A 121,896-nucleotide genomic window follows, 5' to 3' on the forward strand; every position below is an offset into this window, starting at 1 on the left:
GGAGGCGGGGGCAGCCAGAAGGACAAGAGGCAATGCAGGGCAGAGGAATTAAGAGAATGTTGGATTTTGCCTAAGCCAGTTAGTGTTATTTGACTTTACAAGTATGTGCTCATATTACTTCGATGAAAGGAGGAAAATATTAATTTTTTATTAAAGGAAAGAAAGGGAGGGAGAAAAGAGTGAAGTTATTTCCCTTAAAATAGATTTATACACATGTTGTAATATTATAAATATATTTATACAACCATAGTTCTAGGGACTGCAACTCTAGAAGAAAGCTACTGCTCCCAGCTTTTCAGTTGGTAAAAAACTCACCCTTACAGTTGAGGCATTCAAGTTCAAGTTCAATCTAAGTGGTTGTATTAGGTCCAGAAACAATGGTTGCTGGCTTAGCAGGAAGGAACACTGGCCTTCCAGGCTTTGTTTACAATTACTTCCTCAAACCCAGCCCCACGTTCTTCACAAGGGCTTGGATCACTGCTTCCACAAGGACTGAGGGCCTAGAACACAGCTCCTTCTGCTTTGGCCGTTCTCACACTGCAGTGAATAATACATAATAAATAATTCAAAACTTTAATTATAGATACAGGAGGTACAGGAGGACAAAGTTATTTAATTGATAGGGATAGGAAGATGGAAATTAGTACCTTATTCACAGTGATACAAGAAGAAAACCTATCATTCATAAAATAACATCATTGTGAGAATTCCCAAGAATAAGTATGCGTTCTCACTACCACATAAACCAGGAGCAAAACAAACCCTCTTTTACATAACTCTTATTTTACCTTTCTTAATCTTTGAGTAATTAACATTGATGAAAGTTGTTTTCTGGGCCACTCCACAGACAAATAGTTTCCCAGAAGAGACAAGCAAATAGGCCTAAGCATGTGATAGACTTGGAAAGCAATGAATCTTAACAAATTTGCAGCTGAATTATTGAACTGTTAAGCCTGCAGAGTCAAAGAGAAAAGATCTGGATGAATAAATGAGGTTTTGTTACCTTTGTTTCTTTGCTAATTTTGCTTGTTGCAGCTACTTGTTGTCATGAGCACCAAAAGTTATGACGCTACAATTCACACCGAATATTTTTATTTGGAAAATAAGGTTTCACTTACATAGTTGAGGTTCATCAACCACATGAACTGTGAGTGGGAGGTTTACATATACCATAAATTTATTTGCTAAACTACTGACCTCATTTATTTTCAGATGAACTACAAAATGGTGCTCCTTCAGTTTAGAGAATCTTTTCACTTATTCATTCAACAAATATTTGTTGAGTACCTACTATGTGCTATGTGCTACTATGTACTATGTGCTCTAGGCTCTGTGCTAGGTGCTAAAAACACAGCAGTGCAAAACAGAGAATTTATAGTCTAGTGTGTTAGTTAGATAATTAAGCAATTAAACAAGCAATTATAATAGGATGATTTAAGTGCTTGGAACACATATAATAGAAGCACTCAACATATCCTAGGGCTAACAGGTAGGGAGGGCTTAGTCAGGTAAGTTTTCTAAGGGAAGTGACATTAAGTGGAACTTAAGAAATGACTGGAAGTTATCCTTGCCAAGTAGGATGAAGATGAGGCAAAGAGGATGAGGAAGGCCAGGGGCCAAAGAGAACAATGAGGAGGCCACTGCAATAGAGGGAGAGGTGACAGTGGCCTGGACTTGGGTGATGGCAGTGTTAGAGAAAAAGAGATGGATCTGAGAGCTATTAGGAAGACAGAATTGGTGGAATTTCATGACTTACTAGATGTGAGAGATGAGGAAGAATGAGGAATGAAACACAGCTGGATTCTGGCTTGAACAACTGGGTACGTTATGGGTGTTAACTGAGCAAAGGGCACACAGGAAAGGTTGGTTGAGGAGGGAACTGATGAATTCAATTCTGAAAATGTTGAGTTTAAGGTACATAGCAGACATTCAACTGGAGATTTCTAGCAGGCAGTTAGAATACAGTGTCTGAGCTACAGATATAGATTTGGAAGTCATTATCTAAGAGCATACAATTGAAGCTATTGGTTTAGATTAGATCATCCAGAGAAAGTCTACAGACTGGAAAAAGCAGAGGCCAAAGGACAGGCCCTTGGGGTCTACTGACCTTTAGGGAACTAGCCAAGGAAGGAAAACAAGCAAGAAGCCAGAGAAAGAACAGAAAGGAGAGAACAATAAAGCATCAGATGCCACAGAGAGGTCAATTCAACAAATATTTATCAAGCACAAATATTTATGTGCCAGGGATGTGCTACTGGGTAATGAGGATAGAGCAGTGGAAAGCACAGACCCGGTCATTATCATCAAAAGGAGAAAAAGTAACCATAGGATTTGGGATTGTAGAGAACTCTGTGGCTCTGGCAATAGAAGTTTTAGTGGTGAGAGAAGCCAAGTTACAGTGGACTGAGGCAAGACTGAGAAGTGAGAAAGTATAACTGGCAAATGGAGACAACCCTTTCAAGTAGGGTGACCATGAAGAGAGGGAAGAATGAAGAAGAGTTATCAAAAGGGAGCTAAGGATGAGGGGTTATTTTGTTGGTTTCCTTTCTTTGGTTTTTAATTATATGAGAGATTTGAACATGCTTATATGCAAAAAAAAAAAAAAAGTGCCATGGATAAAAGAGGTTAATAGTACAGAAAAAATGCAGAGGGAAGGGGTGGTGTGTGGATAAAGATGGTCCCTGGGGCAAAAACAGGAAATGGGAGAAGGGCTCTGTAGTTCATCTTGCTAGTCTTACCTGTATAATCTCCTGTTGTGTCCTAGTCCCATGCCAACTCTGAAGGGAGCAACGAGCTATGTAAAAGATTGCCCCCACTTCACTCTAGAATCACTGACCAAGAGCTTTACATCTCTAAATATGGGATTTGGAAACAATTTGTAGAGCTCTTCTACCCCAGAGCCAAAGACTCAGGCACTTGCATGGTGCTATCAGTAGCAGACTTTCTTTGCCACCCTCACCAATCCCTAAACTATAAGGTGAACACATAGCCTTTCTGCCCACTTCAGCCTAGCCTCTAGCCTCTCTTAGGGCAGGAGAGGGTCCTCTGTTTTTCCCACATCCCCAGGGCCCTGGAACAAAGAGTGGGTCAGGAAGGTGAGGAGACCATCAATCCTGCCTTATATCTCAGGTACCTGATTAGGTATACACACACAAGCACACACACACACACACGTGCACATATGCATGTAAACCTGTGCCTTGGGTTTGGAACCTATCCTATTCTCCACCCTCTTTTGAGACAGGCTTTCTAGCATAACCCTACTTTGCCTGGTTCCTTCACCATTGCTATTCTGTAACTTAAAATCATTCCCTATGCCAATCACCCCAAAAAGAAACTCCCTTTGGGCCTCCAGTGCCAGCTTAGAACTAGACTAAATTTACTTCACTCCTATTTGACCTTCATTCACCTTTCCTCTAAATTCTCCATCCCCAGCTCTTGCTATCCCAGGTTCCCAACATGCCTTAAGGTCAGGGCTATGTCACACCACCAGTAGGATTCCAGGGCTGACAAAGAAAATGCAAGGCCTTGACTCTGAAGTCAAAACATAGAATAAGGCTCAAGTGAAATCACCTCCTTTTACTAGCCTAAAATCTGGATTATAACATGCTGTCTGTGTTGGTACTAAACTGGGACTTGACTAATTCTTGACTGGTATAAAAGAACACTGAGTCAACCACAGCTGACGTTTCCACTTGTTCATTAATTCTGTGAGTTTTGGCAAATTGCTCAAGTTCTCTGAGTCTTACTTTTCTTATCTGCAAAATGGGAATGATTAATGCCAGCATCTGTATGTTTATGGCATTCTAAACACTTTATGAATGACCTCATATAATCCTCACAACAACCTCGTAAGGCACGTTCTGTTATTAACTATTAATATTTCATGAGCGAAGTTCAAACAAGCTAGCCTTATTTCAGAGCCTCACTCATTAACCATTGCACTCTAGTGAGCGAATAATATCTTCCCTCCTACTTGCAGGGCTATAGAGAACAGCCTGAAATATGAAATAATGTGTGAGAGAACGCTTGGTAGATTATTGTTTAATGGATACAGAGTTTCAATGATGCAAGATGAGAAGAGTTACTGAGCTGGATGGTGGTGATGGTTGCACTACAGCGTGAATGTACTTAATATTACTGAACTATACACCTAAAAATGATTAAGATGCTAAGTTTTATGTTATGTGCATTTACCACATTTAATTTTTTTAATTTTTAAAAAAGAAAACCACTTGGTAGATTATAAAGTGCCACACATATGAAAACTATTAATGATGTTTTTAATTCTCTTTAACTTCTAAATGAGCAGGTTCCAGAAGAGGATTTTATGGGACTAACTTTTAATCCTCTCTGAATATCTAGAATAGATGATGGAAAGAGGGGAAGCACACCGTAAAATGGCAGTATCTGTACTTCAGCAGCCCTAATGGCAGAGAGAAATAAGGAGAAAAAAAGTGGGTCCAGACAGAATTTGAAAAAGAATAGATACATGTATATGTATAAATGAATCACTTTGCTGCACACCTGAAACTAACACAACATTGTTAATCAACTATACTCCAATATAAAATATTTTTTTTTTAAAGAAAGGAAAGAAACAAACCAAAAAAAAAAAAAGTGGGACCAGGTTAGTTTTCACATGACAGCCTGAAGGTTCCAAGCCTGACTGCATACACCTTCTCTGGCCACCTTCTGCATTCTCTAATGGAGACTAGAATATGCTTTCAAAAGTTAGACCCATCTTCCAAAGGGAAAGGTCAAAGCTGAGTCTCAAGAGACCACATCAGTGTAAGGACTGGGTTTCAAATCTGTTCTTTCCCATCCATTTCTCTTCAGGCTGAGGCCGAGAGCTCCCCCAAAGATTGCCAGCATCACATGTGAGTGATTCCCAGCAGTGTGCACATTTCCTACCCTGGCCTCTATCACTATGTGTCCTTCTGTTATTTATTATATTTATGCTATTGTAATCCATTTCCTTTCTTCTAAAAATACTTTTTTTCTTTACAAAAAGGACATATTCGCTATAAAAATTTTAGAAAATATAAAAGCGTTCTTGGCTAAGTGAGAAATTGTTTTCTGATTCTCTCCAGAGAATAAAAAAGTGAAGTTCAATCTTATTTTGTGGGTGAATTAAGTTCTGAAATTTTTCTTGGAGGCTTATTATATGGCACTCTGGTTGCATTCCTCCTTTTAAATAATATCATGAAAGGCTATGAGGTTTCTAGATAAGCCCACAAAATCCTACCTAATGAAAAATGAAGCTGAACTATAACATGGGTAGAGCTATGACACCAAGCCACCAGATTTGAGGCTCCTTCTAGGAGGCAAGGACTTTGCCAGCCATTTCTGAACCTCCAGTATTGGCACACATTGGGCATGAAGCAATGGTGATTTCTAACTTTAACTTTACAAAGAGAGAAAAACTGGTTTTGTGGGCATCTGCTCCCTCAAGTAGCATTAAAGCACCAAAAGTTTCCATAGTTGGAAGTAAGATGAAATCATCTGGTTAAAGAAGGGGACTTTAGTGCACAAAGGTCACTGGTAAGGGGACCTTCAAGATGACAGAGGAGTAAAACGTGGAGATCAACTACCTCCCCACAAATACACCAAAAATACATCTACATGTGGAAAACTCCTACAGAACACCTAGTGAACGCTGTTAGAAGACCTCAGACTTCCCAAAAGGCAAGGAACTCCCCATGTACCTGGGTAGGACGAAATAAAAAAGAAAACACAGAGACAAAAGAATAGGGACAGGACCTGCACCTCTGGGAGGGAGCTGTGAAGGAGGAAAAGTTTCCACACACTAGGAAGCCCCTCCATTGGCAGAGATGGGGGGTGGCAGGGAGGAAACTATACGGAGCCACGGAGGAGAGCGCAGCAACAGGGTTGCAAAGTGGAGAGATTCCCACATAGAGGATCGGTGCCAACCAGCACTCACCAGCCTGAGAGGCTTGTCTGCTCACTCGCAGGGGCAGGTGGGGGCTGGGAGCTGAGGCTCCAGCTTTGGAGGTCAGATCCCAGGGAGAGGAGTGGGGTTGGCTGTGTGAACACAGCCTGAAGGGGGCTAGTGCACCACGGCTAGCTGGGAGGGAGTCCAGGAAAATGTCTGGAACTGCCTAAGAGGCAAGAGACCATTGTTTCGGGGTGCGCGAGGAGAGGGGATTCAGTGCACCGCCTAAACGAGTTTCAGAGACAGGCACAAGCCGCGGCTATCAGCGCAGACACCAGAGACAGGCTACTGTAGGAGTAGCTAAGGCTACTCCTGCAGCCATCAAAAAGCCTGTGTGCAAGCACAGGTCACTATCCACGCCTCCCTTCCTGGGAGCCTGTGCAGCCCGCCACTGCCAGGGTCTGGGATCCAGGGACAACTTCCCCGGGAGAACACAGGGTGTGCCTCAGGCTGGTGCAACATCATGCTGGCCTCTGTGGTGGCAGGCTCACCCCGCATTCCATACACCTTCCTCCCCCCGGCCTGAGTGAGCCAGAGTCCCCTAATCAGCCTCTCCTTTAACCCCCTCCTGTCTGGGCAAAGAACAGATGCCAGAGGGCAACCTACTTGTAGAGGCGGGGCCAAATCCAAAGCTGAACCCCAGGAGCTGTGCAATCAAAGGAGAGAAACTGAAATTTCTCCCAGCAGCTTCAGGAGCAGCGGTTTAAATCTCCACAATCAACTTCAGGTACCCTGCATCTGTGGAATACCTGAATAGACAAAGAATCATCCCAAAATTGAGGCAGTGGACTTTGGGAGCAACTGTAGAATTGGGGTTTGCTTTCTGCATCTAATTTGTTTCTGGTGTTATGTTATGTTTACCTTAGTTTAGTATTTATTATTATCATTGGTATCTTTGTTTAGTGATTTGGTTGCTCTCTTCCTTTATATATGTATATATTTTTTATTCTTTTTCTCTTTTTGTGAGTGTGTATGTGTATGCTTCTTTGTGTGATTTTGTCTCTATAGGTTTGCTTTTACCATTTGTCCTAGGTTTCTGTCTGTCCATTTCTGTGTGTATGGGTTTTTTTTAGTATAGTTTTTAGCACTTGTTATCATTGGTGGATCTGTATATTGGTTTGGCTGCTCTCTTCTCTCTCTTCCTTTATTTTACTTTTTAATTTTTTATATTTTAATAATTTGTTTATTTTATAACTTTATTTTATTTTTTTCTTTCTTTCTTTTATTTTTCTCCCTTTTCTTCTGAGCCATGTGCCTGACAGGGTCTTGCTGCTCCAGCCAGGTGTCAGGTCTGAGCCTCAGAGGTGGGAGAGCTGAGTTCAGGGCACTGCTCCACCAGAGATCTCCTGGCCCCATGTAATATCAATCGGCAAGAGCTCTCCCAGAGATACCCACCTCAACACTAAGAACCAGCTCCACTCAACAACCAGCAAGAACCGGTGCTGGACACCCAATGCCAAGCAATTAGCAAGACAGGAACACAACCCCACCCATTAGCAGAGAAGCTACCTAAAATCATAAGGTAACAGACACCCCAAAACACTCCACAGGACACGGTCCTGCCAACCAGAAAGACAAGATGCAGCCTCACCCACCAGAACACAGGCACCAATCCCCTCCACCAGGAAGCCTACACAACCCACTGAATCAACCTTACACACTGGGGGAAGACACCAAAAACAACGGGAACTAGGAACCTGCAGCCTGCAAAAAGGAGACCTCAACACAGTAAGTTAAGCAAAATGAGAAGACACAGCAGATGAAGGAGCAAGGTAAAAACCCACCAGACCAAACAAATGAAGAGGAAATAGGCAGTCTACCTGAAAAAGAATTCAGAGTAATGACAGTAAAGATGATCCAAAATCTAGGAAATAGAATGGACAAAATACAAGAAACGTTTAACAAGGACCTAGAAGAACTAGAGAGCAAACAAACAACGATGAACAACACAATAAATGAAATTTAAATTTCTCTAGAAGGAATCAATAGCAGAATAACTGAAGCAGAAGAACGGGTAGGTGACCTGGAAGATAAAATAGTGGAAATAACTACCGCATAGCAGAATAAAGAAAAAAGAATGAAAAGGACGGAGGACAGTCTCAGAGACCTCTGAGACAACATTAAACACACCAACATTCGAATTATAGGGATCCCAGAAGAAGAAGAAAAAAAGAAAGGGACTGAGAAAATATTTGAAGAGAAGATAGTTGAAAACTTCCCTAATATGGGAAAGAATAAATCAAGTCCAGGAAGCACAAAGAGTCCCATACAGAATAAATTCAAGAACAAACACGCCAAAGCCCATATTAATCAAATTATCAAAAACTAAATACAAAGAAAAAATATTAAAAGCAACAAGGGAAAAGCAACAAATAACATACAAGGGAATCCCCATAAGGTTAACAGCTGATCTTTCAGCAGAAACTCTGCAATCCAGAAGGGAGTGGCAGGACATATTTAAAGTGATAAAAGGGAAAAACCTACAACGAAGATTACTCTACCCAGCAAGGATCTCATTCAGATTCGACAGGGAAATTAAAATCTTAACAGACTAGCAAAAGCTAAGAGAATTCAGCACCACAAAACCAGCTTTACAACAAATGCTAAAGGAACTTCTCTAGGCAGGAAACACAAGAGGAGGAAAAGACGTACAGTAACAAACCCAAAACAATTAAGAAAATGGTAACAGGAACATACATATCAACAACTACCTTAAATATAAATGGATTAAACACTCCAACCAAAAGACACAGAGTGGCTGAATGGATACAAAAACAAGACTCATATATATGCTGTCCACCAGAGACCCACTTCAGACATAGGGACACATATAGACTGAAAGCAAGGGGATGGAAAAAGATATTCCATGAAAATGGAAATCAACAGAAAGATGGAGTAGCAATTCTCATATCAGACAAAATAGACTGTAAAACAAAGACTATTAGAAGAGACAAAGAAGGACACTACATAATGATCAAGGGATCAATCCAAGGCAAAGATATAACAATTGTAAATATTTGTGCATCCAACATAGGATCACCTCAATACATAAGAGATATGCTAACAGCCATAAAAGTGGAAATCAACAGTAACACAATAATAATAGGGGACTTTAACACCCCACTTTGACCAATGGACAGAACATCCAAAATGAAAATAAATAAGGAAACACAAGCTTTAAATGATACATTAAAGAAGATGGGCTAAATTAATATTTATAGGACATTCCATCCAAAAACAACAGAATACACATTTTTTTCAAGTGCTCATGGAACATTCTCCATGATAGATCATATCCTGGGTCACAACTCAAGTTTTGGTAAATTTAACAAATTTGAAATTGTATCGTTTCTTTTCCGACCACAACACTATAACACCACATATCAATAACAGGAAAAAATCTGTAAAAAACACAAACACATGGAGGCTACACAGTACACTACTAAATAACCAAGAGATCACTGAAGAAATCAAAGAGGAAATTTAAAAAATATCTAGAAACAAATGACAATGAAAACACGTGACCCAAAACCTATGGGATGCAGCAAAAGCAGTTCTAATAGGGAAGTTTAGAGCAATACAAGCCTACCTCAAGAAACAAGAAAACAAGAAAAATCTTAAATAAACAACCTAAACTTACACCTAAAGCAATCAGAGAAAGAAAAACAAAAAATCCCAAAGTTAGCAGAAGGAAAGAAATCATAAAGATCAGATCAGAAAAAAATGAAAAAGAAATGAAGGAAATAACAAAGATCAATAAAACTAAAAGCTGGTTCTTTGAGAAGATAAACAAAATTGATAAACCATTACCCAGACTCATCAAGAAAAGAAGGGAGAAGACTCAAATCAATAGAATTAGAAATGAAAGAGGAGAGTAACAACTGACACTGCAGAAATACAAAGGATCGTGAGAGATTACTACAAGCAACTATATGCCAATAAAATGGACAACCTGGGAGAAATGGACAAATTCTTAGAAAAGAACAACCTTCCAAGACTGAACCAGGAAGAAATAGGAAATATAAACAGACCATTCACAAGCACTGAAATTGAAACTGTAATTTAAGATCTTCCAATAAACCAAAGCCCAGGAGCCAATGGCTTCACAGGCGAATTCTATCAAACATTTGGAGAAGAGCTAACACTTATCCTTCTCAAACTCTTCCAAAAGATAGCAGAGGGAGGAACACTCCCAAACTCATTCTACGAGACCACCATCACTGATACCAAAACCAGACAAAGATGTGACAAAAAAAGAAAACTACAGGCCAATATCACTGATGAACATAGATGCAAAAATCCTCAACAAAATATTAGCAAACAGAATCCAACAGCACATTAAAAGGATCATACACCATGATCAAGTGGGGTTTATTCTAGGAATGCAAGGATTCTTCAATATACGCAAATCAATCAACGTGATACACCATATCAACAAACTGAAGGAGAAAAACCATATGATCATCTCAATAGATGCAGAGAAAGCTTTTGACAAAATTCAACACCCATTTATGATAAAAACCCTGCAGAAAGTAGGCATAGAGGGAACTTTCCTCAACATAATAAAGGCCATATATGACAAACCCACAGCCAACATTGTTCTCAATGGTGAAAAACTGAAACCATTTCCACTAAGATCAGTAACAAGACAAGGTTGCTCACTCTCACCACTCTTATTCAACATAGTTTTGGAAGTTCTAGCCACAGCAATCAGAGAAAATAAAGAAATAAAAGGAATCCAAATAGGAAAAGAAGAAGTAAAGCTGTCACTGTTTGCAGATGACATGATACTATACATAGAGAATACTAAGGATGCTACCAGAAAACTACTAGAGCTAATCAATGAATTTGGTAAAGTAGCAGGATACAAAATTAATGCACAGAAATCTCTGGCATTCTTATACACTAACGATGAAAAATCCGAGAGGGAAATTAAGAAAACACTCACATTTACCACTGCAACAAAAAGAATAAAATATCTAGGAATAAACCCACCTAAGGAGACAAAAGAACTGTATGCAGAAAATTATAAGACACTGATGAAAGAAATTAAAGATGATACAAATAGATGGAGAGATAGACCATGTTCTTGGATTGGAAGAATCAATGTTGTGAAAATCACTATACCACCCAACGCAATCTACAGATTCAATGCAATCCCTATCAAACTACCACTGGCATTTTTCACAGAACTAGAACAAAAATTTTCACAATTTGTATGGAAACACAAAAGACCCCGAATAGCCAAAGCAATTTTGAGAATGAAAAATGGAGCCGGAGGAATCAGGCTCCCTGAGTTCAGACTATACTACAAAGCTACAGTAATCAAGACAGTATGGTACTGGCACAAAAACAGAAATACAGATCAGTGGAACACGATAGAAAGCCCAGAGATAAACCCACACACATATGGTCACCTTATCTTTGATAAAGGAGGGAAGGATATACAGTGGAGAAAAGACAGCCTCTTCAATAAGTGGTGCTGGGAAAACTGGACAGCTACCTGTAGAAGTATGAAATTAGAACACTCCCTAACACCACACACAAAAATAAACTCAAAATGGGTTAAAGACCTAAATGTAAGGCCAGACACTATCAAACTCTTAGAGGAAAACATAGGCAGAACACTCTATGACATAAACCACAGCAAGATCCTTTTTGACCCATCTCCTAGAGAAATGGAAATAAAAACAAAAATAAACAAAGGGGATCTAATGAAACTTAAAAGCTTTTGCACAGCAAAGGATACCATAAACAAGACCAAAAGACAACCCTCAGAATGGGGGAAAATAGTTGCAAATGAAGCAACTGACAAAGGATTAATCTCCAAAATTTATAAGCAACTCATGCAGCTCAATAACAAAAAACAAACAACCCAATCCACAAATGGGCAGAAGAACTAAATAGACATTTCTCCAAAGAAGATATACAGATTGCCAACAAACACATGAAAGAATGCTCAACATCATTAATCATTAGAGAAATGCAAATCAAAACTACAATGAGATATCACCTCACACCGGTCAGATTGGCCATCATCAAAAACTCTAGAAACAATAAATGCTGGAGAGGGTGTGGAGAAAAGGGAACTCTCTTGCACTGCTGGTGGGAATGTAAATTGATACAGCCACTATGGAGAACAGTATGGAGGTTCCTTAAAAAACTATAAATAGAACTACCATATGACCCCACAATCCCACTACTAGGCATATACCCTGAGAAAACCATAATTCAAAAAGAGTCATGTACCAAAATGTTTATTGCAGCTCTATTTATGATAGCCAGGACATGGAAGCAACCTAAGTGCCCATCAACAGATGAATGGATAAAGAAGATGTGGCACATATACACAATGGAATATTACTCAGCCATAAAAAGAAATGAAACTGAGTTATTTGTAATGAGGTGGATAGACCGGGAGTCTGTCATAGAGAGTGAAGTAAGTCAGAAGGAAAAAAACAAATACCATATGTTAACACATATATATATGGAATCTAAGAAAAAAAAATGTCATGAAGATATTAGTGGTAGGACTGGAATAAAACACAGACCTACTAGACCATGGACTTGAGGATATGGGGAGGGGGAAGGGTAAGCTGTGACGATGTGAGAGAGTGGCAGGGACATATACACACTACCAAAAGTAAATTAGATAGCTAGTGGGAAGCTGCCGCATAGCACAGGGAGATCAGCTAGGTGGTTTGTGGACACCTAGAGGGGTGGGATAGGGAGGGTGGAAGGGAGGGTGACGCAAGAGGGAAGAGATATGGGAACATATGTATATGTATAACTGATTCACTTTGTTGTAAAGGAGAAACTAACACACTATTGTAAAACAGTTATACTCAAATAAAGATGTTTAAAAAAAAAATCCTCAACAAAATACTAGCAAATAGAATCCAACAGCACATTAAAAGGATCATACACCATGATCAAGTGGGGTTTATCCCAAGTATGCAAGGATTCTTCAATATATGCAAATCAATCAATGGGATACACCATATTAACAAACTGAAGGATAAAAACCATATGATCATCTCAATAAATGTGGAAAAAGCTTTCAAAAAAATTCAGCACCCATTTATGAAAAAAGCCTTCCAGAAAATAGGCGTAGAGGGAACTTACCTCAACATAGTAAAGGCCATATATGAGAAACCCACAGCCCACATCGTTCTCAATGGTGAAACACTGAAACTATTTCCACTAAGATCAGGAACAAAGCAAGGTTGCCCACTCTCACCACTATTATTCAACATAGTCTTGGAAGTTTTAGCCCCAGCAATCAAAGAAGAAAAAGAAATAAAAGAAATCCAAATTGGAAAAGAAGAAGTAAAACTGTCACTGTTTGCAGATGACATGATACTATACATAGAGAATCCTAAAGATGCTCCCAGAAAACTACTAGAGCTCATCAATGAATTTGGTAAAGTAGCAGGATACAAAAGTAATGCACAAAAATCTCTTGCATTCCTATACACTAATGATGAAAAATCTGAAAGAGAAATTAAGGAAACATTCCCATTTACCATTGCAACAAAAAGAATAAAATATCTAGGAATAAATCTACCTGAGGAGACAAAAGACCTGTATGCAGAAGACTATAAAACACTGATGAAAGAAATCAAAAATGATACAAACAGATGGAGAGATATACCATGTTCTTGGATTGGAAGAATCAACATGGTGAAAATAACTATACTACCCAAAGCAATCTACAGATTCAATGCAATCCCTATCAAACTACCAATGGTATTTCTCACAGAACTAGAACAAAGAATTTCACAATTTGTATGGAAACACAAAAGACCCCGAATAGCCAAAGCAATCTTGAGAACGAAAAATGGAGCCGGAGGAATCAGGCTCCCTGATTTCAGACTATACTACAAAGGTACAGTGATGAAGACAGTATGATACTGGCAGAAAAACAGAAATGTAGATCAATGGAACAGGATAGAAAGCCCAAAGATAAACCCACGCACATATGGTCAGTCTATCTTTGATAAAGGAGGCAAGAATATACAGTGGAGAAAAGACAGCTTCTTCAATAAGTGATGCTCGAAAAACTGGACAGCTACATGTAAAAGAATAAAATTAGAACACTCCCTAACACCATACACAAAAATAGACTCAGAATCGATTAAAGACCTAAATGTAAGGCCAGACACTAGCAAACTCAGAGGAAAACATAGGTAGAACACTCTACGACATAAATCACAGCAAGATCCTTTTTGACCCATCTCCTAGAGAAATGGAAACAAAAACAAAAATAAACAAATGGGACCTAATGAAACTTAAAAGCTTTTGCACAGCAAAGGAAACCATAAACGAGACAAAAAGACAATCTTCAGAATGGGAGAAAATATTTTCAGACAAAGCAACTGACAAAGGATTAATCTCTAAAATATAAAGGCAGCTCATTCAGCTCAATATCAAAAAAAACCAAACAACCCAATCCAAAAATGGGCAGAAGACCTAAACAGACATTTCCCCAAAGAAGATATACAGATTGCTAACAAACACATGAAAGTATGCTTAACATCACTAATCATTAGAGAAATGCAAATCAAAACTACAATGAGGTATCACCTCACACCAGTCAGAATGGCCATCATCAAAAAATCTACAAACAATAAATGATGGAGACGGTGTGGAGAAAAGGGAACACTCTTGCACTGTTGGTGGGAATGTAAATTGATATAGCCACTAAGGAGAACAGTATGGAGGTTCCTTAAAAAACTAAAAGTAGAACTACCATATGACCCAGCAATCCCACTACTGGGCATATATCCTGAGAAAACCATAATTCAAAAAGAGTCATGTACCACAATGTTCATCGCAGCACTATTTACAATAGCCAGGACATGGAAGCAACCTAAGTGCCCATCAACAGATGAATGGATAAAGAACATGTGGCACATATATACAATGGAACATTACTCAGCCATAAAAAGAAATGAAATTGAGTTATAGGTGGATCGACCTAGAGACTGTCATACAGAGTGAAGTGAGTCAGAAAGAGAAAAACAAATACCATATGCTAACACATATATATGGAATCTAAAAAAAAAGAATGGTTCTGAAGAACCTAGGGGCAGGACAGGAATAAAAACGCAGATGTAGAGAATGTACTTGTGGACACAGGGAGGGGGAAGGGTAAGCTGGGATGAAGTGAGAGAGTGGCATGGACATATATACACTACCAAATGTAAAATAGATAGCTCGTGGGAAGCAGTCGCATAGCACAGGGAGATCACCTCATTACTTTGTGACCACCTAGAGGGGTGAGATAGGGAGGTTGGGAGGGAGATGCAAGAGGAAGGGGGTATGGGGATATATGTATACATATAGATGATTCACTTTGTTATACAGCAGAAACTAACACACAATTGTAAAGCAACTATACTCCAATAAAGATGTTAATAAAAATAAAAGGCCACTGGTAGATTGAATGCTCACAGTTTGGGGACCTGCTTCCTAGAATATGTTGAAGAATGATCTCAACATCTCCTACTTTCTTGGTGACACAAATAGTCAACTGCCAGTCATATTTATTATCAATAGATGGCTCTCTTTTATTCTTTAACTAACATATTGGTTCTTGGAAGGAACACAAAAGTATTTCTGAAGGCAACAAACTGCCTAACTCCAGTAAATTTTCTCCTTTCTGGGCCTACAACAGTAGACACAAAAGAACTAGAGAATAATAAATGAAGAAAGCAATACAATTTAATATAAGAATAATTTAAGTAACTCACTCTTTGCAGTGGGCTGATTTCTTGAAAGTTTGGATCTCACTCACTAGTGCATTTCCTTTTTTTAAAATTTATTCAATAAATATTTGCCTATAGGGCTTCCCTCGTGGTGCAGTGGTTAAGAATCCGCCTGCCAATGCAGGGGACACAGGTTTGATACCTGGTCCGGGAAGATCCCACATGCCGCGGAGCAACTAAGCCCGTGTGCCACAACTACTGAGCCTGCGCTCTAGAGCCCGTGAGCCACACCTACTGAGCCCACGTGCCACAACTACTGAAGCCCACGCACCTAGATCCTGTGCTCCACAATAAGAGAAGCCACCGAAATGAGAAGCCAGTGCACCCCAACAAAGAGTAGCCCCCGCTTGCTGCAACCAGAGAAAAGCCCGCACGCAACGAAGACCCAACGCAGCCAAAAATAAAATAAAAATAATAAACTTATTTTAAAAATATATATATTTGCCTATAGTTTCTATGTGCCAAGTGCTGGGCTAGGTTCTAGGTAGGAAGCTATAATCCCAGCGCCTCACAAAGTTTCAGACTGGTAAAGCTAGGAGAAGGCTGGCAGGGAGCAGGTACCAAACAAATAAATATACATTTCCAATCTGTAATAGATGCTGTGACAGGGAATAACATGAGGGAATCTACTGAAAGGGAGTAGGAGTGAAAAGCATTGCAGGTAAAGGAATCTACCTGTATGGGTACTGAACGAACTGAGAGAAAAACAATGTTGCTCAACACGATAGCAAAGGGGCAAGTGGCATGAAATAAGCTTACAAGACCTTGCAGGAGTCTGGATTGCATTCTAAGTCCAAGAAAAGCACTGAAGGCCAAAGCCAGGAGGATATTACCCAATTTATGTTTTAGAAATATCACTTTGATTGCTGGATGAAGGATAGATCTGAAGAGGTTCAAGAGTAGAAGCCAGGAAATCAAATGGAACCAAGGTCCCTTGAAAAAAAATAGGACATAAATGATAGACACATCCTGTCAAAATCTGTCCAGGCCCTGGGGGAAAAGGGGCTTCTTCATATTACTTATTATTGTTTGACATGATATATTTATTAATTTATATAATTGTATATCTGTTCAGTGCCTGCCTCTCCCGTTAGAAAGTAAGTTTGGTGAGGATAGGAAGGTTGACTTTTTCACTCCTGTATCCTCAGTGCATAGAACATTGTCTGCCACATAGATTCTCAATAAATATTCACTAAATGAATGAATGAAACATGTATTTAATCCTTTTATGAAGCAAAGGACCGTTCTGTAAAGCAAATCATCAGCCTCTTTCTTACCCATTTTGAAAGTCTGGATCTTTTTACCTCAACTGAGAGGAACTTGAGGGAAGAGTAAACCAAGACAAACAAAGTTTATTGTACTGAATGGAATGACCTCATAAAATGTAAATTCCAAGAAGACAGAGACCTTGAATGTGCCTATTATGTATTTTAATGAATAAATTAATGAAACCAGAGCTCAGAGCACTTGTCTGTGATTTCCAGAATTGTGCTCTTTTAACAGATAATAAACAACTTTGCATTTTAAGATGGTATTTTAGCTATTCATCAAAGCATTTAAAGTCATCTGATTTGACAGCTCTCATAGCAAACTGGTTGGCATTAGTTGCAAAATAAAAGGTTTCCACCTATTTCAGGGACAAAAACAAAACAAAACAGTATCATGGCATGGTCTGCAATAAAACTGGCAGAATGATCTATCCATTCATCTACGTCAAAGCTCTCTGCTATCTTGGCCCCAGAAACCCAGACTTCAGGAGTGAATTGTCATCACTGGATATCAACATACTTCAGAGGGTGATCACTGGATACTAAGGTCAGCAAGTTAGAGAGTATCTGGACCCCTTCAGCTGGAAATTGCTTCCTGAGGCAAGCTCTACAAGGCTGTATTAGTTTTCTGTTGCTGCTGCAACAAATTACCACAAACTTGGTGGCTTAAAACAACAGAACTTTATTCTCTCACAGTTCTGGAGATCAGAAGCCCAAAATCAAGGTGTCAGCAAGGTTTGGTTCCTTCTGGAGGTTCTGAGGGAGAATCCATTCCATACCTCTCTCCTAGCTTCTGATGGCCTCTGACAATCCTTGGCTTGTAGACTTATCATTCCAATCTCTGCGTCCTTCTTTACATTGCCTTCTTATCTGTGTCTTCTCCTCTAAGAACATTTGTCATTGGATTTAGGGCTATCCTAGTCCAAGACGATCTCAACCCAAGATCCTTAACTTAATTGCATCCGCAGACTCTTTTTATCAAATAAGGTCATATTCACAGGTTCTAGATGGACATATATTTTGGGAGGCCACCATTCAACCCACTACAAGGAATAAAGCAAGGTTAAAGTGTAAAAAATTGTGCAATTCCAGGGCTTCCCTGGTGGCGCAGTGGTTAAGAATCTGCCTGCCAATGCAGGGTACACGGGTTTGAGCCCTGATCTGGGAAGATCCCACATACCGCAGAGCAACTAAGCCTGTGAGCCACAACTACTGAGCCTGCGCGTCTGGAGCCTGTGCTCTGCAACCGGAGAGGCCGGGACAGTGAGAGGCCCGCGCACCGCGGTGAAGAGTAGCCCCTGCTCGCCGCAACTGGAGAAAGCCCTTGCACAGAAACGAAGACCCAACACAGCCAAAAATAAATAAATAAATAAGTTGAATCTCCAAAAAAAACAGTGCAATTACGATGAGGTAGCCATCTGAATTAATATGACCAGAATAGGTGCTTTCAGGGAAAGAGGGGAAAGATACTTTGTTTTGGCATAAGGTCACAACTTTTTTTTTCTTAATGAATAGAAAAACTAAAGAGGAGAAGTAGTTTCCTAATTATTTAATTAATTCTGATGAATCGATATCAGAGTCCCTTGAAGGGCACCCAAGTTAAGGGGAGGGGAGGGCCGTAACCATAAAAGTGGATAGGCAGTAGGGGAGGCATTACTAGGTATCCTAGACAGCTCTTTGAGCCTGTCAGGTGCATCAGCTCTGTACTACATTACTTCCCTGGCCCTCATATCTCCAAACTATTTTGGAGAAAAGCCTCTCCAAACTTTGAGCTTTACTCTAGATCCTGAGACACCAAACTAGCAACCCAAATCTGACTCTGGATGTTGACCTCTTGTCTAACCATTTGATTTTCAGTGCTTGACGTTGAACTGTACCCCTACTGAGATGAACCCACTACAGCAGCTCAAGGTGAAAGACCTGATCCCTTTCCCTGACCATCAACCTCCAAACCCATCTTTTCTCTTTGATGTGTAGAAGCGATAGATTGTCCCAAATTCAACAGATGCTTGTGCATTGTCCAGAACCCCTTTCTTTACACACTCCCTGGAGATGTGGTGTGGAAGAAACAGCCAGCCTTGGCTGACAGCTTGGGCGACATTACAAGGCACATGAGGCAGGAAGAAGCACTGCCAAGATTTCGTTTCTGTTTTTGCTCGTCTCTACAGTGGTTTCCAATGAAAAGAACAGTTTTAAGAAGGTAAAGATGGCAGGGCCACACTGTGTCAATGGGCTACTTTCAGCTTTGAAGAGCACAGCTTTTTTCTTTTTCTTGGGGTACAGTCCTCTGGAAGGTTGGAATTCATTTCTGGCGTAGTACTTCACCAGAATCAATTGTAGTACATGTTTAAAATTGTACTTTTAATGTTATTTTAAGTACCTATTTTATAATTCCAATAAACTACTCTCAATCATGATGTAATGCTGATTAATGACACTTCTCTGGTACACCAAGAGCTCTCAGTTCTGCCTTGTGCCTCAGTGCTCACCTGAGGCATCCCATTAATCATTGTTATGCCACAGTCTGTCCTATCATATTGCTTGATTACCCTTTCTGTTACTCATTTGTCTACTCTATTAATCCTCACAGAACAAATTCATCAAACACTGAAGACCTGAAGAAATGGTGTTCCTGATCTTGCCAGAACCTAGCCCTAGAAGCAGCTTATCCCTAAAAGATGGAAGGATCCCAAGACTCCTGATAATCAAGAAAAACAACCCTACATATGGGAATCTTGTCTCTCTTTCTTCTTTGCAGACCCAAACCTTACCCACCTTTTAAGGCTCAGCTAAATCTTTGCAACCTCCATGAATTCCTCCTTAGTTAAGGCTCTTCTTGCCAATATCACAATCTACATTACTCAACTTTGTTATTTTGCTTCATTCTTTGTGGTTTTGTATATGAGTATTAATTCAGCTGAACTGTGAATTTCCTTAGGATAGGCTTCATGTTTAATACTCTTTAATAATAATGAAGAATAAGAATTATAAGTAATAATAGTAACATCTATTGACTTTACTGTGTACCACGTACTGGGGTCAGTGGTTTACATAAGTTAGCTCAATTAATTATATTTGATGGAAGTGCTTTTATTGTCATCTTCACTGCACAGAGGTGAAAGTGCCCATGTTCACACAGCCAGTAAAACAGGTATATAAAGCCTGGCAACCTGAGTCCAAAATCCAAGCACTAGACCACTAAGTAGCACTACCTTTTCTCATAACCTTCACAGTGCCTGGCAGTGTACTTAGGCACACTCTTAATTTGCTTAATTGTTTAATAATTAATTAATTGTTTAGCTTGGATGAAAATCCCTATTCTTCAGAATGGAAAGAAGAAGAAAAATTAGAATAAGGACAAGAGAATCCTTAGAACAAGGACAAGAGAGAGGAAAAAAATCTAAACCTGAAAGAAGAAAAAAAATGATTGGTGGGTATTTGGAATGGGAGAAAAGTACTCGAAAGATCAGGTGTACAGAATTTTATGTTCTATGGAAGATATTTCCATATAAAATTTAAATAAAATTTTTAAATTTAATAGGGGCACAGTGAAGCCATAACATAGTTTCATGATATCAAACTTTGTTCTAGGAGACAAAATAGTGACTGGACCAATACACTACTATCATAGATGTTTCTCGTCACTTTTTCACTGACTCATACCCAGCATTTCCTAATCCTTTTTCCTCATACAGTCAATAGGAACCATACTCACAATCTCTCCTAATGGGGAACTAACGGTAAAAATGCAGGTGTCTGTTCTCTCCTAGCAAAAACTGTGCAGTAAGATGTACCAAAATAGAAATGGACTTTTTAGTCATGACAAATTATTTTCCAATATGAGAATCATCAGAAATAACTCTTTGCATGTCATAATAGTTAAAAGACAGATATATCATTAAATCACAGAAGATAACTGGATACAGTGTATTTTAAGTTCCTGAACCCATTAGGCAAGTTGTCTTACCAGTAGGCAAAGCAAATTACATCTGTTTAACTTCATCTTTGGTTTAGAAGGTTGTTGATATAGGTTAAAATGGAAAACTCTGTGGATATCAGAAACAGTTGAGGCCAGCATCACATATGCCCTATTGTGAAGGTTGAAAGAGTGGATTTTGTCAGAATTATTGGAAGAGAATAGAAGACTTTAGCTGCTGGGAGTGAAGTGAGGTTAGGGATATCACCCAAGATGAGAAATGACCCACCATGCTGAGTCCAAAAACACCAACAATTAGCTTTGCCTGTTTCATATTATTACATAAACCTGGAAACTGACATTGCTGGGATAAAAGAAGTTAGCATATTCAAATTCTACTTAAGATTCCAATACTCATATAAAATCAGAGAATTTTGAAAATTGGAGACAGTGAAGCCAAAGAGCACATTCTAGGTGAATACTAGAGGAAGATTTTACCATCTCCTTCCTCAATTCAACATATTTTCATCTATTTGGTGTATATAATGGTTGTTTGCACATGCTCACAGCAGAAGAACTAACTTCACATATCAGAGTGTTTGGGTTTTATATTACCTCTTCTGTTTATGTGGGGTTTTTTTTTAGCTGAATATTGTCTTCAGAACTGAATTAGATTTCAAGAGAGAGCAGATTTTCCCTCACACCGGCTACAAGAGTGCTGGTCAACATAAGAGGCACTAGGTAAATAGCACTTTTCCATGCTATTTTAGGAAAGGAGTTTTTAATCCCTCCAGTGATAAGAATGAGGAGAAAAAAATCAAGTGAGAAAATTCAGTTCCACAAATAATTGCTATATCCCTAACAAGGGCAAAGCATTGTGCTGCAGCACCATCCTACAGGGGTACATAAAATACCAGATTTCCACACATCATCACAAAGGTCTTCAGAAAACCCTGGTGAGATAAATAATTAGCAAATGCCATGAGGATCCACAATAAGTAGCATAATTCTAATAGAAAACTTATCCTGAATATTTGAGAACTCATGGAAAACTGAGGCCTCCTACCTCCCAGATTTATATTCTATCCACTTCAGAAATCCTTCTCCAGTCCTAATTCTTATCCCAAAATCTGTCCCAAACGTCACTTATTCCCAGTGACTCCCAACATCGGCAGAATTAGAGAGCTCCTGGAAACACTTCTAAACATTAGCCTCTTGTACATAAAGACTAATTCAGAATATGGATTCTTAATGCTGGGAGACTTTGCTGATAACGTGTCTACTTGTTTAAATTACTATTCAATGCTCCCATTTTCCATAATCTTTTCTTGAAACTTCTATAATTATCGTAGCTACAAAACAGTCTTGGATTAGCTAACTTGTGCCATCTAAAGGCTATAGTGAGAACCTCTTTGATGAAAAAAAATAAAATAAATAATAAATGATAAATAAATTAATTGGAAATATTCACATCAGGCTCTCCACAAAACAAATTCAACAAAACTGTTCTGTGTGAGGCTAAAATGTAAAACAGATAATAAGGGCTTGGGCAGATATTATTGATATTATTTCAAATTAGAATAAAGGAGAAAATCAAGAAACCTCCAAGCTCTAGCCTTGGTTCTGTTGCCTATAAGCTGTGAGACATTAGGCACATTACTTAATCTCTCTGGACCTCATACTTCACATCTATAAAATAAAAGCATTGAACATGATTTCAAAAGATATTTGACAATATAATTTTTTAATTTTATGAAATATTTACATGAAATTCAAGAAAATGGGTAGGTTTAAAGGAGAATTAGTGAATTAAGAGAGAAGTGGGGTAAGCCAGAGGCTTTCACAGTCCTCCCCCACTTTTCAACTATTTCCTCCTTTTCTGGGCATCCAGTGGCGTACATTTTCCAGGCTCCCTCACAGTTAGGTTTTGACCAAGTAACTGAGTTCTAGTCAAAGGAATGTAGGTTTTGACCAAGTAACTGAGTTCTAGTCAAAGGAATGTCAGTATAATGATAAGTGCCTCTTCCATGTCTAGCCCAGAAAAGTGCCACACATGTGATACCCTCCATGCTCTTCCCCCTTCTGCCAGCTTGATGTCGACATGGGCAAACAACTTCAGAGGAAATGGGCATTGGTGTAACACTTGGAAGAGACCCACCTTATTTACCAGAAACACCCCTTTGGGATTTTATACAAACAAGAGACAAACTTATTTCATGATTTAGCCATTACATATCATCATGTTTTAGCCATTGCATATCACTGTTATATCAACAATAATTTTTCATTCAAATTGACCAAGGACAGATTTGTGTTCCTTCTTTCTGGAATCCCTTAAAAAATACCAAATCGAAAGCCATGTGAGACATATGACTTTCTAATTTGGTACTATAAACTTAAGAATTGCAATGTTTGGCTATTACCTCAAGAAAACAAAAAGTAAAGAAAGCACCATGAACCATGATAAATAGGATGACATAATCAGAGCTAAAAGGAAGGCAGAGACCGCTTCCAAAGGTAACCCTGAAGTGGCTCTATGCCTAATACAATGCCTTCTTGCACAAAACTGATGCTCAATTTCTTGAATGAAACAATGAGTGAACGAATGAATGGACCAGAAATCTAATCACTTCTAAAGTGGAGTATGAAAAAAAAAAAAAAGATTTATTGCCCATGCCATAGAATGTCTAGGTTTAATTCATTCATGTTATCAGCAATGTCTTCAGTGCAGGAGAAAAATTCTAACATAATATGTACTCTACTGACTTGTTGGTTCAACAAAAAATGGGAAATCTGGAATTCATTCAAAATCAGCCTAGGCTTCTACCATGAGCCTGGTTCTGTGTCCTGCCCGCAAGAGGAGCATGTCCTCTGCCTCCAGCATAGTCCCTCACTCGGGATCTAAAGATTTTCCATAACCTCAGTAGGCTCCCAGCCTCCTCTGGCTTTTTCAGTATTGTCACCCTCATTCATAGAGTGGGACTAGCACAGTGATTAAGAGCATAGTCTGTAGAGAAAGAATGCCTGGGTGAGAACTTGCCTCTGAAATTTTTAGTCTTAGGAGTTTGGGAAAGTTACTTAAGCTCTCCTCCTTTCTAAACAGGAGTACTAACAGTACCCACTCCTCCAGCTGTTGTGAGGACACACTGAGAAACTCCAAGTTTAGAACACTGCTTGACACACACTAAGTTAATTCTCAATAAATTTTAGATATTATCATTTCTCTTCCTTAAGGATATAAGGTCTTAAGATGGCAGGCATCAATGGAAAAATCATCAGTCAGCATGTCAGAATTCCTAGACTGTCGTTTCAGATCTGTTGCTAAATAGATATCTTAATGTGAGCACATCACTTAACGTCTCTGAGTCTCAATTTTCTTATCTTTCAAATGAGAGGGTGGCCAGATGATTTGTATTTTCCCTTCCCACTCTATGACTCTATGTCTTATGTCTTATTCAGGTCTCTGTAATCTGATGCTCAATACTTTGTTCAGCACATGCAGTACAGACAGACAATTCCATAACCTCCCTCTGACACCTACTCCAATTATTTTAAGAGTAAAATAATTATGTATTTTATTACATAAGAGTTCACTCCTAGCATCCTTGCCATATGGTAAAGTGTGTCATAGGAAAGGCGGGTGGAGCCAAACAGGACTCAGACGCCCTATCACATACCCTGAGGGCAGATGTTATGGCCAAGGGTGTGGGATCCATAGGAACATCTGTAGAGAGCATCAATAACTCACAGAAGCTGCCACATTTATCTCCTAGCAAAGCACCTCAGGAATAAATAGCAGAATTCTAAGCACAGAAGTCCCTCAAAAATATCTGTTGCTTTGTTTGTTTATGAAGAACACTCATTTCCTGATCCTAGAAGACTGAAGAGACCAAAAAAAAGTATATTTCTTACTTCAGGTAAGGAATTATATATTTTGATTCCCAAGGGTCAATCAAATAGTAGATTCTCAATATATGTATGTTTGATGAATGAATCAATCTGGATCTTCCAGTTCTGCATTAATGAATGCAGATTGTTAGAAACTTGTCAATTAATTTTTATAATTTCTCCTAATGAAGCATAGGGTAGATCTTTATAATAATGGTCCGCAAGGACTCACTTCTCCCTCTGCCTATGCCTCTTTTGCAATGTTACATTGTTGCTTCTCCAATAAAGAGGTGGGGGCACTTTCTTCACCCATTTGAATCTAGGCTGGCCTGGTGACTTGCTTTGACCTTTAGAATGTAACAGAAGTGATATTGTGAAAGTTCCAGAGCATAGATCTAAAGATTCCTTGTAGCTTCCGCCTGTGCCCTCCTAGGGCTCAGCCATCATGGAAAAAAGCAGGAGTCCAAATACTGATGAGAGACCATGTGGAGAGAGAGGTCCTAGTTTTCCAACCATTCCTGCCAAGGTCCCAGACATGAGGGTGAGACCTTCAAGACTCTGCAGCTCTAGCAGACCCACCAGATGAACGCAGCTCCATAAAGCAGTGTAGGCAAGACCAGCATTAGAACTGTCCAGCCAAGCCACAGAATCATGAGAAACAGAAATCGTCATTGTTTTAAAACACTGAGTTTTGGGATGGTTTGTTACACAGCAACAGATCATTGATGCAAAACTATTTCTGGGCCAGAATCAGCATAGTCACACCATAAGGAGTTTCATGAAAATAAGATTATATCAGCAGTTCTGTCAGAAGGGGAAAAAGGAAAAAAGAGAGGAAAAATATTTAAATACTATATATGATAAAGGATAAAATCCCAGATTTTTTCAGTATACAAATTATGCATGAAATGCAACACAGGGATCAATTACCACATTAAATCTATTCATTGGTTTGGGGCCCTGCAGAAACAGTTTCTAAAGAGCAGATTTTTTTTTGAACTAATTATTCCTTAGTTATCATTCATTACATTAGTTATCTATTTCTGCATATCAAGTCACCCAAGAGCTTAGTGGTTAAAAGAACAACAGTCATTTATTATTCTCACAGTTCTGTGGATTGTGTATACAGGAGAAGCTTGGCTGAACGGTTGTGACTCAGAATCTCTCATGAGGTTGCAGTTGAGGTGTCAGCTAGGGCTGCAGCCATCTAAAGTCTTGGCTGGGGCTGGAGAATCCAGTTCCAAGGTGTCTCACTCACATGGCTGGCAAGTGTGTTCCTCTCCACTTAGGATTCTTCTTGTAGCTCCTTGTGTGTCCTCATGCCATTGCGCCTGGTTTCCCTCAGAACCAAAGATCCAAAAGACCAAAGCAGAAGCTAAAATGTCTCTTACGGCCTGGCCTCAGAAGGCACATACCAGCACTGTTGCCCATATTCTATATGTACACATAGAGCAGCTCTGAGTTAATATAGGAAAAGACTATACAAGGGCAAAGATTATTGCGGGTCCTCTTGGAGACTGGCTTCCACATCCTTATTGCCAAAAATATTGAGAGCTTATACTAAAAATACATATGCAACAGGATTATTAAAAATAATGTAAGAAAGTGAAACCAGAAACCATAAAGAGGCAAAAAGAAAGCTAATTCCATCCGGGCCTTCGGGTAAGATATTTATTACAAATCCACAGTCCCTTAACAGAAACCCTTGAGGCTAGATACATTTCAGAATTCAGAATATTTTGAATTTTAGAAAGGTAAGGAGGTACATACACCAGAGATTACACAATACACTCCAGTACTGTGTGAGGAACAACTTAAAATCAACGGCATTATTATTTAAGTAAAAAATGTATGAATTTTCAAACTAAGTGGGATAAAGACTTTTAAATAGTCATATACATCCTTTTAGGTAAGATTTTGACAACAAAATTTTTTTAAGTCTAGGTCTTTAGAGCTTTGGGGATTTCAGAATTGCAGGTAAAACATTGTGAACTATAGAAGTTGCACGTTCACAGGATCAGAACCTGTGGCTATAGATTCCCCTAGATTATGTATGCATCCATTTCCATTTCTAGGCCTTGCCTCCCCATCAACTCCCCAGTACTGCTGATCAAATTTGTCCCACAAACTCAGATACTGAAAGCTGCCCCAGTCATATTTGAGGTCTCCTAATGACCTATTTTTCTGCCTTGTATTTTGGTTCAGGGGCTAGGTTTTCATATTTGCTCAGTTATACCCAGCGCCTGTTTTCAGGTTTACAGCTACCTTTTTATCACTGACAGCTCACAATAACTATTGCATAGCCTAAGAAGTAGGATAGTTACCACACTTGAACCATAGATTTAGCTGTTTCCTGCCAATCAAAGTTAAAAATCAAAGAAATTGAGAGAAACTGTTATTTTCATTATGTCAAATTCAGATAGGAATTTAGTCAAATGACTATTTAAAAGGACATACCTCTAACCCGAGAGTGGAGCCGTCCAAAACTAGACACAACACTTCCAATAAGTCACAAAGTAAAAGAGTTTTAGTTTGTCTAAAATAAAAATATGAAATTTCTAAACAGGGTTAAAAGACAAGTGACAGACTGGCTAGAAACTGTGCAACATATAAAACAGAGAAGGAATTAATGAGAGCTCCTAAAATTAAAGACAAAGTGACACAAAAGCACATTAATAGGAACTTCACAGAAAATATATTTAGATGTCTAACAAATATATTTTAAAAATTCCTGACATCACTAGGAATGAGGAAAATACAATTTTTAAAAGTAAGACACTATTTTTTACCCATCAGTTGGGCAAAAATTTTAAAGTTTGATAATACCAAGTTTTTACAAGGTATAGAGAATAGCACTCTCATATACTATTAGCGGAAGTGTAAATGGTACAAACTTTGTAGAGGGTAATTTGGCGATATCTGTCCCAATGTTAAATGTAAATACATTTTAAGGACTGATTTCACTTCTAGGATTCTATTGATATACATGAACAGAGATATGAGTAGTAGGAGTTTTAAATGCAGCACTGTTTGAAATAGTGAAAAATGCGAACAACCTGTCTATTGATAGGGGATTGTTTAAAAGAACAAAACTATGCACAGGAATTTGCTATCTATGGGCCCCTGAACTTCAGTCTGTTTTTGTACTGCCTGCAAGCTAAGACTGAATTTTACAATTTTAGAGAATTAAGGAGAACCCTGTAGCTAAATCCAGGTTCATATTACCAATTATTTATCATTGATTTTACTTCTCTTACCCCACCTAGTAATAAATTTGAGCAGGTACTATAGATTTATTTGCCAAACAATTGGTTGCATAGTTTGCTCTAAGGGAAATACTGTGTTTGAGGAACAGATAATATAAGGAAATAACACTTGTTGGAAAAACACAATGAAAAGAAAAGGTAAGAGGGCAAACCATGGAAACTGAAAAACTAACATGAGTGATGAAATCATATAGTGATGAAATCCATAAAGCAGGATTAGAACATGCATATAAGGAAAAAATTAAAACCAGAAGAAAAGGGAAAGCAAGAAGTAGACATAAGAAAAGGAAAAAAATGATGGAGAAAGGAGAAAAGAGAAAAGGACATTAGAAAACAGTGCTAGAGGAAGTGAGGATGAGTACTCAATAGGGTGAGAACATACTTGTGACTGTCTCAAAGAGCCCATGCATACTAGCATAAAGTGATCCTGGAAAATGTTTGCCTCTGCAATGTTTTACACTTGCATTATTTGGTCCTGTATTTATTGAACAGGATAAACTATTTTTAACTGTGGTAGGCATAAGGCGGTGTAGGTCACAGCTTTTAAACTATCAATGTATAATTATGTCTCAGAATTTTTCCCCCGATAAGTATATAAGAAAATAGATGAAGTCAATATAAAGGCACTATGATGGGAAAATACAATATGGTTAAGGTGTCCTGTTAGGGATAAATGTGCATGAAGGGACACAAACACCTAAGATCCCCTTTAGAGGAATATAAGTAATTTCAAATAGAGGAGAGCACAGTCTAAGTGTCAAGCAAGCTTAACATCTTGGCTTTATGCATGATAGCATCAAAACTAGACTCATACCTGAGAAATTCTTTACAGTATAATTCTCTCAGTCATATTGTTATCTAAAGCTATCTTAGCCACAGAAATTCTAAACAGATAAACTCAGAGACTGCAGCCTGCAATGTGAACAGATAAGAACATATTACAATTGCTTATCGTGTCTTCCCAATGCAAATTGTGAAGCCAGTATTTATTTCCTTATTTAACTTCTAAAACACTGTGGTAGGCAGAATTTTGGCATCCATGATCTTTGTCCCCTGGTATTACTCCTGTGGTTATGTTACATTGCATGGTAAAAGAATATTGCAAATGTAATTAGGATTACTAATCATCTGACCTTAAAATAAGGAGATTATTCTGGATTATCTGGATTATTCTGGAGAACCCAATGTAATCACATGAGTCCTTAAAAGCAGAAGAGGACGTCAGAGAGATTCAAAGCATGAGAAGGACTTGATATGACGTTACTGGCTTGAAGGCAGAGGGGTCACATGGAAGGCCATGAAAAGGAACTGGACTCTGCCAACAACCTGAATAAGCTTGTTTTAAAATGTAGGTTTTATTATTATTTAGGTAAGGTAAGGCCAACAGATCAGGAGACCATGGCCATAGAAAAGATAGTTTGTTACAGTTGCCAAGAGGAGGGGCATGCCACACCACACAGGGTCATATAGGGAAGCACCAGGGTCACTCAGGAGGCAGAGAGACTAGGGGAAATGTGGGTCTTTATTGTGGTTTAGATGGGAAGGAAAGGACGAGGCAGTGTAAGCAGGCTTGGCCTTGGCTAGTTTGAATAATTTCAGCAGGTTCTAGGGCATAGGGGCTGTCTCTAGTTGCCTAGTACCCGTCCCTGGGTTGATTAGAGCAAGGGAATACTGGCCCTGAGTGTGACAGCCCAAAAATAGGAGGAAGTGAGGGTATGGGCTCTGGATTGGTTAGTTTGCATATGAAAGGCACCCTTGTAGGTAAATCATTTACTGTCTTTAGAAACTGGCTAGCCCTGGGAGGGGCAGTCTCTCCAGGGCCAGCAATGTCCAAAGTCTCCAAGCATCAGAAATATAGAAAATAAGAAGGCATATTAATTATTAATTATGCAGTGTGCATATTAATTCTTCCCAATAGCTTCCAGAAAGGAACGCAGTCCTACCAGCACCTTGATTTAGCTTTGTGAGACCCTGCGCAAAGAATTCAACTATGCCATGCCAGACTTTTGCTCTACAGATCTGTGAGATAACAAATGGATACTGTTTTAAGCTGCTACATTTGTGGCAATTTGTTACAGCAGCAATAGAAAATTAATACATATGCCAAATCCTCCTTGGTGGCATGTTTCTAATTAATTCTCTGGGCATGTTATATTCTGCAGAACCTTCCACCACTTTCACAATTACAGTACAGAAAAAGGCTAATTAGAGAAGCTTTCTTCAATGACTATATTTGGCAGGTTTCCATCAAGCTAAATATAATATGAAATTTTTAATGCTTTCTACCAATACAGCATAGAGGAAAATTAAATCAAGATGTGCTTAGGAAATTAGTTTGAGTTTGTAGAACTCAGATTCTTAAAACTGTAAAGCATTTGGCTGTGTGAGATAGAATAAGTACTAATAACTGCAGCACACATTTATCCATCCCTATTAGGCAAATAGCTACCTGTATTAACATATATACTTGGCCACAACTTCAGATCAACATGTTGTAAACTCATGATTTGAGCCACTCTCCTCCCCAAATAAGATCATAGCAATGAAAGATAAAATGTAAAAAAGTGAAAATCTTTAAACTGTAGCCACGCTTACAAAGAGACCAACATCTCTGTGGATCAGTAGCCAAACATTCATTCATTTGTTCATTCATTCATTCATTTAACAAGCTTTTATTCAGTACCTACTATGTGATAGACATTGTTTTAGACACAGGATTCTGCACTGAACAAAACAAAGTCTCTGCACTTATGGAACTTACATTCCAAAAGAAGAAAATTCTACAGAAACACAAAGCAATAAACCTGGTGAATGCAGCAGGCAAAGGCAGCCAGGAGCTTATTTCCTTAAGAGGTAATGAAGACTAAAAGTGCCCTATCTGAGGCAGAACACCAGAGCCAGTCTCACTGCTTGAGTAACAGACTGGGGTGGAAAGGAGGCTGGAAAGAGCTATGACTGCTGCAGGGGATATAACTTATATAAAACTATGTACCCATTTATATGAGACAAGTGGACAGCTTCACAGTCAGGACTTGGGCTGAGCTACCACTGGCTAAGTGATTGGATCTGTGCTGCCACATAATCACCAGTGATAAGTGCCCTGAGCTGTCCCTAAAAGATCTGATTCTGGACAGGGGACAACAGGGGCTATGTACAGACAACTGACAAAGCAGAGAAAGAGTGAGCAAAGACAAAGGGAAAAAATACTTGCCCTCAAGATGAGTCTACAAATTAAAATTTTATACCACATGAGGAAAACTAAGAAGCAACAAAATGAAAATAAAAAAGGAATCTTGACATGACTTCAGGATGCTCAAAGAGATAAAGAAAGGAATAACAATTCTATGGGAAAAAATCATGAAATGATGAAATAAAACAAGCAGAAATGAAATGAAAATAGGCATTTTGAAAAAAAAAAGTTAGAAACCCTAGAAATGAAAACTAAAGTTTAATTTTTTTAACTTTAATAGATGAGATAATGGTGAGGGAATTAATAAAATGGAAGAGTACTGAGGAACTTACCTAAAACCTATTACAGTGAGATAAAGTGGCAAAAACATAATTATGAAAAAACAGTCTAAAAACATGGAGGATCAATTGGAAGTCTCCAACATACATCTAATGAGAAAGCCACAAGAAGAGCATTGAGGAAATAGCATAAAATTTCCCAAATTAGAAGAATACAGGAGTCTTCAGATTTAAAGTGCACAGCAAGTGCTACACAGGATAAGTAGATATACCTGGTCTGGAACTGGTCTATTGTAATAAAGGTGCTAAAGCAAATAATCCATTAGAATGTACTATTCATTAAAAAAAAAAAAAATCTTTGGGGCTTCCCTGGTGGCACAGTGGTTGAGAGTCCACCTGCTGATGCAGGGGACACGGGTTTGTGCCCCGGTCTGGGAAGATCCCACATGCCATGGAGTGTCTAGGCCCGTGAGCCATGGCCGCTGAGCCTGTGCATCCGGAGCCTGTGCTCCGCAACGGGAGAGGCCACAACAGTGACAGGCCTGCATACCGCAAAAAAAAAAAAAAAAAAAAAAAAATCTTTGGAAGTCTAAACATAAGAATTCATAAACTGACTGAAATGCTCCTTAACAGCTCTGAAACTCAGTGGAGTTGGGATTTCTAGTTAAAATTGTTGTAAGAATTGTATATAACAATATTAAATTACAATGTTTTCCTGAACTGCCTTCTGTGTTTCTGTGGAGCAATTGAGTTGAAATTATCTAAAAAGTCAAAATGGAGGGAAAAGTAAAGTCAGGGATAGGGGAAATGAAATACTAAATTGCTTGTATTATCTGGAAGAAGGATAAAGTTTTTATTAAGTAAAGTAAATTATGCATGTTGTAATACATAGGTTAAATACTAAATGAATAAAACTACACTATACAACTACCAAGCTAATAAAGAAAAAAAATTATTTTTAAAAATATACTCAGTCAATCTGAAAAAAAAAAAAGGAAGGAGAGAAAAAAATATAGAGCAGGTATGTCAAATAGAAATAAAGAAATAAAGAAAATGATAGAATTAAACAAAACATATCAGTAGTTACATATGATATAAATAGACTAAATATTCTAGTTTAAGAAACAAGGATTTTCAAACTGGATTTTAAAGGGACATTGAAAAGTTGAAAGTAAAAAGATGGAAAATCATATACTATGCAGATAACAACCAAAATAAAATGGGTGTATATATATATTAGTATCACACAAAGTAAACTTTAAGGGAAAATTATAAATAGTCTTCATAATGACAAAAATTTTGATTCACCAGAAAGACATAATTTTAGAATTGTATGCACCTGATAACGTGACTTGAAAATATGTAAAGCAAAAACTGAACTACAAGGTTAAATAAATCCACAATTATGCAGAGAGATTTAACATACTTCTCTCAGTAAGTGATACAATAATCAAAAAGAGCACAAAATATTTGAACACAATCTAATTGAATTAGATTTAGTTAGAACACTGAATCTAACAACTGTGAAATGCACACTCTTATCAAGTACACAGAAACATTTACCAAAAAATTGATCATATAATGGGTCATAAATCAAGTCTCAACAAATTTCAAAGGTTTGAAATCATACAGATGTTTTCTTACCACTGTACAATGTGAAAAGATAACTGCAAAAATTTTGTTTGAGAAATTATGAAATGAGTCAAATGGGTCAAAAAATAAATAATGGAGAAATCAGGAAATGATTTGAACTGAATAATAATGTTAAAATCTGAATATTCGAATTTTAAGATGCAGCTAAAGATGCAGTTTCTGAAGGAAACTTATAACCTAAACTGTAATATATTAAAAAGAATAAAGAATAAAGACTGAAAATTAATAAGCTAAGCATTTATCTCAAGAGATTAGAAAAAGAGATGCAAAATAAAAGAAAATAGAAGGAAAGAAATAACAAAGATAGAGGGCAAATAATGGAGAAGAGACAAGAAAGCTAAAAGTCCCTTCTGTGAAAGGACTAACAAAATTGACAAACCTTTGGTAAAACTTATCAGGGGGAAAAAAGAGAGGAGGAGTGAATAATAAATATCAGAAATAATAAAGAACAACGACTACTGATGCTGCACACATAAACAGATAATAATGGCTTATTATTGACAACTTCTGCCAACAAATTTGAACATTTACATGAGATAGAAAAAAATCCTATAAAAAATACAGTATATCAAAGTAGCATCAAAAGAAACAGAAAACTCTAAAGCTCTTTAACCATTAAAGAAAGTAAATCAGTAATTTAAAAACCTGCTCAAAAAGACAACTCCAGGCCCAGATAACTTTAATTTTAAATTCTACCGAACATACAAAGAGTAAATAATTCTCATTTTACACAAAATCTTTCAGAGAATAGAAAAATAGCAAATACTATCCAACTCATTTAATGTGGCTAGAATAATTTTGATACCAAAGCCTGACAATGACAACATATGAAAAGAATATTACAGACCAAACTCACTTATGTAAGCATAGATGCAAAACTCCTAAACATAATATTAGCAAACCTAACATAGTAACATATAAAAATATTAATAGATCATGATCAAGTTGTGTTTATACCAGAAATTCATGGTTGTTTTAAAATTCAGTAATTTAGTAATATAATTCACATTAACAAATTAAAGGAGAAAAATCATGTGATCATCTCAATAAATGCAGATAAAAGCACTTAATAAAATTTAACATCCATGTATGGTTTAATCAAATAAAACTCTTAGCAAACTAGGAACAGAAAGAAATTTCTTTAATCTGATAAAAATATTTACAAAAACATACAGCAAATATCATACTGAATTTAAATACTGAAAGTTTTCCACTGGAAATCAAGAACAAGACAAGAAAGTCTGCTATCACTGTTTCTAGTCAACACTGTACTGGAGGGCCCACCAATAGGAAAATAAAAAGAAATCAAACGTAAGAAACTAAAGTAGAAGAAAAAACAAAAATATCATTATTTAGAGATGATAATGATTTTATACAAAATCCAAAAGAATTTACAAATAAACTGTGAGAATTCAGAACATAAAGTTTAGCAAAGTCATTGGATATTAAATCAATGTACAAAAATCTATTTTATTTCTCTATACCAGCAGCAAATAGTTAGAAGTTTTAATTTTACAAAAGATGTCATATTATAATAGCATCAAAAATTACCAATTACTTCAGAATAAATCTAACAAAAGATGTCTTAAACCTTTAAGAGACATTAAAGATAAACTAAGTAATGGAGAAGAATACTGTGTTCACAGATTGGAACACTCAATATTAAAAATATGTAACTTCTTCCCAAATTTATTTATAGATTCATGCAATCATATCAAAATCGCAAGTGTGTATGGAACTTGACAAACTACTTCTAAAATTTATATAGACATGCAAAAGGCCAAAAGCAGTCAAGGCACTTATATGAATTCTCTAGGGCTGCTGTAACAAACCACCACAAACTGGATGGCTTAAAACAACAAATTTATTGTCTCATAATTCTGGAGGCTAAAATTCCAAAATCCAGATGTTACCAGGTTGATGCTTCCTTTGACAACTGCACAGAGAATTATTCCTTGCCTCTTCCTAGCTTCTGTGGTTTCCTGACAATAGTTGGCTTTCCTTGACTTGCAGCTGCCATAACTCCACTCTCTGCCTCCGTCACACAGCATTATCCCTATGTCTCTGTCTTTACATAGTCATCATCTTAAAAGGACACCAGTCATATTGGAGTAGGGGCTCACCCTGCTCCAACACAACCTCAACTTAACTAATTACCACTGGAATGACCCTGTTTCCAAATAAGATCATATTCTGAGGTATTGGAGACGTCAACATATCTTTTCATGGAGGGACACAATTCAGCTTTTAACATCACTCTTTTCTTTTCCCCCCAATAGTCTTCTTTATTTTTTAACATCTTTATTGGAGTATAATTGCTTTACAATGGTGTGTTAGTTTCTGCTTTATAACAAAGTGAATCAGCTATACATATACATATATCCCCATATCCCCTCCCTCTTGCATCTCCCTCCCACCCTCCCTATCCCATCTCTCCAGGTGGTCACAAAGAGCTTATCTCCCTGTGCTTTCGGGCTGGGCTGCTTCCCCGTTAGCAATCTATTTTACATTTCGTAGTGTATGTATGTCCATGTCACTCTCTCACTTCATCCCAACTTACCCTTCCCCCTCCCTCTGTCCTCAAGTCCATTCTCTACATCTGTGTCTTTATTCCTGTCCTGCCCCTAGGTTCTTCAGAACCATTTTTCTTTTTTATAGATTCCATATATATGTGTTAGCATACAGTATTTCTTTTTCTCTTTCTGACTAACTTCACTTTGTATGACAGACTCTAGGTCCATCCACCCTGCTACAAAAAACTCAATTTCATTTCTTTTTATGGCTGAGTAATATCCCATTGTATATATGTGCCACATGTTCTTTATCCATTCATCTGTTGATGGACACTTAGGTTGCTTCCATGTCCTGGCTATTGTAAATAGTGCTGCAATGAACATTGTGGTACATGACTCTTTTTGAATTATGGTTTTCTCAGGGTATATGCCCAGTAGTGGGATTGCTGGGTCATATGGTAGTTCTATTTTTAGTTTTTTAAGGATCCTCCATACTGTTCTCCATAGTGGCTCTATCAGTTTACTTTCCTACCAACAGTGCAAGAGGGTTCCCTTTTCTCCACACCCTCTCCAGCATTTATTGTTTGTAGATTTTTTGATGATGGCCATTCTGACTGGTGTGAGGTGATACCTCATTGCAGTTTTGATTTGCATTTCTCTAATGATTAGTTATGTTCAGCATCCTTTCTTGTGTTTGTTGGCAATCTGTATATCTTCTTTGGAGAAATGTCAATTTAGGTCTTCTGACCATTTTTGGATTGGGTTGTTTTTTGGATATTGAGCTGCATGAGCTGATTGTAAATTTTGGAGATTAATCCTTTGTCAGTTGTTTTGTTGACAAATATTTTCTCCCATTCCGAGGGTTGTCTTCTCGTCTTATTTATGGTTTCCTTTGCTGTGCAAAAGCTTTTAAGTTTCATTAGGTCCCATTTGTTTATTTTTGTTTTTATTTCCTTTTCTCTAGGAGGTGGGTCAAAAAGGATCTTGCTGTAATTTATGTCATAGAGTGTTCTGCCTATGTTTTCCTCTAGGAGTTTTATAGTGTCTGGCCTTACATTTAGGTTTTTAATCCATTTTGAGTTTATTTCTGTGTATGGTGTTAGGGAGTATTCTAATTTCATTCTTTTACATGTAGCTGTCCAGTTTTCCTAGCACCACTTATTGAAGAGGCTGTCTTTTCTCCACTGTATATTCTTGCCTCCTTTATCAAAGATAACATGACCATATGTGCGTGGGTTAATCTCTGGGCTTTCTATCCTGTTCCATTGATCTATATTTCTGTTTTTGTGCCAGTACCATACTGTCTTGATTACTGTAGCTTTGTAGTATTGTCTGAAGTTAGGGAGCCTGATTCCTCCAGCTCTGTTTTTCTTTCTCAAGATTGCTTTGGCTATTCGGGGTCTTTTGTGTTTCCATACAAATTGTGAAAGTTTTTGTTCTAGTCCAGTGAAAAATGCCAATGGTAGTTTGATAGGGATTGCACTGAATCTGTAGATTGCTTTGGGTGGTATAGTCATTTTCACAACATTGATTCTTCCAATCCAAGAACATGGTCTATCTCTCCATCTGTTTGTATCACCTTTAATTTCTTTCATCAGTGTCTTATAGTTTTCTGCATACAGGTCTTTTGTCTCCTTAGGTAGGTTTATTCCTAGGTATTTTATTCTTTTTGTTGCAATGGTAAATGGGAGTGTTTCCTTAATTTCTCTTTCAGATTTTTCATCATTAGGGCATAGGAATGCAAGAGATTTCTGTGCATTAATTTTGTATCCTGCTACTTTATCAAATTCATTGATTAGCTCTAGTAGTTTTCTGGTAACATCTTTAGGATTCTCTATGTATAGTATCATGTCATCTGCAAACGGTGCTAGTTTTACTTCTTTTCTGATTTGGATTCCTTTTATTTCTTTTTATTCTCTGATTGTTGTGGCTAAAACTTCCAAAACTATGTTGAATTATAGAGGTGAGAGTGGACAACCTTGTCTTGTCATAACATCACTCTTGAAGGGAAAGAACAAAAAGGAAAAATTTGTTCTTCTAGGCATCAAGACATATTACAATGTTAGAGTAATCAAGACTGTGTGGTGTTGGCACAGGGGCAGAAAAATAGATGAATAGGAGAGCTCAGAGACAGCACAGAAACTGACAAGTGTTACACTTGATTTATGACAGAGAATGCCCTGCAGAACAGTGAGAACAGAATGGATTTTCCAAAAGAAGGTAGGACGATGAAAAAAAATGATATTGGACTCCTCTTTCATAGCAGACACAAAAATCAAACACAGAGAATTTTAGAAAATACAGGATGTTTTCTTCTTGACCTTGGACTAGGGAAGCATTTCCTACATAAACACAAAGAGTACTCATAATAAAGAAAATAACTAATAAACTAAATTTAAATTAAGAAGGCAATATAGAAAGAGTGGGAAGTCAACCCTCAGAGTAGGAAAAGATATTTGCAATACATCTAATTAAATATGTAAATAAAGAACAAGTATCCAGAATATAAAGAAACTTCTGCAAATAAATAACAAGGAAAAAGTACCCAGAGGCAAAAATGGTGAAAAGATTTGAATAATCACTTCACAAAAGAGGTAATCCCAATGACCAATACCATACTTTAAAATGTTCAGTGTCACTACTTCTCAGGGAAATGCATTTTAAAACTATGATGAAATACCACCATTCATTCATCAGATGAGAAAAAAATGTAAAAGTCCAACAGTATTAACAGTTAACCAAAATATGGAGCATCAGGAACTTTCATAGCATGAATGGTATATACTGGTACAAATTCTTTGAAAACCTGTTGCATTGTCTAGTCAAGTTGAAGACATGCATACCCTGTGACTCTGCAATTCTCCCAAATCTTTACCCTGGAGATATGCATTTATATGTACCACAGTACATGAACAAGAGGCATTGTTTAAAAATACCAAAAAGTGTAAACAATTCAAATGTCCACCAGCAATAAAACAAATAAATTGTGGTCTTAATCAGCAGTGAGAATGAACAATCCATAGCTGCAAACAGCAATTTGAATAATTCTTAAAATAATGTCAAGACAAAAAAGGCAAGTCACACACAAAATACATAAAATAATGATTTCATCTATATAAAGGTTAAGAACAGAGAAACATTATGTTGTTCAGGGTGGTATATCCAAGTGGTAAGATTATAAAGAAAGTAAGGAAATACTTCTATAAAAGTCAGGATAGTGATTATCTCTGGAGGAAGGAAAGGAGTTTGGGATTGAGAGGAGGATAATTAGGAAGACATACACAAGAGGCTTTCTGTGTATCAGTAATGTTCTATTTTTTGACCTGGGTGATGGTTACAGGGGTGTCCACTTTACAGATATTTGTTAAACTACACATACATCTTAAAAGTCCACATGGTCTGGAGGAGAGTAAATAAGTCAGTTACATAGTCAACGCCCTTAGAATGTAAGAGTTAAGAGAGGAGACTGTGGTTTCCTAAAAGAGATCCTTCTAGGAGCCATAAATGGATACAACACTGAAGATTTTTTGAATAGGGAATTAACAATGTCAGAGCTTGACTTCTGAAAGTTTAAGCTGGCAGCAACATGGAAAACAGTTGAAGCCAAGAGAAGTAAAGGGGGATATGAAGGCTCAAAATTGGATCTGTTGGAACTAAATGGAAATGGTAGTATGGAAGTAAACTATGCACAACTTAGCAACTGGTAAACAAAGCAAAGAATAATGCAGAGAGAAAAGTCAAATATGGCTCCAAGGTCTCAATTCTGGGGCAATGTTTATGGATGGTTCTATTAATGCAAAAAGGGGGTATGTGAGGTACGGCAGATTTGAGCATCTAGGTGACAAGTTCCACTTTGTACATAATAATATTGAGGTATCAGAAAATATCCCACTCCTGATATTTAGCTGACCGTTGGAATTGGACCTGTTAGATATTCTGTAAATATGTATTATGGGCTGAATGTTTGTGTCTCCCTAAAATTCATATGTTAAGCCCTAACCCCCAATGTAATATTTGGAAGTAGGGCCTTTGGATGATATTAGGTTTAGAGGAGGCCATGAGGGTAGAGCCTCCTGATGGGATTAGTGTCATCATAGGAAGAGGAAGAGAGACCACAGCTTTCTCTCTCCATTATGTGAGGACACAGCAAGAAGGCAGCTGTCTAAAAGCCAGGACGAGATCCCCTACAGGGAAACCAAACTGGCTGGCACCTTGATCTTGGACTTCCCAGTCTCCAGAACTGTGAGTAATAAATTCCTGGTGTTTAAGCCACCCAGTCTACTGTATTTTGTTATTACAGCCTGAGGTGACTAATATGATATGGGAGGAAATGAGGGAGGGAGAGTCATGTAGTTGAGAAGGTAAAGATGTAGATGTAGATTTGGAGGTCAACCACATACAGCTAACAGTGGATCCCAAGACGTGGGATAAGTCTAAAAATGGATAAAAATGAAGAAAGTTGCTAAGATCAGATCCTTGAGGAACAACTTTGTAAAAACAAAGTTACAGACCAAAATGATGAGACAGAAAAGGAATTGACAGAGAGGTGGAAAAACCAGGAGAATAGGGCTTCCTGGTGGTGCGGTGGTTGAGAGTCTGCCTGCCGATGCAGGGGACACGGGTTCGTGCCCCGGTCCGGGAGGATCCCACATGCCGCGGAGTGTCTAGGCCCGTGAGCCATGGCCGCTGAGCCTGCGCGTCCGGAGCCTGTGCTCCGCAACGGGAGAGGCCACAACAGTGAGAGGCCCGCGTACGGCAAAAAAAAACCCAAAAAACAAAAAAAAAAAAACAAAAACACAGGAGAATATAATGTAAAGAAGCAAAACGAGGAAAGAGTTTCAGGATTTGTCCAACAGTGGGTTAGGGGGTTGACAGAAAGTGACTGTGCTCAGTGATCGATCAATTTTTAGCCACCTTAAAGAGAGTGATATCAGCACATTGTTGAAAGCCCAAGTCAGGCTACAAACAATTATGGAATTTATGGATCACCCTAAAGCAGAGGAAGCAAACATGATGCTTTCAAGACTTTTGGTACTGAAAAGGTGAACTAAAGGAAAATAACAGGAGAGTAATAAAGTCAAAAGAAAAGGCCTTTTTCAGACAAAGAAGACTATTACAGTGAAGAAATATTAAAGATGCAGAATGGTGGTCAGAGTAGATAAATGAAGGAACTATGTTCTGAGAGCTGTAAGAGCACAAGTGCAGGAGCCAGTCTTTGAAAGGAGGTCCTCACACCTGTCTGAGGCAGAAGAATCTTCGTTATTAAAATGTACAGCTCGAAAAGAAAACTCAGAGATAAAAGCATTAATAAAAGAAAAGAAAACCCTTGTGCACTGAGGTAGGAACGTAAACTGGTGCAGTCACTATGGAAAACAATACAGAGGTTCCTTTAAAAATTAAAAATATAACTACTATATGATTCAGCAATTCCACTCTTGGGTATTTCTCCAAAGAAAACAAAAACACTAACTCAAAAGGATATATGCACCGCCATGTACATAGCAGCATTATTTATAATATCGAAGATATGGAAATAACCTAAGTGCCCATTGACAGATGAATGGATAAAGAAAATGTGATATATATATATAAAATGAATAATATATATAAATATTATCCATCCATAAAAATGAATGAAATCTTGCCATTTGTGACAACATGGAAATATGTATATACCTTGAGGGTATTATGCTAAATGAAATAAATCAGAAAGACAAAACCACATGATCTCACTTATACGTGGAACAAGCTCATAGATAAAAGAACTGATTGGTGGTTACCAGAGGGGGTGAGGTGCAAAATGGGTGAAGGGAGTTAAAAGGTACAAACTTACACTTATAAAATAAATAAGTCATGGGGAAGATATAATGTGCAGCATGGTGACCATAGTTAATAATACTGTATTGCATAATTGAAAGTTGCTAAGAGAATAGATCTTTCAAAACAGAAAAAAAAATAATTTTACTTCTAAAAAAGTATTTTTAATTCTAATGCCTTGTAATGGAGTCTAGTCATTAAAAGAATTTACTGCAAAGAATACAGCAGGTATTTAAGGGAAAAAGAAGCAAGGTTACCAAGATAACAGTAAATCTGTTTACTATGGGCAAAAGCAGCCATGTCCTCACATGGCTACCATATGGGCAACGATCGCCACCTATCTGTAGATGGCAGAAGTCGGAGGTAAATTTGTTTTCATCAGGAACTCCCCAGAAAAGACTCAGAAAGGCTTCATTATTCAAGGGCTCATGTTAGACAAAGTGTTCCTGCATTTTGTTTTGTTTTTACTGTGGTTCATGATGTGCTATTCGTGTCGTTCTCAGATTTACAGTCATCTGCAGTCAGTGACTGTGCCTGTGATAAAGTGTGGACCTTTAGGAAAATGCAAAATGCTTGAAATGGACAGTGTAGGAAACGTGAGGAGTCGGTTGGATGTGATGTGTGCATAGGAATGGAATCCTAGCATGAACAGTAAAATAAGCAGTTCCCATACTTTCAGATACATGGTATCTTTGACTATCTTTATTTTGGTCTTTTCTAGACTCTCTGCTCTAGGAAAGAAAAAAAAAAAAAGGCTCACAATATGACTTTTTTAACTTCTTAAAATAAATTAGAAATACTATAGGGGGGCTTCCCTGGTGGCGCAGTGGTTGAGAGTCCGCCTGCCTATGCAGGGGACACGGGTTCGTGCCCCGGTCCGGGAAGATCCCACATGCCGCGCAGCGGCTGGGCCGGTGAGCCATGGTCACTGGGGCCTGCATGTCCGGAGCCTGTGCTCCACAACGGGAGAGGCCACGACAGTGAGAGGCCCGCATACCGAAAAAAAAAAAAAAAAAAAGAAATACTATAGGGATAAATTTAGAATAAAAAGTTATCCAATAGTAGAGAACTTTATATTAAACTGGCATTTTAAAAAATATTTCCAATAGCTCCCTAATTTATAAATTTAATCAAGATCTCATTTAGAGTGAGATAAATTAAGGAACTATTAAAATGAATGTACTTATTTAATCATAAAAGTTATTAAAATATTGAAAATTCCTAAACCTCTTGCTAATATCAAATCACGTTATTAAGCTGTTCTAGAAATGAAAAGAAGTTTAAGTATAGCTTGAAGACAAGAATTAAAGGGTAGAGAAACACTTCATTAGTCTTCTACCACATTTTAATCATTCCAAATAATAGTAAGATGTTAATACAGTAAAATAGCCAAATATAACTAATCAATTTACATAAAGATAAGAAAGCCATGGAAAACGTCTTTCTATAAAACTGTGGTACTAGTTTTAAAATGATCAGTTTCCGGTTTTAATTGACTTCTAATTTGCAGAATAGCAATCTGAATATATACTCTAGGAAAAATCTTAATAAGACAAGGCCTATTTTCTTAAAGTTACCCATTTTAGAGCTGAATGTGAAGAGTTGTCAAAAATAATCTTGATGCAGTTGTTGCCAATTATACTTATTTTGACAACTGAAAATGAGTAAACAAACCAAAACATAGTTTAATATTTTGATCAATGTAACTCCTTAATGCTAAACAAAATAATTATACTTATATTGGTATACAATTTAAGAAGCACATTTTAATGTTTAAACAGGAAGAAATTATTTTCTTAAATTCTGCAGAAGTTAATTATTATGCAAATTCAGGTATATGGTATACAAGGTATGTTTTCATAAACACAAAAATTCCAAAGAAGGCATGCCTCGTCTGTAAGTCAGAAAGTTGAATCCACTCAACACAAGCTTCATTCATAAAAGGTTTCCACCATATTTAGTATTTGAGGGACGTGATGTACAGTGTCAATACCAATAACAGTTTAAATGTGACTAGGATCTTCTAAATACTTTCCATTCTGCCAAAGGTAGATTTCTACCTTTATTCTTAGAAACAATCAAATAACAACAACAACAAAAAAAAACACTTTATAGGAATTTCAACTATTTGGAAGGAATTATTTTGTATATGGAAACAAAAGTATAAATCATACAGATGAGGCAGAAAGAAGAAAAAGAGGAAACATGAACAAGAGTTATCAAGCATATGAAAGTCCTAGAATTATGTAGCAAAAACAATATAAGAATCTGGGTTTTTCCCATCCACACTGCTGTGAAATACTGGGGACACAATTTAATCTTTGCATTTTGGGGTTTAAACATCCTTCCCTCATTACAAATCTGCATTTTTCTTTGCAGCTTTCATAAAGACATTTTGGTGGCAGTTATAGGGATTTTTCTCAATGGAAAACAAGTGAAAATTCACAGGCAGTTTTGACTTTATGCATAAGATCCTACAGGACACTAGAGCCTGCCTGTTCCTAGACACCTGTTCAATTAGCCTGACATCACCTGAAATTTCCATTAATTTGTTATATTAGCAGAGTGTCTTTGGGTATAAGGAATTAATTCTGAAAGATTCCTATTGTTAAAGTACAAAATGTTATATAAATGCTAATATTTTTCCATCCAGCTAGCTAGCTGTACATGGTTGGGAGCAGATGTATATAAAGGAAGGGGACACTAAATTATTTCAGGTCAGTGGATATCCATCCTTACTGTGGATGGTAAGGGTGAAGAAAAGATCCAGAGCATGGGGTATTACCTAAAGGCAAATTTGTGGGGACTCCGAGTGTGGGGTCCTTAAACAAAACCATGTGGGAACAGCCGTGCTGTAACAGACACTTGGGGATAGTAGGAGAACCAAAGAACCACATTTTCCTACTTCACCATTTGATCTCCTACATACTTTCCATTGCCAGGGGTAGATTAATTCACAGTATAATAGCATGTTGAACACACCAGAAGAAAGCAACATGTTTTAGTACTGTAAGATTTATGCCTTTCCACATTTGGTAAAAGGGGCTGTTTCTTCATCTATATCTGTGCTCTGCTTTCTGCCTTCAAGTATTAATTCTGCTTACCCCTAATTCCTCATCTGCCTAGTCCTGCAGCAGATCAGGCCTAAAATATAGGATCAGCCAGGACCACTTCACCCTAACATTAAACAATTCAGGCTGAGGGCAGGAGGGAGCCATCCTTGTGTATTTCTAGAATGGAATGCCTTGACTTCCCTTACTGGAAGTATCAAGCCATCCCATGGACTAACATTAGGATCAAAACCAGATGATTATCCTTTTTAAAGATTACCCTGTTTTTCCTAGTTAGTTTAAAAACCGAAATATAATTTTTATCTTGGAAAAAAAAAAGGTCTTTAAAGTAAATATTTCCCCCAAAGAAAACCACCATAATTTACTTGGGTAGAGGGGAGGAAAGGGATAGAAAAGGAAAAAAAGAATAAATTGAGATTTGCATGGGACATATGTAATTTGAACTCTGAACGTGGACATGGATCTTTACTATTAGTAATTGTTCTGCTATTCTGGGGGAGAGGAAGGATGAAGCTAGGGTTGAAAACAATTCAGGACTGACCAGAGATGAAAGCACTAATTCCAATCGGGTGGAGGATAGGATTCAGAAATACTGGAAAGCTTTGTTTTCCTCACCCTGTGTCTTGGAACCGCAAGATCAGAAGTTGGCAACTCTAGATTAAACATCATAACAGCTGGGATGAGGAAACTCTTCACAGAAGGGCCACCCCAAAAGTCAGGAATGAAAAAATGCTAGAGGAATAAACACAACGAAATCCCTCAGGAAAACATATCTGGCCACTGGGTGGGTATCAGCCTTGTGTCATACTTGGTATTTTTTCTTCCGTTAAAATAAAGACTTTTTTTTTCTTTCAGAAAGTTGCCTAGCTTTTAGGTATTCACCCATCTTTCACAGAGAATTTCAATTCTAAGTATCTATTGCTCATAATACTTTATTTTTAGGGGAAACATTAGCCCACTCCCTTGAGATAGGGATTAAAAACATTAACCTATAAGAGTCAGTGGATAGGAAGAAAGAAAGGTAATGTTAAATAATTTCTCCCCTTGGGAGGAAGCAGGTTGGTTTTTTACAAAATTCAAAATTCTAAAAAATTCAAAATTTCAAATATATATATACCCTGAAGGGTATATAAGACTATTGTCAAGTTGTAGGATGTCTCTTAGTAGAATCAAAATAGTTACCCTACCTTCACTCTGCATCACGTTTCTATGTCTCAATCTACTTAAACTCCTTCCCCCGATGCCTCAGCATCCAAAGTCCTGTCATCTTTCCCCCCAAATGATAGTCTTCTTTATTAACAACAGAAAACTTCTCTCTACATAAGAGTTGTGCAGTAAATTTGGCCCTAAGCGTACCTTTGCCTTCACATTATTTATTGACCCTCTTCCCACCTTCTCATGACCTCTTAGGCCCATCACGTGGTGGGAAAATTGAGAGCATTTAAAAACTACAAGGTAGGAACCTAACCCATGAGCAGGCAGCAGAAGGCCCTGGAAAATAATGTTAAAACAGGGTCAAAGTCAAGGGCAGAAAGAGTATCCAGACAGACAACAAGAGTCAGTTCCTTAACTGAGCTTTTTAACATTAAAGAGAAATCCAGAAAAACAAAGTGCTCATAGATAATTTGTGGTTTTCCCCCACTGAACAAAGAATTCTCTTGATAAATGTAAGAGAAAATATTGGAATGTATTGACTTTAGGTTGCCACATGGGTAGATACAATTTCTTCTCTATACTAAGGAAAAAATAGAGTTGAAGTTCAATAGATGAGATTTGTGTTAGACTTTTTTTTTCTGACTTACTCTAGGGGAACAAGTCACTGGAATATGGCACCAAAAGACCTCCTCTGAAAACTTTGAAGAATCTAAGCTAGTTATTGGACAGGGCTTCCTGGAAAAACTAGGTGAGAGCTCCTTTAAGCCAGAGACAGGCTATATAGGGTAATATATTTGAACACTAGCTTGGCAGTCAAGCATATTCTGGGTGTGAATTCTGCTTTGCCAGTCACCGTATCGGTGATGTCAGGCAAGTTGCTTAGCCTTTATAAGCCCTGGTTTCTCAGCTGTAAAAATGGAGGTAATACTAACAACCTCCTCAACAGGGCTGTTACAAGAATTAAATGAAGTAATGTAAGTAAGTTCTGACACATGAAAACAAATAATAGTAATAGTAATAGTTAAACTGTATTTAGTGATTACCAAGTGCCAGGCATTGTTTACATGTATTACTTAATTTAATCCTCACAGCAGTCCTATGAATTACATGCTATTTGTTGCACCATTTCACCAATGAGGAAACTGAGATTAAGTAATTTGCCTATGGTCTATCAGTTAGGAAGTAGTAGAGATAGGAGTCAAATCTAAGTACTCTTACCCACTATTGCTAACTACTATTCATTATTCATCAATATACCCCCAGTACCTAGCATGATACCTAGCATAATAAGCATTCGATAAATACTTCTTGAGTTGAATTTAATTTCTCACATTACTTAGACTCAGGCAAGAAATGAATAATCCAGTTAACAAAAAAAATCATATTCATAGTATCTATCAAAAAGCATGACTGTCATTTTTCATTGAATTAACTTGTTTTTATCAATTTCAGTGAACTAAATGGGAATTTGAGTAGAGTACACTCTAATATTCATGAATGTCACCAGAAGATAAAACTACAGACCAATATCACTTATAAATATAGATGCAAATATCCTCAACAAAACACTAGCCAGCCAAACCCAGCAACATATAAAAAGAATTATACACTGTGGTCAAGTGGGATTTATCCCAAGAATGCAAAGTTATTTAACAGCTGAAAATCAATGTGATAATCATGAGTGGCCTTGAAGATGCAGCATTTTTTCATTTTACTAAAAGGCAAATTTGAACCACACACAATGTGACACCAGTATGCGAAGACCAGTCATGAAGATGTGCTTGGTATGTTCACCAGAAGAGGGCCTGCTGAGAAGGCAAATTGGCCCTTTCCTAGATCATTATCTTTGCAGCAACTCCTATAAAGTTGTGGAGGAAAAGGTGTCTTTGTGGAAAAGTGGGCTCAAAAAGTCAGCCAACAAACAAAGCTATTCATGAATATAGTAGTATTCATGAATTCAAAAAGGACTTGGGACAAATCCCTAGTAGATATCAAGGATACACCATGTAGAATGTGATAACTGTGAAAACTAAAATCAGATCATATCAAAGCTACCCCGTTGGAAGACCAAATAAATTCTCTGAAATTCAGCAAAAAATTCTGGTGAGAACTTTCAAAGTCCAGCTTATCTTATTTTCCTAAGTTGTGAGATGTTCATGATTTCCTGTTTAATTAATCTTCAGAAACTTAAAAAAAAAAAAACTTTTACAACATTTTCCCATTTTCCAAAACAGTGCAAAGAGTCAAATGTCAAGTCTACCATAATAAAATGATTTAAAATGTACATGCAGAAAATATGAAATTATTTTGCATTTTAACATTAGCTTAACCACATTACAGAGTAAATATTATGTTCTTTTAACATCTTAAGCGTAAACTAATGGCTCAGAAACATGTGTGATTTGACTAAATTAATGTTACTATGGAAACTTGATATTTTCAATTTCCTGACCCTCAAGGTTGATTTCAACACTGCAATATGCTGTGTTTTCCATTTTGCTGCTATAGTCCAGTACAATAGAAGAAAAGCATGCTGCAAATTAGTTATTAAAGACTCTAAAACTGGGAAATAAATGTAGGAAAAACTATATTCTTCTCTTTAAAAGTTCAGTCATATGTCATCTATGGTTCATTCCATAACCCAAGTCCTCATCTGGCTTGTCTTTATTTTTCCCAACAGTTTGCTGGCAGATTCACAAATTCAAAATAAATAGAATTTTTCCACTATCTAATTCTGAATTTGGCAGGGAAACTCAATGATGAATCTATTCCTACCTCAAAAAATGTTTTCTTTTATACATTTCACTCACCCATATTCACTCAAGTCTGTAGACTAGAGAAATAACAACTTTATTCTGGGGGGTGTTTCCATCATGTTTCTCAATAATAAGTCAAATACAAATTCAACCCTAATATCTGAAATTTCAAATAGGAATAATCAATTTCTCCACCACTTTCTATCTTGGATTCCTTCCAGGCCATCTGAGAAGAAATCCCATAGGCTTTCTGTCTATGAAGAGCATATTCCTTCATATCCTGAACTAGTAAAGGCCCCTCACAATAGCAGGTGGTGCTTCAGATTCACAGCTTCACTTACCCCTCAACTTGATTCTTTTTAAAAATACAAATGCTTCACAACCTAAACAAACTTTTAAGCAGCTAACGTGTCTAGGACTTGCAGTAGTAAAATAATTTAAACAGTAATTTTTATTATTTCCTTCACAATGAACAGGTAAGTGAAGGGTTATTGTTACCTAAAAATGCTTTCTCTACTAACTTTTTTCTTACTTTTTCAAGTTAAACTTAGTCTCAGTCATTCTCTACCTACCAAGTCAACCTCTAATACAAACCTTTTCAAAAAAGTCTTAAAAGCTCATCATTCCAATTTGGAATTAATGCCAGGGAAGTGACACAACGTGAACCACCCTGTTTGTTTCATGTAGGTGCCTAGAAACAACTTATAATTTCTATTTGGAAAGAGACAAACCTGGGTTATACATGTGCTTTTACTGTGGAATCTGTTAGTATTTCTTTTTCAAGTATCACTTTCAGTTTATGTGAGGAAACTTGTCCCCAGGGCATTATTTTAAGGGGATTTGTGAATTTATACTGCATAGTACCTCCAAATTGATTTCACCAAAGCAATTTTGATCATGTCACTACCTTACTCAAAACCCCTCAATGACTCTCTTTCTTTCTCCATTGCCTACAGGCTAAAGTAAAAGGCCCTTAACAATCTGGCAGCAATTAGTGCCAGGGACCTCTTTTCCTACCCTCTCTACCCAGACCCTCTCTTCCAACCAGGGCAAGGAGAACTTAAAATTCCTATCCAGTGGGATATGATGTGTGCTGTGGATGGGGGAAAACCGTGTATTGTATTCTAACCACTCTTTCCAATGGGAGTTTTATTGAAATTATCCTGTTCTTTCCCCACAATTCCATATTGGTTGTTTTGGAAGTGGACCTCTTAGATCATTAGACTGTAAAGAGGTATGTCCACACCTGATGGAGAGGAAGGGACAACACCCAGAGATCCTGGACTTGGAGCTTGAATTAGACTTGGATTATCTTCCTTTGGAGAGAGCTTGTAAATGCACATAACAGTGTATGAGTAGGGAAAAGGATATGAATAGATGCTGAGCCAGAAATAGATTATAAAGGACTCTGTGGATGCCTCTCCAACGTATTATCTGCTGCTTTTGTAGAAAAAACCATGCGGTTTGAGTGGCAGCAAACCACATCTCCAGCTCTAGGTGGACACTAATTTGTCTAAGCCAATCATTGTCATCCTATCTCCCTTGAAACAAACATTAGCTCAGTCACGCAGACCCAAGTCATTCAGTAGCTTTTATGCTACCAGCCACTTTTTTTGGTTTAAGGATGGTACAATCAGAGCAAATCTGACAACTTTTGTTCAATGGCTAAAAAGAAAGCAACTCTCTTTTTTGGATATGAACAAGGAATCACATAGGCCAGATGTGGTAGCCAGACTCCAAGATGGCCCCCAATGATTCCAGCCTCCAGATAGTCACATCTTAGTACAATCCCCCTCTCACAATGTACCAGGGTTTGTCTGTATGACCAATAGGGCAGAGGTGATGGTATGTCACTTCTGAGATTATATAATAACAGACTGGTTTCTCTCCTCTCTCTCCTCTCTCTCTCTCTCTCTCTCTCTCTCTCTCTCTCTCTCTCTCTCTCTCTCTCTCTCTCGCGCGCGCGCGCGCGCGCGCGCTCGCTCGCTCTTACTGTCTCTCATTACTTGCTCTGGAGGAAGCCAACTGCCATGTCATGAGAAACCTAAATAGACGCCCATATGACAAGGAACTGAAGCCTCCAGCCAACAGCCACATGAATGTGCCAGCCAGTTTGGTTTCCCTGTCAGGGATCTTGTCCTGGCTTGTAGACAGCTTGGTGTCCTCCTTCACTCCTCCTTCCTTCCCTCTTGAGTAGTGGGCTTGGGGGTTGGGGCTTGCAGTAGAAGCCAAGATGGGAAGGGACAAGTGTCTGCTTCAGTGCTAAATTGTGGCCTTCTCTTGGCAGATGCTGCTTATTGGCCTCTGTGTGGCAGACATCTCAACACTGGCTCTTCCATGGGCTGCATGTGTGAGGGTTCTTTAGGCGTTTGTGAGGGGCCTCCCCAGGGCGTGGTCTCCACCTTGCTCTTCTAATACCCCCTCAGTTGCTACCCCTGGCATTACCCCCACAGCCTCTTGCATAGGGTACTGGCAAGTCAGCTCAAGTCCAGCTAATTTCCATGAAGGCTTCTCAAACCCTGGGAAACAGAACTCTCCCAGTCACTCCAGTCCAGATATCCAGAAGCTGGAGTGGGAAGCTAGAAGTTAGCAGTATAAGAACATAATTGGCTTTGATGATTTAAAAGACCCCTGAGCACTTAAAATGTATAAAGCCGTGAATGGAAAGGAACTAATGTGTTTTGAGCCCTCTTATGTGCCAAGCACTCTTTATAGCATTTCCTGGGACAGTAGTATACAGATAATGTGCTTTATTTCCACAATTTACCCTCTGATTGTGTTCCTTTCTCTACACTAGCCCTATAAGATGGATATTATACTACCTATTTTACAAATGAAAAGGAAAGTGAGATTTAAAGAGAGGTCAAGTAATTCACTTAAAGTCAGACATCTATTAGGTGGGAGAGCTGAGATTAAAAGAATGGGTCTGTCTGACTCCAGAGAAGATCCTAGGACTCCTGTTGATACCGACCAGGGTTCTTGGCCTTCCCCAATCAATAGAAATTGATAAAAGGCCAGTCAAGAAATTCAAGCAAGGCTTTACTGGGGCTCCTGTGGCAGCAGGAGGGAGTGAAAACAAGTAACAGGTTCCCTTGCTCCCCTGGGGGCGGGGGGTGGGGCAACCTGGTTCCTTACATGGGGTGGCGGTAGGGGTGGGTCCAGGGGTCAGGCCGGAGGGGTGGCTTAGGTGCTTTGCCCACCCCTTCGGTGGTCCCCTGCTTTTGCTCCCAACACCCTGTTATTTGCTTCCAGCTCTTCAGAAGTGGCAGTTGGGTTTTTTTGGTCTTTTTGTATCTCGTTGTCTAGAATTTGCCCCAACTGCACATGCACACAGTTATTTTTAGTCCCTAATAGTTTCTTTGTATTTCGTTGCTCCAGGAAATGTGTGCCCAGGTGCAAGCACTGCAGCAAAGGGTCCCAGGCCCCAGCCTGTCTCACTGTCACCAGTGTAAATGTGATAGAGATTGTTTATATTAAGATATTCCCGTAAGAATTGGGGAAATGTATGACTATGTTGTTTTGCTGCTGACCAAAGATGATAGGATTGTGCTGGCAGGATGATAGGTGACCTGTGCAAAGCACAGTATTTTTAAACCCTTACATAGTGCCAGGGACCGTTTTAAGTGAATTAGAAATCTTGTCTAATTTAATTCTCATAACAATCCTATAAGTACTATTACTATCCCCAGTTTTCAGATAAGGAAACTGAGTTACAGAGAGGTAAGATAACTTGCCCAATATCACACAGAGCTTTTATTTGAAGCAGGTAAAGTGGATCCAGAATCTGTAGGTCTAACCACCAAGCTACACATCATTTCTACACTCTTAACTAACTTTCTTGGTCCCCTCTACACAAGAGAGATCTACTTCCAAAATTTTCTTCCATGGGCTGGTACCCCTGCTTACATCAGCGAAAACAAGTTCCTTTAGAAACTTAAAGCAGGTAGAAAACCACTTTGATATTGACTACCATTTGCCTAAGAGTCTGAGACCTAGCCTGGAAGGAAGTCTGCTTCTTATTCTCAGAGTGGGAACTACACAATAATACTGAAGCTCTGATTGCCCAAATCCAGCTTGCCTTGTGAAAACAAAGTGCCTAGCCTAGTGGTTCTCAAACTGTAGTATACATCGGAATCACCTAGAGAACTTGTTAAAACACAGACTACTGGGCCCTACTGCCAGAAGTTCTGATTCAGTAGATCTGGGATGGAGGCCCAAGCATTTGCATTCTAACAAGTTCTTAGGAGATGCTGATGTTGCTGGTTGGGGGTACTTTAAGAACGACTGGAGTAGCCTAATAGAAAGCATGACCGTCCTGGTTAGCAGGACTCACAAGAGTGTCAGCACTTTGCACCGGAACCCCTGAAACTGAGAGTTCCTCTCATCCTTGCCCTTCCACCCTCATAATCTGGTTCCAGAGTAGGTGGCTGAGATGGAGAAGGAACCTTGGCTCGCAAACCTGCAATGAACCAGGGCTGGGAGTGTTTGCTGCAAAAAAAAAAAAAAAAAAAAAGTATTTTTAGGTGGTGGAAATTTGAGTGTTTTTTTTTTTTCTTTTTATTCTTTTTGTTGTTGTTGGTAATGGGTTCTAATTACGATCTCATTTGGGTAATTATTTTAATCTGACAGGAAAAACAAGATATAGTCAAGTTTTAAAACATTAGTTACATTTATTCTAAAACCTCAAACTAAGTTCAACTACAAATATTAAAAAAATAAAAATTCCATTTTACATTTTGAGATACAAAGGAGGTCCGGAAATCTAGAGATGACTTAAGTAACACCTGAGCGCCCTCTGGTGGGAACTGAATTCTCCATTTTCCAAGCAGAAGTGTTTCCCAGGCTAAGCAACCATAAAAGAAACTTTCATTATTTTTCTAACCCTCTGAAGTTGGTGAATGTTTTATGGGAACAAATATAAAGAAAAAGATTACTGGAGGAGAGAGATTTTGGAGAGCACTGTTATGAATATGGCTAAATTTTAGATCAGGTATATTGATATAAATCAAATCTGTTCCTCCTCAAATTTTTACGCACTAGTCTTAGCTCCATTGACAATTCTTGCCTAAATCAATTACTAAGATAATGACAGAAAAATATTTTTATTTATATAATAGATTCCAAAGCACTTGAGCAATAGTTAATATACAAAACTAGGACTCTAGTAAACTCTTGAAATTATCTCAAGTTATAAATATTCTACTGTTCTCACTTGAAAATGCCCAAGTCTTTTGTTTAAGTTGCCAGGCTTGCTTCCACTTACTTGACATTTTGTAAAGCTACCTTTTGTGTCTTGTAAAGTATCCTGACCCACTGCATAGATCTCTCTGGATTCACAGCACATACCTACAGGTTCAGAATCAGGCCTACAGCTCAGAACATCTTTAAAATATTAATTAAGTCCAAGAGGTCATCTCTAGCACTTGCATGGTTGCTAGTAACCAGCAGCTGGAATATTATTACATGATATCGATATCTTCTTACCAACCTTCAATCCATCTTGAAGAGCTGATAAAAATTTTGAAAGAACTATATTTTTTAACAGAGTAACTGAATTAGACTTATATTTTACAGTATTTCCTTCCTTTTAGTATTCTTGAATGTTGTATGCTATTCACAACAACCTTATGTGATGAGCACTCTTGCTGTTTCCATGTTACAGATCAGGAAACTCAGATTTACAGTGCTTAGAATGCTCACCCAAGTACATGCACACAGTTAGTTAAGAGCAGAGCAGTGATTTAAACCCCGGATGTCTTAACTACACTCTTAACCAGTATGGCACACTACTAGCTTTTTATTGTCTTTTTTTAAATCTCTTTGCTTGTGACAAAGAAAAAGACAAGTGAGGACATAGGTAGTCTTCTATTTGAAGGTACCCCTGGTACTTTTACCACACATTATCTCTATAAACCTATTTCTCTATTAGGAATCTATTAGATTCCTTTATTTCTATAAAGGCAACTCCATCCTTTCAATCTCCTATGATCCAACTATTTATAACATTTGACCTGAGGCCCACTCTCAAATTTAACTGAAATTAGTTTATTTGACACCCTTTTATGAACTGAGGCATCAGGACATGACTCATTTTGCAATCTAGTAACATCAAACTGATTCTAGTTCCCTGAACACAATCTCTTATTTTACACTCCTCTGCCACTGTTATGCCTGGATTGATCTCCCCACTTGGTTCTCCCTCTTGCAGGGCTTCTGTGTTGCATAACCTGAGCAGTGTGGAGGCAGGAGGTACCATTCACATAGGATACAATTAGTTGTGCCAGCAGTAGCCTATGGCATCCTCAGCCCCGCTTCTATACGTGAGGAACTCAGACCTGTTATCCTGGTTCAATTTGAAATTCATCTCTCCCAGGAAGCTTCCCTGGAATTCTTCACTAGTCTGTGCACACAGCCTTCTAGTATAGCATGCTGCCATATATATATATATATATATATATTTTTTTTTTGTGGTACGCGGGCCTCTCACTGTTGTGGCCTCTCCCGTTGTGGAGCACAGGCTCCGGATGCGCAGGCTCAGTGGCCATGGCTCACAGGCCCAGCCGCTCCACGGCATGTGGGATCTTCCCGGACCGGGTCACGAACCCGTGTCTCCTGCATCGGCAGGCGGATTCTCAACCACTGCGCCACCAGGGAAGCCCCATATATATTTTTTAATCATCTGGTTATATGTTTGCCTCTCCCAATACCAGACTTGAAGGCAAAGACCATGATTTACTTATCTTTGTAGCTCCAACTCCTAGCCCAGTGTCTCATACATTCAATAAATGCTGGTTAAAGTGAAATGTTATGTTCATGCCATCTTGCTGTCAGGACTGTGATTGGCTAGAGAGGAGGAATTCTGGCTTACAGTACATATCTTTACATTCTCCAAAGTCATCGTACACAAAGATGACTGAATATCAAAATCTCCTGGAGAGTTTTTTTCTTAAATACAGTTTCTGAGAATTGAGCATATTCCAAAGGTGGCATTTCATATCATTTGGGTGGGGAGGGAAGGAGAGGATAGCAACCATTTCTCCAATAGTGCCAAGTTTTACAACATACATAGGATATAACGTGATCTATAGTTTAATAATTTGATAGAGAGCTAATGAGTAAGTAAAGAAAATGTGTACAAATCATAGGACACAGAGCCACTTTGCTAGGAAGCCTAGCTACTCTACTGGCACGTCCAATATTTATTTACCTGGCCGTAACATTTGCTCTTACATTTACCTTTGGTGTGCGTGAGGTGTGCGAAAAGAAAAATTGCCAGGTCAAGGCCTAAGATTAAAGAGGAGAATGAGGCTCTGGAGTGGGTGGAATGTAAAGAAAATGAAGAAGATTGTTTTGTCTATTTTAATATAATTTATTATTTTTAGTGTTTAATAACTAAATACATTTATATTCAAAATCCCTTTATTATTGAAATCCCTGCAGCAAAAATAACTTGGTTATTGCCAATCTAAAACTCTCTAACCCCTAATTTCCTTTTTCTACTGAAACAATTGTTTTGATAACATACTTACATAGTGAGAAGTATCTCAGGAATGATACTGTTGAGTTATAGTGAATAGATTATATTAAAAATGGTATTGGGACAACTGGCTGACCAAATGGAGCTTACAGACTAGAGAAGAAAAAAATCATTAAACAATATCAACATGACAAGACCTGAACTCATCTTTTTCCCCAAATCTGGCCTTCTTCACACTTCTCTAAGAGCTACACAGTTGTTCACACCTCTCCAAGACAGGCATATGGTTCCACATTTGACTCTTCTCATGCCCTCTGCCCAGCATCCAATATATCACATGGTCTTATAGATTCTACCTCCTAAGCATCTTGTGAATCTGTCCACTTTTCTCCAGTGAATTTCCAATATCCCAGTTTAGACCTCTATCATCTCATATCTGGATTTCTGAAATAGCCTCCTAATGAGTGCCCCACCCTACTTCCTTGTGCTTTTCCAATTCATTCTTAGAAACCACAGCCAGAGCAGTCTTTCTAAAAACAAATCAAATCAGTTCATTTCCTTGTTTATAACCCTTCTATGGCTCCCCACTTATAGTAGAATAAAGAGCACATTCCTTAATGTAGCTTAATGTAGCTAAAACACTGCATTTTCTGGCACCTTCTCTAGCCTCATCACTTGTCACTTTCTCCCTCAGACATATTATCCAGACACAATGAATTTCACTCCTCTCTCACTCCTGGCTTCTGCATATATGTTGCATTTGCATTAACCACTTCTATCCCTTGGCCACTTTCCTACTTTTCAAGAAGCTTACCTGATACCTCTCAACACCAGTTTGTGTTGGATTCTGAGCTCTCTGTTCCCTATGTCATCCTGTACTATGCCTATCATAGGTGCTACTACACCAAATTGTATTTATCTATTTAGTTGTCTCTTATCAGACTATAAACTTGCTGAAGGTAGATATTTTGTCTATCATGTTCACTCCCAAACCTCTGGGCTTAACACAATACCTGGTACATGATAGGCATTCAGTAGTTAATTGGTCAAATGGATTGATGGAAGGATAAATGAATTAATGAATAGACTGTATACAGTGTTATACAATATACATTATAATATACTTATAAAATGTTATACATTATAATATACTTATAAAATTATCATAGGGTATTAATTATCATAGGGTATTATCATAGGGTATCATAGGGTATTAAAATTATCATAGGGTATTAAGACCACCCTCAGGTTCTATGATCCACTAGAAGGACTCACAGAACACAGAATGTGTGTTACATTCACATTATGATTTATTACAGAAAAAATACAGATTAAAATCAGCTAGGAAAAAAGGTGCATAGAGCAGAGTCCAGGAGAAACTAAACGCAAGCTTCCAAGGGTACTCTCCCAGAGGAGTCTCATGGACAGCACTTAATTCTCCCAGCAATGATGTGTGACACCTGAGCCTTGGTTCCAGAATTTTTACTGGGGGGTCATTCCCAAGAAATGAAAAAATAGGCATTCACCACAAATCACACTGTTAGCATAAACTACTGTCTTCCACAGATATCCAAAAGTAAAGCATGCCTATGAAAACTTTCATAAGCCAAATGGCGTAAAGTGAAGAAGCAATTACCTTAGGACACACCTTGCTAACAGATGTACAAAATAAATCAAGATAAATCCAGTTCAAAGCTATGGCAGCTTGATGCCGAGATGTTGAGTGTAGTTCTCTGGGGAAGGAGCTTGGCAGTGCCACTCTCACTGCTGGGGGTGCCACTGTCTCTATAACTGCTTACTGCAAAACAAATGCTGAACACTATTTTCTCTTTTTGCCATGTTTCATAAAAGCAAAAATCCTCTTCAGATTTCTTTCGGTTAGCGAACACAGGCACTAATACAGGTCTTTCATGAAAGTGAAGTGGTGTAAAGCGAACTTTCGAAAAGCCTGGGATACCTGTATCTGGTGTGGTACAAAGTCTCGGTTATATAAAGACACTCTTATCAATAAGGATATTTCAAGGGCTCAGAGGTTATATGCCAGGAGGTCGTGAAGGGCCAGTCCTAAAGACCTTTAGAATGTTCAGGGTTTGGGCAACCCAGGCCTGCTGAGTTAATCACTCACAACTTACAGAAACTCAGTAGACTGAAGTGGGCTGAGGAAGACCTCTCAACACATACAACACCTGAACAGCATATTGAAAGACAAGTATCAGCCAGAAGAGATCTAGATGAGAAAACACTTCAAGCAAATGTAGAAGTATGAGCAAAATCACCAAGGCATGAGTGCGCATGGCTCTTTAGGGGACTGAAAGTAGCTCACCTGGCTGAAGTGCCCTCTACTCACAGATCCTCAAGCTTCCATGAAGCTCCTTTTGCCACTATTCTCCCACCTGTATTTATCCCCTTGCTGGGTATCTTCTCACAAACTGGAAAAATGATTCACACATCGTCCTGTATTCTTTCTAATCTATTTTTTATGGTATGCAGAACTTTTTGCCCGAAGTCTCACAAATAACTTATTTCAAAGTACTGTCTGCATCTATTTTCAAACTCAGAAACTAAGTATCTGTGATTTTCTTACAACCTTTCTCAGATATAGTGAGAACACTATACCAATGTTACTTCCTGAGTAGGGGAAAATGGTAGGACAGCAGAAAATACAGGAGAAGAGGAACAAGTGTCTCAAAATATAATCTCCCTATATTTGTATGTCTCCTTGCAAATTTCTCAAGAGGGGACAGTCTTCAGTATCATTTGAATTCCCTGTAGCTCATAGCTCATAAATTTATATTAAGCCAAGTCTGCATGGCCATGCTCCCCTATTCTCTAAAATTAAGTAAAATAATAAATGTGAAACAGTATAGTGCCTATATCCAATAGACAATAAATTATTATTGAAACTGAATTATTATCCCTTCAGCTAAAGGGATAATAATTGAAATGTACACCGAAATCAAGGCTTGAATGAAGTATACCTTTTTAACAGTCAAAGCAATCGAACTTCATGAAAGGTTAAAACTGAACTTTTCCATAAGAAAATACTGGAGAGATGGAGGAGTTAAACTTTGATGTGAAGAGTGAAACAAACCAGCCATGAAAAATTAAACTAAGCTATGTATCTAAGGCCAAAACCAAATTAAAGGAGGCCTAGTGAGAACTAGGCAGCAGCCTGAAAGAAATCTCTTTTGCCCTCTTCACCCTGGTATTGCCTTGTTAGGAGTCCATGAGAGCCTGTATTTAAGGAACAAAAATGTGCAGGCATTTACTGCAGAAATTGCTCTGGTTTCTCATGCAATAGTGTGGGCTCCATAAATGTTCAGTGGAAATAAGAATGATGATCATTGGAAGCAGGAACATAGTGATTGTTTAAAGGAAGAGAAAATACAAACATAGATGCACAAATGGAATTCTTGTATGCGTACTAATTTTTGAAAGCTATATGAAAGACTGAAAAAGACAATATAATATTAAAGCTAATATTACTGCTCAACTGCAAAGCCTTTTCTCTCATAACTGATACAGGTGTACAACCACAACAAGAGAAGTTTTATTTTAAATGTAAACATTTCAAGGAATAGTGTATGACCTTGAACATCATCTCTTTAAAAGAGAACAAGCTGTAAGAAGCTAAAGGCTTGTGATTTTAATGAGCGTTAATAATGATAATATAAAGCTACTTTGCACACAATCGTCCCTTTATTAGCAACAGTTCACGCCTGTCTGCAGAGCCACCTGTTTCATATCCAAGACACAGTAAGTGTATTTTAATACAAAACCTTAAGTTACTTCAAGATATTCCAAATTTGTATCGATATTATCATCTTACCCAGTGAGCCAAAAGTCAAATGTATGGATTGCTTCTCTCCTGATCAGACTTTTGTGTGAGTTGTCAAAGGAGAAGGAGAAAATTGGGTAAGTGATGGCTCTACATTGTTCCTGACCAAACATTAAAGTCAGCCTATTCCAAAATCAGATCAAAGACATAATTATTCCATTAAGAAAACATAGAACAAATTTAAGGAGCAAGGGAAAATGTTAATATGGTCTGAAATTTCCACTAGCATAATCCAAAAAAAAAAAAAAACTCCAAAAATCTCCAAATTTTAATCCACGTTAATTACAAATGACAAACACAGTTCATATAAGCCATAATGGTCTGAACTCATTTGACTGAGTATGCAATACAGTGTTGGCAAGGTCAGGCTTTTGTGCTCAATTATTGTTCTTTCATGCTGACTTTAAAGAAATTGTTTTGTGAGAAGGAACAATGATCCCACTATCCAAAGAACAACTAACATGAAAATTTAAATAACAATCCAATGGAGGTTGCATTCAGTTAGAATCCTAAAGACACACAAAAATCTATTTGTAAGTTAATTCTATTCATTACAATTCTGTAAAACTTTTTCCTAGACAGTTAGTAACGGTGAATGAACGCATCATGAGTGTGGTCAGTATAGGAAAATCCCTCTATTAGGAAAAATGACAATGACTAGTGGTGGTAGAAGTAACAACCATAATGGTGATTGGAGGTATCAGGACACCCATGAGACAGGGTCTGGATAGGGTCTAACAGAACCTAGCTGTTCTAAGGTATGGAAAAATTAGTGGTGACCCCCTCATTGGAGCAGACCTCTTTCTGATTCTTCTTTTGTTGGGATGGAGGGAAATTTCAGTACACTAAGACAAAGAGAGGCTAAAGGGATTTTTACTGTCCCTTATTCTCCTCCAAAAGAAGTAGCAGCAAGTATTAGCCTTGCGTTACCTAACTTGCACCTACCCTCTGCCTTAGGGTGGGAGTCTTTAGTTATCTAAATGATTCAAAGCCCTAAAACTGCTCAGTTCACTTGGTTCCTGGGGAAGATACTGAAGAGATTTCTGCTACCTTGTACCAGAAGGGCTGGGTGACCATTCCAAAGGAGGGAAATGTCCAGACCCCTGTTATTGCTTTCCTCTTAGCAGAAAATGTGGGACAGTGGTAATATCCAGTTGTGGCTTTCTTTATAAATCCATGACAATGAGGAACAGGTGTTTCTTAAACTTTTCTTCTACCCTCTTAGTTTAAGTACCTGAGGCCTGTGAATTAAACTGACAAAAGACATATTAATAAAAGAAAATGCATACAAATTTTACTGATGTTAATATTTTTACATGCACGGAGGCTTCATAGAAAACAAGTAAAAACCCAAAGAAGAAGTTAGACTCAGAGACTGTAACATTTTTTAAAAGTGCGATAAATTGTAGAAAAGCAAATAGACTAAGGAAAGGGGGGTTTGGGCTTCTAGTAGTGATATACTGAGGGAAACCAGTGGAAGATGAGAGTTATTTTAGTAAGGTTTGTTTATGCAGATTCATCTCAGTGCCAGCCCTCCATTTCCAGTGATAAGGGTCATTCTCCTCATCCTGATACAGAAGAAGGGGGAGGGGATTTTATGCCATCTTCACAAAGGGAAATTTATGCCCTATTTCTAGGCAGATAAGGGGAGGGCACAGAACTTTTCTATTTGTTGGTTCTCAATTTCCTTCAGCTCAAAATAATCCTTATGCCAACACGGCCTATTTTGAGGCAGTATAGTCTAGACCACTTCATTACATATTACATAAACATCTACCATGTATTTGGGGGGACTCTTTTAACTGAAAATGTCAGAAGTCCAAAACAAATTCACTCAGAAAAAAATCTATTGAATCATTTACCTGCAAATGACCTCAAATCCATTAACTGATAAACAGATATATAAATTGTATACCCATACAATGAAATATTATTGTGCCATTAAAAAGAATACTGATATATACTTCAACATGTGTAAACCTTGAAAACAATCTATCTTTTATTCCCACTGCTATAATTCAAACTTCAGTCCATTGACCCCACCATTTCTCACTGTTCATCAGTGTTCTGACTTCATATTTGGAGCTACTTGTCCAGCCTAGATTTCATAGTCCCATCCTTACAATCACTCCTCTGCAAATATCCCCAACTCCTTTGCCCCTCTCTCCCTCTGTCATTCATGCAGTGTCTTAGTCAGCTTAGGCTGCCATAATATACCATAGACTGAGTGCTTTAAACAACAGATACATATTTTCTCACAGATTTGTAATCTAGAAGTCCCAGATCAAGGTCCAGCATCTTTGGTTCCTGGTGAGGGCTATCCTCCTGGCTTGTAGATGGTCACCTTCTCACTGTGTTCTCACATGGCAGAGCAAGAGAAAGAGCTTTCTGGTGTTTCGTCTTCTAAGAACACTAATCCTATCAGGGTCCCACCCTTATGACCTGGTTTAACCTAAATTACTTCCTTATCCCAAATACAATCACACTGGGGGCTAGGGCTTCAACATATGAACTTTGAGGAAACACACTTCAGTCCATAGCACCTAGAAAACCCCATCTCTAGATGAATCCAACCATGCACTTTCTCCATTCTTGCCCCAAACAGGTAAACTTTGCTAGAAAAAAGATTCACCCAAATGAATAGATTGGTTTCCCTTGAAACTCATGATCACAAATCTCAAAGAGCACACAGCCATGTACCAATGTCTGGCAATCCCATCATGCTTCCTAAGCAGATTCACTTTTCTATCCCCCAAAATAACTTTCTTCATAAACTTCATATATCTTCTCTTTCCCCCAACCCCCAAATCTCACCTACTGGCCTTACCTCACATTAAAGATACTGAAGTAAGACAAATTTTCTTGATTCTCCCTTAGGCAAGCCTTCAAACTCACCTACATTTGCTCCTATCCCCACCTTCTCTCCCATTTCAGTGAAGGAAACTTTCCTCCCATTATGTGTAAAACAGGATGTTAAATGAGGACATTTCCTACTGCACCAGAATTTCAGTTAAGGCTCCAAAGATGAAAATAATCAGTGATAATTACCCCAACATTCTACAAGATCTAAGACAGCAGGACCAGTACATGATTATCAACTCCCATCACCCATTCCAGCCAAAACAGAGGACACAAACAATTTGGAACTCGAATTAAAGAAAGTTATGTAGGGGAGAGAGAGAAGATGGAGGAAGAGTAAGATGCGGAGATCACCTTCCTCCCCACAGATACATCAGAAATACATCTACACGTGGAACTGCTCCTATAGAACACCCACTGAACGCTGGCAGAAGACCTCAGACCTCCCAAAAGGCAAGAAACTCCCCACATACCTGGGTAGGGCAAAAGAGAAAAGAATAAACAGAGATAAAAGAATAGGGACGGGGCCTGTACCAGTGGGAGGGAGCTGTGAAGGAGGAAAGTTTCCCACACACTAGAAGCCCCTTCGTGGGCGGAGACCGCAGGTGGCCGAGGGGGGAAGCTTCGGAGCCACGGAGGAGAGCGCAGTAACAGGGGTGCGGAGGGCAAAGCGGGGAGATACCCGCACAGAGGATCAGTGCCGACCAGCACTCACCAGCTCGAGAGGCTTGTCTGCTCACCTGACAGGGCGGGCGGGGGCTGGGAGCTGAGGCTCGGGCTTCGGTCGGAAGCAGGGAGAGGACTGGGGTTGGCTGCGTGAACACAGCCTGAAGGGGCTAGTGCGCCACGGCTAGCCGAGGGGGAGTCCGGGAGAAGTCTGGAGCTGCCGAAGAGACAAGAGACTTTTTCTTGCCTCTTTGTTTCCTGGTGCGAGAGGAGAGGGGATTAAGTGCGCCGTGTAAAGGAGCTCCAGAAACGGGCGCGAGCCGCGGCTGTCGGCGTGGACCCCAGAGATGGTCATGAGATGCTAAGGCTGCTGCTGCCGCCACCAAGGAGCCTGTGTGCGAGCACAGGTCACTCTCCAAACCTTGCCTCCCGGGAGCCTGTGCACCCCACCACTGCCGGGGTCCCGTGATCCAGGGACAACTTCCCCGGGAAAACGCACGACGCCTCAGGCTGGTGCAATGTCACACCAGCCTCTGCCGCCGCAGGCTCGCCCCGCATCCGTGCCCCTACCTCCCCCCCGGCCTGAGCCGGAGCCCCCGAATCAGCTGCTCCTTTAATCCCGTCCTGTCTGAGCGAAGAGCAGATGCCCTCCGGCGACCTACGTACAGAGGCAGGGCCAAGTCCAAAGCTGAACCCCAGGAGCTGTGCGAACAAAGAGGAGAGGGGGAGGGAGGTCTCTCCCAACAGCCTCAGAAGCAGCAGATTAAATCTCCACAATCAACTTGAAGTGCCCTGCATCTGTGGAATACCTGAATAGACAGCGAATCATCCCAAGTTGAGGAGGTGGACATTGGGAGCAAGATATATTATTAGTTTCCCCTTTTTCTCTTTTTGTGAGTGTGTATGTGTGTGCTGCTGTGTGAAATTTTGTCTGTATAGCTTTGCTTTCACCATTTGTCCTAGGGTTCTGACTGACCCGTTTTTTTGTTATTTTTACTTTAAAAAATTTTTCTTCTTAATAATTATTTTTTTATTTTAATAACTTTATTTTATCCTACTTTATTTTATCTTTCTTCCTTTTATTCCTTCCTTTCTTCCTTCCTTCCTCCCTTTCTTCCTCCCTTTCTTCCTTCCTTCCTTTGTTTCCTTTCTATTTTTTCTCCCTTTTATTCTGAGCCATGTGGATTAAAGGCTCTTGCTGTTCCAGCCTGGCATCAGGGCTGTGTCTCTGAGGTGGGAGAACCAACTTCAAGACACTGGTCCAAAAGAGACCTCCCAACTCCATGTAATATCAGATGGCAAAAATCTCCCAGAGATCTCCATCTCAACACCAAGACCCAGCTTCACTCAACGACCAGCAAGCTACAGTGCTGGACACTGTATGCCCAACAACTAGCAAGACAGGACTACAGCCCCATCCATTAGCAGAGAGGCTGCCTAAAATCATAATACGGCTACAGACACCCCAAAACACACCACCAGACGTGGACCTGCCCACCAGAAAGACAAGATCCAGCCTCATCCATCAGAACACAGGCACTAGTCCCCACAACCAGGAAACCTATTCAACCCACTGAACCAACCTTAACCACTGGGGACAGACACCAAAAACAACAGGAACTACAAACCTGCAGCCTGCAAAAAGGAGACCCCAAACACAGTAAGCAAAATGAAAAGACAGAAAAACACACAGCAGATGAAGGAGCAAGGTAAAAACCCACCAGACCTAACAAATGAAGAAGAAATAGGCAGTCTACCTGAAAAAGAATTCAGAATAATGATAGTAAAGATGATCCAAAATCTTGGAAACAGAATAGGCAAAATGCAAGAAACATTTAACAAGGACCTAGAAGAAATAAAGAGGAAGCAAGCAATGATGAGCAACACAATAAATGAAATTAAAAATACTCTAGATGGGATCAATAGCAGAATAACTGAGGCAGAAGAACGGATAAGTGACCTGGAAGATAAAATAGTGGAAATAACTACTGCAGAGCAGAATAAAGAATGAAAAGAACGGAGGACAGTCTCAGAGACCTCTGGGACAACATTATATGCACCAACATTCGAATTCTAGGGGTCCCAGAAGAAGAAGAGAAAAAGAAAGGGGCTGAGAAAATATTTGAAGAGATTATAGTTGAAAACTTCCCTAATATGGGAAAGGAAATAGTCAATTAAGTACAGGAAGCACAGAGAGTCCCATAAAGGATAAATCCAAGGAGAAACATGCCAAGGCACGTATTAATCAAACTATCAAAAATTAAATACAAAGAAAACATATTAAAAGCAGCAAGGGAAAAACAACAAATAACACACAAGGGAATCCCCATAAGGTTAACAGCTGATCTTTCAGCAGAAACTCTGCAAGCCAGAAGGGAGTGGCAGGACATATTTAAAGTGATGAAGAAGAAAAACCTACAACCAAGATTACTCTACCCAGCAAGGATCTCATTCAGATTTGATGGAGAAATTAAAACCTTTACAAACAAGCAAAAGCTGACAGAGTTCAGCACCACCAAACCAGCTTTACAATAAATGCTAAAGGAACTTCTCTAGGCAAGAAACATAAGAGAAGGAAAAGACCAATAAAAACAAACTCGAAACAATTAAGTAAATGGTAATAGGAAGATACATATCGATAAATACCTTAAATGTAAATGGATTAAGTGTTCCCACCAAAAGACACAGAGTGGCTGAATGGATACAAAAACAAGACCCATACATATGCTGTCTACAAGAGACCCACTTCAGACCTAGGGACACATACAGACTGAAAGTGAGGGGGATGGAAAAAGATATTCCACGCAAATGGAAATCAGAAGAAAGCTGGAGTAGCAATTCTCATATGAGACAAAATAGACTTTAAAATAAAGACTATTACAAGAGACAAAGAAGGACACTACATAATGATCAAGGGATCGATCCATGAAGAAGATATAACAATTGTAAATATTTATGCACCCAAGATAGGAGCACCTCAATACATAAGGCAAATACTAACAGCCCTAAAAGGGGAAATCGACAGTAACACAATCATAGTAGGGGCCTTTAACACCCCACTTTCACCAATGGACAGATCATCCAAAATGAAAATAAATAAGGAAACACAAGTTTTAAATGATACATTAAACAAGATGGACTTAATTGATATTTATAGGACATTCCATCCATAAACAACAGAATACACATTTTTCTCAAGTGCTCATGGAACATTCTCCAGGATAGATCATATCTTGCATCACAAATCTAGCCTTGGTAAATTTAAGAAAATTGAAATCATATCAAGTATCTTTTCCAACCACAACGCTATGAGACTAGATATCAATTACAGGAAAAGATCTATAAAAAATACAAACACATGGAGGCTAAACAATACACTACTTAATAACGAAGTGATCACTAAAGAAATCAAAGAGGAAATCAAAAAATACTTAGAAACAAATGGCAATGGAGACACGATGACCCAAAACCTATGGGATGAAGCGAAAGCAGTTCTAAGAGGGAAGTTTATAGCAATACAATCCTACCTTAAGAAACAGGAAACATCTCGAATAAACAACCTAACTTTGCACCTAAAGCAATTAGAGAAAGAAGAACAAAAAAACTCCAAATTTAGCAGAAGGAAAGAAATCATAAAGATCAGGTCAGAAATAAATGAAAAAGAAATGAAGGAAACAATAGCAAAGATCAATAAAAGTAAAAGCTGGTTCTTTCAGAAGATAAACAAAATTGATAAACCATTACCCAGACTCATCAAGAAAAAAAGGGAGAAGACTCAAATCAATAGAATTAGAAATGAAAGAGGAGAAAACAACAGACACTGCAGAAATACAAAAGATTATTTGAGATTACTAGAATCAACTGTATGCCAATTAAATAGACAACTTAGAAGAAATGGACAAATTCTTAGAAATGCACAACCTGCCGAGACTGAACCAGGAAGAAATAGAAAATATGAACAGATCAATCACAAGCAATGAAATTGAAACTGTGAATAAAAATCTTTCAACAGGGCTTCCCTGGTGGTGCAGTGGTTGAGAGTCCGCCTGCCAATGCAGGGGACACGGTTTCATGCCCCGGTCTGGGAAGATCCCACATGCCACAGAGTGGCTGGGCCCGTGAGCCATGGCCACCGAGCCTGCGCATCCGAAGCCTGTGCTCTGCAACAGGAGAGGCCACAACAGTGAGAGGCCTGCGTACCGCAAAAAAAAAAAAAAAAAAAAAAAAAAAATCTTCCAAGAAACAAAAGCCCAGGACCAGATGGCTTCACAGGCGAATTCTATCAAACATTTAGAGAAGAGCTAACACTTATCCTTCTCAAACTCTTCCAAAAGATAGCAGAGGGAGGACCACTCCCAAACTCATTCTATGAGGCCACCATAACCCTGATACCCAAACCAGACAAAGACGTCACAAAGAAAGAAAACTACAGGCCAATATCACTGATGAACAAAGATGCAAATATCCTCAACAAAATACTAGCAAACAGAATCCAACAGCACAATAAAAGGATCATACACCATGATCAAGTGGGGTTTATCCCAAGTATGCAAGGATTCTTCAATATATGCAAATCAATCAATGGGATACACCATATCAACAAACTGAAGGAGAAAAACCATATGATCATCTCAATAGATGCAGAGAAAGCTTTTGACAAAATTCAACACCCATTTATGATAAAAACCCTGCAGAAAGTAGGCATAGAGGGAACTTACCTCAACATAATAAAGGCCATACATGACAAACCAACAGCCAGCATCGTTCTCAATGGTGAAAAACTGAAACCATTTCCACTAAGATCAGGAACAAGACAAGGTTGCCCACTCTCACCACTCTTATTCAACATAGTTTTGGAAGCTCTAGCCACAGCAATCAGAGAAGAAAAAGAAATAAAAGGAATCCAAATAGGAAAAGAAGAAGTAAAGCTGTCACTGTTTGCAGATGACATGATACTACACATAGAGAATCCTAAGGATGCTACCAGAAAACTACTACAGCTAATCAATGAATTTGGTAAAGTGGCAGGATACAAAATTAATGCATAGAAATCTCTGGCATTCTTATATACTAATGATGAAAAATCTGAGAGTGAAATTAAGAAAACACTCCCATTTACCATTGCAACAAAAAGAATAAAATATCTAGGAATAAACCTACCTAAGGAGACAAAAGACCTGTATGCAGAAAATTATAAGACACTGATGAAAGAAATTAAAGATGATACAAGTAGATGGAGAGATAGACCATGTTCTTGGATTGGAAGAATCAATGTTGTGAAAATGACTATACCACCCAACGCAATCTACAGATTCAATGCAATCCCTATCAAACTACCACTGGCATTTTTCACAGAACTAGAACAAAAATTTTCACAATTTGTATGGAAACACAAAAGACCCCGAATAGTGAAAGCAATCTTGAGAACGAAAAATGGACCCGGAGGAATCAGGCTCCCTGAGTTCAGACTATACTACAAAGCTACAGTAATCAAGACAGTATGGTACTGGCACAAAAACAGAAATACAAATCAGTGGAACACGATAGAAAGCCCAGAGATAAACCCACACACATATGGTCACCTTATCTTTGATAAAGGAGGCAAGAATATACAGTGGAGAAAAGACAGCCTCTTCAATAACTGATGCTGGAAAAACTGGACAGGTATACGTAAAAGTATGAAATTAGAACACTCCCTAACACCATACACAAAAATAAACTCAAAATGGGTTAAAGACCTACATATAAGGCCAGACATTATCAAACTTAGAGGAAAACATAGTTAGAACAATCTATGACATAAATCACAGCAAGATCCTTTTTGACCCACCTCCTAGAGAAATAGAAATAAAAACAAAAATAAACAAATGAGACCTAATGAAACTTAAAACCTTTTGCACAGCAAAGGATACCATAAACAAGACCAAAAGACAACCCTCAGAATGGGAGAAAATAGTTGCAAATGAAGCAACTGACAAAGGATTAATCTCCAAAATATACAAGCAGCTCAATAACAAAAAAAACAAACAACCCAATCCAAAAATGGGCAGAAGATCTAAATAGACATTTCCCCAAAGAAGATATACAGATTGACAACAAACACATGAAAGAATGCTGAACATCATTAATCATTAGAGAAATGCAAATCAAAACTACAATGAGATATCATCTCACACCAGTCAGAATGGCCATCATCAAAAAATGTACAAACAATAAATGCTGGAGAGGGTGTAGAGAAAAGGGAACACTCTTGCACTGCTGGTGGGAATGTAAATTGATACATCCACTATGGAGAACAGTATGGAGGTTCGTTAAAAAACTACAAATAGAACTACCATACGACCCAGCAATCCCACTACTGGGCATATACCCTGAGAAAACCATAATTCAAAAAGAGTCATGTACCACAATGTTCACTGCAGCTCTATTTACAATAGCCAGAACATGGAAGCAACCTAAGTGTCCATCAACAGATGAATGGATAAAGAAGATGTGGCACATATATACAATGGAATATTACTCAGCCATAAAAAGAAATGAAACTGAGTTATTTGTAGTGAGGTGGATGGACTTGGATTCTGTCATACAGAGTGAAGTAAGTCAGAAGGAGAAAAACAAATACCATATGCTAACACATATATATGGAATCTAAGAAAAAAATATGTCATGAAGAGACTAGGGGTAGGATGGGAATAAAACAGACCTACTAGAGCATGGACTTGAGGATGTGGGGAGGGGGAAGGGTAAGCTGTGACGAAGTGAGAGAGTGGCATGGACACATATACGCTACCAAACATAGGGTGGATAGCTAGCTAGTGGGAAGCAGCCGCATGGCACAGGGAGATCAGCTAGGTGGTTTGTGGACACCTAGAGGGGTGGGATAGGGAGGGTGGGAGGGAGGGAGATGCAAGAGGGAAGAGATATGAGAACATATGTATATGTATAACTGATTCACTTTGTTGTAAAGCAGAAACTAACACCCCATTGTAAAGCAATTATACTCCAATAAAGATGTTAAAAAAAAAAAGAAAGTTATGTAGGTAGAGACTTGCCAGCCTAATTAGGAAAGATGCGGTATTCTCCTGCCCTTTCCATGGAGGAATACAGAGCCTCCCTGCTCATCCCACCCTCAACCAAACTAAGCAATGGGAGCTCAAGAGAACCACTGAAAGAGAATTAGAAAATTATTATTTCCTTCCCCAACTAAACATTTATTAAGCTATAGAATAGACTTCCCTGGCGTCCAGTAGTTAAGACTCCATGCTTCCACTGCAGGGAGAACAGGTTCGATCCCTGGTTGGGGAACTAAGATTCTGTTTGCCACGTGGTACAGCCAAACAATTAGAAAAAAAAAAATAGCCCTGTGATGCCATGAAATAGGAGCAAACACAGTAAGAGAGTTCTCAGGAAGGCTTGACATATGTCACCGAGAGCTGGAGGACTGGAATAAAGAATTTGAATCCATTTTTTTGATGTTTGCTGATGACTTGTAACCGTCATCGTCCCTCTTCTCCTTGTGCCTTACATCTGGGACACTGTTAAGAAAGCTCAAGTGCTCCCTCCTTTGGCAGTAGTGGGAAATTCAAAGCACACAAACCTCTGCCCACGCACACATAGGGACACTCACCTCTGCCCCACTTCATAACCACAATAAAAACTCCAAGTCAGTCTCCTTTCCAGGCTTTCTCAAGCCATTTTCAAATCAGCTTGTGAAGTCTGTCTTGCTTCCCCCATAAGGCTTATTAGGTAAGTAATACACCTTTTCATACTCACTTGGTATGTGGATGGAGAGGGGGCGCGGTGGAGGTGTCACATCAGTCTTGACATCCAACCAAATTTTGGGTGACAGTCCATCCTGCTACTACAAAGAGGTCATACAGGGACATTTAAGAATATGGACTCTAGTGCCTGCTTCCCACATAAGAGAATTTGGAGGCCAGAGACTGACTGGAGCCACCTGCAATGGCAGGGCAAGAAAAGAGGCCAGTGGTTGAAATGAGCTACAGTGCTACCAGTTTGGGGGGCAAGGATGTGTTAGTTTGTGTGCCAAGAGAACCCAGGGAAGCTATTTTGATGAAAAGCCAAGACAAAAGGATCTCAGCAGTAAGAAGCTGTGAAATAGAACACCAGGAGCAGAAGCTGGGAAGGTCACAAAATGTCACCCAGAAAGTATCCACATTAGGAAACTGTGCAGTTTAGTGGTCTCAGCAGAGGTGGTCCCACAATACACCCCATATCACAGCCAGGTTTTGGATGTCTGCAGTAATGGGGGACATGAAAACCAGACAGTGTCAAATAAGAACTCCACTGGCTCCAGGAACTGAAATCTTTCATCTCTCTCTGCTCTCTCCTTTGTCCCAATCCTGGAAGAACCATAAAAGTTATGGAGGCAAGATGAGGCTAAAAAATAAAATAATGAAAGAACAAATTCTACTTTTTCTTCACCTCTCTGGACTAGTGGAGAGGAGAGGTCTTGAATTACATGTGGGACTGTGGGACCTCTGGCTTCTGCTTAGGATGCAGAAATTTTGAAACAGCATCCCATCCTTATAAATAACAACAGTAACAACAAAAACCAACAATCTGGAAATTCACAACTCTTCTAGAACCCATTAGAGAGCTAAAATGACAGAGTAACCAGATAATCTGAAACCTAAGGAAAGATAAGAGCCTCCAAAGAGAGACAGGACATGAGCACTTGCTTACCTGGCACAGTCACCAAAAGACATTGGCAAGAAGAATTCAACTACCATTTTTAACCAATTGCTAAAGGCCAAGTGTGGGCTGCTGAAAGACTATAGAACCCCTGGACACTGCAGATACAAGACGAATTCACAACCACTCACAGGCTCTTCTCTGTGGACCTCACTGGGCACTCACAAAAAAGCCTAGGATAGGGCTTCCCTGGTGGCACACTGGTGGAGAGTCCACCTGCCGATGCAGGGGACACGGACTCGTGCCCCGGTCTGGGAGGATCCCACATGCTGCGGAGCAGCTGGGCCCGTGAGCCATGGCCGCCGAGCCTGTGCGTCCAGAGCCTGTGCTCCACAATGGGAGAGGCCACAGCAGTGAGAGGCCCGCGTACCGCAAAAAAAAAAAAAAAGCCTAGGATAAGAGCAAGAGTCCTGAGAAAGTGTCCTTCCTGGTGCAATCATGGAGAAGGAGGACAGCAGTCATTGCGGGAAAGGCAGAAGCCCCACTGGATCCTTCTCCCCTACCTCCCCATAGGAATAAAAGCCTTACCCACTGTGGGCAGGTAAATGTTGTCACCCTATGCACTGTGAAAAACCACTGCACGTGGGAGAAGAAACAACATAACCCTTTACCTCTGGGGCAGAGGCAGAATACATGCTGGGCCCAGAATCACAGGGGCAAGGGGAGCTTCAGCACTGAGAATGCTACTCCCACCCAAGATCCAGGGAGATAATACCTTCCTAAGACTGAGAGTTAATCAGAACAGCATAATCCTCAACTCTCACCTCCAGAGTAACATGCTTCTAGTAACAAGTAACGGTGTTCTACTGCTGAGACACAAAAGAGTGAAGAGAGACCCTCTCTGAGGAGCAGGAAAGGGAAGCAGGAAACGGAGGGCATACTCAGATGAGTTCTGAAGAGAATTTAATGCAAGGACTATTTACAGAGGGGAAGGCAGATTCTGGAACTAACAATGAGGAACGATGAGGCACTGAGAGATGGGCAACAGGAGGAAGCTGTTTAGGTTTTTGAAGCAGCAAAAGGAGGAGAAACAGTGAGATTGGATTGATAGCTAGAGTCAAGCAAGCAGGGCCACCTGGAAGGTGCTGCAGTGATGGGCAGAAGCAGTCACTGCCACATCACAAGGAATTAAGGTTCTGTGTTTTTAATTTCTCTCTCCTCTAGTCCTTTGATCTCCTGCTGGTGTCTCCCACTGGCTGACCCAACCAAAAGTCAGAGGGCCAGGAAATTGGGGTGTTACAACCCATAAATCAGCCCCTTGGGGTACAGGGCAGAGCTGAGAAGAGTAGAAAATGGACGGAGCAGGTGCAGATGGAAAATACCTAGCATAGTACATCCTAGCTTTCCTCCTGCAACAAGGCTGGCTCCATTTCCATACACTTGGCAGCCTCTCCCTCCTTAGGGCTCAGACCCAGGCCTCTTCTGCTTTCTTTCTAATCTCTCTCTAGGTGATATCATGCATTTCCATGGCTTGTGACATCGTTGATATGCTGAGTACTCTTATTACTCTAGGTCCTCTCCTTGAATCAGATCCAACCGTTTTGACAGCGACTGCCACATTCTTGCTTACCACTCTCTAGCCACACTGGCTTTTCCATATGTCCTCACAGAAGCCAAACTCTTTCCTGACTTAGGGGTAACCATCTCCCTGCAAGTGTCTTCTCCCACCTGGCCCTCATGTCTCAGAAACCATCTCCTTCTCATCCTTCAGGCTGGCTTAAGTGTTTCCTCCTCAGGAAGTCTTTTCCTGGGCACCTTATTTGATGTAAACTATGCCTTCATCCCACTATTTTCTATCTTCACACCTGTTTACCCCCTTCTTAACATGAATCACACACTAGTTTTTCTGTTTGTTTGGTTGTGTTTTTGTCAATCTCTCATACTATATTTCAAGCTCCATAAAGCAGGGATTTTTATGCCCTATGACTATCTTGACACCCTTATATCCTCTAAGCCTAGGTTACAGTGCCTGACATAAAGCAGGTATTTAATAAATATTACATTGGGACTTCCCTGGTGGCTCAGTGGTTAAGAATCCACCTGCCAATGCAGGGAACACAGGTTCGATCCCTGGTCTGGGAAGATCCCACATGCCACGGAACAACTAAGCCAGTGAACCACAACTACTGAGCCTGCGTTCTAGAGCCCACAAGCCACAACTACTGAGCCCACGTGCCACAACTACTGAAGCTCACGAGCCTAGAGCCCGTGCTCCGCAACAAGAAAAGCCACCACGATGAGAAGCCTGCACACTGCAACAAAGAGTAGCCCCAGCTCACTGCAACTAGAGAAAGCCCACGCGTAGCAACGAAGACCCAACACAACCAAAAATTAATTAATTAATTAAAAATAAATAAATATTACATTTTCCACATGCCAGGGACTATGCTTAGTTCCATAAAAATAAGGTTCCATTTAAATCCACATAACAACCCGAAGAGGTAGATATTATTTTCATTCTCATTTTACTAATGAGGAAAAGGAGGTATAGAAAGGGTAAGTGACTTACAAAGAGTCATATGTTTAAGAGGTGACAGAGGTGAGATTCAAACCTAGACAATCTGATTCCAGAGCCAGCACTTTTAACCACTATGCAGTACCTATTCTCACATTCATTTCCATGGGTTAAATAATGACTATGTGAATTAATTAATAAAGTGGGAGGACAGACATAGACTGTACCCATAAGTCAGCCTGGGGAAGTCTGAGAAGATAGTATTGAAGCTGAGACCAGAAGACTGAGTTTGCAAGACTGACACTTGAAAGTGGATGTGTGCAAAGCACAGAGAATCATACATGCAAAGGCACGGAGGCAGAAGAGAAGGTGATATGTTAGAGAAGAACAAGTAGTTCAGTTTACTTGGAATACAAAATGAGGAGAGAGGGGCTTCCCTGGTGGTCCAATGGTTAAGACTCCACATTTACACTGCAGGGGGCACTGGTTCGATCCCTGACCAGGGAACTAGATCCTGCATGCCATTTGGCCAAAAAAATAAAATAAAATAAAATGAGGAGAGGGAGATAAAGAAGTAGGATAGTAAGTCAAAATTGATGAGGCTAAATAGGAAAAAAGTTCATAGTCCACACAAAGCAGTTGAGATTTTATCGTGTAGATTAAAGATTTAGGAAGCCATTGAAGAAGTTTAATCAAGATGGAGACATATTTAGGTTTGTGATTTAGAAAGCTTCCTCTGGCAATGGTGTTGAGCAGACTTTTTAATGCTGAATAGGCTACACTCTTTCAAGAAAAAAAAAATTTCATGTATCCCTTCAGTGTCCGAAGATACTTTTTATTATGTTGCTTAAATATGCACAAATATATAACAAAACATAAGCTCCTTATTCTGGTAGCTTAGTCGTAATACTAAAATAAATAAATAAATAAATAACTATTTATCAATATTAAGCCAAACTACAAACCAAATTAAATTTTAATTAACAATCATTTAATGCAATGGTGTTTTACTTAAATGAAATTGCTACTCAGCGGGTGCAGTGGTATTAAGTATTTTGATGCAGGTTCATTGGAGTTTGAAGAAAAGAGAAAAGGAGATCTGAGAAATATTGCTGGTGGATTTAAATTGGATCACCGTTAATGTGCTTCAAGGTAAAGAAACTGATTTTAAATTATATTTTGACTGTCAAACTAGACTTGGCAGAACTATACTTCTAGAATGTGAGGTTCAATTTCAGATTGAACCTCATGGGTCACAGCTTCAGTAGCTACAACCACAAGAATTTAAACGTTTTATACGTTTCTTTCTACGTCAGTCTTAAAATGCTTAATGTAAACATAGCCTGATCATCTGTATGACTACTTCAAAATAATGCTCTGCCACAAGATTTCACCATCCACATTTGCCTTGGAGTTTATGATCCAATTACTACCATTTCAATTATTTTGGACTGGTGTGAGGAAACAGTTGGGTTTAATGTGCACATTCTGCTTTCTAGCATTTCCAGCTGGATGAAAGATAACCGATCCATGGTTAGTTTCTGAAGGAAAAAGGGTTGTTCAGTATTTCAAACAGAGAAAACTAGAGGGAAAATTAAGAAAAGGCTGAATTACATAAAAAGGAATGAAACTGGATCACTTGTAGAGACTTGGATGAACCTAGGGACTGTCATACAGAGTGAACTCAGAAAGAGAAAAATATCATATATTAATTCATATATGTGGAACCTAGAAAAATGGTACAGATGAACCAGTTTGCAAGGCAGAAATAGAGACACAGATGTAGAGAACAAACGTATGGACACTGGAGGGAGATCTGGGCGGGAGTGGGTGGGTGGGATGAATTGGGAGATTGGGATTGACATATATACACTAATATGTATAAAACATAACTAATAAGAACCTGCTGTATAAAAAATTAAATTAATTTTTTTAAACAAAGGCTGAATCAAAGCTGAATCTACAATTTATTGAGTTGCTGACAATGTGCCATGTACTGTGATAAATATCTTACATCCTCTGTCATGCTTCATCTTTACAAAAATCCTTTGAGATTTGTATTATCCATTTCTATAGATGAAGAAACTTAGGCTCAGAGAGATAGGGTCAGACAACTAGCAAATGGCAAAGCCAAGACTGGGACCATTCAGGACTAACTATGTTACCGATTCCCAATGGGTCGGAGATCCCTCAATGGGTCAATGGGTCCTTTGCCTGGAGTTGAAAATGTCAATCAAATGAAACCAGATTTGGTATAGCACAGCAGAAACTTTATTCGTTCATCAAGGAATGGAGAAGGGAGATACTCTGTCACTCGTACCAGTCCCTGAGAGCTAATGGATCCTTGCCTTGATTTATCTCTTTGTTTATTTCCAAATCACCTGGTGTTTGACAGAGCTGTTTTGCAGCTGTGCTTTAAGAGATATGCAGTGGTCAACTGTCCTGAACCGGCTGACTTGACCACAGGAATGCACCTACACAGACGAGACCTGGAAGTATCCAAAAGTTACCTCAGCTTCATTACTGTGCTACAATCTCTGCCCAAGGGGAGGATTTGTATTCTGCTAGGCACAATTCATGACTTGTACAAAGAAGCATGGAAAACTGCGTATGCCCCAGCTACCCCCAGCTGCCCCTGGAAATCTCTACCCTTTCCTACAGCCCTGATGACTTATCTGCCTCTTACCCCTTAAAATTCCCTTACTCCCCTCCCTTTCAGGAGAAGGTATTTTTAGAGCATGAGCTCTCCTTTCTCAATTCCTTAATCAATAAAAGTTTCTGCTGTGCTATACTGAACTTGGTTTCATTTGAGTGGCATTTGCAACTCCAGGCAAAGGACACATTGAGGGGTCACTGACCCTTTGGGGATTGGTAACAACTTCAAGTCTATGCTCTAAACTACTAGGCAATACTGCCTAAATGAAAATGATTATATAGTACTTAGGTACTCTACCAAAAGGTGATTTAGTATTCTTATTTTATAAATCTAAAATCATGTTGAATTGTGGCAGGTAGATTCTGATAGATTTGTCCTTATAACAGGTCTCAATGGAATGGTCTTGGAAACACTGACAAGGTAAAGTCAAAGGTAGAGGATGAGGCAAAAACTACTTTAACACTAAATACCTATAAATAGAGTTAACAGTAATCCCTTCTATTGGCATGGAAATTCCAAATCAGTGATAATAGCTCTTGAGAGCAAGGTATAAGGGAGCTGCTTTGCCACCAAATATAATTTGTCTGGAGTTAACATTTTTTGTTCTTAAAACCCTGCTTGAATGTGCATTGGATTTTGTTTGGATTTCTTTGGGGGGGGGAATTATGACCTTGAAAGAGTAATATGACCCTCATAGTAGAAAAATGATCATTTGGTTCATTCCAGGAACCACGTAAAGATTTTCCAACAGGCAGATTAAGAGGGGTGGGAGAAATTTATCCACCCCCTAGAAATGGATCAAATTCAAATTCCAAAAACTTTTTTCATTTTCCAAAACATTTTTTTAAAACAGTAGCAAGCACTTTGCATTTAAGAGTTGGTTTAGAAAGTATTAACACTTGACCAAAACAGACAGAGGAATAAACTGCTAAATATTATCAATGGAAAGGAAGATGAATCCAAAATGATCATAAAGATATATAAAATGACGATATAGGTCAACAAGAAGTGAAATTAACTTACTAGAAGTAAATTAACGTAAACCTTCGTAGTAATATATTTTTTGTTTGAATTTGTAAAATAAAAGCCAGGGCGGAGGAGGGGAGAGAGACAGATCTCTTTCCATGGCCCACTACGCAAATTCTCCTAATTCTCAGCTCCCATAAGCCAAATAATAATGTGTTTTCTGATTATTTCTATTACTACTATATTTACTCTACTTATTAAACACTTACATTATTCTAGGACTTTCTTGTAAACTACGATAGCAAAACAAAAAACAACCAAAAAGCCCACATTATTTTTCTAATTGTTGTCCATTGGCTAATACAGAAAGAAAGACTGCTTAAGTCACAATCGCGTTCAGATAGGTTTGGCCCTCTCTAGGTCTCGTAGAAAGCGGCCGGGTATCCGATTCCCCGGCGTTCCCCACTGCACCGCGGAAACGAAACTGCATTAGGCTCCGCCCACTACCTGCTGAGTAAGCCAATCAGGGCGCAGCCCGGCCTGAGCGCTTGCCGAGTGTCATGGCGGCCTGCAGGCCTTGCTGCTCGTGCCTCCGGCTCCGGCCCCGGCCACTGAGCCATGGTCCCCTCCGTCTGCCCGGGCGGGGTCGGACACTCACCCAGTTGCAGGTGCGAGCACTATGGGGTGGCGCGGGGTCGCGAACCGTGGCCGTGGACTTAGGCAGCAGGTAAGGAACGGTGTGCGTTCTCTGTTCTTTCACAAGGCGTCATGGCAGGCCAGCCCGAGTATATTCACTTTCTAGAGTACGAATCCGACACCCCAGGTCTCTTTCCCCCTCTTTATCGCAAACCTAAATTCCAAATTTCCCTTTTCGGGTTTGGGGTGTCTCTTGGCACCCTCCTTCTAGCGCTGTCTCAGCCTCGTGCCCTTTGCTTCTTGTTCCTCCCTTCTGCCCTGCTCCGGGCTTTTCCCCAGCAGAGTCTGTCCACCTGATTTCCGTTCCCTTTACTTTCGAGGACTCCTGGGCTATGAAATGAAAAGATAATGCGTTGATAATTGATGCTTACGTTATCCAATTCAGTTTACTGCCTAAAAATCTTGGCCTGTATGACCTTGGGTAGGAAGGGAAGGGCAAGGTCAGTTTATTGAACGCCGGTTATATGACACTCTCATGTTTAAGCCTGTAGTAAATGTATTAAAACAGAGGCTCAGAGAACGTTAGGTAGCTTTCTCAGAGTCAACCAAAGCTAGTATTGTGAGGCTAGGTGGATTTTGAACTTGTTTTTCAAACTCTCTTTAGGGGTCTGTTTGCCAGAATTCATGTCTAAAATCACTTTTTAAAAACTACCGGATTCATTTTTAGAATAAATGAAACTGCTAATGCTTATTACTTTATATATCTACACCTTTCACATGTACTTAAAAAAAAAACTGATCCTAGTTCATACAAAAGCCAGAAAATCTGGCTTTGAATCCAGGACTTCCTCCCTAAGTTACTGAATGATCTTTGAACAAGTTACTTCACCACTTCCGACCCCCCCCCCAGCCCCCCATCTCTGCCCCCCAAATGAAGAGACTGAATTAGATAAAGATTCAGCAAACTTTTTCTGTAAGAGGCTAGACAGTAAATATTTTAGGCTTTGTGGGCTGCTTACTGTGTCACATATTCATGTGTGTTTACAAACCGTCTAAAAATGTAAGAAACAGTCTTAGGTGAAAGGCTGTAAAGAAACATGCTGTAGTTTGCTGACCTCTAGACTAGATGATCTCTAAGGTCTTTCCACCTCTGGCATTCCTTGATTTTGAGTTTTTGAGGGAAAAGATATCTCTTCCATTCTTCAAGGACTGAACATTTATTCTTCTCTTAAGAAAAGCCCCAGAACATTTCACTCAACAGACATTTCCTATTTGTTAGGCATGAGGGACTCAAAGCAACAAGATTAACCTCTGCCCTCCAAATTTTTCATGAATAATCTACTTTGAATCTTTCATTTATTAGTCAACCTGGACCTCTTGTAACCTCTTGTAACCTCTTTTTAAACCTGTGTCGTGTGTTGTAACAGTGAGATTCATAAATATCATACCTGCTGGGTAAATCAGTTATTTTCTTTGTCATAAGTTTGTTGTTTGCAGCAAACTTTTTGGGGTGATTACAATGTACCACATACTTTATACTTGTTATATGTATTCTTTACAGTGCCCTAGGAGGTTGTATACTATTGTGGTAAATGTATTTAATAATTATAGTAACCTTTGGGGTAACTTTAATTTCCATTTCAACAAGTTATTTTTGAGCATCTACGATATTGAGTTACAAGGCACTAGAGATAGTCTGATGAGGAAGTAAGATAAACAGAGGTTCAGTGCTGAGAAAATCAGTGTGGGAAAGGTATTAGGTATGAACAGGGTGCTGAAGGAGCACAGAGGGATGTTTATCACACCCTAAAGCTTACTGTTCAAGGTGAATCCTGAAAGGCAAGGAGAAGGTAGCAGAGAAAGTGGCAAGTGGAGTTGCAGAGAAGTGAGAGAGTGCATTGAGTAACTACAAATAACTTACTGTGGATGGTGTGAAAGATGAAATGTGACTTAGCAACAAAGCAAGGCCAAATCATAAAGGTGGGTGTTTTGTTTTGTTTTGTTTTGTTTGCAGGGGTGGGGGGGGGTGAGTTTTGTATCAGTACTACTGAATTTTTCTTGGTGGAAGTTGGAGTAAGGTGGTTACATTCCATACCATTTTGCAAGTGTTTCTAAAAATGTTCTTTAAGCATATCTCTATCCCTGGAGTTCTACTTCCTGTGGCAGATGGCTCCTCTTTTCCCTTCTATCTTCCTAAACTACCTCCTCCCACTGTTCTGCCCACCAATAGGATCTCCCTGCTCATCTTATCCTTTTTATTATTTATTTTTTTCAAAAGTATTTTTTGATTAGATATTCACTCACATAGTTCAACATTTAAAAAGCTCAAAAATCTCCTTCCCATACAGTTCCATAGCCACCCACTTCCAGTTGCCACTGATGTGTTAGCAATCTATTATGTATTAATATTTGGAGGTATTTTATACATTAAAGTGTTGGCAAGTAAATTGATAAGAGGTAAAATCAACCATGAAATACAAAACTAATAACAGATTTGCACCAAAAACAGCTAAAAGTGCGTTAACAGAAAAAATTACATAGGTCAGTTAACACCAACTGAGATTATGAGACAATAGAAAGTAACCACCTGGTTCATTACATACTATAAATTGCACACATTTGGGGAAAAAAACAGTTTAAATTAGGGCAATCACCAAGGCAGGACCATATGACTATCTGGTGGGAGGTCTAGGACCCCTAAAGGAGACACTGACTAGACTCAAGAGAGGGAACAAAGAAAGTAGGAGGATTTGGTATTTGACTATAAATCAAGCATGGGTTTGAGAACATTGGGGGTACTGCAGAGCTGGTCTGTTTGTTTGCTTGTTTGTTTTTCTCTCACCAACTCATTCAGTCCCCATTGTAAATACAGTCGTCCCTCAGTATCTGTGGGGAATTGGTTCCAGGACCCACCGTGGATACCAAAATCCATGGATGCTCAAGTCCCATAGTCAGCCCTCCCTATTCATAGTTCTGCATCAGATGATTCAACCAACCGAAGACTGTGAAGAACTGTGTTTACTAAAAAAAAAAATTCCATGTATAAGTGGACCCTTGCAGTTCAAACCCGAGCTGTATATTTGTTTTAGAAGCTTTTAACAGTGCTTTCCTGGCTCCACTTCTCTCCTGGTTTTTGACACAATTGGGAGGGCTTATTCTTAGCCAGGGTGGGGATAGTCCACTCCTTGGCTCATCCTTGTCAGTATCCGTACTCTCTTCCTTGATACACTGGTTTGTCAGTTGGCAGACATCTGGATTGTTTCCACTGGGGAGCTGTTATTAATAATGCTGTTGTGAAGGTTCATGTGCAGATTTTTACATGGACATATGTTTTCATTTCTCTTGGATATATACAGGAGTAGAATTGCTGGGTCATATAGTACTTCTTTGTTAACCTTTTGTGGAATTGCCAGATTATTTCCCAAAGCAGATGCACCATTTTACATTTCAGTCAGCAGTGTATGAGAGTTCCAATTTCTCCACATCGTCATCAACATATAACATCCTAATAGATGTGAACAGTATCTCATTGTGGTTTTGATTTGCATTTCCCTAGTGGCTAATGATGGTGAGCATATTTTCATTATTTGTTGGCCATTTGTTGATCTTCCTTGAAGAGACATCTGTTCAAATCCTTTGCCAGTTTTTAAAACTGGGTTTCTTTTTATTGTTAAGTTGTAAGAATTCTTTACATATTCTAGATACAAGTCCCTTATCAGGTATATGATTTCAAAATAATTTCTCCTATTCTGTAGGTTTTCTTTCACTTTCTTGATAATATTCTTTGAAGCATGAAAGTTTTCAATTTTGATGAAGTCAGATTTATCTATTTTTTTCCTTTTATTACTTGTGCTTTTGGTGTCATCTACAAGAAGACGTTGTCTAACCCAAATTTATGAAGATTTATTCCTATGTTTTTTCCTTAGAGTTTTATAGTTTTAACTTTTACATTTAAGTCAATAATCCATTTTGAGTTAATTTTTATTTATGATACAAGGGAAGGGTCCAACTGCATTAACTTTTTTGCATATGGATATCCAATTGTCCCAGCACCATTGGTTGAAAAGACTTTCTTTCCCCCATTGACTTATCTTGGCGCCATTGTAGAAAATGAAGGTGTCTGCAGTCAATCTTGGAGTTTATATTTGGAAAGCAATGAGGGAAATTTTAAAGGATTTAAGGAGAGAAATGATCCAGTTTATGTGGTAAAAGGCTACTTCAGTCAACAAGGCAAGGGTGGTAAAACAAGAGACTAATGTGGTCAATGGGAAATACACTTAAGAAGACAACTTCTGGGGATATATGTATACGTACAGCTAATTCACTTTGCTTTACAGCAGAAACTAACACAACAATGTAAAGCAACTATACTCCAATAAAAATTATTTTTAAAAAAAGAAGAAGAAAGCTTTTTGCACCCCAGAAATACTGTGTCATTCAGATTATCCTGTGCCTTGGTTTCTATGTTTTTCCTAAAGCAGCTCTTAAATTCCCCTGTATCTTCAATAATGATAGTGAACTCTATCCCTTTTTAGTTTGTTTTTTTGCTGGTTGGGGGCCTGTGGGGCTTGGTAACCTTTAGTTCTTCTATTAGAATCTTTAATTGCTTTATTCTAAGCTGGGAATTGTACTGATGACCTAAGTCCTTTTGTACTGAATTTTTATTTTAAACAGAAAATTAGAAATATCCTCTGGAAAACTGGCCAGATTTGCAGATGGCTCTGCTATAGTACAGGTAAAAAGTCCAAGTTGTTAAATTTTCATCTTAAAAATGGTTATCAAGACTGGTACTGAATATCTTTAAAACATCATGTAACTTCTTAGAATTTTGGTATTGGAAATTAATTCAGACCATTTCTAGTGTCAGAACCATTCCAGACAACCAGGGAGTCAGAGGACTAGATATATTAAATAAACTTTAAGATCTCTTCCAAACTTGGGGTTCTGTTTTATTCTTGTAAATTCTGTAATGCTTTTCTAGAGAAAGTAATTTTACAGGTTTCTTCAATAGTAATACTTGGGAAATTTTTCTTTATAGTCTAAATTTCCTAATAAGAAGTAGAAAATATGATTGGATGTGACTAAGCTATCAGCCTTTTCACTTTAGTTCTGTTGCTTTTGAAAAACTTAGTGACTATTCTAATACACATCACGACCATGCAGAAGGGATTAAGATCGGACTACTTGTGAATAATTATTTTCATAGTCATTGTGTCATGGAATAACATTTCTCTTCCCTTCATTTAACTGAGGGAGGATTTAGTCATTCACTGCTTATATGTTGATATCTGATTTTAAAAGAATTTACCAGTGTTGTTGTTTATGTTTAACTAAGTCAGGTGACACTGCAGTGATGGTCACAGCTGTCAGTAAAACAAAACCTTCACCTTCCCAGTTCATGCCTTTGGTGGTAAGTATTTGCTGATTTTTCTGAACTGTAATATAGCATAAATATAGAATTTATAGTATTTTCGTCCAGTGTCTAGTGAGTACAAAGTGTAAACTTTGCACAATAAAGGATTTCCTTAATTGTTTGATACTGAGTCATTAAAAGAATTTAAACTGATTGCTTCATAACCAATTCTCATATTAGTGGTAAGCATACTTTACAAGGTCCAAGTTCATTAAGTTGACAAAAACAGTGGAAGTGCACAAGTACTTTGATGTTTAATAAGCAAAGAATTCATTGCTTTCATAAATTTCCCTTTAGTATGAGTCTGCAAGTATATGTTTGGTGAAGAGTAAAGAGCTCATTAGTATTTTATGGCTTCTTTTATTATGAAAAGGGGAATGCAGTTATATCTAAGAGAGGTAATACAAAAAAAGGCAATGTTGAACTTGACCAGGAAGTGGGAAGTAGGGAGGCTACACAGTCATCTGACTAAGTGGAAGTCTTTTAAAAACTCCATTTGCTGGGGGCTTCCCTGGTGATGCAGTGGTTGGGAATCTGCCTGCCAATGCAGGGGACGCGGGTTCGGGCCCTGGTCCAGGAAGATCCCACACGCCGTGGAGCAACTAGGCCTGTGTACCACAACTACTGAGCCCACATGCCACAACTACTGAGGCCTGCGCACCTGGAACCCGTGCTCCACAATAAGAGAAGCTGCCACAATGAGAAGCCCACTCACCGTAACGAAGAGTAGCCCCTGCTTGACGCAACTAGGGAGAGCCCGTGCGCAGCAATGAAGACCCAATGCAGCCAAAAATAAATTAATTAATTAAAAAAAAAAATCCATTTGCTGAAACATTTCTATCAGCTCTCCTTTCCCTAAGAGATACAAAACACTAAAAGTAAACAAAATATTCTCCACTCTTAGTCTGGAATATGCTGTTGCAACCTCAGAAGAATTGTATCTATATAGTAATTCTTGGGGAATAGTTTGCTACTACCAAAATCAGTTGAATGAATTGCATTTTTTTCATTGCTACTTCAGGTTGACTATAGACAGAAGGCTGCTGCAGCAGGTAGAATTCCCACAAACTATCTTAGAAGAGAGATTGGATCTTCTGATAAAGAAATTCTTACAAGTCGAGTAATAGGTAAGATATTAAGATAGAGGCATTAACCCTCTCTGATAAGCCTGTGTTAGTATCTCTTTTCTTCCATCTGTATTCTACAGTATCTATTAAATTTTCTTTCACTACATTAACACTGCCTAAGATTATTTACTTTCTGTATCCCCTCACTCAAATGGAGGCTTCATGAGAGAAAAAACTTTTTGTTTGTTTAATACTGAATCCCCTATACCTGGCATACTGCCCAGCACAAAATAGGCATTCAATAAATATTTGTTGACCAAATGAATGAATCTCTATTAATCATGTAAATTCTGTGGCCCACGCCTCTACTCTGTTGAACCTATCGTGAGTATTTTCCATTTTTATGTTCAGCATGGTAATTCCTGAAAGCATTATATTCATCAACTACTAAAATATGTTTATAACCTTTCAAATCTTCGACATCTTTAAATACTGTGGATCATTTGTAGTCTATAGCTCTTCTACCCAAAATTTCTACTTTATATTTATATGCATTCATCAGACACAGAAAATCAAGGAAGGATTTTCTTTTGGTCTGCTGTTGGTTAAGTCTCCTTCCTCCACTTATATAAATAAATAACAAATAAGCAATGAATTCTGATGCCTGTGGAACCAGAATGAAAAGCTGCTCCCCAATTTTACACTTGGGTGCTCTTGCCCTGCTAGTTTTTCATCTTTAGGGCATGATGTATATTAACATTTATCTGTGACCCTGTCAGTAAATTAGTCCAAGGGTTTTGTTTTTGTTATTATTGTTTTGTTTTATTGAATGGCTAGTTATATTATTTTTTAGCTTGTTTAATGAGGGAAAAGTTTTAAACTGTGAAGCAACTTCTGTCAGTAACTATTTAATGTCTTTTCTTTTTTTGCTTTTGGCAGATCGTTCAATTAGACCTCTCTTTCCAGCAGGCTACTTTTATGATACACAGGTAGGTTCTGTTTTAGGTTTATTTGTTTCCAGGTCAATCAAAAATGACTTAATGAATCTCTATTTAATACTTCCTAGTCTAAACATTTTAAACAGTACAAAATAAGAATTTCTGGTGATCCTGCTACATTTTACATTAAGTTTTTTTAAAAACAATAATTTTTAAAAGCTAACATTTATTTGGTGTCAATTTGAGCTGATACCTGAATTATGAGTAGGAATTAGCCAATGTAGTAGTGTAGGAAGATGGAATGGAAAGTACAGAAGCCCTAAGGCAGGAAAGAGGTTGGTAAATCTGAAAAAAGGGTAGAGTGATTGAGGTGGGTGGGGACAGTTCAGGCTGGGCCTTGAAGGTCATATTAATAACAGACTAGGACAGTTGACACAACTAATCTGTATTACCTATTTTTATCACTGGGTCCTCCATACCTCTACTTTCTTATATTTTAATACTTTCTGAATATTACTTTCTTTCAGAATAATGACCCATATACTTTAATTAAGTAACTATTTTATGTATTTGAGAAAAATAAATATGCCTTGCAAATATCCCTTTGCAAGGATGTCACTGCCTCAAGAAGTTATTTTCCTAAGTACATGACATAAGCATATTATTAGTGTAATTTATTTGTCTGTGCTTAGCAAACAGAAGACAACAATATTTTTATGTAACATTTACTAACATAGCTAACATTTACTGAATACTTTCAACATGCTCAGTATTATAAATGCTTTACACACAATATTTCCTATAATTTTCCTAAGAACTGTTTAGGAAGATGCTGTTATTTTTCCCTTTTAAAGATAAGGAAACTTTTGAGGCTTAATTTAAGTAATTTGTCAATGGTCAAGCATGTAGTTAAATGATAACCAGAATTAAGGGGTTTGACTACAAAGGCCCTGCTTTTAACCATATAGTGCTCCTATATTTTAGGACAAGATGTTAATCGAAATGATAATCCTCCCAAATCGAGTAGATTTTTTTTTAAGTGCTTTGAATTTTTTCCCTTGCACCAGATCCTTTGTAATCTGCTAGCAGTAGATGGTGTTAATGAACCTGATGTCCTAGCAATTAATGGTGGTAAGTATAAAAATAAAGATTAAAATTATTACTGTTTTTTTTTAAGCGATGAAATATTTTTATTTCAGCTCTTATTTTTTTCCTTTTTCCTTAAAGCTTCTGTAGCCCTCTCATTATCAGATATTCCTTGGAACGGACCTATTGGTAAGTTAGGATTTGAAAATAAGAAACATTTTTTTCAAGAAATAAGAGTAAGCATGCTATAGCAAGGGAATAAATTTATTGGCTCTGAATTATTATTTCTTAGGGAGTTGAATTAAATGACATTCTAAGAAGAGTCCTTTCAGCATTTTGAGACATTTTTATCTTTGCTTTGGGTTTTGTTTCTATATGTTATGGTGTTAAAGATTATTTTATGTTTTTAGATACTGTGACTTCTTTGTTGCCTCTTCTGTTAGAGGACTTTCTCTTTTTTTGGACTGGGAAATTGTCAGAGTAAATACTCTTTCAGGATAATGCAAACATGTTTGTAACTTACAGCTCTTATAAGTTGTAATCATGCAATATACAAATGATTCATCAAGTAAATAATTATTGAGTGTCCTAAATGCCAGATACTGAGCTAAGCACTGAAGGAACTAAGGCAGACTAGGCATCAGCAGTACAAGATGAATGAGACAGTTCTTGGTTTCAGCATAAGTGAAACAGACAAATAATTATTTTTATTTATAAACAGTATTATAAAAGTGTAGTCAGAGTGCTAAGAAAATGATAGAGAAGGGCGGGTTTAGTCTTGTGAGGTCAGGTTGTCAAGGAGAGCTCCTCAGAGTTGTCGACATTTAAGCTGAACCTTAGTAGGATCAGATTGTAAGCACTTGCCTTAGAGAAAGCACATTCTAGACCAGGAGAAGAACATGAGCATAATTACAGAGATGTAGAAAAAATGGTGTACTTGAGCAACTGAGTGGTCCAGTAAGGCCAGAGGTAGGGTGAGGTAGTATAATCTGTGGGCCTTAAATACCATGATAGAAATATGGATTTTACTGTGGTCACAATTGAAGATAGGGATTGAAGCTGTCACTAGGATGTCTTGAAAACTGAGTTTTTATTAAACAGTTGCCAATATTTTAATATGTTTTAGGGGCAGTACGAATAGGAATGATTGATGGAGAATGTGTTGTTAACCCAACACGAAAAGAAATGTCTTCCAGTACTTTAAATTTAGTGGTTACTGGAGCACCTAAAAGTCAGATTGGTAAGTAGTTTAAGTGGTAGATTTATTCTGGATTTTACTTACAAGTTCTGTCTTCTTAAAAATGCATTTAAACTCTTTTTTTTGTTGTATGTGTGCTTTGTTAATTCGCCATAAAGATTTTTGTTTTATTGCTGCCCTATTTTGGTAGAACTCTTGCTTCATATCAAACAATACCTAAAATTATAGACTGTTATACCACTCTAATTGAAATATACAAAAATCATTATCAAGATAATTCTAGTAATTATTTTTAGACAGATAAGCTGGTCTAAAATTTGGAGTTCCAACTGTGGTAGTAAATTAATTGTTTCATTCATTTAAATATGTTAATTTAGCTAATGCAGTCATTCTAAGTCTGTTTGTTGTCCTCTGAGAAAGAGGTATCATATTTCCAGTAGGTGGAAAACTAGTAATAAAGTAGAAGAAATGCTCTGACCATGGGCCACCTTCACTCCTTTTAACTAAAGTGTCATAATTGCATGAATGAAAATCAGGGGCTGGTTCTGTTGAAGAAGAATGGGCTTTAACAGTCCAAATGACCTGGGTTTGAAACCCAGCATCTGCCGCAGTTAACCATGGACAAATTAATTAAGGTCTCTTAGCAGTTTATTCTACTATGTGACATTTGATGTCTGGAACTTTTTGACAATGGATCTTCTAATGTGGGAACATTTTGATGAAACGTAAACTATTAAACTTTTAGTTCTTTTTTTGGACAATTAATGTGTGCAACACCTCATTTCCAGCTTCTTCTTTTGGAGTGTTAGTAATGAGTTAGAATTAGGTACTATCAATATATATGATAGACAAAACACATGAAACAGGAGTTGTGTATTATCTACATGTTAGTTAGGGATTGTGTGGTTAAACTAAATAAGGCTTAAACAAGATAGGAACTTATTTTTCTCTCAAGTAACAAAAATTCAGAGGTAATGAGTCCAGGACAATTACAGCAGCTCCATAATGTCTTAAGAAATCTAGATTCTTTTTTTAGCTTTCTACTCTGCTGTCCTCAGGATGTGGCCCACATCTTCATACTTATGAACAGGCTACCAGAGCTCTGGCCAACCTTTCTAACTTACAGGCAGGAGGAAGAAAAAAGAAAAAGGGGAATAGAAAAAGGAGTGTGCTCTCTGAGTAAGTCAGCCTCCCTTTTAAAGAACTTTCCCAGAAGTCCCCACATAGCAGTTTCCACTTACATCTTATTGGACAGAAGTGTAACACATCTGCATCCATGACTACAGGGGAGGCAAGGAAGTGGTTTTTGGATTCTACCTTGAGAAGGTGGGGAACTACTGAGGTATAGAGAGGATTCCAAAGATTTGGGGAGGCTCTGAATAACGAATGACCCCTACATCATATTTGAGCATCTCAGAAAGGGCCTTGAGCAGAGTATTGGTTTACTATTTGAAGTTCACTTGTTCTCCATCTGAAATTTTTTTTGCTGAAAGTTACAATGTCATTTACTTCCAATTAGTAAATCGATTTGGCTTCTTTACAGGGCCATTATGATTAGAGTCAAGGTTTGTAAAGTACCTGGCAGGTTTGTAAAGTACCTAGTAAGCAAACAGTTAATACCTGCTATTACCATTAAGACACAAAATAAACTTGCTTCTAAATGGTCATATAGCCTCGATCTGCCTTAGAATTTGAACCCCTCTAATTTTAAATAGATATTGGAGGAATGAACTAAGGATCTTTACTGTATCTGTGGCATGCCACAGTAACCCGATAGGCAGCCTTCCAGCTGGCTGTTCTCACCTGTTCCTCTCTAGATGGAAGAATGAAACCAGAAACTGCTTAAACCATCACAGGGTAGTCTTGAGTAATTATAAGGAGGCTGAACGTGATTCAGAACCAACCTGTAAGGAGACTGGTTTCAGAAGTTAACAGCATCCATTTTATGACTTCCGCATCACTATTTTCTTGAAGATACACAGCCAGTACTCTGTACTTTTGTCAAGGTACACCAAATATACATTTGATCCCATGTTCATGTGTTAAAGTTAATATTGGGTCCAAGTCAAATATCATCATCATGGAACTTCTGGGATACAAAAATACAAAAAAGTAATTGCTACCATTTCATTATTAAAATATTTAGTAATCTGGATTTTTAAAGTATGACCTTAAAGGGCAAGAATAATTTTTTTTTTATTAATTTTTATTGGAGTATAGTTGCTTTACAATGTTGCATTAGTTTCTGCTCTACAGCAAAGTGAATCAGCTATACATATACCTATATCCCCCCTTTTTTGGATTTCCTTCCCATTTAGGTCACCACGGAGTACTGAGTGGAGTTCCCTGTGATATATAGTATGTTCTCATTAGTTACCTGTTTTATACACAGTAGTGTATGTGTGTCAGTCCCAATCTCCCAGTTCATCCCACCCACCCCCCTCGCCCCCTTGGTATTCATAGTGTGTTCTCTACATCTGTGTCTGTATTTCTGCTTAGGGCAAGAATAATTTCTATGCACTATTAGCCACTGGTTACATCCGCAGCCATTATTCTGCACCGTGCTATTTAGATGCCTGTTTTCAACTGGTACATTTAATATCACTAATCTTTCTGTGTATACTAGGATATAATTTAGGAAAAAAGTACACCAGTAACAATTTTTATGGAAAAAACTATCTAGAATTCATAACTTCAGCTAATCTCAGAAGTCCTTTATCTTCAACTATTGAAAATGGTTAAGTTCAGAGCAATCATTTTGACAAGCTTTTTTGTTTAAAATTTTAGCCTCTATGGCAGTGCTGTCCAGAACTCTCTGCAATGAAGGAAATGTTTTATATCTGAACATGTGATTACTCAGTACTTGAAATGTGGCTAGTGAACTAGGAACTGAAGTTTTAATTTTATATAATTTTAACTTATTTAAATGCAAATAGCTGTATGGGACAGGTATTTATCATATTGAACAGCACAGGTCTACAGACTCAAAACCATAAGGGATTTTCTTATAAAGCACTTTAAAAAATGAATTGCTTTGAAGTTTAATTGGTGAAAACAAAGTCTGAGTAATATTCATTTTCTTTGCCATATTCTCTTTGCCATATTCTTTAAATGAATTTACTGAGGTATAATTTATATACATTAAATGCATGTGTGGGACTTCCCTGGTGGTCCAGTGGCTGGAGCTCTGCGCTCCCAGTGCAGGGTCCCGGGTTCAATCCCTGGTCAGGGAACTAGATCCTGCATGCATGCCGCAACAAAGATCCCACACACTGCAATGAAGATCCTGTGTGCTGAAACTTAAAAGATCCCACGTGCTGCAACTAGAAAAGATCACACATACTGCAACTAAGACTTGGTTGTAGCCAAATAAATATTTTTTAAATTAATGTTTTGGGTTTTTTTTTAATTTTTTAAAAATTTGTTAATTTAATTTATTTATTTATGGCTGTGTTGGGTCTTTGTTGCTGCTCACAGTCTTTCTCTCGTTGCAGCAAGTGGGGGCTACTCTTCGTTGAGGTGTGCAGGCTTCTCATTGCGGTGGCTTCTCTTGTTGCAGAGCATGGGCTCTAGGTGCGCGGGCTACAGTAGTGTGGCACGTGGGTTCAGTAGTTGTGGTTCACGGGCTCTAGAGCGCAGGCTCAGTAGTTGTGGCACATGGGCTTAGTTGCTCCATAGCATGTGGGATCTTCCCGGACCAGGGCTTGAACCCGTGTCCCCTGCATTGGCAGGCAGATTCTTAACCACTGTGCCACCAGGGAAGCTCTAAATGCATGTTTTTAAATCTCCAATTTAATTCTGTGAAAGTGAGAGGTGTCATGGGAATACAGATAAGAAAAAGGACATAACCATCTCCATATCATGGTATCAGAGGAAGCATCTTCATGCCTCAAGTGAAGAATTGAAACCTTACCTCCCTTTACCCTCCCCATGTATATTCGTTTAATGTTTATCTACATTTAGAACCACAACAGGGAAGTGTCACAATTTTTGCTTTTGCTTCAACCATCAGTTTAGAAAATTCCAGAGAAGGAAAGTGTCTTGTACTTACCAATATTTCTGCTTAACATGTTCTTAACATGGTTTCTTCCTTTATTGTTTGCTTTCTGTTTAGAGAACTTCCTTTAGCCATTTTAGGGTGAGGTATTTTCTTCTTTCTCCTTCATCTAAGAGTCTTGATTTCTCCTTCATTCCTAAATATCTTCACTGGGTATAGGGTATAGGATTCTGTGATAACAGTTCTTTTCTTTCAGCACCTGAAAAATATTATGCCTCTTTCTTCTGGCCTCCATGGTTTCTGATAATAAATCTGCTGTTGTTTGCTTTTCCCATATGGGTAAGGTGTCATTTTTCTCTGGCTGATTTCAAGATTTTTTTCTTTGTCTTTGGTTATCAGAAGTTTAATTATGATGTGTCTTTCTTTGGGTCATCCTATGTAGGGTTTATTCAGCTTCTTGAATATGCAGGTTTATGTCTCCGCCAAATTTGGGGAGTTTCTAGCTATTTTGTTTTCCCAGTACTTTTCAGCCCTGCCATCTTTCTCCTTTCTTTCCAGGACATCAATGACACAAGTGTTATATCTTTTGTTACAGTTCCACAAGTCTGCTTCAATTGACTGATGGAATTCCAACATATGAAGCATTTTAAGTAGATTGTTTTTCATTCTCCGTTATGCCTAGAAGCCTTAGAAGTGACTTTTTAGGCAATAATAAATCTTAATGACAACATTATGTGGTTAAACATATTAGTTATGATGGTAACTATGTATGATCTTTGACTTGGACAAGTTGAGGAATGCCAGAATGGCACACAAGTTGGCAGGAGTCTATTCAGCCTTGTAGAAACCAAAGCCAAAGCTGAATAGTAGATTTTAGCTAGATACCATGCTAGAAGCCTTACTTTGGAGCTTCCCTGCTTTACACAGGAGTTTTACTGTTAGAGAACTATAAAAACAACCTTTTTATGGTAGTAGCTAGGGTTCTCTAGTTGGCTTACTTGAAACAGTATCACTGCAAAGATTTCCCCACCTGTGCAAGAATTAGACAATGTGACAATGCCCAAATTAAGTGGGAGGTCACATCAAATATTGTTAAACAGGGAACATTTATTGGCCACCTATTGTGCTGATATTGTAAAATTTCATTTTAAATACATTTTTAAAAAAGATGCAATTGTACACATTAAAAGATGGAATTTTATGGTATTTGAATTATATCTTAAAAAGCTGTTATAAAAAATTGTGTGCATAGTTTATTTTCCATTTCATTTTTTATGAGAAATCTCTCATTAAATTTATGAAGAATATAAACCTAACTTCAAATATCAAGGTTTCTTTATTCATTTACTACTGTTTATATTTTGGAATTATATTGATTCTGAGGAAAGAAATCAAAAAGGATTAATAAACAAATTCATCTGTAGTATTGATGTCATATCATGGTATTTGAAAATGCTATATTGGTAAAAGGTTCAATGGCAGTCTTTTTTTTTTTCTTTTTTTTTTTAGTCATGTTGGAAGCCTCTGCAGAGAATATTTTACAGCAGGACTTTTGCCATGCTATCAAAGTGGGAGTAAAATATACACAACAAATAATTCAGGGCATCCAGCAGTTGGTAAAAGAAATTGGTGTTGCCAAGAGGACACCTCAGAAGTTATTTGTCCCTTTGCCAGAGATTGTGAAACACGCTCATAAGTAAGAACATCTGTACAAAAGAAAATATGAAAGTGTCACCAGATTTAATTTCCTCTCAGAAAAAACTTCTCACAAAAGCATTGTCCATGCGTTACTTCTTAAATAGCACCCTTCTATTTTAAGAGTCATGCCATAAATACCAGTCTAATGCTTTAAAAAGGATAAACCCACATCCCTCTTGAAGGGCCTAAGTTTGAATCTCAAAGGAAAGGGGAGAGTGAGTTTACTGGTGAAGATTCAGATCATCCTCATATCTCTCTGTGTCAAGGAAAAAAGTATATAAAGCATAAGATATTTGAATATCTAAGGAAACTGTTGAGGTTCTTGAAAAGAAATAGAATCACCACTATATGCCCAGTCCTTATAATAGTGCCTGCACATAAGTACTCAGTAAATTATGAATGAATGACCAGAAAATTATTTCACTTTATTTGAAATAAATTGAAAAAGTTAATATTTCCATTAGTATGAGTCTCACAGCCATTACTCAGAGATTAAAGAGTTATATACACTGTCCCCAACAAAAGCGTTGCCTGCAATAACAGCCAAAACACGTAGAACAGAAAAAAGCAACTGGGCATATGAGAGAGAGTGAGCAGAGAGAAAGAGAAAAATCTAAGGTGAAATTAATTGAACAATTAAGAAGGGAGGGCATGTGTGTGATTCCCTTAAGATGTAAGGAGAAAGAAATTGGTGTTCTGTATCATAAATAGTAAACAGACTAGCAGTGTTATAGAGCAATAAATACATATTTTTAATTCTTTATGAAATGTTAAATATTTTAGTTTATTATTAAATATTTCAGTTTTATTTATTTTATTCAGTCTATTCAGTTTATAAGAGACACTGCCTAGTGTTTCCAAATATACTCACATTTATTTTGTGCTTAAAATAGACTTGCCATGGAAAAACTCTACGCAGTTTTTACAGATCATGAACATGATAAAGTAGGTATACCTGAATTTTGTTTATATAATTGCTCTGGGAATTCTTTTTTGTCATAGCTTACACAGTTTTGTTTATGAATATCTGTCCTATTTTTATGAAAAATCTCTAAACAGAAAGCTAAATAAAAGCCTAGCTGTTTGCTTCTCCATTCTCCCTTTTGTTGGGAAGGAAGTTTTAGGGAAAACTTTTAGGGAAGTGTGGAAATATATTTAAATGAATTAAACAGGTACTATTCCCTACAAATCAATAACCAGTTTCAATCTTTTAAAGAATGTTACCGTTAGAGAAATCTGATTACTATTACAATGTGTTAATTGTATAATAATTTTAAGAATAGAAATGTTAAATATAATAACTGAACCTCAATTTCTTTTAGATTTCCAGAGATGAAGCTGTTAACAAGATTAGATTAGATACAGAGGAACAACTAAAAGGTAATTTTTTTTTTTTTAGTTTAAAAAATATTTAAAGAAAATAATAGATTTTAAAGTTTTAGTTGTGAGACCTTGAACAAATCGGTTATTCTCATTACTCCCTAGTTTTATCTTTGGTAAACTTAAAATAATGATACATCCCAAGGTTACTGTTAAGTTGACCTCTATAAATGGGTAAGAACTGCACCTGACATAGAGTGGGCACCAATAAATGCTGAATGTGAGGTATTCCTGACCTTTTCTGGATCAAACTCTTATTCTCGGAAATGGGTATTGTTGTATCCTGTCATGAAAATCTAAAAGATATTCTTTAAAATTCTTGAGTTCTTAATTTGTAAAATTGCAATACTAATAATACATGGTTTGTGGGGATTGAATAAGTCATTTACATCTGCACCTGGCACATAGCAAGTTCAGTAAGTGTTAACTGATGTTGTTATTATTAACATGTGGAATTGTAAAATTTAGATTTTAGACAATCTTGCTCTCTAAAAATTATTAAACAAAGGATTTGATTGTTTTAATATCAGTCACAAACTGAATGTGTACCAGGCATGACATATAGTTCTCATTAATTTTTCTGCTAACAGACAAATATTCTCTCACCTGAGTATCTTATCTTAAGACAAAAATTCTGCTGCTAGCATTGCTATTAAGGCCATTACCTATAATTGCCATTGAAAAAGTTTGGTCTTTTCTCACTATATTTCATCCTATTAAGAATTAGAAGTTGTTGAACTGAATGAATAAGCATTTTCAGAACTCTAATGGAAAACTGATGAATTCATAAAAGTGCTAACAAAAGATCAAGATGAAAAAAAAATTACATGGGACTGAGTGAACTGATGAGGATGATTATAATTTTTGTGACTTTCTGTTTGAATAAAAAAACACTTTGAAGCATTTAGTACAAAATACAGGTTAATATCCTTATAACTTTGACCTGGGAAATAATTTCTTAAACAATTTACAATAAAAGAGCTAATCATAAAAACAAAAGAGAAGTTGTATAATACCTGTTGCCTTATTTAAAAAGAAAAGTGATTTTGTGTTTGTATTAATACATAATTACCTTCATGACCCTCTGGGTTCATAGGATATTTTAAATGTTTTGTTACTAATTATTTTCCTCTCCAAGTGCAACTCAGTTAAAGCATAAAAATTCATATTAAAATATATTTAAAATTATTCTTGCCTGATGAAGACAATTCTTAATATATCTCTCTGTGGCCATTTCTTGTGTTCTGGTTACTTTAAAGTTACATTTAATAAACCAATTGCTTAAGAGAACAGTGCTTAAAACTTGGCATAAATCAACTGGTAAGATAAAGTAGCTGAACATTTAAAAGCATAAGCCTAGGCTGACAAATCTGTATTTAGGTCACAGCTGTCAGTTACTACCTGAGTGATCTCAGGCAATTTACACCTCCTCTTCAGGCCTGTTTTTCCTTCTGTAGAATGGGGATAATAGTAATAGAATTTACCTCATAAATTGCTATAAAGATTAAAGGCATTTTTTTAAAAAAACATGTAAATTACCTGGGTTATGAAAGAACTTGATAAATGTTAACTAAAAACTAGTCGGTAGGGATTTGTAACATATAAAAAAATTATTCCTCTATTTGTGGACTAAGATAAAAGATCCTAAGGCAAAAGTTAAGGAGACTACTCTTAAAATATCAGTTAAACCTTCTCATGATATGGTTGGCTAGATTTGTCAGATAACATAATGTAATAAAAAGCTGATTTCAAAGCACTGTTGTTCTGGTAGAAAGCAAACTAAGTTCCCATTAACTGCATTTGAGGTATAATACTTGTGTCTCTCCTACTTAGAAACATTTAATTTATCTACTTTGAGGACTAAATGTTCAGAGTCAACTCCCTTGGCTTACTTCCATAGTTAATTGATTTGATACTGTGAACTTAAGAGAAATCTTATCTTCCAAAAAGAGAAAATCTTTGTTTTGGTTTGTCTTTTCTTCTATAGAAAAATTTCCAGAAGTCGATTCCTATGAAATAATAGAATCCTTCAATGTTGCTGCGAAGGATGTTTTTAGAAGTATTATTTTGAATGAATACAAAAGGTAAACATATCCTTTTTTGATGGAATTGAAGGCACGTTTCCTCAAAAGTGGCAACTTGCTCAAAGCAAGACTTTTTTTTTTTTTTCAAATAACAGGAAAGAATTATATAATGTTTATTTTATAAATGGATACCTGTTGAAGAGTGTGTGCATTGGGTAGATGTGTTCGTCTCTCTGTGGGCGTCGTATAGAGCATTGCTTCACAGCTGTGACTGCATGTTAGAATTACCTGCAGCGCTTTTTAACAATATAAGTGTATGGGTCACAACCCTTGAAATTCTAATTCAGTGGGACTTAAGATGGGGCCCAGGTATCGATATTATTTTTTTAAAGTTCTACGGGCGGTTATGACATGGAGTTCAAGTTGAGAACTTCCTGTTAGGATTCAAAAGATAACATGTGATTTTTCTGACTTGTAACACTGCTTTACTTAATTATTTCCTTTATTACTGTAGGTGCGATGGTCGAGATTTGACTTCACTTAGGAATATAAATTGTGAGGTAGATATGTTTAAAATTCTTCATGGATCATCATTATTTCAAAGGGGACAAACACAGGTAATATATATAAAAAACTACAATTATTTGCCAATACAGGATTGCTTAATTAGTTCTAATAGAAGTACATTATGTAGGTTTTTAGCATATGGAATATATTATCTATTCAGAGTACTCTGATTTTTAAAAAATGTTTAACAGTCAAGATAATGAACATATCAGTCGTCCCCAAGAGTTTCCTCACGCCTCTCTATAATCTCTTCTTCCTGCTCCCCTCCCTTTCCTTAGGCAACTACTGATCTGCTTTTGTCACTGTAAATTAGTTTGCATTTTCTAGAATTATCTGGTATTTTTATTACATTTTTCTTTTAATCTTAAGTATGCAAAATTAAGTCACTCATACTCCTCAGTTTATGACATATTGGCATTGTTGGTCTATTCCAGGCCCTCACTTTTTTCTCCATTTAGCCTGAACCTTAGTCCTATTCTTTTCCTTTACCTATTCCCTTATATTTAATATATATGTGTATGCATTGTTTCATGCATGGTATTATGCTTTATTTCAATTTTGTTAATCACTAATTTGCCCATCTAATGGGTACAAAGTGTCATGTCATTGCTTTCATTTGTGTTTCCTGATGAGGAATGAACATCTCTTTATATGATAGCCAATTAACATGATAACTGTATAAACCATACCCTGGGGGGCTGCATACCTCCAGGGCACTCTTTTCACATAGATAGTGTCCCTAGAGTTGAGCAGAATGGTAGCCCTAGTTAAGGTTTGCTCTTTTGTGAATTATCTGCTCATATCCTTTGACCAATTTTTTTTCTTTTTTTAATATGGTTTACTGTCTTTTTCCTGCTATATTTCACTGAGTTCCTATGTGTTTTAAATATTAATTCTTTTCAGTAACCGTAATTTGTATGTATCATCTCCCTCTTTGTCATATGTCTTTTAACTTTGCTTGTGGTAGCCTACTATAAGCATACCTTGGAGATACTACAAGTTCAGTTCCAAACCACTGCAATAAAGTGAATATCACAATAAAGCAAATCACACAAATATTTTTATTTCCCAGTGCATATAAAATTTATGTTTTATACTATAGTCTATTAAGTGGGCGATAACATTACATCTAAAAAAACAATGTACAAACCTTAATTAAAAAATACTTCATTGCTAAAAAATGCTAACCATCATCTGAGCCTTCAGCAAGTCATAATCTTTTTGCTGGTGAGGTTTTGAAAATTTCGAGAATTATCACAATGTGACACAAAGACAAAAAAATGGCAAATGCTGTTGGAAAAATGATGCTGCTAGACCTGCTTGACACAAGGTTGCCACAAACCTTCAATCTGTAAAAAAGGCATTATCTGCAAATAATTAAAAAGTTAAACACAATAAAGTGAAGTGCAGTAAAATGAGGTATGCCTGTATATGTCTACAGTGAAACTGAAATCTCTACTTTTGAGGTCTTAAAGAAATCCTCCTTTACCCCAAAGTCACAAAATTATGGGCCTACTTCTTCTATTAACTTTCTAGTTTTAGCTATTAAATTTAGACTATTAATCTATCTTGGAGTTTATTTCTATACAAGGTATTAGGTAGAACCCTCCAGAGTGAGCCAATTTTGCAACACTGTTTACTAAAAATTCATTTTTTCCCATTGATTTGTAATGTTACCTTATCATATTCAAAGTTTATAAATACATGTTTGAACTATACTCTCTTCCATTGTTCTGTGAGTTACCTTGGCCAGTGTCAAACTGTTTTAATTATTTTAGTTTTGGGATATATTTTAATATCTGAGGGGCAAATCCTCCCTTTTTATTCTTCCTTCTCTTCCCCCCCTGCCCCCGAATTGTCTTAGCTCTTCTGTTACATTTGTTCTTTCATTTAAATTTTAGTATCATATCAAGTTCTGAAAAAAATCTTTCTATCCAATATGATATAGATTGGTTTTGCACTGAATTTACAGAATGAGTAAAAAATGATATTTTTACAATTTCAGTCACAGTCTTTACAATAAATATAGTCTATCTCTCCTTTGATTTGGGTTTTCTTTATGGCTTTTAATAAAACTTTAAAAAAATAACTATTAAATTTTGTATACTTTTGTTAGCCCTTCTGATAATCTCTGTCTTTTAACTGAAATGTTTAGTCCATTAATGTTCAATTTAATTATTGAGTTTAGTCTGTCATTTTATTTTTTGTTTTTGTTTAGCCGCTCTGTTTTTTGTTTTTCTATTCTTTCTGCCTTTATAGATTAATCGAATATTTTTTAGATCTCCATTTGAATTTGTCTGTTTGCTTTTTAGCTATACTTCTGCGTTCTTTTACACTGGTTACTACAGAGAATACAGTATACATTCTTAACTTTTCACAGTCTGTTTACAGTTAATTTTTTTCACTTCACACAAAATAAGTAAAGTTTGCAACCACTTAGGTCCATTTGCCCCTCCTTCCATCCTTCATGCTGTACTTGTGTTATGAATTACATCTACATGTGTTATAACTCCACAAGGCAACATTATAACTTTTATTTTAAATAGTTACATACTTAAAGAAGAGGGAAAAGATAGTATTTTATATTGACCCATGTATTTACCATTTCTGATGCTTTTTTATTTCTTCCTGAAGATCCAAGTTTCCATTTAGTATTATTTCACTTCAATCTGACAAGACTTCATTTAGTATTGTCCTATGGATGTTCTGATAACAAATTCTTATTTTTCATTTATCTGAAAATGTCTTTATCTTTTTACAGAGAATCTTTTGCCAGAATATAGATTCTGGGTTGATGCTTTTTTCTTTCAGAACTTAAAGAAATGGTCTACTGTTTTTTGTTCTCCTTTTTTGTCTGATGAGAAATCAGGGCTCATTCAAATCATTGTTCCCTGTATGTTATTTTTTGTTTTCATCTGGGTGCTTTCAAGGTTTTCTGTCTTTGGTATTAGCAGTATGACTATGAAAAATATGGTTTTCTTTTATTTATCCTACTAAGAATTTCTTGAGCTTTAAACTTATAAATTTGTATCTTTCATCAAACTTGAGAAATTTCAGCTGTAATTTCTTCAAATATTTTTTTCAATCTCATTCTCTCTTTTCTCTCATTCTGGGGTTGCAAGTACATGTTTAGTCCTTTTGATATTGTCCCACAGGTCCTGAAGGCTATGTTCTTTTTTCCCTCCCTCGTTCTGTAGAGTGGGCAATTTCTTCTAATCCATCTTCATGTTCACTGACTCTTGCCACCTTCTTTCCATTATAATATATTATTCTTCAGTTCTAGAATTTCTATTGGTTCTTTTTATGTCCTTGAATATAATTATGATAGCTATTGAAAATCTTTGTCTGTTAATCCAACATCTGAATCAGCTCAGGGTCAGTCTCTATTCATTGTCTTTTCTCTTGAGAATGGGTCCCGGTTCCTGTTGTTGTTTTTTTTTTCTGTAGGTTGTATCTTGGATGTTGTGAATGATACATTGTAGAGTCTTTAGATTATGTTATGTCCCTAGGGTCTGCTTAGATTAACTTTTTTTTTTTTTTTTTTTTTCCCAATTTTAAGCAGGTAGTTTTATTGGCTGAACCTTTATTGAGGATTCCTTTAGGGTCAGGTTTTAAAATATTCCTCTTCCTGTCTTCCTCCCCCAGCACTCCCTAGTGCTTTACATATGTAGTCTATGTGATATTAGACTTCTAGATTATTGAGATTTACATATAATATTTATAATGTGTAAGTAATTTCTAATGTTTATGGAATGAATAAATGTTTACTGTACCTTCGCAAGCTTTGAATAGAATGTGCTTATCTCATTTCTTTAAAAGCTAAGTGGGTTCTTCAAATGTTTTTAGTTTTCATCTTTGTTGTTAGTAAATTAAAGCCTAAGGAATTTTATTTCTTCTTTTTTAGGTGCTTTGTACAGTTACATTTGATTCATTAGAATCCAGCATTAAGTCAGACCGAATTATAACAGCTATAAAGTAAGTTATGTCTTTGGGTTATGATGTTACAATATATAATTCATGTGGTATGTTATTATTCATTACTACTTCTTAAAACCTGTATCTCTGTACTTCATTTTTCTATTTACATAATAGTGATTTCAAGGGTTTTTTTGTGCTATATTTGTCTCTTAACTCATTTGTTAGAACAAGTTTTGGTAAAGCATTTAATTGTTTTTAATATGGGTACATTTAATTTATTCTTTATCTCTAGAACCATTCCTCTGGACAGATTTTCTGGGTAATCTTGAATGGATAGGTTTTTCTGTTGAATATTGTAAACAATAGAGCAAATAAATAATAAGCAAGAATCCCAGTTCCCAAAAAGAATCTGGAAGTTGTTAAAAGAAAAAACATTATCTAATCCCAAGGCACATTTGAATTTGTGTTAAAAAAAAATACTTGGTTTTCCTCCACTGTTCCTAAAGTCAGCAGTAAAATCATGTTGATCAATTTTAGATGATGAGAATCTGTATTACAGTCCTCACCAGCATTAATGCATCAGAGTTCTGGAACTCACAGCCACAGATCTTCCTCAGTGCCTAACAGGATTGCTTCCCTTTCCTTTATTAAGGGTCTCAGAGACCAGAGGACTCTGCCTCCCTCTTCCTTCTGCCCAGCTGATGAGGATAATCCCCAGTATCTTCAGGATAGCATCACTAATTGTTTTTCATGTACCTAATAAAAATAACAGTGCAGCTGTATGTATAAGACTTGAATGTTCATCATAATCATAATCTTTGTGGTGGGGGAGCTCTTAAACTTTTGTATTTTAAATTCCCATCTAGACCAAAACGTGGTTGCCCTATCCTTCTTCATTTTGACTCCTTTCTTCTAGGAGGCAACACAGCTTCATAAAAGTGTGCACTGGGTTTGGCCAGCATACCTCTCTGTGTTCTAGTCCTAAGTCTATAACCTCTGTAAATGAGGGCATACACATCACTCAGCCACGCTGGTCTTTGGTTTCCTCATCTTATAAAGTGCAGGTACTGGGCTAATGATCCCTAGCCTCCTCTCTAGCCCCTAAATCTATGATTCCTTTAGTCTTCTGAAGGTGTCTGGTTTTTAAATTTCTTTCCCCAAGGCTGTAATTTATGGTTGTGCAGATTCAGCCCTAGCCCAGGACTTTTTAAATCCTTTGTACGAGAGGTACCTTTTGTATTCCCACTCAGAGGGGACACTGTTTGTGCCAACAACCTGTGTATGCTTGTCTTTTCCTCAGTTAAAAATAAATCTGGTTTCCTGCTTCCAGAAATTTTGTTACTTCTCATGCTTATTCTGCCCATTGTTCTAGATTCAGTCATAACAGTTCTCTTTTCAAACTCTGAAAAAAATCTTTGCTTGTCACATCTCCTGATTGCTGTCAAAGACTGGGAGGAAGATCATAACTCTGAGATTTAGTAATGTTTATATTTAGGATTCTCACTACATATTAATGCTTTAAAATGCATCTATTGTCTTAGTATTCAAATCTGGATATCTAAGTGCTTTATTTTAAGCAAAATTGTTTTCTTAAGTCTGTGTAGAATTCATTCAGAAGCCCCAGAAAAAAATACTGTTTCTGACATTCATCCTTCTAATTCTTCTGTTATTCAATTTCAGACCAACTCTCCTTAGTAACCAATTGTTTCTTAGATCTCCCTTACACCTTTTAGTTGTTCATTGAATAAATCTGTATCTGTGTGATTTTTTTAAATATTATGCTTTTTGTTTGCAGTGGGATAAAAGATAAAAATTTCATGCTTCACTATGAGGTAAGATGAATTTTTCCCCAATATTTTATTATGAAAGATTTCCAGAATACCGCAAAGTTGAAAGAATTTTACAGTAGATATCAGTATATTCACTACCTAGTTTCTACCATTAACATTTTACTATGCTAGTTTTATCATATATCTATCACTGTTACTTTATTACTTACAGAAGGGATTTAGAGAGACAAGTAGTAGCTTTCCAACCAACAACTTCCTGTTCTGGGTCATACATAAAAGTTAAAGTATAGTAGAGAGTACTGTATTGGTCAAGAAAGAGTTGTAACTGTTCACATGTGTTTCAAACAAGTGGGGCTTTTCAAATACCTCAACTGACAAATCACCATCTCCCTTTAGTTCATTTAAATGTTCATATTTTTACTTATTTGATTAGTAGTAAAAGAACTGAGGTATTTAATGTTAAACTACTTTATATGAAATCATTACATATAATTGAGTTTGTGATTGACTATTCACAACTAATCCCAAGGGACCAGATACAACACAACCATATAGCACTTTAGTTTTAGTATTTGAAGCATACATGCTGGGAGGCTAGTGTAACATAGCAGGTCTTTTGAATGGCCATTGTTGATTGCCCAGGATCCCAACATCTCAGTTTTGTTGAATCTGCTATTAAGAGAACATTTCATGTAAAAAAAATATGCTAGAGAATATCCATAAACCTGGAGATTCTCACAGGTTTTAAGTCCCTAATATCCTGTTTTGGATATAACCAGATGCTACAGAAGCCACAGAGGAATAGTAATTGATAAGGCACATCCTTTGTCAAGAGCTGAAGAGCACATGGCAATCTTTAAAAAAGGGCACCTGCGAAAAATGCAGCTCTAGCTGATTGTTGGGGAAGGAGGTGAGGGTGGGGGCAGGAGAAAGACATGGGCCGTTATTGCTGTATTATCCCATTTTTAAAAAACCTTTTTATCATAAAATACAGATACTGAAAACCATATAAAACAAAGGATGACTTAATGGGTTTTTATAAGGCAGACACCCTTGTAACCACCACCCAAGTCACAGTACAGAATGTTGCCAGTCACCCCAGAAGCTCCTCCATGTTTTTCATCCCAATCTTAATACCCTTCTTCCCCTGAAAATAACTACTCTCCTAAGTTTTATAGTAATCACTTCCTTAGTTTTTTATTGCACATCCCTAGGTACTATAGTGTAGTCTTGTCCATTTTTTAAAAATTTGGTATTTCTTTGTCTCTTAATCTATAGGTCTCTCCTCTATCACATTCTTTTCTTTACAGTCTTTCTGTTGAAGCTGCAGAGCCTTCTGACCTGTAGTGCTCCCCACAGTCTGGGTGCTGCTGACTGCACTCATGGTGCAGTTCAGCACGTTCCTCTTTCTGTCTCCTGCAAATTGACTGCTAGATCCAGAGGCTTTATCAGATTCATGTTCCATCTCTCCTTTTTAAAAACATTCCAGATTTTTATGGGAAATTTCTCAATTTTTTAAATGACTGCAACTAGTTTACATTCTTTTAAGATGATATATCGATCAAATAAAATGGTTTGCAACCCCTAGCTAAAGTAAAACCCTTACTGAAAAAGATCTGTTTCCTCAATGTGCATTTTTTAAAAATACGTACATTTCTTGTATTACAAAAATAAAGTATTTTGTTATTTTTAACAATTTAAACATTATAGAAATTTGTGGTGTAAATCCCCATAACCATCCATTTCCCACCCCAGGTCACATAAACACTAGAAATAGCTACCTTTAGCAATTTGGTGTATGTTTTAGATGTCCAGACATTTTCTGTTTGTATATGAATGTACTTTTTTTTTTTTAACAAAAATGAGATTCTACTGTTTTGTAACTTATTATATACATGGGATATCTTTCCATGTCATTTGTATATGTATGTGGTTGTTGTTTTTGTTTTTAAGTTTCCTCCCTATGCAACTAATGAAATTGGCAAAGTCACTGGTGTAAATAGAAGAGAACTTGGGCACGGTAAGTACAAATCTGTTTATGTGCATGGTGTTCTTACAGAGACTTAGCGTATTTTTTTTTGCTTATAATTTTCTATTCTGATTTAGGTGCTCTTGCTGAGAGAGCTTTGTATCCTGTTATTCCTAAAGATTTTCCTTTCACCATAAGAGTCACATCTGAAGTACTAGAGTCAAATGGTATGGTTTTGAAATATATTTTTCCTAGTCAAAAAGAACAGACTCCCTGTTATAGTTTTAGCTTTTCATAAATAATGTTACATTACATTTATTACTACCCAACCCACTGCGAGAAAAATGTGTGTAATCATATACTTTTCTGAATCTCTGTTCTTCACTAATGAGCTGTTTTGAAAACAATATAATATAAAACAAATATTTCTCTTTATGTGTCTTTTACAATAGATCCAGTTTGGGTTATTTGTTTTACTTTTATAAACAAGCCACAGAGCAAGGCCAGCTTGGAGAGAGGAAGGGAAAAATATATAGTGAGCCATTAAGCAGGGAATACCTGTCATATATCACAGATATAAGTAGATATCACAGAGAGAGACTGGGCTAAAAGGTCAAATTTATTTTTTGTTTCAAAGGAAATTATTATTTTTTTTTTTTTTCTGGCAGGGCTGTGCGACTTGTGGGATTTTAGTTCCCCAACTAGGGATTGATCCCGGGCCCTCAGAAGTGAGAGAGCACAGAGTCCTAACCTCTGGAATGCCAGGGAATTCCCCAAAAGTCAAATTTAAATTAAAAATCGGTCCACAGATCAAGGAAAGGTGATATAATCATTAAAGGCAGAAAGAGCATGTGGTTCTCAAACATGTAGCAGACATAGATCAGATGTTCATAGATATTTTTGAAATAACACCAAAGGTCAGAATTTAAACTAGAGACTTTCTGTTCTCTACTGGGTGTGACTAGGCTATAGCTTATGGTCCAGTGAGAGAGCTATAGCCCTCTATCTTTAACTGCCTTCTGATTAAGCAACAGAAGAGGCATGCTGTTTTTTCTGGTAGGTTTCTTAGAATCAGAATCTCTAGCACTGCTGTCCAGTAGAACTTTCTGTAGTGACAGAAATTCTCTCACTCTGTGCTGTCCAGCTGAGGGGCTGAATTTATTTCAAATAATTTAAATTTAGGGGCCACATGTTGCTAATGGCTATCATATTGGACTGTGCAGCTCTGCAGTTTGTGGTTTAGGAAAAGTTGCCTTAAATGCTTTTAAAAAGAAGGAAGGAAAGAATATTGAATATTTAAATTATAAATGAGTATTTGTAAGGAAATAACCAGTAGTAGCAATTTTCTACATTTAACAAAAATCAGTATTAAAGCAAGTATTTTTATTTCTTTCTTTGTATAGGATCATCTTCTATGGCATCTGCATGTGGTGGAAGTTTAGCTTTAATGGATGCAGGTAAAGAGTTATGTCTCAAAACTACCAAACCTTATTTATATACATATACTTGATTAGTATAAAATATAGGATTTTTTTAAATTGAATTTTAGTAAGACTTGGAGAAGTCAGATTACAGATTACCAAACCTGGCCAGAAGGAAGATAGTTACAAAGTACAGCTTCAACTATACAGGTATCTGCTGGAATTCTTATTCTTGGCTAAAAGCAATACACTGAAATTATTTACTTGTTGACCCCGCAGGCTTTCTGAGAGCTCTGCAATTGAGTCCATTCACTAAGGAAGTTTGAATTAGCAAGCAGGAGTATTAGGACCCATAAAGGAAAGTAACTATGTAGTCTTTCACTTGATTTATGCAAGCCCTGAGAAGAACAATGCCACTCATAGAAGAGTACACAGAACTTCAGGATAAGAAGAAGACTGCAAGTGGTTCAGTATAATCTCTGGGTCTGAAACACCAAAAGGGAAAGAGGCAACATGTTAAAAGACTCTGAAAACAGTATCTGCCAGTCACCAATGATGCTATTCAAGAAGAGAAAAGGAAACTAAAGATACACAAGAGGCCACACAAAGAGTTCCCTATAAGTTCATACATTTACAGTACAGAAAAACAGAAGGATAGAAAGGATAACAATCAAGGATGAAATGAAAGAATGGTATAAATGTATAATACCATTTCTAAAAAGATTAAAACTTAAGCCAAAGCAAAAAAAGCTAAAGGCAATTAAAGGCACTCTTCTAGTTGTGTTCAGTGGAAGGAAAACATAATCTGATATTTAAGGTAGCTGGTAAAATACCATTTCTATTTTCACCTTCATGCATTCATTCAACAAATCTGTATTGTATGCTACCTCTGTGCCAAGCACTGATCTAAGCTCTTGGGACACAGTGGTAAACAAAACGAAGTCCCTGTCCTCATGGAGCTTGCATTCATCACTCTTATAATCTCATATTGGAAAACACAGAACAAATCCTGAAAAAGGTGAACTGAAAGATAAAATAAAAGATCATAAGAGAGTCTTCAACTGCTTTAAATGAATTCAGATCTTTAGGTCTAGACAAAATCCCATCCTAAGTAGTGATGAGAACTTCAGGATAAGATAACTGAACCAATTTGGCAGTATTGGAGAAATCATGGAGATTAGTTTGCCAAAGACACAAAAAATTCTTACTTTGAAAAATAAGAAATGTATTTTCTGTAAAGTATAACCCAGTGAACTTGACAGTGACCCTTAGCAAGACTCTTAAATGGTAAAAGAATAGTGTATAAGTATTTTAAGAAAGGAACCAGAAGAGACTCATTTAAAATAAGTCATGCCATAGTAAACTCATTTTCTGTTTTTGAAAATATTACTAGGTTTAGAGTAGAGAGGGAGGGGTGCTGCTTGTACAGTGTATCTAGAGTTCAGCTTGGCAGTTAATGACCTTGGCAGTAAATGACGCAGACATTGAGAAAGGGTAACAAGTATACCATTTATAACTGGTTGAAGGGTGAGCGGCCAGGACTGGACAATCTGGTGGGTAGGTTGGAGAGGGGTCTCAAGTAGAATACTTGAAGATGCCCATCCTAAACCCTGTCCCTGTCAATGTTTTTTGTTATTGACTTGACTAAGGACACTGGCCTTCCAATAAAAAGGATACTGATAAAAAGGAGTATGTGACTGATATGTTAAATGACAGTTTTTAATCTCAAAAAAAAATGTTGACAAGATAAAAAAATATGGAGCCAAGTAGAAAAAAAATTTGACAAGAATAAATGTCAAATCCTGTGAGAAGAGCCAACAAATGGTATTCGATTCAAACATAAGTGCTTGCCATGTCCTACATCAGACACTGTCTATGCTCCAAGGATACAAATGGTACCCAGTTTTTAAAAAGTTTACAGGAACAAAAACAAACATAAAGATACTAACATATCAAAGAGATAATACAAATATGTACAATATGGATGAAGAACTAGGCTGAACATAATTGGCTTCATAGAGACAGTGACATTTCATCTGGGTTTAAAGGTTGAGTGGTTGTTGACCAGGAATATTAGCAGCAGGGCCCATATTTCATGTGAAAAGAACAACATATGCAAAGTTATGAAACAGTATAGTGTGTTCCTGAAATGTATTTGAAAGAAGTGATGATGTAATAAACTGGGACCAGATTTCAAAGATCATTAGTACATTAAGGAGTTTGAACTTTTAAAGCTAGTATCTCCCAACTCAGTATTCCATAAAATAGAGTACAACAGGATGTGGATTATTGTATACTATGGAAAAAAATTTGTTCTAATGTAGGTTTGCACAGGGTTAAGCAAGTGTATTTAATATGGTTTAAATAAACTTAAATATGTTAATGTGAATATTGAATCTCTAGGAGCAAGATATGTACTATTTCCCAAACTTTTTTGACCACAGAACTTAAATAAAAAATTCCTGGAAGCAGGTAAAATGGGGAACTTGAAGGATTTTATGGAGAAGAGTGGCATGATGCGAATCTGCTTTTATTCTTTTGGGGGTAGTTTTTCCTAGCTTACATGATAGCCCTAGGGGATGTGGTGGGAGAGAACAGGATGCAGGTGGGGTTGCAGGTGGGGTGCAGGTGGGGTTACTAAAATCTAAAAACCTGGACAGGGAAACTGTTGCAAGGGCAAGAAATAATGTGGACTTGGACTAAAGGAGTCGAAATATTTATTTCAGTATCCAGGACAATTTTTTTTTTTTAATTTAGAGGATAAACTCATCAGATCTTTGTGACTTGATACTGTATAGGAAATGAGGAAAGACGTGTTGCTTCTAGTATGAGTGTCTTATTGGATGTGTTGGGGACATTTAGCTGGAGATGTCCAATAGGCAGATGGGCTATACAGATCCAGGGTTTAGCAAAGAGAACTAGGCAGGAGGGATAGATATTTAAGTCATCAACGTTGTAGGTGATAGTTAAAACTGTAGGCATATGATATTGCTTAGAGAATATGAAATGAGGTCTCTGCCACACTCCTTTATACCAAATAAGTTCCAAGTGATCAAAACTTTAAACTTTTTTAAAAAATTAAACAAGGAAGATTTTATGAAAATCTTGAACAGAAAAAACCTTTCTAGAGAATTCCCCCGAAGTCCGGTGGTTAGGACTCAGAGCTTTCACTACAGTGGCCCAGGGTTCAATCCCTGGTCAGGGAGCTAAGATCCCACAAGCTGCATGGCATGGCCAGAAAAAAAAAACCACCTTTCTAAGCAAAATCCAGGAACCATGATTGCATATAAAATCCTCTACAGGAAAAAAAATCACAATAAAGTCAACAAACTAGAAAATAATATTTTATATTACATTTCATATTTATATTTTATTTACTATAATATTCTATATATTTAACAAAGATCTGTCCATATTAAAAGAGCTCTTACAAATCAATAAGAAAAAGACTAACAACCACATTAAAAAAATGGTTGAAGTCCATGAATTGGCAGTTCACAGAAAAAGAAATATAAATGGTTTAAAAACATGAAAAAAAGTTCAACTTCACTCAAACAGAAATCAACTTAAAAACAATAAGCTGCCATCTTTATCATTCAAATGGCAAAGGTCAAAAGATTTGACAAAAATTAACAAGAATATAGAATAGCAGGTACCCTCATATACTGCTGGTAAAAGTATAAAATGCTACACACTGTGGAAGACAGTTTGACACTATAACAAATGTAAATTCACACACCGTTTGAGTCAGTAGCCCCACTTCTATCGTATAGCTTATAAACACATACAGGGAGTACTCTGCAGCCATTCAAAAGAATAAGGTAAAGAAAAGAAAAGATTACACTCACATTTTTACTCCCTGGGTATAATTTTCTGGGAGGATATACAAAAAATCTAATAGTGGCGGTCACGGGAAGGTGGACTAAAGGGCTCAGGCTGGAACAATTTACCAAATACATGATTACTTTTCAAAAAATAAAAGAAAAAAGAAAAGGCACCAAAAGCAAAGGGCAAAGAAATGGATTACTTTAAGAGTTAAGTTGGCTATTATTAGAGAGGTTTTTGTTGAGAACAAAAATAGAATTATGTTAAGGAGCTTTTATTATATGTTAAAGAGGAAAGGAGATAGTCATATGATTTATTAAGACTTGTACTCTAACTTAGTTTTGGTAATTGTCAGTTTAGAACACCATCCAATGTCAAAAGATTAATAACCTATGTTACGCTGATGTACACACTGCACACAAGTTCTTTTTCTCAATTATAGGAGTTCCAATTTCATCTGCTGTCGCAGGTGTGGCAATAGGATTGGTCACCAAAAACAATTCTGACAAGGGTGAAATAGAAGATTATCGTTTGCTGACAGATATTCTGGCAAGTATATTCACATTTTGAGATATTTAATGGTGAAGATTATACACACTTTACAAGCATGATGTGCTTAGAAGAATGCTAGTGGGCTTTCCTGGTGGCACAGTGGTTGAGAATCTGCCTGCTAATGCAGGGGACACGGGTTCGAGCCCTGGTCTGGGAGAATCCCACATGCCGCGGAGCAGCTAGGCCCGTGAGCCACAACTGCTGAGCCTGTGTGTCTGGAGCCTGTGTTCTGCAACAAGAAAAGCCACGATAGTGAGAGGGCCATGCACCGCTTGCCACAACTAGAGAAAGCCCTCACACAGAAATGAAGACCCAACACAGCAAAAATTAATTAATTAAGTAAGTAATAAAAACTCCTACCCCCAGCATCATCTTCTTCTTTTTCTTTTTTTTTTTTTTTCTTTTTTTTGTGGTACACGGGCCTCTCACTGTTGTGGCCTCTCCCATTGTGGAGCACAGGCTCTGGATGCACAGGCTCAGCGGCCATGGCTCACGGGCCTAGCTGCTCCGTGGCATGTGGGATCATCCCGGACCGGGGCACGAACCCGTTTCCCCTGCATTGGCAGGCAGACTCTCAACCACTGAGCCATCAGGGAAGCCCCAGCATCTTCTTAAAAAAAAAAAAAGATGGGAACATATGTATATGTATAACTGACTCACTTTGTTGTAAAGGAAAAACTAACACACTATTGTAAAACAGTTATACTCCAATAAAGATGTTTAAAAAAAAATGCTTGTGCTAGAGAAATAGAAGTCCTTGTTCTTACTTCCTCTTATGCATATTTGCCTTGGATTTTATAGGATGTGAGTTAAAAATAAATATTACAGTGTAAGTATCCATAATGGCTCACTTTAGGATGATCATAAATTAATCCTTATGCATTTATGGGGGGGGAACATGATCTAAAAATAAAGTGATTTTCTAATGAAATATTTATAACTTAAAAAGCCACAAATAGAAAGCAGTAGTTAAATATACAAGGTATTTTTTTGTGTATAGTCCTAAAGGACATGGTTTACTTATAAAGCTATTTTTAAAAATTCCTCTACAGTGACTATGGGTGAATTTCACTTTTGTTTAAAACTATATCATAATTTGTTAAATTCTTTAAGGGGATTGAAGATTACCATGGTGACATGGATTTCAAGATAGCCGGCACTACTAAGGGAATAACTGCATTACAGGTATTTAAAAACCCATTTTGTTTCATTTTAAAATATTTAAATAAGGTCATAAATCAATATTTACATAATTTTTTGGCTTTTCCATATTAGGCTGACATTAAATTACCTGGAATACCAATAAAAATTGTAATGGAGGCCATTCAGCAAGCCTCAGGTAAGCCAAGCCAGTGTGCCTGATTCTCCTTTTATCATTGTCTTTGTGTTAATGGGAACCATAATTCCCATTAGGCTTATTATTAAAAATAGGCTTATTATAAAATACTGCTTTAGAAAATGAAATTTAATGTAACAGCCTAGATCAAGAAGTATTAAGTTATTGGGTACATGACTAATCATCAATGTGGAAAACCAGTGAAAATTCAGTTTTTACAAATTGACTCCCTGAGATAGGATTGGAGAAGGGAATACAAGTAGAATTGTTAAAGTAATTGGGATGTAAAGAACTTGTATCATTAAGCTAAAGAGTTTGGATTCCACTCCATAAAACTAAGAATACTGCTATATCTGATCACATTTATTTTATACAGTTATAATTTTATTATGTTTTTATCTCTTCAAGTGGCAAAGAAGGAGATATTACAGATTATGAACAAAACTATTTCAAAACCTCGAACATCTAGAAAAGAAAATGGACCTGTTGTAGGTAATATATTAAAATTACTGATTTCATGATAAGGTAAACATATGAAAGTACATTGGTATTTAAAATTTTTTTTTAATCCATACACAAAACAAAAAAATGCTTTTATAGTTAAAATACTTTAAATTTGAGGGTATATTCTTAGATGATATATTTAAATAATTTATATTTTTGTCTGTACATTTCAGAAACTGTTCAGGTTCCATTATCAAAACGAGCAAAATTTATTGGACCAGGTGGATATCATTTAAAAAAACTTCAGGCTGAAACAGGTAAGAGTTGTATGACGTTTGGGATTTTTTATTTAATGCTAGGTCATGTAAGTTTGTCATTTCACCTCTATTGTGTTTCTCCAAAAATATGTTTGAGGAATGAGAGACAGATGTAACATTGACATCTCAATGAGATGAAAAAAGGATGTAACGCTGACATGTCTTTACTGTAAGTTTTCTGTGTACGCCTCTTAATAAATTAGCAAAAGATCATCTTTATATTCAAGAAGGCTGACTTAGAATTCATCAGTTTTTCTTCAACATTTTAAAATCAAACATTTAGAAAAATTACTTTTTCACTTTAGAGGAGTTTTGCTTTAATTTTTCTTATTATGAGTTCTGCTATTTTTCACTTAGTCTTACTTATTTAGACTCTTTTATTTAAAGGGTATGTGTAGACGTAGTATGCTTTACAATTTGTTTTTTTCTGGAATCAATCTTTGGGTTACCTAGTACTTACCAGATTTGAGGTTACTGAAGGAGGGCGAGAAGTAGAGTCACCCTGGGCAGTTCTCAAGATTGAGAAACGGAAATGATTTTGTCCCTCATCCATCTGTTCACCACTCTAAAGAGTAAGAGGGAGAAAGAAGAAAAGGTGAGGAAAGGGTTCTAGTATCGTTTCTTCTCATAATTAAGAGCGCAAAACCAAACTCTCCAAAATTAGAACTTACATGCTTTCTCCCACCAGATTGTGGGCTCCAAGAAAATAGGGTCATAGGCTCACTGTTGTATCCCTAGGGCCTAGCACAGTGTTGGATACATAGCAGGTGTGCAGTGTGTATTTGTTGCTAAATGAATCCCTTCATTTCTAAAGCAGTGATTAAGCATAGCACAACCCTGCCCAGCTACTTCCAGGTCACTCCCCTGCTCTCACATCTACTTTTAAGACTATTTTCCAGTGGAATAAGCAAGTTAACTTTAATATATAAAATTATTTTTTTTAAAGGAGTAACTATTAGTCAGGTGGACGAAGAAACATTTTCTATATTTGCACCAACACCCAGTGCCATGCATGAAGCAAGAGACTTCATTACCGAAATCTGCAAAGATGATGTAAGAATAAGTCAGTTTTTTTCTACTTTTTGTTGTTTTCTTTATGAATCTTATGGCTTATTTTGCACTTGCAGCAAGAGCAGCAATTAGAATTTGGAGCAGTATATACCGCCACAATAACTGAAATCAGGTAATATCAACTAAAATACTGTGCTGGTTTTTATATGATTTATATTACAAGCTCATGTTAACTTCACATTTGCATTATTTACTTTGAAATTGTAAGATGTTTAGATTATATGTCAATTACCATATAATCATTATTTATTTTTAACATAAAATTTATTTTCTGCACCGGTTTGTAGATTTTCACTAACATGGTTCTGTGATTATAATTATACTAATATATTCTTCTAACTGAATTGTTTTCTTAAACCAAATTTCCCACCATTTTAATCTTCCCAATAAACAGTAAACAAGCCCCAAACAGACTTAGAAATACTTCATTTTTCTTCTTCTTTTTTTTTTGGTAGTTTCTTGTTGGTCTGTTTTAAAGATAATACTACTTAATGCCTAAGTAGTGCATTTTTTTTTTTTTAATGCCAGTTTCAACCTCAAATCATTTTTTCAGCAGCTAAAAAGACTGCATTTTCTGAGTCAGAAAATTCCCTTTTTAAGAAAAAATTATCAGATGAAGCATGAATGTTCAGAACTATTTGAAATTTGAAATGAATTATAAAAGGCAATGGGATAATTTGTTTAATATCACAGGTGAAAACTAAGAAATGGGATGGTTTATTTTAATAGATTAAAGAAACAAAGGAAGATAAATTTTTTAATGAAATAAGTATCCCATTTTATGTAACCCCCTTCCTTAAATCACTCCTTAATAGGTTGATGATAATTCTACACTTATTGTAAAATATTTAATGTCATTCCAAAACTTTTTGGAAACTATTAGGAAGAGAAATACAAAAGAATATATATTCCAAAAGCTTTTCCCAGCATATTTTTTCCTTTATCTTTTCTCTGTCCTTTGAGCCATAAGTATTTAAATATAAAGTATATTTTCAATTGGAAAAATAAGTATGCCTCTTAGATACTTTTTATAGTTACAAAAACATGTACTGGAGAGGGGTTTTTATGTGTTTTTTTACTTTGTTCTCCTATGAAAACATAATCACAGTTTAATTATCAATAGATAATAGAGTTACTTATTGTTCTAACCAGGCTTATTTCCTTTTCATAGAGACACTGGAGTAATGGTTAAACTATATCCAAATATGACTGCAGTACTACTTCATAACACACAGCTTGATCAACGAAAGGTAAAAACAAGAAAGGCATAGTTGATTATTTTTAAGACTGCTTTAAAATAACCATAGTGAAATTACCTAGGTTGATGAGGATTGTACCTTTTGTCCACTACTAGCCTAAGTACAAAAACAAACCCAAAAAGACAGAGATACTGCTGTTTTACACTGTTTACCAGTTAATATTTCTCTTTCCATGATGGAATAGAAACATTCTTGAGTGTTTTAAGGTAGAATAGCATCTAGAGTTAACACATAGCAGTTAGTAAAAATAGCTAGTTACAGCCCTGTTTTCCCAATTCCTGAACAGTCAGTCATGGAAAGATAATTCTTAGGATGTTCTTAGTCTTTGTTGTAGTCTATACATTTGGAGGACCATTATGAAACCAATATGAAACCATTCAAGAATACTATGGGGGCAGAGAAATAATAGGTCTGTTTTACCAAATATTATAAAGTAATCAGGATAAAACAGTATTACTGGCTCAGAAATAAACAACAGAAAATAGAGACCAGAAATAAACCCAGTTATATACATAAGAGTTTAGTCAGTGAAGAAACAAAGATTATTCAATAAATCATATTGGTACAGCTAGTTATCATAAAACAGGATCTTTCCTCTTTTTATACCAAAATCCCATTTGGATCAAGGAGCTAAATATAAAAAAGAAAACTTTTCTTTTTAAGGCAGTGAGGGCAGAAGAAGAAAATCTGGGCATCAGGAGGGGTGAGGGTTGAGGAAGGACACTAGAAGAAAATATGCATATTTAATAATCTTGGGACTGGGGAAATCTTTCTCAGCATGATATCAAAGCCAAAAATGTAAATAAAATGATAAAATTTGACCGCATGATATTTTTAAATTATGGCAAAACTACAATAAGTTTGAAAGACAGGCAGCAACTTAGGGGAAAAAATGCTTACATGACAGAGGCTTCATATACAAAGGGCTTGTGTAGCTCACTAAGAAAGATGAATATCAATAGGAAAATGAACAAAGAACATGGAAAAACCGTTGTTTTTTTTTTTAAGCCAACCAAGATATTCATATCAACAGCAATTTTTTAAAATGCAAATAAAGCCAAGTTACCATTTTTCAACTTTTCAGATAGTTGAAAATTCCCAATGTGCATAAATAAGAGTGTAGAGAAAAAATGGACACTGTCATACACTGTTGATAGGAATGTAAAGTGGGGCAAACTTTTTGGAGAGTTTTTGGTAAATATACAAGTACCTTTGGACCTGGAAGTTCCACCACAAAGTTCCTCTCAGAGAGGATAGACTATATGAATATATAATCACTGCAATACTGCAGTTTATTTTCCCTCAACTTTGTATTTTGAAATTTTTTAAACCTACAGAAAAGTTGAAAAAATAATAGACTGAACACCCATATACCTTTCACCTAGATTCACTGATTATTAACATTTGCAACACTGGAATTTAAAACAAATTAAATGACCATCTTTAGGGGATTGGTTAAAGAAATAATGTAATTTGAATATTCAATTATAATGCTTCATTTATTAATATGAAAAGATCTCAACATATTATTGAATAAAAGTATGTATATTATAAAACAAGCTTAGTAAGGTCCATTTTTATAAATGCAAGACACACACTAAATAGCTATTTGAAGGGATACTCATTGGAGTGTTAACCATTAGTTATCTACAAGCAGAGGGGTTTTGGATGATTTTTACTATCATCTGAATACTTCTGTATTATTGTAAATCTTTATAATTAACAGATCTTATAATCAGAAAAACCAATAAAGCTGTTTTCCACTTGGGAAAAATGTGTACTACCATGGATAGTAGGTAATTATGCATGACAACTAATAGATTAACACGTTCTCTTTCAGATTAAACATCCCACTGCTTTAGGATTAGAAGTTGGCCAAGAAATTCAGGTACTTGTATTCAACCTTTTAGCCTTAAAGTTGTAAATTATACTTGAAGTTTCAATTATTTGTTTCATCAAATAAGCTGAAAGAATCAAATCAACATCTGTGATTTATGTTATTTATATGCTGTGCTTATTTTTTAACTTTAGGGTTGCTTAAAACAGACTCATTAGGGATTTATATACAATTCTTTCCCTCAAGGAGCTTACAGGTTAGTTAGGACAGTAGTCCCCTTTAGAGCTTTTAAAAATACATGAGCCAGTCAGGGATGGCTATGCAGAGTCAGTGATTTGGAGACAGGATATAAGAAACTTGATACAGAACTCTTTAGCCTTACTCTTGATAAGGTAAGGTATTTGAGGAGTTGAGACTTTAATTGCTTCTATACTGCTTGAGGCTAAAAGGTTTTGAGTTTGATGAAAGCCATGATGTCAGTTGTAGAATTTTGATAACAAAATTGACCTTTTAAATAGTCCTATATGAGTAGGTGAAAGAAGTGGTTGACAGTCTGGGTTTTTTTTTGGCTGCACCACATTCTGTTCCAGTTGTTCCTGATACCCATGACCTGAGAAACTAAGACTTCTAGTTTATTCCCAATCTGTAGTCCCATTGTTCAAGTAGCCTCTAGAGAAAGATAAGAACTAAAACATAATCTCTCTGTATAAGATAGTTTTTAAGTCCCTTCTGATGTAAAAAGACAACCACATTTCCCCCTGACTTTCAATGTCTGTGTTCAAGCCAAATAACCTCCAGTGTGATAGATGGTCCTTTGAGTGTTACAGTGAGTGACCTAAGCATAATTTTGTATAGTTTGTAGCATACTTAGGCTCAGGAAACCCTTATCTAGGTTCACAGACCACGGCTTTCACTGTTCTTCCAGTATAGGCACCTGGTCCGGAGAGAATAAGGCACAGGTAAGTCTAACAGAAGATTATAATTGGTCAAATAAATCCCCTGTCTCTTCTTTTTTTATAATCACTACTTAACCAAATTATATTTATTAGCATATACCTCCAGTTAGCACTGAGCCATGATTTCAGTGAACAAGTGAAAACATTAATCATTGCTTTATTTGGACCATGTCAATTTAAATTAACATTTCAGGGAAAACCCCAAACAAACTTTTTGGCCAACCCAATAATTTGGACATCAGTCAATGCGCTATAACTTTTAAAGTATATTTGTTTCTTTAACACAGGTGAAATACTTTGGACGTGATCCAGCTGATGGAAGAATGAGGCTTTCTCGTAAAGTGCTCCAGTCTCCAGCTACAACTGTTATCAAAACTTTAAATGACAGAGGCAGTATTGTAATGGGAGAATCTATTTCACAGTCATCATTTAATTCTTCCCAGTGACTTTTTTTTTTTTAAGAATTCTAGAGTGATATTCTGTATAGGAAAATTTCAGTAGTATCTTCTAATGTGTAGATTTATATATAATATAAATATATTCTAATGATTTGTATTAAAATGCTCACTTTGTGTTCCATTTTTAAATTCCAAATTACCTATATTACTCTTACATTATAAATCAACACATATTTATTATTAAAAGTAAATCATTTATATGTCTTAGAAAAGACTACCCTTTAAATCTTGTACTTTTGAAATATCTGAAAAATTTAGAAATAATAGGTCATATTTACTGCTATGATGGATTTCTTCCTACATATTTTTCTTCTTCCTATACATTAGTGACAGTTTACTCTTAGCCATCTTACGGCTTACTTCTGCATAATAGCTTTTCTTACAACTGTTTCACAAACTGAAACTTATCATATTCAAAACCAGTGCCTATTTTTTTAGTACAGTTACCAGATATAGTAAGGAGCTGAGGGAGCTAATTTGATCTGCTTTTAATGATATACCACCTTTCAAATTGGTCACAAAACCATAAACATAGTGGAGTAAATACTATAAATGGGATCCTGTTGAGAATGAGGTAATACATTTTTCAAATTTAGAAAATACAGAAAAATAATTTACTTATCATATAGAACTATAGGTCATTTTGTGTGTGTATGTTGCTAATGTAATGGATGTTCTTGGTGGAAGGGATGGAGGAATCATGATTTTCAGTTAATAAGTAAATGTCTGAAACAGCCATGTTTAGGGGCTATTGATATAATTATTAGTAATAGCAGTAAGATGATGTTCATTCCCATTTAATATATCACATTATAATTCCAAAAAAGAGTAAATTGTTCGTGGAAGTTATAATTTAGAATCTTCCTCCTTTTATAAATCTGATAAAATATTTGCAAATTCTTGACTCAGGGCTAACTAGTTCAGAAAATACTAAAAATGTAGTGGACCAAAGATTTTTTAAATGTAGGTATTTAAGTCAGTAAACATTGATTATGTATATGTATAGTATGTAAAACAGCATGACAGGCAATGTTGATATACTTTCTGAACTACTGAAGATCAACTGAAAATGAAAGATTTAAATTATATGCTTTGTATATTTCATTGTTCTATTTTATAATAGTGACAAAAAAAATTTATTCTCCCTTTGTTTTCTGTTTAAGACATAATCCTTACTGGTAGAATTTCAAAACTGTAATTTGTGTTTTTCTTGAGTTTTAGATTTTATTTTTCAAAAAGACTCCCAGCTGCTAATAATATGGAAAAATAAAGCTAGTTCTTAAACTCTAGAGACCAGTAGTGCCACAAAGTGAAAATACAGGTCACTAACTACAAACCACGAAAAGGGTCTCATTTCCACTTAAACCAAGAGCATACACTTTATGTCTGGACTTATTTTTCACATTCACATCTTGGTAGTTTTCCCTGCTTTCCAAAAAAGGTTTTCTATGAGGGCTATCATATGCTAAGATCTCTAAATTATAATGACTCAAATCAGATTGAGTTCCCATTTTGGTAGTTAGTGCCTTTTAGGTACTTAAAGACTTTCTCCTTTATAACCTTTGTTATTGATGTCTCCCTGCCCATAAATTACAGTTTTTTAAAACATTTTTCTTCTCTTATAGAATTTCTTGAATTTCTAGATCTAACATCAATATCTTTCTTACTTCAGTTCAGCCAAGCATGGCATTCATTTATTCAACACTTAACTATGTGCCAGGTACTATAATGTGTACAGCAGATGCATCAGTAAACAAAACAGATAAAGTTCCAATGCTCACATTCTAGTGGATGGAAACAATAAGTAATACAACATCTCAGATAGTGGTAGGTTCTTTAAAGAAAAACAAATGGGTAAGGGGATAGAGTGATTTATTTTTTTTAAAAAAGGTACTATATTAGATAAAATGATCCAGAATAGCATCTCTGAGTAGGTGACATCTGAGCAGAGACCTGAATGAAGTGGAGGAAGATGTGCAGCCTTTCCCTTCTATAAACTAATTTCAGTCTTTTACTCCCTAATCTTGTGCCTATTCTTCACCAGAATTAGAAAGCAAATTTTATTAAAGAATATAAAATAAGAGATAGCCAGTACAAGGTGATATTTTTAAAGCATTTAATCTGGCAAGGATATGCCTGGTTACTTGTAAGAAGACAGAAGATACTGAAGTCGTGTAAAAGTTTTAAAAGCTTTTACAAAATTCCAGACTCATCAGAGACTAGGGTGGTAGGCAGCATAATGGAAAAGAGAATGTGTCTTGGTATCAAGGTACAGAAACCAATCTAAGTAAAGCTAAAGCAAAGGGGGAATTTTATCACAGGGCCATAAATTTATTTCACAGAAGGCAAGTCACACTCCCTATGGTGGACTTGAACCAGGACTGTCAAGTTATCAGGAACTAAGACAGTTCTCCCTACCTATGGAGTCTCATGGCCTCTCATTTGTGCTGCTTTCCATATAACAGCTTTTTTCTTCTATGCAAACGTGTTTTCATATATCATGGGACAAAAGATGCCTATCCCACAGGAAGTTACTTGTCTCTGAGTTCATCTTCTGCAGGAGAAAACAATAGGCTCAGCTTGAGAAAGGTGTCAAACCTGATTAGGATT

General features: G+C 37.2%; 1 protein-coding gene across 1 annotated transcript; it reads left to right on the plus strand.

The window, feature by feature from the left end:
- The first annotated feature begins 78,651 nt into the window (after positions 1-78,651).
- On the plus strand, positions 78,652-120,719 carry PNPT1 (polyribonucleotide nucleotidyltransferase 1). The gene is made up of 28 exons (XM_059080019.2): positions 78,652-78,856; positions 83,440-83,500; positions 84,101-84,175; positions 85,200-85,305; positions 86,185-86,234; positions 87,251-87,314; positions 87,411-87,458; positions 88,396-88,509; positions 93,974-94,160; positions 95,056-95,107; positions 95,485-95,542; positions 97,530-97,626; positions 98,081-98,183; positions 102,038-102,108; positions 103,847-103,883; positions 105,795-105,861; positions 105,948-106,037; positions 107,214-107,267; positions 111,499-111,605; positions 112,722-112,793; positions 112,884-112,947; positions 113,353-113,436; positions 113,622-113,705; positions 114,652-114,758; positions 114,833-114,888; positions 115,948-116,026; positions 117,876-117,923; positions 119,116-120,719. The coding sequence occupies exons 1-28, from the start codon at positions 78,690-78,692 to the stop codon at positions 119,272-119,274; spliced, it is 2,361 nt and encodes a 786-aa protein (XP_058936002.1). The 5' UTR covers positions 78,652-78,689; the 3' UTR covers positions 119,275-120,719.
- Positions 120,720-121,896: the final 1,177 nt, after the last annotated feature.

Source organism: Kogia breviceps, chromosome 11, assembly GCF_026419965.1.
Source record: "Kogia breviceps isolate mKogBre1 chromosome 11, mKogBre1 haplotype 1, whole genome shotgun sequence".
Lineage (NCBI taxonomy): Eukaryota > Metazoa > Chordata > Mammalia > Artiodactyla > Physeteridae > Kogia > Kogia breviceps.

Excerpts from the sequence above, each read along its gene's own strand:
- PNPT1 (XM_059080019.2), top strand. The coding sequence starts at position 78,690 with ATGGCGGCCTGCAGGCCTTGCTGCTCGTGCCTCCGGCTCCGGCCCCGG. Across the intron at positions 95,108-95,484 it reads CAGATCATGAACATGATAAA|ATTTCCAGAGATGAAGCTGT; the intron begins GTAGGTATACCT and ends AATTTCTTTTAG. Across the intron at positions 103,884-105,794 it reads ATTTCATGCTTCACTATGAG|TTTCCTCCCTATGCAACTAA; the intron begins GTAAGATGAATT and ends TTTGTTTTTAAG.